The 139,812-nt window shown below is 50.7% G+C and overlaps 1 protein-coding gene and 1 long non-coding RNA gene across 11 annotated transcripts; one reads left to right on the forward strand and one right to left on the reverse strand.

Moving 5' to 3' along the window:
- Positions 1-3,083: 3,083 nt before the first annotated feature.
- EHMT1 (euchromatic histone lysine methyltransferase 1) lies at positions 3,084-120,540 on the forward strand. Of its 10 annotated transcripts, none has more exons than XM_039719996.1 (28): positions 3,084-3,128; positions 58,691-58,778; positions 69,065-69,612; positions 72,111-72,152; positions 78,836-79,013; positions 80,360-80,496; positions 81,267-81,455; positions 82,102-82,182; positions 84,204-84,324; positions 86,113-86,244; positions 88,702-88,847; positions 91,700-91,843; positions 93,549-93,775; positions 94,405-94,569; positions 95,626-95,708; positions 96,940-97,046; positions 98,895-99,017; positions 101,178-101,279; positions 101,916-102,020; positions 104,799-104,953; positions 105,670-105,837; positions 106,186-106,330; positions 107,206-107,283; positions 108,553-108,668; positions 110,850-110,936; positions 115,597-115,675; positions 117,788-117,963; positions 118,695-118,878. In XM_039719996.1, the coding sequence occupies exons 1-28, from the start codon at positions 3,108-3,110 to the stop codon at positions 118,876-118,878; spliced, it is 3,927 nt and encodes a 1,308-aa protein (XP_039575930.1). In that variant the 5' UTR covers positions 3,084-3,107. The 10 variants fall into 10 exon arrangements, with proteins under 10 accessions (XP_039575930.1, XP_039575926.1, XP_039575935.1 ...); XM_039719992.1 differs by lacking the exon at positions 3,084-3,128 and adding an exon at positions 22,959-22,978 and having other exon boundaries at positions 118,695-120,540; XM_039719998.1 differs by lacking the exon at positions 3,084-3,128 and adding an exon at positions 43,249-43,320.
- LOC120507405 lies at positions 51,794-52,766 on the reverse strand. Its single transcript, XR_005628743.1, has 3 exons — positions 52,568-52,766; positions 52,268-52,478; positions 51,794-52,184 (listed from the first exon to the last, which is right to left on the reverse strand). It is a non-coding gene; the product is annotated as an uncharacterized LOC120507405 (long non-coding RNA).
- Positions 120,541-139,812: the final 19,272 nt, after the last annotated feature.

The raw sequence follows: 139,812 nt of genomic DNA on the forward strand, positions 1-139,812 counted from the left end.
GATGGCTTTGAGGCGGACAAGAGCCGTGGCCGGTGGTGATGGGCTGCAAAAACTTTGTGTGTTCCTGGTTATCTCAGCTTCTTTTGGGAGCCTCTCCCCATCCTGATGGCTCGGGGAGGTTTGTCCCAGTGAGCGCTGCGTCCCTGTGTCCATCTGGGAAAGGCAGAGCTGCAGCGAACGCTGGAGAGGAGCCACCAGAGCCCGTCCCCACGCGCGGCTGGCCCAGCCACCGCCCCCATCCCTGTCCCGGCGCCACCCGGCGTGCCGGCTCTGGTTTGTGGGAGCAGGGATGAAGGCAGGGAATTCCCAACATCCCACGTGAGGCTGGATGGCGATGCTGGCATCCCCAGTGCGGGTGGGGTGATGCTGGCACCCCACTACAGGATGGGGTGATGCTGGCACCCCCAGTACAGGATGGAGTGATGCTGGCATCCCCAGTACAGGATGGAGTGCTGATGGCATCCCCAGTACAGGATGGGGCGATGCTGGCACCCCCAGTACAGGATGGAGTGATGCTTGCATCCCCAGTACAGGATGGGGTGCTGATGGCACCCTCCAGTACAGGATGGGGCGATGCTGGGCACCCCAGTACAGGATGGGGTGCTGGTGGCACCCCCAGTACAGGATGGGGCGATGTCCAGGCTGCCCCCGGCCCTTGCCGGAGCAGAGGGCTCCAGAGCTGGCTCTTTGTGCGGGGAGCAGTCCCCCCATCCCGGGGGGACGCCAGGGGAAGGACACCCGCCCCGCCACCCTCCTCCTCCTCCTCAGCCCATCCGCCGGCAGCGAGGGGACCCCCGGGGCCCCTCCGTGTCCCCACCGAGCGGGAGGGGCCGCGCCGGGGGCTCCGCGGGGACGCTGCCACGGCCGGGGGTTCTCTGGGGGGTTGGTTAATTAATTAATTAACGAGCTGCTGCTGCCAAACTGAGGGAGCGGCTGCTCTGAGGGCACGGAGCGGGCCCAGCCCCGGGGACTCTTATTTTGACCGCGGCGCTGCCGGGCCGCGCTCCGGGGCCGCCGCCTCCTTCTCCTGCCGGGCCGGCGGCGCCCGCGGCGGCCCCGCGGCTCCTCACGGTGCCCTGGGGGCTCGCCCGAGGCTCCGAGCGGCCTTGGGAGCCTCCCGGGGTCCCGCACACACCGCCGAGTGCCTCCGCTGCCCGGCCCCCGCGGGGTCTGCAGGGGCCGGCTGGGCCGGTGGGGACCGGCCCGGGGTGACCTGAGGGACACACAGCCCTGGGTGACAGGGAGGGACACACAGGGTGACCTGAGGGACACACAGGGTGACCTGAGGGACACACAGCTCTGGGTGACCTGAGGGACACACAGGGTGACCAGGAAGCACACACAGCTCTGGGTGACCTGAGGGACACACAGGGTGATCAGGAGGGACACACAGCCCTGGGTGACCGGAGGCACACACAGCCCGGGAGGGCCCCGCTGGGCCGCTCCGGTGGAGCTGCGGCGCTGTGCCGTCCCAGGCTGTCCCACAGCCCGGCTCGCCGCGGTGTGAGGGCAGCGCCATCCCCGGGGCAGTCAGTGCACCGGGACAGCGACAGCGACAGCCCCGGAGCTGGGGAGATACCAGGAGTGCCCGGGGGCTGCAGCTGTGGGACGGGAGCAGATAACCCCGGCTGTGCCCAGCGCCTGGCCCGGGCTCCCCACGGCCGCTGCCCCCGGCCGGAGCTCTGCAGGGCGAGAGATTCCCTGGAAAGCACAGTGGGAGCCCTCAGGGGGAAGGGACCCACCAGGATCACCCAGCCCAGCCCTGTCCCTGCCCAGACCCCCCAACAACCCCACCCTGGGCATCCCTGGCAGCGCTGGCCAAAGGCTCCTGGAGCTCTGGCAGCCTCGGGGCCGTGCCCATTCCCTGGGGAGCCTGGGCAGTGCCAGCACCCTCTGGGGGAAGAGCCTTGCCCTGAGCTCCAGCCTGAGCTGCCCTGGCCCAGCCCCAGCCGTGCCCTGGCTCCTGTCCCTGTCCCAGAGCAGGGATGGGAGCTGCCCCTCGGGAGGAGCTGCAGCAGGAGTGTCCATTTGCCCGCTCAGAGGAGCGAGGTGTCAGCTGGGGCTGCAGGAGCGCGGCCGAGGGCCGAGGGATGGGGTCTGTCCCTCCAGAGAGCGGATAAGGAATGTGTAAATTGTCTTCAGAGCACTCAAAGGCTCGTGTTTCTCTCCAAAAAAACACAGATTGCCCCGTCCAAGAGGCTGGTGCTGCAACACCTGCCCATCCCTGTGTCTCCCTGGGGCAGGTGTCACTTCCTCAGGGTAGCTTCTGATGCAGCTGTGGGGCCAAGGAACCCTTGCAGGTGTTTATCTCCCCACTTGTGCTATTTTCTGCTTTACTGGAGAGCTGTAAAAGGGATAATTGTTTTACAATCATGGGTTTAGGGCCTGGGCATTGGGAGGGGCCCTGTGGGGTTTGGGAGGGTTGAAGCTGTTGTGGATGCTTGAGGTTGGGAAGGGGAGTGAAGAGGCTGAAGGGACCCACCCCTCTGTGGGGCAGAGTCAGGGCAAGCTGCTCCCTCTGCCCCATCCCTGTCTTTAGGTGACACAGACACCAAAAACCTTGCACAAACTGGGCTGAAATGACCCAAAAGTGGGAGCAGCTAAAAAAGGAGGAGATTTCCAACCTTTTGGCAGAAAGACAGAGGGGCATTTTGATGCTTTCCGGGGTTTTTGTGGGGATTTTATTTTTATGTAGGTTTTTGGCAAGCTGTGCCGCTGAAAGTTTGGGAAGCTCATGATGCCTTCAGCTGGGAGCCGCGGCCGCTCTTCCCCCGCGCTCTGGGGGTGTGCGGGGGACTCGGGGGTCTTGGCAGGATCAGTGAGGGGCCGCGGTTTGCGGCAGCCGGTGCGGGGAGCGCGGGGTCGGTCCCCGGCCCCGCGCTGTCCCCGTGTCACCGCAGCGCCATCCCCGCCCGGCTGTACGGCACCGCCCGACGGGCGCCGCCATGACGCCGTACGGACAGCGGGGCCCCTGGGGGCCGCCATGCTGCCGCGCGCATGCGCCGTGCTCGGCCGAGAGTCTCCATTGAGAAGAATGAGGGGCAAGGGGCGGAGCCAAGGCGCGAGGAGCCGCCGGGGGGGCGGGGCTGCGCTCCGGGGCTCCGGCCATGGCCACAGTGGATGCCGAGGTGAGTGAGAGCGGCGGCGTCCATCTACCCGGGCGGGGGGAAGGAAGATGGGGGAGCGTCGAGTGGTATCGCCCAGGGCCAGGCGGGTTCTGTCGGAGGCCGGGAGGGGGGCCGTGCCCCCGCCGCCCCATGGTTCAGTCCAACTCCTCTGAGGGGAAGAATGTGGGAGCTGCTGCCATTGTGTGTAGGGGGGCCCGGGACTCTGTATAAGTTACACCCCTCCACGGCGAGTCAGTGGTATGTGCCATACAGATTCCGGGGCTCCCCCCAATGGGAGCGAGTGCGTGTGGCGGAGGCGGGCGGGGGGAGCGGCGGGGCCGCCATCCACGTTCCGGGGCCGCCCCATGCGGCGGGGCGGCGCTGGCGCGGCTCCATGCAGAGTCCGGGGCCCGGGCGGGCGCGGCGGCGGCGGGGCGGGGCCATGAGCCAGGCAGGGTGCGGGGCGGCGGCGGGCGGGAGCCATGCAGGGTGCGGGGCCCGCGGGCGGGAGGAGCCGGGGCCGCGCGTCCCGGGGGAGCCGGCTCGGCGCTCGGGCTGCCCGCTCCTCGGGGACACAGCAGCGCTTCCTGCCCGCCCCGGGCCGCGCCGGGCGTGTTCCGTCCGTGAGGGAACGGCTGGGGTCGGAGGGGACCTGGGGGTGCAGGGCCAGGCAGGGACACCGCCCGTCCAGCCTGACCCGGGACACTGCAGGGACCCCGGGGCAGCCACAGCAGCGCGGTGCCCGCCGGGCTCGGCACACCGGCCCCGCAGCCCCGGAGAGCGGGCACTGCCGTGGGGCCGCAGCCGGGGCTGTGGCCGTGCCCGGGGCTGCTGCAGCTCGGCCTCCTGCCCCGGCCCTGCAGAATGGAAACCTGTCCCGGTCTGTGCCCCCGGTGAGCGCTGGAGAGCAGCTGGGCCGGCTGTGCGCTGAGAGAGCCGCCAGGTGATGAGTGACACAGGTGTGCATCGCACACGGGCTGTGACACGGGTGTGCAGTGTACAGCAATACAGGTGTGCAGTGTACAGAGACTGTCATACAGGTGTGCATCGCACACGGGCTGTGACACGGGTGTGCAGTGTACAGCAGTACAGGTGTGCAGTGTACACAGGCTGTCATACAGGTGTGCATCGCACACGGGCTGTGACACGGGTGTGCAGTGTACAGCAATACAGGTGTGCAGTGTACAGAGACTGTGAAAAATAAGTTTTTTCTACACAGAGTGTCATACAGGTATACAGCTGTACAGAGACTGTCATACAGGTGTGCATCATACACAGACTAATGCAAATGTATACTCATGTATGCACTGTGATACAGGTGTACAGTTGTAGAGAGACTGTAATACAGGTATGCATTGTGCACAGGCTGTAATACAGGTGTACATTTGTACACAGACTATAATACAGGTGTGCACTGTACACAGACTGTGATCCAGGTGTGCATAATTCTCAGACTGTCATACAGGTAGGCACTGTACACAGACTGTCACACAGGTGTGCATTGTGCACAGGTTATAACACAGGTGTTCATTTGTACACAGACTATAGTACAGATGTGCACTGTACACAGTAATACAGGTGTACAGTGGTACATAGGCTATAATACAGGTGTGCACATACGTACAGACTGTCACACAGGTGTGCATCACTGTCGGACTGTCACACAGGTGTGCATCACTGTCAGACTGTCACACAGGTGTGCACAGCCTGTGATCCAGCTGTGCCTCACTCACAGAGTGACCCAGGTGCACACTCGTGTACAGACCCGCTGGAGCTCGTGCCCACAGCCAGGTGAGGTCACTGCTCTGGCTGCCCAGCTGTGCCAGGCTGGCTGCTGCCTTTCCCAGCTCCCTCCGCAGTGCCTCGTTGGCAGGGCTGTGCTTTGGCCTGGGCTGTCTGCCCCGTGTGGGGTGAGGTTTGTGGCACGGCCATGCAGGTGACACTGGCAGTGCTTTGGAAGTGCTGCAGACAGCTTGGATTTATTCCTCAGGCAGGATTCCCATCATTTTTGCTGGGAGATTGTCCAAGGTTTCCTTTATGTTTTCTGTTCCATCCCAGCTGGCCTGGTCCTGCTGCCTTTCCCTGGTGCTTTTGCAGAGCATGAGTGTTAATTTTTCCCTGTGACAGAGGAATCAGCCTCTGTGACTCCGTGGTCCTGTTTTGCTTCCAGGAGAGTGGCACGGCTGTAACTGGGGCAGGAGTTGGCTCATAGCTCATCAACTCCTCATGCACAGGTCCGTCCTAACCCTGCAGACACACAGGTTTTATTTTGGGAAGCATCTCCAGGGGCCCTGGCTGGGTCTGCCCTGTGACAGAGCTTTAAGAACTCTGCTCTCCGAGTCAGGCAGAGTATCCCCAGATGTTGCTGTGGATTATGGGGAGGGAACAGTGACTCATTTGGAGTTTAATTCCTCCCCTCCCCCATGAACTCAGCTCTGTCTGAGGCCAGATCTTGCTTATACCCCTCTGAGGCCACAGGGGACGAAGTTGGTGTAACTCAGGCTGGAATGTGGGGATGGAGGAGAAGCTCTTTGCTTCCCAGTGCTGGTGTGGGAGAGCAAGGAAAAACATCCCACGTCCACGGTGTTCTGCCAAGTGCAAGATGGAATTGTTTCACTGGTTAAGAGAGGTGCAGAGGTGTGTTTTTGGGAGGAGATCCTTACTCCCAGCAAAGAGCTGGGAGGGAGTGGGCAGGTTGGGAAGGTGATGTCTGTGTGTCTGCAGGGAGTGCCCCAACTCTGCTGGCAGCCACTGAACTCCAGACAAAAACTCCCACTCTAGAACAGCTTCTTGCCAGATCTGAGTGTTGATGGCTGAGGGAGGATCTCTTCAAACACCAAGTTCTTGCTAAATCCTGTGAACTTCAGTTGTTGTTCTCTTCTGTTACCTGCCCCAGGTGATCTCTGCGCTGGGGAGTGGCTGTGCTGCAGTCCTTAGGTGCAGTAACCACAAGGCTGCATAAAAATCTGATTTTGCTGTTGCATTTCTTTAGTAGATGTCTTATATGCAGTCCAGTTTGGGGTTGTTATGTGCTTCAGACCTCCTGCACTAAAGTTTAAACTTCAAGGAACTGAGATTTGAGGAACTGAGGCTCGCTCAGCCAGCATGTATGATGGTGCATGTTCATCAGATTTGATGCTGCCCCTCCAGTTTGCATCAGTTTGCTGGAGAGCTGCCCTTGTGTTTGTGTTCTTCCCAAAACACTTGTTTGGTGCAGTCTGAAGTTCAGGCCGTGATGTTTTTCCTGGGCTCGTGGTGACCTGGGGAGGCTGGTGCAGGAAGCGAGGTGCGTGTGTGGCTTTGAGCGAAGTGGTTCCCTTAGAAGTCACGCTGCATTTTTCATCATTTTTCTTCCCTTCTGTCTGTTCAGATCTGTAAAATCTCTCTTCTGGAGGTGCAGCTTTGATCTCTAAAGCGACGAGCTGGCAGAGCGGGCAGAATGCCTGGCTGGGGATCTGGGATGGGCTCAGCACCAGCAGCTCCCCAGGCTGGGTCTGGGATGGGCTCAGCCCCAGCAGCTCCCCGTGCTGGGGCTGGGATGGGCTCAGCCCCAGCAGCTCCCCGTGCTGGGGCTGGGATGGGCTCAGCAGCAGCAGCTCCCCGTGCTGGGTCTGGGTCTGGGATGGGCTCAGCACCAGCAGCTCCCTGTGCAGGGTCTGGGATGGGCTCAGCACCAGCAGCTCCCTGTGCAGGGTCTGGGTCTGGGATGGGCTCAGCCCCAGCAGCTCCCTGTGCAGGGTCTGGGATGGGCTCAGCAGCAGCAGCTCCCCAGGCTGGGTCTGGGATGGGCTCAGCACCAGCAGCTCCCCAGGCTGGGTCTGGGATGGGCTCAGCCCCAGCAGCTCCCCGTGCTGGGTCTGGGATGGGCTCAGCACCAGCAGCTCCCCAGGCTGGGTCTGGGATGGGCTCAGCCCCAGCAGCTCCCCGTGCTGGGGCTGAGCAGTTCTCAGCTCAGCTGTGATGCTGAGGCTTCTCTCTGGTTTTGGTCCTGCCTCTCATCCCCTCCAGCCGGCGCTGGGAGCTCCCTGAGCCCCCTGCCAGCTCAGTCACCTCCCCACGACACCAAGGGCCCGCATTTCCCTGGCTCTGCCTGGAGAGAGGCTCCTGCAGCAGGTGCTGAGTGCAGGAGGGATGCCAGGAGCAGCCAGGAGCTGGGAGCAGTGAGCAGGGAGGGAGGAGCTGCAGATTCCCACTCTGTGTCTGCCAGGTGTCGCACCACCCAGCTCTGCTTCCAGGCCTGCCCTCCCTCGTTCCCTCCTGCCAGTCAGGAGAGGCCTCTGTGGTTTTTAATTCACATCCCATTTCAGTCACTTATCTCAGGAAGAGCTGGTGGGTTTTAAACCCCAGCACCCCTCCTCGGGGCTGTCCTGCAGGGCAGCTGCTTCCCCAGGGATCCCTGAGGTGTGTTCACCCCACACTGAACACACACAACACCCCTGTGTTTCACTTGTGTTACATTTCTCCTGGGGCACTAGGTTAATGCATTTTAACTGTGTCTTTGGACAGAAAAATAAGTTGTTTTTTTTTTTGTGTTTCACTTGTGCACTAGTTTAATGCATTTTAACTGTGTCTTTGGACAGAAAAATAAGTTTTTTTTTTTTTTTTTTTTTTTTCCCTCTCTGATACCCATGAGGCAGTTTTAGAACTTTTCTGAAGAAGGGAGGTTACTTTGTTAACAAGATTATAATTGCACACATCCCTGGCCCTGGCAAAGTCTTATCCTGTGTCAAATAGGTGCTAACTTTTATTTTTTCCATGAATTCTCACATGTTGCGGGCTGGCAAAGGCCTGTGGGGAACTCATCCTTTTCTTCCATCTAGAGAAACTTTAAATAATAACATAATGAGCAAATGTGACTTGTGAAGCTTTAAGAAAGCCTTAGAAGTGCCCTTCAGCTGTGCTAAGCTGATGTGACTGAGCCAATGTGACTGAAGAGAGCATCTGAAGAACATTTTGTCAGTCAAGGCAGAATCAAAGGCCTGGGTTATACTTTAAATAAACTCTTCCAATATAATTATGCTGGCTGGAGAGAATGATTTTTCATTTCTTCTTGCTGAAATTGTAATAAAAGTCCTTGCTGTGGATGCAGCTTTATTAGTTTAGAGGTGATCCCAGACCAAGGTGGCTTATTTTTTGCTTTTCAAAGCAGAGCCTTGGTCTCAGTTTGAGGAGTTTTGCCCACTTAGTTCTCTGTCCACGAATACAAAGGAATTGTTCTCCCACTGCTGTGTCAGCAGAAGCCCTGGGAGAGATGCAATTACCAGCAAAAAGCCCAACAGCAACAAGCAGAAGCAGCAGCTCCTCCGTGGAGGGATGTGGAGCTGGATCCCTTCCCTGGGAGCAGCTGAGTGAGGAGGGCACAGCATCCCTGAGCTGGTCCTGGGTGTCCATTCCAGTGTGCAGAGGGCAGCTGTGCTGGAGCAGTCTGAGCCTTGCTCTTCAGCAGCTTCCCTGTGCTCTGTCCCTTCCCCTCTCCACCCCAGAAGTGCTCTTCCCTGTGGGAATGGATTTATAGCAATTCTCAGACCTGGCAGAGGGCTCACATAGTATGCATCTGTATGCAAACCTTAAGGTAAGAAATGAAATCTCCTATAAATCCATTTCCCACACTTCCCCTCTTGCTTTTCCCTGGCAAAGTGCTGGTTTGGGCCACTGCATCCCAGAGAAGGAGGAGGTGAGAGGGGATTGTGTTTGGTGAGAGGTTCAAGGAGTCTGTTTGGGTGCTCCAAGACACTTTTTGGAGAGTTCTCTCTTCCTGATTATTGTGGAAGCCACAGGTCACCACGGAGCTGAGCCAGCTGTGTGTGGATCACATGGAACAGGGAGCAGTCTGTGAGTCTGTGCTCCCTTGATGTGGGGCTGTGTGGGCAGGGACATCCCATTGCTGATGGCTGGAGTCTGGTTGAAGTGGTAAAGTGAATGCAGCAGGGAATGAAGAGCTTGGTGTGGCCCTCCTAGCTCTGGGAAGTTCATAAACCCAGAATAAACCATCTTTGGAAGAACACTCAGTGTGGTATTGCTGTGTCCAAAAGAGAAAAGCTTTTCGAAGCTTTCCTGCTTTTAAGTAAAACTTTGTAGCATAGCAAAGTATCCAGCACATCCTCTTTTCCAGTAGGAAATGTTGCTCCAAGAGGATTCCTGTTTCCTTAATGCCCAGTGCAATCCTCACCATTGTTTTGCCATTTGCTTCTGTCTCAGCCTGGGTTTCCATCTGGGATGGTTCAAAGCTGCTCCTGACTCATGGCACAGGCAAATCCTGAGCCAGGTGAGCCCACCTGAGCTGTCTGGGGCTGCCTTGGGGTGGGGATGGGCTATTCAATATTAATCCATCCTTTTCAGTGTCTCCTTCTGGCAGGAGAGCTCTCTGAGGCAGTGTCAGTTCAGGACAGGGAGATGCTGAGTGGCAGAGCAGAAAATTCAGGTCCACTTCTGTTTGCATAAGGCTGATCATCCTGCAGAGCCAGCACATGGACAGGGAGGAAATTTGCAGGTGGTGCAGCTGGGGAGGAAGTGAATATGGAGCAGGATAACCAGGCTGACATGGATAAACCCAAAATAAAGCCAGGTAAGTGACTGAGCGTTCCAGGGAAATGTGGAATTTTGCAAACAGGGATAAAAATAACAGCAGTGATTAAATATCCTTGGGTCAGCTGGGCCAGAACCTGCTGCAGAAGGTGCTGTGAGTTCAGTACAACATTTACAGCAGCAGCAGGACCAGGAGCTGAGCTGAGTGGGGATCAGAGGTGCCCAAAGATGGCCCAGGTCGTTGCCTGTGCTGTGGGCAGAGCCAGTCCAGGAGCCCTGGGAAGCTGCAGCAGCACTGCCTGCCCCTGCTGCCCTCGGTGGTGGGAAGAAGAGGAGTGAGGTGTTTATTGCTTCTGGGGACAGCCAGGAGGAGCCTGATGGGCTGAGCCATCCCTGGAGAAGGGAGCAGGGCACAGGACACCTCTGTGGAGAGGGGATGGCACCCCAGGTGTCTGAGCTGCAACAGGCTGTGCTGGGGCCTTGATTATGGTGAGAGTTGTTCAGAGTGCTGCTTCAGGCTTTTAATTAATTTGGAACTCAAGTGCAGATGTGGATTTGAGCATGTTGTCTTGCAAAAGGGAGCCCTGATCTCCCCAGGCTCTTGGCCATGACCTGCAGGTGCATTTGAGTACAGCCCTGAGAGCAATGAAATACATATTTCCCTCCTTCTTTTCATTTTTAAGCATCAGCTCCTGTTTTCTTGAGAATCTGAGCTACCTTCTTCCTCTCCAGTTGCACATTTCCAATCCTTGCAGTTTCAGAGGAAGTTTTAATAGGTAATTTCTCCCACAGGCTCAAAGCCAGAAGGCAAATTACCCCAATGCTTTATCCAGCTTCAGTGGGAATTGGGGATGTTTCATACTGCTGACCCAGAGCATTCAGAAGCTCTGCTTCTCTCAAAAATCATAATATTGTTTCAAGAAGTGGGAAATTAAACATGCACATGGTAGAAGACTTAGAAAGGATTAATGGGTTTCAAAATTACATGCTTCATCCAGCTGCTGATTTGGGAATTGAAAGTATGCTTGTTACAGAATTGGGAGGGAGGTACTGAAACATGGTGTTCCTCTGCATCCAGTGAATGCAAATATCCCAAATCTGTGATTCCAAAGCCTTGCCCAGTTGCCAGACTGACTCCAGGTCTGATGCTGGATTAGCTCAGCCCAGGTGGGAGCAGCTGGGTGGAAAAACCCTCTGTATATTTTATTTTGTCTTCCCTGTAGTTTAATTTCTCCTCTTGATTACCTCAGCTCCTGGGGTGTCACCCGAAGCGGGTTTTTTGGCTGCTTTGACTGAAGTTCATCCCCTGTGTGTGAGTTTTGCTTTAGGCACATGGAAGGTGCTGGAGACTCCTCTCGGCTCCTCCTGCCTTGTGAGGAGGATTTGGGATCTGATTTGGGGCAGCACCTCCAGCCTGGAGGTCACTGGGACCTGCACTTGCATTTTTGGGACCTGGGAAATTGTCTTCTTGTTTTGGTGCATTTCATATATCCACTGAGGTTGGCAGCAAATTTGCAGCCTGTCAAGTGTGGGTTTGGAGGTGTAAAGAGGATATTTGTATTTGGGAGGTGAAAGTATTGACAATGGACTGGGAGCTGGTTTGTGTGGTTCCATGTAGGTTCCTGCCAGTTTGCACATAAACCTCCAGATTATGAGAATCTAAAACATGAGTCTGAATATTTTATTAATTGAAGAGTATTATTAATATTTGATGGCTTAAATCAACACCCTGAGGGCTCTGCAAAAAGCACCATTGCTGAGCTGGTAACCAAGACATGAGGTGCTTTTAATTGCAAACTTCTTTGTAATGGCTTTTGTTCGCTTGCTCTGTGCTTTAAATGTTAAGGGTCTGTGAATCCCATACATTAGAAATCCTTTTGTTCTTTGGATTAGGAAGGGGGTTCTTTAGTTTTGCTGGGCTGGATTCAGATTGGTGCTTTAATGCCTTCTTAATATGCAAAGGTGATTGTTTGTAAGGTGTCCTGTCGGGCCTGGAGGTGAATCTGGAATGTTTAATCCTTTTTGCCACTCTGAGGACAAACAAGGACTGTTCCTTTAAAGATGGCCCTCGGATGAGCTGGAATATTTCCTCTTGCTGTAGTGCCAGCTCCGGGAGCATGTGTGGAGAGGTGAGGTGAAGGTCCTGCCTGTCCTTTACTCCACATCCCCCTGCAGCAGGGAGATGCCAGCAGCGAGCAGACAGACAAACTGCAGCTCTGTCTGCTTTGAATTTGGGAATTCACAGCGCCAGGAGCTGCCGGCGTGCAGCGTTGGGAAAGGCCAGAGAGGGGGGATCATATTCTGTCTTTTATTTCCACTCTGGTTTCTAGGAGCTGCGAGCTGTATTTCTCGTGGGCTTTTTTTCAAGATTTTTTAAAGATTTCTGCCACACACAGTGAACTCCATGCCTGTCTTGCACTTCTTCTGGGTTTTTATTGTGAGTTTTGTTGTTTCCTTCCCTGTAGAATGTGCCCTTTGTGCTGCTGATCTGGTTATGTTCTTGTGTTTCTAGGAGTTTGCCTTTGATAAGAGCACGTTGGTATTAATCATTTATGGCTTTTATTAAAACCTTATTGGTTTGATGTTTTCTCAGCCTTCCAGACTGCCCTCACAGAGGCTGCTTTATAGACATCATTTATCTCCTGCCCCTGGCTGACAGCAGCCCCAAATTTTCCCTCCTCCTGCAGATGCTGGTGCTTTGTGCAGGGAGGACGTGCACGTTGTGTGGCTGCTGCTGCTGGGATTGTGGCTCCTGTGTGGGCTGGAATTGGGCTTTGAGGCTGTGTCAGTGACATGGGACACACGGATTGTCCCCATCCCTGTCCCCATCCCCATCCCATCCCCATCCCCAGCCAGGGTCTGGCTCAGGTACCGACCCGGTGTGACCCCAGGGCTGTGCAGGAGGAGGAGAAGGGCAGGAGGTGATGAGGAATGGGGCTCTTCTGTCAGGTCTGGGCCCTGGCCAGTGCTGGCAAGTTTCAGCAGCCAACTTGCCTTTCTTCACCGGGCCTTTGTTCCCAGCCACGCTTCCCATGAAAGGCAGGAGCAGCGGCTGCTCCATTGGCTGCAGGAATCCTCCTCCCCACACAGCCCCGCAGGGGATGAGCCCCGGGGCTGCCTTGGGGCTGGGAGCCCCGGGCTGCCACTTGTGGGGTGCCCGAGCTGCCTCTGTGACAGGGAGGAGAACCAGCTGGGAGGGGGCATTTCCATTGTCTGCCTTGGGATGAGCCTCAGCACCCTGTGCCTCTTTAGGGTGGGCAAACCACAAGGAAGTGGCTCGGATATTCCCAGTGAGCTCCCGAGAACAGGGATGTTTGGGCTGGTCCTCCCCTCTCGTGACCCAGCAGCTCGAGGCCGGCGTGGGCAGAGCTGCAGAATTTGCAGACGTGGCCAAAGAGCTGCAGGAGGAGGAGGAGGAGGCCCCGTGTCTGTGTGTATTTATACTCTGCATGCCCAGGGATAGCCAAAACTCTTCTTTAAATGACCAAAACTCCACAAGTGGAAGTTGGCGTGGGGCTCTAAGAGTGACTCCTGATGCAACAGTGTCTGCTCCAAAGAGAGATGGGAATGTTTGCTGCTGTCCCGGTGACTCAGAGCCCTCCCTGCCCCATGGTGATGCTGATGCAGTTGCTGATCCCTGCCAAAGCAAGCAGTCCACACAAGGAGATTGGACAGCAGTCCCTGCCCCCCTGCTGGGTGCTCGTTAACATTTCCTTGCCGATGTATTATTAATTAAGCTAATTTTTATTGCCCTGTAAGTGTGGAGGGTGCTTTGGAAGCACAGAGTTTGTGTCCCAGAGTTCCTGCAGCATGGTCCCATGTGTGAATGAGGCTTGGACTGGTGGTTGAGTGCTGAGGAAAGGTAAATCTATGGGTTTGGCTTTCTTTTTCCTCTCTTAGCTGCTGCCTGGCTTCATGTCTGGGGCTGGTCAGTGTGGTGCTGTCTGAGCAGAGGGCTGAGGAAATGCTGTCTGTGCAGAATTAGTGCAGACAGACAATAGGACTTAAGTGCAAGCAGAATTTGCATCATTGACCCTCCATACTGCAAATTACCCAGACTGGAATATTATATTAAGAAGAATTTTGGGACCTGATCCAAACCTAGAGAAGTCAGGGAGGGATTTGCCTTCAGCTGCAGTGAGAGCAGCCTCCCTGCAGGGTACCCAGGCAATGGGGCAGGCAGCAGCTTAAACAAAAGAAGTTAAAAGAAGTGCCCAGGCAAGGCTGGTTGAGGTTTTGCTGCCTGTGGTGCTTTTCCCAGCTGTAAAACAGAGGTAATTTTTTCCCAAAGTTCAAAGGCCTGACTTGGTGTTGGAAGCCTTTAACTGGAATTGTTGAAGAACTGCTGAATATTAATTTTTGAATGTAGAGATTATCTTGATTAGGTAAGAGATGGCGAGTTGCATAAGGGTTACTATTTTATATGCTCTGGTTTTTGGCTTTATTCCTTGAGATCATGGCCGGGCCTGATGAAGGGAATAGAAGACTTCTGGAAGCACTTTGTAAAGTATGAACTATTTGTGATCAAAGCCAGTGGGACTCTGAAGGTCCAGCTTCTCATCTTTGGACTTGTGATAGCAGCCTTGGATTCACCTTGAAAATGGGACCTGTGATCTTTCATATGTTCTTATTTCGTTCTTAAATTAGGCTAATGCATCCTGTTCCAGCCAATGCAATTATTAACAAACCTGGGCAATTATGACATCTATTGTGCAGACATTCTGTGCTTCTTGCTAGGAAAAATACACTTTTAATAAACAAATCCACTTTGACAACCTGTCAAGGACTTTTCTAAAGTAAAATTGAAGAGTTACCTCAGTGACCTTTCTTTCCTGTTCTGTTGTGTTTTGGTTTTTTATGTGGTCTTGCAGGAGCACAGCAGCTGCAGCTGGGGCTCAGGCCTGGTTTCAGAGGGCAGGGGAGTGCAGGAAAGCAGGGAGGGGATCCCAAGGCTGGATCCCCCCCCAGCATCCCCAGCCCTGCTGTCTCACAGTGCAGGATCCTCCCAGCCACAGGCTGCATCACGCCGTGCAGAAACCCTGGGAAAGCTCTGCTCTCTTGGTTGGTTCAGGAGCTCTTTTTATTTTTTTTTAAATGAGAAAAAGCCCTGAATGTTTTGGCACAAATTCTCAATGCTTTCTTTTATTCCACGTGTGACAAACTGATGTGGTTGCTCAGCCTGGGTAGGATCCACTCCATCGTGGGCTGCCGCCAGGAGTTGAAGGCAGATCTTAAATCCTCCTTAAACCTCCCTCTCCAGCAGATCAGCTTTGTTTGGCTCTGGGCACAGGAGTGGGAAGGAGTGTGTTATATTCAGTACTAGAAGTTAAATTGTATGGAAGGAAAATCAGCCAGGGTTGTTTTCTCACTGCATTATCAGAACTGTGTGAAGGTTTGGCCAATGGAGGGTTGTGCTAACTGGAAATATCCCTGTGTGTCACATCACCCAGGGAGGACAGGAGGAGGAAAGAGAGGGTGTCCTGCCTCTGCCAGACATTCCCTGCTCCTGAGTGTCCCAACAGAGTGTTCTTCCCTTGCTGCCTGGGGACTGAGAGACACAGGCCACCTCTGCAAGGGAATTCCCAGGAAAATGGGCAACCACAGAATCACCAGATCAGTCAGGCTGGAAGGACCACAGTGGCTCATCAGGCCCATTTCTTTCTGTGGGAATTCTTGAATCAAAATGATTGTTAATCTCCATGTGAGTTGAGCAGTGAGTTTTGCCAAGCTGAGTTTCAGAGCTAATCCCCTGTACCCACTGCTGTTTTCTGGGTGCTGTGTCTCCTCCCCTGAGCTCCCCAGCTGTGCTGTGGCACTGGCACATCTGTCCCTCCCCACAGGAGGCTGTATCACCTCCCTGCCTGCTGGGCTGGGCAGCTTCTGGGAGGAGCAGTTAACATCTCTGTCTGTTCTAGTGCATCCTCTGAGGTGCTGATGTGACTGCAGCAGCTTCTCCAGGGATATGGTGCCCAAAATCTGATTAAAACCCCTTTCCTTGCCCTGACAGCCCCCAGGGGTGTGATGAGGGGTCTACCTGTGGCATGGGTTGTTTCTATGAGCACAATTCCATGGGGGAATAGCCCGTGGTCAGGGCAGACCCAAAGCAGGAGGAAGAGGAGCGGGGCAGTGCTGCTGAAGGCTCTGCTCTGGAGTTACCCAACGAGGCCAGACTGGTGGGTTTGGGACTTGCATACATTAATGCATCAGAGCAGTAATTACTAACCATGATGGTAGTGCAGTTCCAGAGCATTCAGCAGTGCAGGGAGAGCTGTTTGTGGTGGCACAGTGGCACTGGGAGCAGGCTGCAAGTCCAGCCCTGGCTGTGTTGGAGGTGAGAGCCATGCCTCCATCCAGGAATGCTGCCTCACAGCACTGTGTGGGTGTCTTGGATGGCTTGAACGTGGCTGCAGTTTTTGCTGGCTAAATTAGCCTTCCTGAGTGAAGTGAGCTGCTCCCATGGCAGAAAGATCATTTTGGATGGGCTCCTGGGCTCCTCCCAGCCCCTCTCAGCAGAGCAGGAAGAAGCAGATGTGACGTGTTTTCCCCTCAGTTACTGGTTTTATCCATTGGAATTAATTGACAGGATGATCATGGCAGCTCCTTTGCATGCTGAAAGCAATGATTATTAATGCAGATTGTGTTTGTATAATGATGATACCCAGGTTGAAGCTCTTTGTGGGAAGTTTTGGGGCACAGCCACATTGGTATCAGCACATTCAGGCAGGAGAGCATTTATCTTGGCCTAACTTTGACCTGTTTCAACAGAACTGTCATATATAGAGGTGCCTTTATCAGGGATGGCTGAAAATATGCCAAAATTGTGAATGGACCAGTCTTCAGGTCCTTGGATTAGTTTACTTCTTTTTTTTACATTACACAGTTCCAGCATTTGTCATTCTGTCTGTTTGAATTCTTGTATTTTTCTGTGGTTTTTGTTGTAACAGGTCAAACGGGGAAGAAGCTATTTTGGAATTGAGAGGCTGGGCTGGAGGTGCCAGTTGAGGTGGGGCTGGAGCCCATCCCAGTGCCCTGCTCTGTGTGCCATGGGCAAGGTGCATTGCTGAGCAGCTCCGAGGGGACAGGGATTCCCCAGAGCTGAGAGGAGGCACGAGGAGCCACCTGAAGCCTGGCACTGGGCTGGTTTGGAAGGTCACAGCCATGGGTAGCAGGGCTTGGGTCAGGCTGCAGCAAAGCCTTCAGTTTTCCTCAGGTGTGGAGTCTCCCTGAGCAACCTTGGTCCTGTGTTCCCAGGGCCAGACTGGTTCTGCTGCTGGGATCCTCACAGTTCATGTGATTTCTCCACCTCTGAATTTTAATCCAGAGGGGGGAATAAATACTGTTCATCCTCTTTGCTGCTTGTTCTGTAACCTGTGCAGGTGGTCACGAGGAGCTGAGGCCAGCTCTGAGCCAGGCTTTGAGCCTCACTTCCCTGGAGCTGGTCCTGTCTTTGCTCATTTTCATAATCCACCCTGAGCATTTTTGTGTCTTCATCAGCTTCACTGATGAAGGATTTGCTTGAGCTTTGAAAAAATTTTTTTTTGCTTTTTATACTTCAAGCCAGACACCTCCAGGACTTTTGCTGCTGTTGCTTAGTTTGTGTGAGTGGTTTGTACTCCCATGTAGCAAATATGACTCCTGCAAGGGGCTCCCTTTCCTCTCAGAGCCTTCTGGAAGCTGTTGGCAGAGCCAGGTGCAGGTGACAGGAAGACCAGGCACAGAGGGACAGTTTTTGTTACATAACAAATGCCTTTAAACTGTGTTTTTTTATCATGAGCTACACATCAGAGTTAGCCAGGTCCTTGTGACCAGTGTGGTGCAAAGGAATCCAAGTGTGTGTGGAGGATCTGCTGAGCTCTTGCAAAGTTCTCCAGGATTAGGATTGGGCTGCAGACAGGTTGATGCAGCAAATACAACCCTCCAGGGATGGATTTTGGCAGTGGGTGTTTGCTGTCTGTCCCTGCCCAGCTCCAGGGGTGACAGTTCCAGCCAGGACACCCTCCACACATCTTGGGTGCAGTGTCCCCGTGCTGAACATGCCAAAGGGACAAAGGCAATCCCTGAATCAGTCTGCTTTGAGGATTATTTCCTAAAGCATCCATGTTCCTTACAGCAAGGGCCCCTCTGCTGAGCCCTGCAAGGTGCAGTGGGATCCCATTGTCTCAGTGAACTCCTGGAATGTCACCTCACTTGGATTTGTCCAGTGAGAGCAATTCTGGCCACGTCTCCTGCTGCAAGGACAACCTGCTGGACATGCAAGCAGGGATTTACTCTGCCTTTACAGGAAAACATGTCCCTAATTCCTCCAAAGTCAGCTGGGAATGGCAGCCTCGTGCTGGGCATGAAAGGATGGATCACGGAGAGGAGCAGGGCTCTGGTCAGTCATGGGGCTCCTGATAAGAAGCAGACATGGGGCTGAGCTGCTGGAATTTCTTACTGGGATGATCTACTTGCTAAATTATCATTCTGCCCAGCAGAGGATGGGAGCTGGCGGTTCCCTGCTCTGAGGGAGGTCTCCTGGTCCCATTTTACATTGTTACTGTCTCCTTGATCACATCCTCGCTGGGGCTGTGGAGTCCTTTTGTTCTCTGCTCTACTTTCCAGCATTTTTGTTGCTCTAGCAACACTTCCAGCCCCAAAGCAGCGGGATCCTGGTGCTAACACAATGCTGCATTTGAAAGAAGGAAGCAGAGCACGACAGGTGATCTCCAGCTTTTGTATGGCATGGCCTGCCTTGAGATGGGAGCATGAATGGCAGGTTGTGATATCTTATTGTCTTGCAACTGGCATTGCTTTTGTCCTAAAAGGTGAGAAATAGTTTTGTGTTCCTGCCACAGCTGTGGTTTGTAAAGTTGCTGTGTTATTTTCCTTGTGTGGGGAAGGTCAGCACTGGTTTGAGTGGGGCTCTGGGAGCCAGGCCCATGGCAGGCAGCTCCTTTCTGGGCACATAAATAATGTTTTCCATGCCCAGCAGCTCCAGCAGCTTTGCAGGCTCCTCCCCAGAGCTGGGCTGCCACTGGCTGTCCTTACAGTGTGGATCCACTGACCTTCTGGCCATCTGCACTTCTGCAGGGGGAAGGAAAAGGGTCCATAGTTTATATGAGAAAACTGCAGGTATTGTGTGAAAATCTTTCCTGCAAAGCTCAGGAGCCACTGGTGCTCTGCAGTGCGGTTTGTGGGATCCTGTCAGCTGCTTTGGCGTTTTGTAGCTTCTCTATATATGGTGAGTGATACAGGAAGATGCATTTAACACCTTTTTTTTCCTCCTGGGTGCTCTGCCATGCTTTGTCACGGTGCTGCAGACAAGGCTGGCAGTGTAAAAGCCACCTGTAGGTGCTCTGTGGGTAAGAAGAGAAGAAATCTTTTTGAGATTTTGGGTACAGCTTCCCACAGCTTCCTGCTGGCCCAGCCTCTGCTGCAAGGACCTGAGTGCACCCTGTGTAGAAAGAAGTGAAAACCACAGTAGGCTCCTCAAGAAGTCTGTCCCAACTGGCAAGCACAGTTGAAATAATCCATTACCTGCTGCCTTTCACACAACCTTCCCTCCCAGACCACTGCAAAGTATTGAAGACTGTGGATTTTTAGAATGTATCCTTAGATACCTGAAATTGTGGCAAATGGAGTATGAAGAGTGAGTAGCAGCTATGGGATTGATCTTGTTTCCAGTGGGTCACCCCTTTTTATTTAGATATTAGGCTTAAAATCTTGTTTTTTCAAGCTGGTATGATTGCAGATACTCAGTCTGCAAGATTTGGTCATCATTCTACAAACACTTCCCTGCCTGAGACCAGTGGCAGGATATTCCCAAGTCATTCCTTTTCCTCTCTTGGGTACTTCGCACTTTTTGGGCACAAGCAGGATTATTGAAGTGTTGCTGTTCTTTGGGTACTTTTGGGCTGTTTCCATGACTTGTGCAAGAACCCATGGACAAACAGGGAAGTTTCTAGAGTCTCCAGAACTAGGTGGAAGGTTGTGTTTGCCCTTGCAGAGATAGATAGATAGATAGATAGATAGATAGATAGATAGATAGATAGATAGATATTGCCATTGCACTGGGCTGGCATTCCATCTGCATGCTCAGTTTTCTGCAAATTAAATGGGTAATTTTTATCTCTTTTCATATAAATGAGCCTGTAAAGGGAGTCTGCACAGAGAGCATGAAATGCCTCCCTGAGTTTTCAGCTGGTTTTCTTTGTTGCACTATTGGCACTGCTGGGTTTGAAGTGTCGCCTCTGGGTCACACTGAAATGCTCAAGGGGAGCCTTTGGCTCCTGTGCTTGTATCATGTTTAGGCCATGAAAAAGTGAGGAAGTGCATTTCCTGGGATGAAATGATTAATTGTACACCCAGAGTACAGAGGTCACAGCAGGGGGATAAGAGAGGTGCCATTAATTTGCTGTCTTGAGGGTGTTAAACAGATTTTTGTTGGCATTTGTGGCTCCTGGTGAGCAGCAAGGTGTGTCTCAGGGATTGGGGAGTGTTTTGGGAAGGCTGTTTTTCCCTATAAGTCATTGTTCAAAGGAGAAGGGTTTTGCTTCCTCCTCTCCCTCTCATCATCTTCATCCAGCTGCCACTCATGCTGCTCCTGAGAGGTGAGGAGTGTCAGGGGTGGATTTCAGCACATCACCTTCTATCTCCCGTGCTGTAAATTAGTGATAGCCACCACACTGTTCTGCAGGAATCCCCCTGACCTGGCTGCTCTTCCAGCCAGTTTGAAGGCTGGGTGGGTTTTTAAATGATGATATTTTAAAATTTGAGAACAGCTTTGATTTATTGACCTGCTGCCTCCACAAATCGAGCTGTCTGGGCTGGCATCTGCAGATAAGAGGCTGTCGAGTAATTGCTTATTATTGACTGATTGCCAGCTTGGGCTGTTTGCTTGCAGAAGAATCAATAGTAGTCAATCTTCAAAGTCTAAAGTCTCAGGGAGTATGACTGGTTTCCAAATTAGGAATGACAGGTCAGGATAACTCCATAGCTGCTATCCCACCTTCACGTGTGGGTGTAATCCTGCTGTGGAGGAGGAAGCGCGGGACATGATCTTCCTCCGTCGAGGCTTTTTCACGTCTGCCTTCTCCAAAGTCTGGGGTTTTCTTTGCAGGGGTTTTCAGGGTCAGATCCCACCTGGCTCCAGACCTTCCCTGGAGGAGCTGGGGCAGGCTCAGCAGCACCTGAGATCCGTGGGAGGCGAGGGGAGGATGAAGTGCAGCCATCAGTCATTAAGTCCCCGAAGGATGGAGCAGGGAGGGGTGGCTGAGCAGCCTGTGCTCTGACACATCCAAACCAACCAGTTTGGATGCTTTATAAATAAAACAAAGCCTCTATTTTAATGCATGGTAACAGAGATTCCCTTTCTGGGGGTGATTCTATTTAGGTGGCAACAGAGCAAAATATCCAGTGTCACCATAGGTTTTATCATTTCTTGCAGGGATGGTCGCTATGGTGAGCGAGCATTGTCAAACGCAGCCATAGCCCTTCTTTAACACTCTCCTGGCATCCTGCCTTTTTGTGGATTCACTTGTAGGGCTTAAAACATTAAAGGGGCTTCATGGCATCAAAGACACTCAAGACTTTTTTGAAAAATAAGTGCATGTTTAGGTGGTTGTAATGGCTGGGGTGAAGGCTGGTGCTGGATCTGGGAAGTGATCTCAGACCTTGGGCTGCAGCCCCCTCTGGGCTTTTTCTCCCTGGGCTCAGAGGTTGTGATTTTCCCTGGACTCAGGGGTTGCAGTCTGGTTTCTGCATGTCCTAGACTCAAGCTGGGTTTAAAACTTGAAATAAGAGCCTTTGGGGGGAGGGGGAGGCTTGGATCTCTTTCAGCTACAAAGAGCAATTAAGCAACAGGACATAAAATAGATAAATGGGAAGGGGAAGGGCAGAACCCTGGAATATGAGAAGATGAAAATGGAAGAAACTATTTCTGCAGTGTATTTGTCCTTAATGTTGGAGCTTTATTTTCACCAAGAAGGCTTTGAATTGAGGGTCATCCTTTGAGGTGAGGGAGAAATTTCTCAAATAGAGCAGTTTAATCTACAGTGGTCTAGGGGAGAATGGACAAGATTACTTGAACAGCCTTGTTTAGATACTGGATTTGTTGTCTACCAGCAAATCCTCATTTGCATGGGTCCTTAATCTGTGGAGTTAAATGTGTCTCAGGATCTGTTACCAACTGTGATGCAGAGTTGAGAACTAGATTTTTAAAGCTGTTCCTTTTTATTTGAATGTTTCCCCTCCCCCTCCCTGCACCCCAAATTATCTTCCTGATTTTTTCTGAAAAGCAAAGATGAGCCAACAAGTGATGCAAAAGGAAAAATGTGCCAGCGAGAAGAAGCTATTTTTGACTCCAGATTCAGTGGATGAACTGTCCACCAGGCTGTAGAGAAAAGCCAAGGTCAGACATTTCAAACGAGTGTCGCAGGGAAACCACCGCCCCCCTCCTTCCTGAAAGGGGCCATGGACGTGAAATCTTTCAACCTCCTTGGAGCTGGAGGCTTGGGCAGAGATCCTTTGTGGAGCCCTGGGAAGGGCTTTAGCCCTTGGTTTGGGGGCTGCTCGCTCTGCCTGGAGCCCTGAAATGGCATTTCCTCATGTGTGCAGCAGCCCTCACTCATGAAATGGATGCAAGTGCTGAAAAAGCTCCCGCGTGAGCATGCTCACTGGAAGATTAATCCTTTAGAGGGAGTTGGAGAGTTAAGCTACTGTAATTTCTCTGCAGTTGGCTGCAGTAAACAACTGCTCTAAAGACACGAGGAAAAAAATTGACGGAGGTATATGGCATTAATGTACATATCTTTTTGTGTTTCTCCTTTCAGGTTGAGGGTTTGAGCAAGGTTTTTTCTCTATGAGCCGGGGAAGAGGGAGCTGTGTAATGATTTTATGGGTGACCTTCATGTTGTGGTTTCTTTTTTTCCTCCAGGCCAAAGTAATCCTATTTCCGTGCAAGGCCATACTGAGGCTCGGGCTGGCTTTCTAGAGCTGGGGTAGAGCACCAGGGTGGCTTCGTGTTGAGTGAAATGATTAGAGGAGGTGAGGCCTTGCTGCTCGTTGAGCTGTGTTGGCAGAAGGAGCTGCAAACACCTCATCCTGTTTAGTTGTGAGCAGAACCCAGTGGGACTCGATCTATCATGCTTCTGTTGGGAAGAAAATGTGTGACAGGATTAGCTTTGCCTACAGAAGACTAGTCTTTTGCTTTTGATTATTACTATTATTTTGCTCCCCCTCCTCCCCATGCCTGAGGAGCTGCAATCCCGTGTCAGATGGGGGAAGGAAAACAATCCTTGAGCTGTTTTGGCTTTGCTTTGAAGGCTGATGACTCTCGGCGTGTTGAGGAGGGATGCCTTGGCAGCCAGGTAAGTGTTGCAGGCACAGGGATTGTGTCAAGGTGAAACTGAGCCCCTTCCTCCCCAATCCCTGCTTTGTGGGGGCATCCCAGAGGAAAGGAAACCTCGGCTGGTTCCTGATGAGCGAAGAGTGTTTTCTCTACTCGCCTCCAGGAGCGTGGGTGAAGGAGGATGTGATTTACCACCCCTGGAGCTTTTATCAGCTTCCTCTGAACACAGCACAAGCCATGGAGGGCCAACCTGGGGCTCCCAGGACGTCAAGCAGAAATGCCTGGGTGGCTTGATTTTTGTCAGGCTGCTGGAAATGCTCGAGTCAGTGCTCCCTGACCACGGCTCGTGCCTTTACCTCTCCAAACATTGCTGTAATCCTTGGGGATGGTGAGGAAATGGAGGTGATGTGTCAGCAAAACCTGCCTGGCGTGGGGGCGGGGGTGGGGCAGGGCATTGTTCTGTTCTGTACCTGACTGGGATGACTGGGAGCTGGAGGGGCTGGAGGTCACCCTGGGCATCCCCCAGGACTTGTGTGGCTGCAAGGAGGGCACGCCCTTCCTCCTTGAGGAGGGGATAATCAGGGGTGCCACTGCACACCCCGGGGCTGCCTGGCTCTGGGAGCTCTCCTGGTGTGAAATTTATGTCCAACGGCTTTTAATGGAAAATGGCTTCGTGTTTCCTTGGAGTGGTGTGAAGAAGGGAATAATAATTCAATAATTTAGCAAATGTCAGTGGCTCCCACTAGGTTCGTCCTGAGGTTGCTGTCAGCTTCCATGTGATACCCAGGTGGATTCTAACACTGCTGGATGAGTTCAGAAGGGCAATTCTATTACAGACTCAGCTGAGCTCGAGATGCAGCGGATTTGAAGAAAATTTTGCCACCCCAACACTGAGGTTTTTTTGCTTAGTCCCTCCTTTTCCCCTCCTTTCCAGAAGCTCTGGCTAGCACAGACTGTCTGTTCTGCGGATGGTTTTAGGGAACATTGGTGGCTGTGTGCGTAGGGGGAATAATTAGCTACCAAATGCAAATAGATTGTTTCTTGCTGTTTCAAAATCATTGTAATTTCTATTGATGATGGGTTAATTATAACTTCATTTTGATGGGCGTGAGGGAAATGATAGAGATATAGCAATATAAATCTATATAGGGAAGGATGTTGTCAGAATATTGTTTTGGAGATGATTGTGAGAACAAAGACTCGTGTCGTGGAGGACCATGGTTGTGTCAGGATTCAGTGGTGCTGCTTGTTTCTCAGTGGTGGATGAGGGTTTTCTCTTTCACATTTTTAACTGATGCCAGTGATGTATCTGTCACCATGACAAGGGGTTTTAGTTCAGAGAAAAATGATCAAATTCTATTTAAAAGCACGTTTGGTGGAAGAATGGGAATAGTTTTCTGGAGAAGCCAAGTTGAAAGCGAGAAAGTTAAAGGAAACTGTAAAAATCTGTGATCAGGATGTAACAAAATTGTATCTTCAGGCTGAGGTGTGTAGGTGGGGGCTGCTTTACCAGCTCAGGGCCCCAGGTCCTGTGACACCAGGACTGGTCCTTGGTCTGGAATGAGGTGCTGGGCCCTGGCTGTCCCCCATGCAGGTCATTGCTGTCCTTCCCTTTGCCAGAGGGTGACTTCAGGGAGCCTGGATCCATCACCTCGTTCTTTATTTCATCCTCACTGGGAAGAGTCATCAGGTTGATCCCTGAAATGGTTTAGACCAGCTTGAAATCTTTTCCTCATGTTTCCAGTCCCAGAATGGGGGAAAGGCTCAGCAAAGGGACAAAAGTCACACTTTCCTTATGCCATGGGTTTTGGCTCCAAGTCAGAGGATAAAGCCCTCCTCCTCTTTTTAGGGTAGAGTGGATGAAATGAGCTATTTTCAGTGGCTGAGGAGAGTCCCCAGCACTGTGCTTCAGCCTTACCAAGCCTTTGGTGGCCTGGGGGCTTGATGCCTCTGGATCAGAGCAGCTTTTGGGACACCCTCCCCAAGAGCTGTTTCCTCCTGGGCAGGGCTCCTCTCTTCCCAGGACACATTCAGCTCCTTTCCAGCAAGCCCTGGAACTGATCAGTCTGGAAGGAAAAAAGTAGCTACAACCAAATCTAATTTCAGTTTGTGGGTTTGTTCTTGGGGTCTGCCAGAGGGGTTCTGCAGGTCCCTGCTGGGGTTCCCATGGGTGGGCACCTCTCTCCCCTTGCCAACCCCCAGCACTCAGGTGTGGCTGAGCTGAGGGAGGTTCTTCACCCCATGGAGCTGTGTCCAGTGCCTGCTGCAGGGTGTGGGATTTGCAGGGCATGGAGGGCAGGGACTCCTGGATGCTTTAGTGGACTTTGCGGGAGGATTCATTGCTTGAATTTGCACATTTGTGTCTTTAGATTTGTGTGAAAAATTCTGTCTGTGTGGCCAGTTTTGCCTCTTTCTCCACCAGCAGAGCTTTGTGAAATGGAGGAACTGAAACCTGAACTTGGGGCTTACTCATCTTTTTGGTATCATATCAACCCAGGACTGTATTCAAACCAGAAAGAACAAGATGGAACTGAATCCTACAGGTGTATCTAAAAAACCCTCAGGCAACCTTGGCAGTCCCAGGGAGGAGAAGGTAACTGCTGGGTAGACACGGCACGCAGGTCCCAGTCTTTAATAACCAAATGGTGACCACTTCAAAGCCTGGTGGCTTTGCTTCTATCCCTTCTAACTGCTTCAGCCAACCTGGACTCAACTGGCAATGCCTTTAAGAGCAGATATTATGACAGGAGCCTTGTAATTATTTGCTGTGGTGAATCCTCTCTGTGGTGACGCTGTGTGGGAGGGTTTGCTGTCATGCACAGCATTTCTCCACCTTCAAAGAAGTTTTACCTCCTGCTCTCCTGCCTTCCTGGCCATTTTGAAATCCAATTTATGGCTGAATTTTGGCTTCCTTAACACCCTGGGCCCTGTCCTTGCTGCTGCATCCTTCTTTTGTGTCCTTTGGCAGTGCTGTCCCTGCCCAAAGGCTCCTGAGTGAAGCAGGGAAGGGTCTTGGGGCATCCTGTGCTCCTTGGAGCTGATGGAGCCCTGCATGGAGAGTGGACCTGAGGAAGCCTGAAAGCACCAGCTGGCAAAGGAGACTCCTTACCCTCCTTTTCCCTGAGGATTAGTGTGTGAAGTTACAGACACAGGGGAAGGAGCTGTGATTTTTAACCCAGATGTGGAATTACAGAAGAACTACATTCCCATAGTGGATGTGGTTTAATGCATTGACCAGCACAGAGGACATTTAGGGTTCTGAGGGTGAGAGAAGCAGTGTAAGGAGTACCTCATGCTGGGAAAAATATGGTTGTGAGAAGGGGAAGATGGAAGGAAAATCCTGCTTTAAGGACTTGCAGGGAAGAGGTGGATTTAAACAACTGGGAGAGAGCTGAAAGGCAGGAGACAGGGCTGTAGGGAAAGGTCTGGGATGGGTGGATGGATGGATGGATGGATGGATAGATGGATGGATGGATGGATGGGGTTTGAAGGTGGTGATGAAGTGATTTGGTGGCTCCTAAAAACCCAAGAAGGCAGAAAAAAGGAGAGGGAACCAACTGCAGGTGATTCTTCAGACGCTGTCTAGTCTGTGACCTACTTGCTGCCACAGTGCTCTGCAGCTGGAGGAGAAGCAGAGGAAATGGGAAATGGGAAATGGCTGTTCCCTGTGGGAAGCACAGGCTGCTGGGATGTGCAGGAGCTCTTCCTTCAGCTGCTGGGATGTGGCTGTGCCAGGGCACCAGGGTTTGTGACTGGTGGAAGGACAGGCAGAGTTTGAGCCATTCCTGCTGGAGGGAGACAGTGCTGGATCCCGGAACCAGGCTCAGATTTGTGAGCTGCCAGAAACACATGGGCTCCTGGATGCAGGAGATCCCTCCCTTAGGGATGTGGAGCACTGGAGAGCTGTCCTGTGTGGGGACATGGCTCACCCACACCCCTGGACTGTGGGGATTATTCATCCCCCACCTCCTCCTAATCCATTGCAAACTGGAAGTCTGCCTTCTCCTGCTTCTGCTCCTTCAGGAGCCCCCACTAACCTGATCATTCTTAATCTTGTGTTATTTTCCACATCATCAATTTGATTTCTCAGTACTTCTACAGTCCTTAGTGTTCCTGGGAATCTGTGCCTCCGTCTATTATCTCTGTTTCTTTTTGAGGCTGTAGCAACCTTGAACCACAGTTTCCATCCTATTTTTATAACTCCTTCTGCTTATTAGAGGAGTCCTGCAGAAATAACTCTACATTTCTTACCAAGATATCCCAAATTTTTCTCAGTAAATAATTTCATCTCTTGCTAATACGAACTTGAAGGCTCTCCTCTTCCATTTGTTCCCTTCTCCCTCTGGGGTTTGGGAGTGAAATACCTCGAACTTAATTCATATATGTATGTGTACATGTATGTCACAGGATATCAGATCCCCCTTTAACCATGTTGATTGTGATGCTGCCAAAGGTTGGTGTCCAATAGTGGCCGCTCCAGATTTACCTCTGGTCCAAATGAGATTGGGAAGTGGCCTGTGTATCTTTTTTGGGGGCCGGTTCTGATTTGCTATTTAAATACATATATAAAGTGGCTCTAAGAGTGAAATGGCAGCCTTCCTCCTGCTGAAGGCATGGAGGCAGTGATTTGTGAGTCAGCAGTCCAAGGTTAACTCCAAAACTTCTGCACTTGCCTTGCAACCTCCATCCCAGGAAATCATTTCTCTAGAAAGGAAAATGAAACAAACCTGCCCTCTGTTTTTCAGAAGTTGTGAATTGTGCTCTTTTTAAAGCTGATTATTTTATTTATTCCAATAATCCTCTCTTCCAGAATAAAGGAAAATTAATTGTCTTCCTATTTCCATAATGGTTTGCCCTTCAGACAGTTGCCAGGCAAAGTGCTTAAAACTGAAATGAAAAGATGGTGAATGCTTAAAATCATTGAGCTACTGTAGGAACATGTTTGTATTTAATAGGGTGGTATCACACAGTCCCAGAGTGTTATTTGCTCTGTAGGATTAGGAGGATTTTTTTTATTTTTTTGGTTCTGCATATGAAAATGGGGTCAAGGCTGCTGTGGTAGATAGTGCAAGTCTTAGGTAGGATTTTGCTGGAGAGATGGACTGCCTGTAGCTGAGACCCTAAAATTATCCAGCATTAATGGGGAGAGTTGTCATTGGGCTTGGTTGTGTTTGTCTGCAGGGACAGTGCCTGGAGTTGGGCAAGGACTTCCTTCCTTACAGGTGTGATGGGACAAGATTTTCCCTGCTGGAGCTTTTCACTGACACCTACCTGGATCTTGGTTATTTTTAATTCTGTCTGGCTAAAAAAGAAAGTTACCTGATTAATGTGGGAAAATGCTGGAATGTTTCCTTAAAAGGCTCCAAAGTGATGCAATATTCAGTGATGAATCTCAGAGCTAAATGAGTGCCTTGGTGGGTGCACTGGGTGGGGAAGGGAGTTCTGTGTTTTATCACCCAGCACATTTATTTTTCATGCCAGGGCTGCTCTGGGGAAGGTGGTGTGGGAGCACTGACAGAGCTCCAGCTCCAGGTCAGCATCAGGGCAGTGCTGGATCTCCTCTTTGCTCTCCTGTTTTATCCCAGCGAGCTTTGGGAAATAGGTAAAAGCTGGAGCTGGGGATGGCTGTGCTCCCAGTGGGGTTTACCCTGCGGGTGGGTGAGGAGAAGCCCCAGTGTGCTAACCCCAGAGCCTTGGCAGTGCCCAGGGGTTGTTGCCCAGTCACTCATGTCCCCACAGGCTCCCAGGGCCAGTGGAGGTGGAGCTCATCTCCTGTGGATCCGGGGGAAGCTGCTGGCACACCCACACCTGGATGTGGCCCTGGCTCATGTGGCACGATGCTCAGCACGGCTGAGGCACGAGGCACCACCTGGGAATAAACTCCTCCTGTCTCTCCTGTGCTTCCCTCTCCCCTCATGTGAGATTGCCCTGAAGGAGCAGAGTGTAATCCATCACAGAAGGGAGAAGGGCAGGAGTTAATTGGTTTTCATGATCTCTCTGTAGCACTTAGTGCAGCTAATAGTGAATTGTCGTGCCCTAATCTCGTAAGGCACCCACTGGGGGAGGCTGGGCAGGAAGGCCCCGTGGCCCCTGGGCACTGGCATGAGCTGAGGAGCACATGAGATCATCTGCTGCATTTCCAGCCAGTTTGGAGCTGCCATCCCAAGCAGGAGAACAGCAGGGACATCTCAACACTGCCCAGCACTGGGGCTCATCACCTGAGTGTCCCTGAGCACAGGGCAGGGAGCCTCTCCTGCCTAGGGGGAGCTTGGGGAATATAAAACCAGGTGTGTGAACAACTTCCCCAGGTCTCACCTGCTCTGCCCTGCATGCAGCAATCTTTTGTTTTCCTTTAAACATCATAAACCCGGCAGGGGAATTCATTAACACGAGTCCCCACAGACTTTGATTTTACCAAACATTGACTTCAAATCACTTTCCTTTCTCTTAATAGGTGAGGTCTCTCTCCTCTCCCTGTTCAGACATCTTGGGAAGGTGTAGGAGTGGGCTGCAGCAGAAACCTGCCCAGATTGGTTCATTCTGTAGCTGGTAGGGATTGCTTTTTCTTGCTGTTGGTGCCTTTGGCTCGTGCACGGCGTGGAAGACGCTGTCCCAGACAGAGAACACCCGTGTGGCCAGCTCCTGTCTGTCGAAAGCTGCTGTTGGTTTCAGTATTTTAGGCTCAGTCTCTTCAATCCCAGATGGAGCTGTATTTCCAGCTAGTACACACCCATACAGTTCATTGAGGGAGGTGAAAATGCTCCAGTTTACAGCAGTTAGGGCCCTGATCCGTGGGCAGTGCAGCTCCCTGTGCACGACGTGGGGAGGGGAGCCTGGATGGATCAGTCACGCACTCCTGTAAAATAGCTCCATGCTATTTTACTGCTGTGGCTGCCAGAAGGACTTTAGAAATGGCAAAGGTTGTGAAATCATGGCAGGAAACACCAGAGGCCAGAGCTGAGCCAGAGGAGGAGCTGCCCCTTCCTACGGCAGGGCCCGGACTGGAAAAGCGAGCGTTCATGACTTTGTTCTTGCAGGAGCCCTTCCTTGTGCTGCAGGCGTGCCATGTGCCAGGCAGTGGCCTGGAGGCTCTTTCCAGCGGCAGGAGTTTCACAGATTAGCCTTTGCTCCTGCTCTTGGATGGCTCTGTGCAGCAGGAGCTGTGCTTGGGACCTGGGGGCTGTTACTCCTCCCAGGAGACAAAACAGCTTTGAAAATTAATAACTTTTTTCTAGTCCCCACCACGGTACTGATAATCTTGTCCTTTTGTCTTCTGCTCCTCCCTGAGTGAGTTTTTGCTTTTTCTGGATCTCATCCTGATCCCTTCTTGCAAAAACTGGTGCTGAAGTGAGGGCTGATGTGCTGCACTGTCTGTGGCTGTGCAGGGCAGGGAGGCGCTGGTTAATGTTAAACATTTTGCTGTGGCCAAGGGCACCCAGGCTGCCTTTCTCTGTGCCCTGTCTAGCTGAAGGAAGAGAAGTTGGTCATGTTTGGGCATTGGAAGGGGCTGCCCAGGGCAGTGGTGGAGTCACCATCCCTGTAAGTGTTCAGAACCCATGTGGATGTGGCACTTGGGGACACGGATTAATGGTGAACATGGGGGTGGTTGGACCTGATGATCTTGGAGGTGTTTCCCAGCCTTAATGGTTCTGTGATTTTCTCTTGGTCCTGTGGTTAGGATTGATGATTGCACAGCATTTCCATCATGCTGTCCCCTCCCAGCACATCAGGGCAGTGTCACATCTGCACAGAGGTGGAGTGAAGGGACTGACAGATCCCCAGCGTTAACAGGAGCCTGTAAATGAATGTTCAGCACTGGCAGGATCACTGTGGTTCTGCTTTCCATCCTCTGCAGCTCATGGACAAGAAAATCACAGAATCCCTGAGAGGTTTGGGTTGGAAGGGACCTTAAAGCCCATCCACTGCCCCCCCTGCCATGGCAGGGACACCTCCCACTGTCCCAGGCTGCTCCAAACCCTGGCCTTGGGCACTGCCAGGGATCCAGGGGCAGCCACAGCTGCTCTGGGCACCCTGTGCCAGGGCCTGCCCACCCTCCCAGGGAACAATTCCCAATTCCCAATATCCCATCCATCCCTGCTCTTTTTGGTTTGAGGCAATTCCCCCTTGTCCTGTCACTGAATAATAAAAATGCTGAGGAGCAGGTGTTGGAGGGTGCTCCCTGCTCATGCAGCTCCCTCAGGAAACCCCTCCCAGTCCTGCCTTGGGGTGGGAGCAGCTTCTCCCCACTGTCCATGGAATGGCCAGCTCTGGCTGGGTTTTTTTTAGGTTTTTTTACCTTCTTTGCTCATATCCCAGGGTGGCAGCTCCATCCTGGTCCTGTGGGGAGCTTCAGGAGGAGAGGAATTCACAATGTAGGCTGCATCTGTATTAAAAAATACAGTTTTTTCTCCCAAGTTTTGCAAGATCATCACTGTTGTTTGCTCTGAATGCTGTATTGTGCCTCTTCATGGTTTCCCTTATCTCCTTGCACCTGTAATGTCACAGTGCTGAGCATGAGCTTTAAATATAAAATTTGAGCCATCTGGGAGGTCTGGGACTGGGGGTGGGGAGGAAGGGGAGGAGTTACTTCCAAAAATCTGGTTAAAAATCAAACTGCTGGATTTTGAGTGACACTTCAGTCATAGCTGCTTCTCTCTGTTTACTTTTCCTTGGGATTTGGAAACTCACACAGGGCCTGGATGCTGAGGTAGGAGATGGACACCTAAAATTGTGGTGTTTGCTATTGAGTCTTTACAGAGAGAACTGGGGTAATGTATATTTATATATACATTTCATATATATTTATATATACATTTGATACATCAAATTCACTGAACAAACTCCTCTTACCAAGTAAGTGCTGCATTTTGAAGCAGGTGGAAGAGTTTCCATGGCTGCAGTGATGGTTATTGGGCCTTTTTGAGGTTTCCAGGGCTCAAAAAGGAAAAAAAAAAAGAAAAAAAGGAAAAAAAAAAGAAAAAAAAAGAAAAAAAAAGAAGTAAAAGGTTTAGGGAAACACCATCAACAAAACCCCCCAAAACAAACAAATCTTTATCACATTTCCAATCTTCCATCTCCCCCCAGTTCCAAATGTGCTGTTTAAAGAGTTACAAATGCTTGTTGGCATAGAAACTGCAGGATGGAAGTGAAGCATGCAAATGTAAAAGGAGCCATTCTGCTGAGCAACATGGCCTGAGCCTCTGCAAAGCTGACTGAAATCTTTTACGAGGCAAAGAAAATTGTCCAGATGTTGCTTGAATTATAATGGCACTACATATTTCAGTTTTTCAATTTACATAAATCCAAAGAGGCTTGAAATGTAGGGAATGCAGCTCCGTTACCAGTGGGCTTTCTTTTCTTATGAAAGAATTTGTAGTCCAAAAATATTGCTAAAATGTGTTTGGCTCCGAGTAGTGCCAAATCCTCATTAAAACATGTGGATATTTCTGTGGTTTAATCTGTTAGAAATGCATTCAGGATCCAGTTATGTTAAATTAAGCAACAATATTGGCCTGGATGTTGTTTGAAAAATTAAATGTGGCAGTCGGAACACCAAGCAAAATGTTTGCACATTTTAATCGCTCCACGAACAATTTTTTTTTTAATATTTTATTCCAAGGAGTGATCAAGAATGCTTAAAAGCTGCCCCTGCTCTTGTCAAGCTGCTTCCCTGCCCCTGCCAGGTCTGTGAGCATCCTGGCTGCCCCATCCCACCCTGGCAGGGGATGGGTTTGTGTTGTGCCAGGGGGATGCTGCTCCCTTTGAGCATCCTCAGCCCCTTCCACACTGTGCAGCTTGTGGATACAGCCCTGTAGGTCTCCAAAATCCTTGTTGGGAATGTAAAAACCCAGCCTGGCCACAGGGTTTGTCACCCCACACTTGTCCTAAGAGGCTTTTTCCAACTATGCTTTGCTATGTTGGGGTTTCCTGAAGATTTCCTGGGACAAAACACCTCTGGAGTTGCCTGGCTCCTGGTTAGTTTGTCCCTGTGCTGGTGGCTCTGGCAGGATGGAGCCTCTGCCCTAAAAGTGCTGTGGCAGGAGGGAAGGCCATGGATTGCAAGGACACTTTGGCTTGCTGAGGATTTAATTCCTGTTTATTTTATTTATTATTTATGTTAGCATTTAATTACAATTTAATTAATTTTCTAATTTAAATTGTAAAATTTTAATTATTTTTATTTAATTATATATATATTTAAAATCTCCTATTTATTTTGCCCCCAGGTTGTTAATTGCCCCATGGTAAAGCAGGTCCTTCTTCCTGCTGTAATGCAGCCCTGCCAAGGAGGGAATTTGCAGTTGGGAATGTGGGAGTGGGTGGCACAGAGAGCCATGAAACTCTGCCTGTGCCCTGGGACACGTTCATAATACATGGGATCTAGAAAATATCCCTGTGGGAGGGTTTCTAATGGGGCAGGAGGAGCTGTTTGATTTGAAATCTGACACATTGCCAAAGCAATTCTACACTGGTGCTTTGTAACCCTCGTTTAAAGTGAAAAATGAGGGGAGTGGGGTGTATGGGCAGGTTTTCTAAAGTCTCTGGTTTTGGGGCTTTTTGAATTGCATGGCAGCTTGTGCTGCATCAAAACGAGCCCAGAGCAGGATGGTTCTCCTGTACCTGTGTGTGATTTGATAGCATTCACACCTCTTTGTTGTCAGACATCAAAAGGGTAGGAGGTTGGTAGGCTCCAAATTCAACCAGGTTTGACTTTCCCTTTTTAGTATAAAGTTCATACTTTTCTGTGGGATAGTTTTGCAGCTTTTTTTAAAAATTATTTTGAAAAAAACTCCAAACCCTGAAGTTAAATGGAATATTCTTTATTCTTTTAATTTCAAGCATATGCAAAGTTATATATGTATGTTGTATGTGTATATATATATAAAAGTCAAGCTATATATATATAAAAACTATCTGATGATAAATGGGGATGGTTAATGATTCATGATGGAAGAAAGCTAGAGAAGGTAGGAGGCACAGTGGAATGGGGTCATTGCTGAAAATGTCTTCTGCAAAAGCAAATGGGAGCACAGGGGAGGGCGGGCAGAGCTCCGGAGTGGGGAGGGAAGCAGCAGCAATCCCAGCTCTGGCTGGGTTTGTGGAGTGCACCACTGGAGGGTCCCACCAACACTGAGGGGCTGGAGCATGTCCGGGGAAGGGGCTGGAGCCCCAGGAGGGGCTGAGGGAGCTGGGAAGGGGCTCAGCCTGGAGAAAAGGAGGCTCAGGGGGGCCCTTGTGGCTCTGCACAGCTCCTGACAGGAGGGGACAGCCGGGGGGTCGGGCTGTGCTCCAGGGAACAGGGACAGGAGGAGAGGGAACGGCTCAGGCTGGGCCAGGGGAGGCTCAGGGTGGACACCAGCAGGAATTTCTGCATGGAAATGTTTCTTCAGGGCTGCCAAGCATCGGAACAGGCTGCCCTGGAAGTGTTTAAAAACTTGTGTCCCCAAAAGTTTGGGGATGTGGATTAGTGGTGCCCTTGACAGGGCTGGAGGAATGTTAGGACTTGATGGTCTTGGAGGGCTTTTCTGACCTTTGGGGGGTTTGATGAAGCAGTAAAGCCTGGGGTGTTAAAGGGGGGCAGCTGGGGCACTAACTGGGCTGTGGGGAGCAAGGAGACGTGTCAGGGCCACCCCCCGTTTTACCCACCAGCTTTATTTTTATTGTTTGCTGCAAAGGGAACTTTCTCTTCGTCTTTAAGTTGGTTCCTGGTTTTGCTGCACTAATACTTGCTTAACAGTTCATTCTCCATGTGGGATAGGGGCAACTGTTTCAAAACTGAATTTCCTGACAGGATGCAATATGTGCTTAATAGAGAAGCATCATTAGCTGGGCAGGACATGTTAGGCCAAGCTTGTAGAAAAATCTTAAGTCTGAAATTAAGGCATTTAAGCCCTGTTGATACATGTACCTTGAGGTAAGCAGCAGCAGGGTCCTCATTTTTAAACCTGCCCCAACAGGAGAGTATGAAAGAACTAGAGAGAAAGAAGTGGGATAGAGAGAATAAGTTAGAAACAGAAGTGCGAGAAAATACAGGAGTTAAAAATACGGGAAAAGATTTTTGAAACGCAAGAGGAAACTGAGACACTGGGCATCAGTGCAATAAACAACTGCAAACAGGAAAAACTTACCCAAAAATGTTCAAGGGAGGCACTTGGGGATGGAGGTGGGAAGGTGGGAAACAGGTGGGGATGGCAGAGGGCTGGGAGGCAAATGCTGCTGGTTGTGGCTGCAGTGGCTGCAGGGGATTTCCTTTAATTGTCCTCCAGGCCAAGGACTAAAAAGTGATGCAAGGGAGTTCCCTGAGCCCTGAATGTGGATGGGTGGGAAGCACTGACCCTTCCTTTCTCCATGGGGAGCTTCTCAGAGAGCTGGAGAGGACAGGGCTCTGCCAGGCTGAGAAGCCTGGGTTTGAAGGTGTCCCACAAACCCTGAATGGTTGAAGAGAGGAAGTGGAGCACAACTGCCTGAATGAAGAACCTGTGTGAGTTGGTGTCCCACACTTGTTTTATGGTTTTGTCACAGTCTTGCACTGTCCCCAATGCCAAAAGTGTTGTGTACAGGTGGCTATTCCAGCCCTGCAGCCCAGTGCAGACAAAACAAAGGCTACTTTGACCTTGAGAGCCAATTTAAGTTAATTTGCAATTTGATCATTCCTAGCAAATCAAAGTAATATCATTTCAACCTTCAAGTAACCTATCTTCAGGTAGCCCTTTCAGCACAGACGTGGCTTTTGCAGTGAAGACAGAGGCTCCATTTAATTATCAATTATTTGGCAAGAAAGAAATGAATTCTGCTTGGGTAGATTTTGTGTCATGGTAAATCTGGAAGGCCCGAGCTTGATGGAGTTTGGTTCTTCCCACAGAATTTGGCTTTCACCTCTAGAAAAACACATGACAAAATATTTGATGAATTTTTGAATGAGATACAGGCTGAGTTGACCTTAATTGTGGAAGGATCTTGTTGCAATGCAGCTGTGCAAATCAGCACAGCTGGATCCACGGGGAAGTAGCTCTTTAAAACAAAATGATGGCAACAACCTTCCTTCTTCCCAAGAAGACTGGCAGAAGGTGAAGTCAACTGCTGAGTGCAAGGCAGCATTGCTGGGATTGAAATGAGGTGTAAGAACTTGGGAAAAACAAATGGATAGGAATCCCTTGAATCACTGGAGTGGGTTCCTTCCCTCCCTGCAGAGTCAGTCCTGCTGTATAAACACCTGGCAGTTGTTTAGGCTGGTGTGTACAGATGATGCTGTTGCAGGAGGATTTGTGTGTACTTGTGGGTTTTTTGCTTGTGCATTGCAGTGGATGCAGCCTCCAAACTTTGATTTGTGATATCCATTCCTTCCCCTTGGGAATGGGGCATGTTTAGATTCATAGAGGGATATGCAGGGCTTTACAGGACCTTCTGCCATGCTTTTTTGTGTGTGGAGAGAAAGAGTGTTAGATGCAGTTTGAAATGACAGGCACTTTGGGCTGCTTTAGAGTTGATCCTTAAATCTGTTCCTTCTAAAAAGGACTTAGGAAAAAAAAATATTGGTGCTCCAGGCAGGTCACAGAATATTGACCTGTACATATCCAGCCTTGCAGGTTTTCCATATGTCAGGAAAGGGGAATATCAGAGATATTGCCACCACCATTGCACTATCTGATATTCCCTTTTTATCCACCTGGCTGATGTTGTTATCATGATGTGAGTGGGGCTTTCCCTCCTCCTTCCTTAAAGGAAAAATGGAAAAATGCCACGGAGCAATTCTGCTGCTGGGATGGGAATGTTGTGCTGGAGGCTTGGAAGCATTTGTGTTTATCCCAGGTGCCTGCTGACAGACCTGGCCCAGGAAGGAGGGGACAGGACAGCTGTCCCAGGGCTGGCTGGAGGGTCCCTCTCTGTCCCCTTGGGGCTGCCAGTGCCTTGTAGGTGGGAGAAAGGGGCAGGGTGCACGGAGGGAAAAGATCATGAAGGATTTGACTTCCTCAGGGGTTTTTGCTTTGTATCACTGAGTCTAAATGAGGGCAGTTCTGTCTGGGAGCTTTCCCATGGCTGGGATTGTTCTGGAGTGCCCTGAGCCAGCCCTGTCCATGCCTGTGGCTCTCCCAGTCCAGAGCACAGCTCCCATGGGATCTGTGCTGAGGGCTGAGCACAGCAGGGAGGCACTGAAAGCTGAGCTGTGTTCTCCAGGGGATGCAGCAGCTCTGGGCTCCACTCTCAGAGCCTGGAGAAGGATCACCCTGCAGGGAATGGGCTGTGCTGATCCCATGAAGATCCCCCCTCTGCTCCTGGGGCCTGGCTCTGTATCCCAGCTGCTCCTGGGCAATCCTGGAGATGTTCTTTGGAGAGCCATGTTCTGCCCCCTGGCTGGGTTTTCTTGGCTTTTACATGAAAAGCCTGCTGCAGCTCCATTGCCCAAGTGCAGCAGAGTCATCACTGAAGCTGCCTTGGTGCACTGCTCTGGGCCTGCCTCTGAGGTCGTGATCCAGCTGCTGAAAAGTTTCATGTGAAACTCCAGAGCTTTCAGCTACCAAGTTAATGTCTGACAAAACTGCTGGAGGAAGGGAAGCTGACTCCAGCAGTCCTTGAGTTTGTTTAACTGGAGCTCAGGAGTGATCAAAGCTGGCGTTTGGCTTCCTGTTGCAGAAGAGAAATTCTCAGGATTTATTTTTAATCCTTATTTTATTTTATTTTATTTTATTTTATTTTATTTTATTTTATTTTATTTTATTTTATTTTATTTTATTTATTATAACCAAACCAAAACCAATGACTTCTGCTTGTTTTTTCTCTGGAGTGAGGCTGTATGAGAGTGGAGGAGAAACTTCCATAATAATTTTGATGCACATTTGAATTCAGCAGATCAGCATTGGGAAGGAGAGTCTGGGTCCTGTACAGCCCTTTCCTGTTCCTTCTATAACAAAAATAGTGCAAATGGTCTTTTTCTCACTGTGCAGAACTTCTCTCTGGTGGAATTCTATCTTCCCTTGCTTTGCTTCCCAAACAGATTCTGGCTCCTGTGGCCAAGAGTGGGCAGAGGAGGAGAGGGGCTGCTGGGCAGACGTTCTGCAAAGTTCATCTTTCCCAATCTCTGGTTCACAGCTCTGGGGGCTGCTTGTTATTGCAGCATTTTGTGGTTGGTTTGGTTTTTTCCTTCCTAGTGTTTCACTGTATTTTGAGTCCTTTGGTTTAAAATGTTAACAAAATGAAGCTCTGTGCCTCCTTGTGAGGCAAATGAATGGGCTTTATAGAGGGGGGTGGGAAGGGGGGAGAATTGAAGGGGAGTTATTTTTGAAATAGTGGTTTAATTTTGTTGTGAAACCACTGCCTAATTCTAAAGTGTAGTGACCATTTGCCTCTTGCTGTAATGTCTGTACGTGGGGAGGAGATGTTCTTCTAGAAGAATGGTGTGGAGCTATGTCAGGAGTGGCTCAGGCTGGAGCTCAGGGCAAGGCTCTTCCCCCAGAGGGTGCTGGCACTGCCCAGGCTCCCCAGGGAATGGGCACGGCCCCGAGGCTGCCAGAGCTCCAGGAGCCTTTGGCCAGCGCTGCCAGGGATGCCCAGGGTGGGGTTGCTGGGGGGTATGGGCAGGGCCAGGGCTGGGCTGGGTGATCCTGGTGGGTCCCTCCCAGCTCAGGATATTCTGTAATTCTAAAAATAGATTTGAAAAACTTGACCTGAATTGGCCACCCAAAATAAGTGTGTGACACTTGATTTAAAATGTATTTTTTTATTCTACAGAGCTTTCCTATGGGGAAGCATCACAATGAGCTCGTTAGTCTTAGCCTGGAGCTCCACAGACTGTCCTGGTCTCTGTTCTCCAGAATACAGCAAGGCTGTAGTATTGTGGCTCTGGGAGCCGAAGCAAATAGGATGGTTTCATGCTTTGGATATTAAAATAAATCCCATTAATGTCACCCCGAATTCAAACCTGAGTTCTGAGGTCTCCAGACACACCTGGGGCTCTCAGCATCCATCAGCTCATTGTGCCTCCCACACCTGCAATAATTAAATTTGATAGGAAATGGTGTCATCTCCCTCTATTTCCACATTTCCTTTTGTTTGATCCCATCTTTTCACCCAAGCCTTTGCCAGGTGTTTTGTGCATCTGCATTAAAACTCCATAAGGGAGCTCATGCCCTTGCCCCAGGGGCTTTGACTTGCAGCCCAGTTATCTGACAAAACATTTCTAAGGAACTTCTCAGAATTTATTGCTCCTGTTGGTTGATTCCAATGTGTCTGACTCCTTTTATGAGTCTGGCCTGTGTCCTGGTGTCACAGATTCACCCACATGGCATCCACCCACTTTCAAACTTGGCAATGGGCATAAAGAGCTCCTTAGTGACTGCATGGTCACTGTTCTGCATAAATATTTCCCTGCCCTCCAAAAATATGTTGGTTAAGGGAATATCAGAGAGAGGGAGAAAATACTGATGTGTTTGTTACGTACATTATGTGGTTTGGGGTTTTCTGGGTGCTTTTAAATAATGGAGGCTTTTATTGAAGGGAGCTTGAGGTGCTCAGACTTCAGTGGAATTTAAATTTGACTCAGCTCTTACGGGATGTCCAAACACATTCCCTGCTGGCCCAGCTTGTTCAGTTGAGGTGACTCAGTAAAGCAGCAGCTGAGCATGACTTCACATCGAGTTCTCCTGTACCCTGTTCCTCTGCTCCACACATGTGTGAAGGGCTGCTCCAGAAATTTTTGGCAGTTAATTCTCCAGACCTTGATTTTCCCATCTGCAAAAGTGGATACATTTGCCTACTATTATAATTTGCTTTATAAAGTCCTAATTATTGTTACAGTATCTCTAAGCAAATCACTATGTATCTATCAGGTTCTTTTTTAGCTGGTGATGTTTAGATGTTTTTTCAGTATTTGCTCTGCTTTTGATCAGGAAGAACTAGATGGCTTTTCTTGGTCTTCCCCCAGAATTCATTCAGCAGTCTCCAAAACTTCAGACTGTGGCATTGGTTGGAATAAAATTTAGCAATTACAGTGCTTGGGAAAGTGTGCACATTGTTGGTAGTCTGGGGGATTTGTTTCCAGGATTCCTTGACAGCAGCAAGATTAGAACCTTGAGCTGGTGGTGCTGAGAGCTCTCCAAGTGAATGTACTGAAAAAAAATTTAATTATTCAAGCTTGAGGGTGAGACCCTGTGGGAGTTCTGCTGGACATTTGCAGGGTTTGGGGTTTTTTTGGGTGCTTTTGGTTTACAGATTGAAGTGATTGGTCCTACTGTGGGCACGTTGGAGAGGAGAGCAAGGCTGCTCTGTCAGGAACCCCTTTGGAATACCTGGAATGTTGGAGTCCAAGGCCTGAAGTGTGAACCATCCACAATTATATCAGATTTAGTGCTGGCCATTGGCTCCAGTAACAACTCTGGGACTCTCCAGGGACAGGGAATGGTGAAGCTTTGTCCCTTGTGTGGAGGAGGGAGGGTTTTCTTGCTCCTGTCACCTCCTGTTTGTGCAGCTCCCGTGGCTTTTTCTGTGCAGTGATCCTAACAGGAGCAGGAGAAGTTTGGATCTCTGTTCTCTTGGATGTGAAGGTGACCTTCTCAGATAGAGACTGTAACCCAGCCTCAGCCCAGGCGTGCTGGGAATGACCTCTGTGCTGAGCAGGCCTTGGGGAGGGCGTGTGTGAGGAGCCATAATGTTATTTGCTGTTCTCACGTGTCAGTTTTTTGCCATATCTGATGGATTTGTGAGAGGTGCTGAGCTCCTGACAGAGGCTCTGGAGGCTGGGGGCTCTGGCTCCCTTTGTAAATGAGCCTGTGGATAACCCAGCTCTGACACTTTTGCCCTCCCTCCTGTTTCATGCCCTCACAAAGAGATTGTGTGTCGTTGCTTTAGGATTTACTGCCTTCCCTGGGGGTGGGAGTGGGTCTGGGAGAAGAGTTATGGCTGCACAGAATGTCTGGCTTCCCACTTCCCTACTGTGTGTCTTGGGCTTAAAACTGCCAAAACACATCTACAAGATGTTATCACTTTTGTTTTTTGTGAAGCTTGTGTTGACTCTTCAGCCTGTGTTGGAGGCAGGTGTGTTTGGGCTGTGGTGGAGCAGGACAGGATTTCCCTCTTAGATTGCTCCTCCACTGGACCCACCATCCCTAGCCCAGGGTCAGGAAATCACTCTGGGTTTTGCTGGTTTTTTCTACCTGTCCCCAAGGAAACAATATAAATGCTATGCCTCGAGTGTGCATCCATTGAGGGAAAACAGGATTTTTAAATAGTAATGTACTCTGGTTTTCCCTTAGTGCAGCAAACCAATGGTTCATTAGTGAAATACATTAATAATTATCTTATGAACCCTTTGGTAGGTGAATCTGCTTTAATTCCTTTGTATCAGCAAGAGCTGCAGGTATGGATGTCTTCGTTACATAAAATAAAAAAAAGGGAAGAAAGCAATGCTTGCAAATTGGTCTTTGTTTCCAAGGAAACAAATTTGACATGCTTGAGCTGTGCGAGATGCAAACACCGCTCGATTCAGCAGACATGCCTCGGGATTTTATGGTCTGAATATTATTTTTAAACTACCTCCAATTTCCAGGCAAGGCAGAGGATGGGAATAGAATTTGTTGGCAGGGTTTATCAATCTGTGCTTAATGAAGGCACTGGGCAGTATCTGGGATTGCCCAGTGTGGCGTGGAGGGAATTGATCTGGGCCCGGATGGAGGTCCTGGGGAGGGACAGCCTGGGGCCAAATGGCCTTTGGTGACATCCTCCAGCCTGAGGAGAGGTCTGAGCAGAGCTCAGCACACTGAAGTAGTGTGGTTTATCCTGTGTCACTTTACCAAATGTTTTTGCTCTAAAAATATTTTAGCAAAAAGCAGCTCGCCAGCGCTTGGCGTGCCAGGCTGCCTGGCGCTCCCGAGGGCCCAAAGAATTTGCTGAAAAGCTGTGGCTTGGTGTTGAGGACTGGGCTGAATTTATCAGAGAAGGGATGAGGGAACAGCATCATGAGTTGTTTGTGTAGTGCATCTGGCACAGATGTGCTGGGGCCTGATGAAAATCTTGGCTTGAGCCTGGCTTGTGGCGTTGTACAGAACGGCTGTAGCGTTGTTGCGATTCCCTTGGAAGTTTTGTTCGGGAAAAAAGCTGGTTTGGTGTTCAGCTGCCACCCTGGTGTTTCCTGAAATGCTGTGTTGATAAAGTCACTTGTTTTATTTTTGAATTTTCCTCCAACTCCAGCTCTGGAGCAGATAGTGCTCGTGTTCCACGGGAAGCGAGCATCGCTCAGCAGAGCACACACAATTCACGGATTTCAACATCCAGAGTTGGTTTTGGCCTGGGCCCAACAAGAGGAACAGGATATATATGTTCCAACTTTGTTGGGGTTAAATAACCAATTTTTTCCCTGGCAAAGCTTTACTTTTACCAACTGTCTTTGCTTTCTGGAGTAGTTTAGTAAGCTGGGAGGGATCTGGGGATAGACAAAGAATATGTGGGGAAATACAAGTTTTTAAGGACTAGTCAAGCTCCATGTGCATATCATTCAGAGCATGCAGGGCTTTTTCCCCCAAGTGTGCTCCAACATTGTGTGTCCTCTATATTTTGTTGTTTGAAAACCTGGGAAGGATTAAAAAAAAAATCCTCTATTAGCTCTTCATTGAAACAATCCTACTGCATTGAGGGGATGAGGCAATGATGGAGGAATTTCAGGGCTGATAAGTGAAAAACAAACCTCTCTTAAAATTCAGGTCCTTAGGAGAACGTAGCATGAAGTGTGTTACACTGCAGTCTCTTTCCTTCTCTTTCATCCTGCTGTTTAACTTCCTTGCAAGTGGAGTTAAAATAACCTTCAAGGAGTTCAGGGTAGACTGGGGTAGGTTTAGCTTTAAGATGGCTGGGAAGCACTATTTGCATTGCCAGCTAAAAGCCTTGCTTGAAGCCTGTTGAGGGAAAAAATAATATTAATGGTATTTCACGAAAATATTGTAATTTGTGGAAGGCCCAGAGTGACAAATTGGCTGGTTTGAATGTCACTGGGAAATGCTCCTTTTGCACAAGGCTTGCCTGAGACAGGATTTTCCTTGCTTTTGTTCTAAAACGAGATGCTTGCTGCCTAAAAATGCCTGCGATCCCTGCAGCGAGAGCTTTGCCTCCTTGACAAGAGGATGGGAAGAGGAAGGTTGGCCGGATTGGGATGAATCCTGCACCTTTTTTTTTTTTTTCCCTTTTTTTTTTTTTTTTTTTTTGCTAATGACACTTCCTTATGCTTACATTTCATTAAAGCTCTGAAATGGCTGAAGATCAGCCTGTACTGAGCATGCTCCGGGGTGGAGGCTGCACCCATGGAGTGAGATGGATTTGTGGCTGGAGGAGGGATAGGCCTGGAGTCAGGACCTGGAGGGACCCGCAGCCAGGATGGAGGTAGGGCACATCCATCGGCTCCTTGCCGTGCTCCTGGGCTGGGGCAGCCAGGAGACCGGATGGAGTGCAAACTGTTGGAATTGATTCAAAAGCAGCGCAGTTAAACCACTGACACGAGATGGCTTCAAACGCTTCCTGCGGATCCGCGGGGAGGGGTTTGGAATCCTGACCTTTGCTGGCTGGCGTGGAGAAGGGACCTGTGCAATGTCAGGGTGGTGACACGAGGTGACAGCAGGCAGGGGCTGCAGCCAGGGCTGAGCCTTCATACTGGCAGCACGTGATCGCGTCTCATCGTGGGCTCGGGCGCTAATTGTAATTAATGGGGAGCCTGGCAGGGCTCAGACCTGCTCTGGGCCGTTCAAACCCAGATCCGTCTGGGATTGTGGGAGGGTGGAAGAATGTTTGAACTCAACCTCCCCTCTTTCAGACTTATTTTGCATTCTAGTGATGGCAAAGAAACCTTGCCACATCAGGTCCTCCAAAGTGGCATGGAGAGGAGGGAATATGTGCATTTATTCCTTCGGCTGAGAGGTTTTTCTGTGCTTCTTGCAGGGCTTTAATGTGTTGGTGAGTGGGTTTGGGGGAAGGCAGTGTGAGTTGTGCTCGCTTGGGCTCTTGGATTTCACCCGTAGTTGCCAGCTTTTTACAAGGAATGTGTAAGCACCAGCAGGTATGTGCTGCATGAGCCGATTGACTCCAGTTGTTGTACAAGCACGCTGCGTGGTGAGGTGCCAATAAAACATTTACATTGGCTCTGGATGTTTGTGCAAGTGAGGTGTAGGGGAGCTCTGGGTTGGTGTGGAGCAGGGGGACATCAGCTCTCTCTGACCTGTCCCCTCACACATGGGGGGAACCCACCCGTGCTCTGGCCTGGCTGTAGGTACAGGTAAGGCGAGGGGTTTGCTCTGTCAGCACTGGGAATCCTTGGGTGGTACAGAGTTATTGTGTTTGACTTTCTGAGCAGAAAGCTCTGTGATCACAGGCTCTGTGCTGTAAGGTAGACCAGCTCTTGCTTCAGGGCACCTCTGGCCACTTTTCACAGCATGGCTCAGGGGGTGACTGGTATAGATTTGATTTTATTGCTGTGTCCCAGGTGATGTGCATTCTGCATGATGAGTCACTTCATTACTTAAAGTAATTTGCCTGTTTATTGCCTGGTTCCATCTTTCTTGTGAACCCAACTCTTCCTCGGTGCTTTCTGGGCCTATTTTGCTACATCAGCCCAGTGCTGAGCTGGTGACCAGCTTGCTTACTGGGCTGGCTTTTATGTTCCCTGCATAAAATCCTGCTGGAGCCCAGCTTGCTGGCCAGGCAGAACTTCTCCTACTCTTTAATGGTCACTGGCTTGTTTATGGCTGGATGAATGCACAAAGAGAAGTGTTGCTGTAAAACAAACAGCGTTGTGATTGTACAGCAAGAGGGAAAAGGGGTTGATTTTCTTTGGCTCAGATGGGGGCTGCCTTTATGGCTTTGCAGAATTCACCCCCGTGGCTTTTCCTCCTTGTGTGACTCTGGCAGTGGAGGTGATCCCAGCCCCAAGTTTTCATGTAAGGCCTGGTTCCCTTGATGAGGAAATTTGACTTAATCAGTTTCAGCTGCTGGAAACCCACTGGTGTGCTCGTTCCTATTGTGCTGTGGGAAGGTGTAAGGTAGCCTTAAAGACCCACTGCCACCTTATGGCAGTTGCTGAGAAGCAGCGTCTGTGGAGCCAATTCGGTACGCACATCATGCTCGCTCTATTTCTCCGCTCCTCTTAACCAGGGATATTTGCATGGAGGCAGGAGCTTTGTTTTTACAGAGTTCATCTGCTCCTTCTGTTCCCTGCAGAAATTTGATAAAGTCAGCAGGATGGCTGGGAGAGCCGTCAACAGGCGCTGTTCCACAGGAGCTCATGATCAGGGGAGAGGCACAAAGGCTTCGTGGAGCACTGATTCTCCTCCACTGAAGAGCTTGCTTATTTTCATGTCAGTGCCTTAATCCTTAAAAAAAATAGGTGTGAGGTCAAAGAACAGGGCCATGCCGAACACGTGAACCTTGTTGGCAGGATCTCCAGCGCTTGCTGCAGCAGGAGGAGGATGGAATGTGCACAGCCATTTTCCCAGCCTGCTGCTGGCAGGGCACTGCAGGATGGCTTTGCACTGACAAATGGGGCCACTGTCCCCAAATAAACCAATAAAACATTGCTCTGTGGAGCAGTGAGTGTGCTGGAAGCCTCCTCACTGTGCTGGGGGTAGAGAATGCTGGATTTAGGACCCTTCTCCAGCAAGGCTGTGTTTGTACTGTAGGAGCTCTTGTTATGCCATAGCTGAATGAAGGGGAGAAATGGTGGATTTAGAGCTCCAAAATAGAAGGAGCTGTGGTTACTGTAAGTTAAAGCTGAAGGAATTTATAATTGGGAACTGTTAGGAATACAGTATGTTCTAAATTACAGCTGTCTGGCCAATATGCTGCTAAATAAAGTTCTAGGATTGCCCTGCAAATGAAATATTCAACGCATATTCTTATCAAAACATAAGCACCATCTCCCAGAGAGCTCACATCTCAATTGCTGTCCAAGAGGATCTTTTTTTTCTTTTCCTTTTTTTTTTTCCTTTTTAGCATGTATGATTTACTCAGTGCAGCATCTCGGGGAACATTTATTGTTTCCTATTAAGTAAAACCAGTTTTCAACTCTGCTGGGGAAAAGGGGGGAGGAAAGGAGATGGCTTGAAAGCTTTAGGGACATAAACCAGGTTTTAAAAGATGGGGAAAGCTCTGATTCCAAAAGATGCATTAATGACTGCCTGTTCTTTCAAAGCTGTTACCTGAGCCTGGAGGTGGACATTGGAGGGTGCTGGGGATGGATACCCAATGTATCCCGGGACATTCTGATTAAGAAATGTTGTATATAACAGTTGAAGAGCAGAAGGAATGTTTGAATAGCTTGTGCTGGAGCTGGAGAATGGTTTATAGCAGTGCAGAAGCAATCAGGATTCCAGCAGAAATGCTCATCTCATACCCAAAGTCCCTTCAGCTTTTGGGATTGCTTCCGAGGAGGCTGAAAGGGAGCATCAGATTTGATCAGCTGGAGGGTCTGCAAGAAGAGGAGCCTGATAAAAAAAAGGAAATAAGGAAAACCCTCTGTATTTTGCAGAGCTAAATATTGTTCTTCCTATAAAAAGAAAAACCTCCCTTTGCCTCCCACTTGGGCTCCCCCTGCAAGGGAGCTGTGAAAATGCTGGACTTAATGGTGTCATTAAGCAAGAGCCCTGAGGAACCTGGTGTCCTTTGTGAAGGGAGGTGTTTGTGCTGCTCCCTTCCTCCTCAAAATGTGGGATTTCTGAAAGGGGTGTTTGAGCCTTCAGTCAGAGAAGGGAGGCTGGAGAGCTGTGGAGTGAAAATACCCTGTAACCTGTGGGCCCTGGCAGGAATGTTTGGAAAGGGGGGTGTTGGTTGTGCTGGGAAGGCTGCTAGGGGGCACTTAGGCTAAAGAAAGGGCACAGCTTCTCAGGGCATGGGCCTCTTCTCATCCTCCACCATCAGCAAAACCTCTTCCACAGCCAGCCTGGAAAGAGGACTGTGACTGCTGGTGTGCAGCACCCCACCCTGCCAAGGTGGGACAGGGGGGTCCTGGGCAGGAGGCACCTCTCCCACTGCCAGTGGCTGTGCCCTGGAAGCTTCTTGCTCCTTTTGGATGACAGAGATGTAAGGTTTCACTGAGTGACAGCCAGGCATCCCCCGTGGCAGAGATGCTGCTACGATCGATCGATGCTTTACTCAAGTTGGTTGTTGAAGCATCTGCAGTGCCCTGATGAGCTCTGCTTTCTCCTTTTTGTTTCTAAACAGTGTTTAGTTCTTTCAAGGATGGCCATGAGATGTGAAAAGCGTCTCTGGTAGCATCTGCTCTCAGTGTATATTTAACCTCAGCAGTGAAAACATGTCTGGTGTGGAGATGCAGTGGGGAGGCTGCGGCTGTGCCGCCGTTCTCCAGCGTTATTTTATCTCAGAAAGGGAATGTTGACTGTGGTGGATCATTGACACTGCCTTTGTTAATATCTTTGTTTCTATTTCTGGGCTTTTAATGAAAGCTTGGTAATTTTGTGCTGCAAGGAAGGGCAGCACATCAACTGTTTTAAAGCCATCTTTGGTTTGATGTACAGTAATCTTTTGATGCAGTGGATAATGCAACTTCTGTCTGTATAGCTGGGGTTTGTTGCTTTTGTTTGGGGATTTTTGAATTTGTCTTTAAATGAGTTACCTCTACACCTCTCAGCGACTGAGAGAAAGGCCAGGAAAATCTCATTTTGTGTATATTAAAACTTAAGATTCACATCAAATGAAAACCCGGTGGGTGAAAGAGCGATCCTTTCTTTATACTGTCACCTCAAATACTCCTTGCCTATGAATTTCAATCATCTCGATTTAGCCTTGTGTGTTTTAACTGTTTAGTAGTGAAACTTCTCCAGAGTGTGGGGAGGAAACAACATCCTCACAGCTGAGGGAGATCCGTAGCAGCTCTTTGCTGCTTTAATTATTGCAGCTCTGCAAACGTGCCTGGCCACGGTGGTGAAAGAGCTGCTGGGACTGGAGGAAACGTGGCTTGTGGATGTTTCCAGCCTGGCAGAGCCGGCCATGTGCTGAGGCCTGGACTCACCTGGTGCTGGGGCAGGGCAAACATCATCCCCAGGCTCCTCCAAAGCTCCCTATGGATTTGGATGGCTTGTTCCTCCCTACAGTGCAGGCTGCTCCCTGCCTTCCCCAGCTCACTGTCACACATTTCACTCCACTCATCTTCGCTGTAGCTTCTACTCTTAAAGAGAACTCTCTCTTAAGGAGGACGCTCTCCGGCGCTCTCCTCTTCTGGAAAGCTGTTTTTCCTTTGGCCAGGAGCACGCGGGTGCTGCCACGGGGCCATGTCAGAGTTTCCTCTTCCTTCTGGCCTCTTCCCCGAGGTTGCCGGCCGCCCTCCCCCTGCTCGGGGGGAGGTTCTCCAGCCTGACACCCGGCTCCAGCAGCCTCCTGCTCCTGCCTCCGATAAATGCCAGTCTTCCTTGAATCCCTTCCAGCCGAGCTCTGCTTACAGATGTTCCTGCGAGCTGCTCTGGCAGTTTTACTGGGAGCCTGAGCAGATATGAAGGTTGCCAAGAGTTTATGCTTAATTGTGAAGTGGAACAGTGACAAACTACTTTTATTTTGAAACTAAAATTTCTTCTGTTATCTTGCTGGCTGGGGCCAGTAGTAGTGTAGGGTTTGACATGGGCTGAGCTTAGAGCTCCTGTGCCTCGTAGTGAACTATCCCTTCATTAGGGTGAGGATGAGGATGGATCCATGAGGATGTCCCTTCATTCCATTCCCCCCTGCTTTTCCATGACTGTGTTTGTGATATCCTTTCGAAGTCAGTTGTACCAGGTCAGGTTATTAATCCCCAAAGTGAAAATGATCTCCCCTTTCAGATCAGCAGTTCAGATCTCGAAGACACTGTCTTGGACACTGCTCACTGCATCAGTTTAACCCATGTGCCTTCATCCCAGCTCTCAGAGGTCGAGGACCTTGTTCAACACAACAAAATCAGCCCGGGGACATCCCCAAGCCACTCACATCCCTCCCTGTCCCTCCTGCCTCTCCTTTTCCCACGGGCAAGTGCTACTCTTGAAGGCCACGAGACAGCACTCTGGTTTAAAAAGCTTTCTCTTTTTTTCAGGCGAGTGATCAGTTTTGAGGCCTGGCGCCCTGTCAGAAAGTTGACAGATGATCTGCATTACCGGTGCGTCCCCGGGATGCCCGGGATAATCGCGCTCCAATGGACGCCCTGGAGCCGGCAGGTTCTCTGTGAAATGGCTGCAGTGGAGGGAGCAGTGAAATGGGCTCTTCTGGGCATGCTCACTCTGTAGAGGGAGCTTTATCACATGAGCAGAAACTGAATCACTGCTCATGAGGATCTGGAATATGCAACTCTTGGAGTCTTCACCAGAAGAAGACAGCAGCTGCCCGCAGGTACCGCAGGGTCCATCCGCCTCCTGTGCCCGGCGAGGCCCTGGCAGGGCAGGCTGGTCCTGCCGGGGAAGGAGAAGCCTGGAGAGGAGAGGAGAGGAGGAGCAGAGGCCGGGGAAGCATGGCCGGGGTTGTTTGTTCGTTTGTTCGGATATCCCCGCGCGTGGCTGCCCGTGCTGGCGGGCTGGGTGGCCCATCCTGCTGGGATGGCCCATCCTGCTGGCATGGCTGCTCCGTGGGCTCCGAGCGGCCTCGGTGCCCAGCAGCGCCGCCGGCAAACCTCGGGCTTTGTTTCCTCGTGCCTTTCCTTTGGCTCCTGGGGTGGGGAGGCTCGCTTGGGGTTGGTTTGGTTTTGGGTTTTCTTTGGTTTTTTTTTTTTGGTGTTTTTAGGATTTGTTTGTGCTTTTTAAGTGTGAAGTTTCTGGAAAATTCTCCAAGGAGCCCTCCCTGCTTGTAGCTCTTAGAAGAAAAAGGCACAAAGCCTGGGGTGCTCGAGCTGCTTGAAGACTGAACTAAAGGGGAGGAGAGGGCCTGTGGCCACATGGCACCTCCTCACTGGGTCTCTTTTGACAGCCTCTGCCTGTGGCTCGCTTGGGTGGAGGCCAGAGCTAACAGTATTTTACCAGGGAGAAGCAATCCTTTTTATTTTGGGGTGACTTCCTCCCCTCTCTCTTCTTTTTTTTCTTTTTCTTTTTTTTTTTTTTTCATAGTAGCAATCCAAGGAAACATCTGATTAAAAGGCAACATCCCTGGTTGATTTCATGGCAGGAGGTCCATGCCTGCAACATATTTTAAAACTCAGCCCCCTGGGTCTGCCCTTGGGATTTTTTTTTTTCCTCTGTGATTTGTGTTACATGCAAGAACTCTGTTGGCTGCCACAGACCTCAGTGAGATTTGGGATGGACACAGAAGGTCCCAAGGCCTTGAAAGGCACGGACACCCCTGCAGAACACTGGCCTGAGCTTGCTGTGCTCTGGGGAGACCCTCAAAGCTGCAACGCAGACACAATATTGAATTTTCAATCAAGGAGCAAGATGTGAAGATGGCATTTAAAAGATTAGAGAGCTTACACAGGACAATCTGTGATACCTAATCTAAATATCTGTTGTGTTTCCACTGGACTATAAATGTGCTTGTTGTTCATCATTCAGAAGAAAAGGAAAAGGCATGAGCAGTCACGAGGAGAGAGCTGAGATTTCTCTTTAACACTGAAGAGCTGAGGCCTTGACCTGCTGCCTGAGCAGCTCCACCCAGGGAGAAAATGGGCTCTGGGCTTGATGAAGGCTGAGGAGACAACCAAAAACCCACTGAGGTGTGGGAGCTGTGCTCCTGTGTGGTGGTGACACTGGTGTGGCACCAGCCAGAAGCGCCCAACGCTCTGTCCCTGCCGGCTGGGGCCCTTGGGAAGCGTCTGCAGAGACACAGAAAAGCCTGACCTACTTTGGAGGGAGGAGAGCTGCCGAGGTCTGGGTTTGGCACTGCTTCTCAGCAAGGGTTAAGAGCCCAAAGTGGGGCCTTTGGGTCTTGGTTTTGTTCTGTTCCATGTATTTAACTGACTGTGCGGTGCCAGCACGAGCTCTTGCCCTCATCCCCGAACATGTTTGGGTAGAACTAGGCTCTGTGGCACACATAGGGCATATTCTTGCAGCTCAGCCTCTGTGAGACCAGCCCTGGGCAGGAGGCAGCTCCATGACCTGTCTCCCAGGAGCTCTCTCCCATCTCCTAAGGATGCCATCTCCTAAGGAAAGAGTGTTGTGTGCACCTCATGCAATGGCAGTGAGTTGTTTTATTCAGGTAAACAAGGAGTTTTAAGGAGCTTCACTCTCCTGGCCAGCTGGTTTGGGGGAGGGCTGGCTTGGTTCCTGCTGCTCCTCTTTGTTTTCCTTTTGCTGCTTTTCCCTGAAGTTTTTCCTTCTTGCCTTCCCTCTCCTGGGGCTGAGAGTGGTTGAGGAATGGCCGTAGCGGGAGAGTGACCGTGAGTTGGGGTCAGCCCAAAGGCTCGGGGCACTGATGGCGTGTGCTCCCTGCTTGCAAGCCTTGGAGGACCATATGTTCCTGCAGTGACATGGAATGTCAGTGATTTGGAAACAAATCCCTGAGTTTATAACCCTCTACTCCCATTTTTAGCCAGTTATTTTTTCTGACTCCTCTGAATTCAGAGTTTTGACACCAACCCCTCTTTGCAGACCCTTATGGCCTCTCGTGTTTCCAGTGGGATTTGTCCGTCTTGTGCCTCTGTGAGCTCCTTGGTCTCTTGGGTGGAGGATGCGTGTCTGGCTTTGCTGTAGGGTGGTGTTAGTCCTGGAGGGGGGCAGAGGAGGAGGGCAGCCTGCCAGGATTTACAGTAGTCAGGAAAGCAGCAGGAGTGAAGCTCTCAAACTGTACAAGCTAATTGGAAAGCATCCATTAGAAAAAAGAAAAGGAAAATATAGAAAAGGAGAAAATGTTGAGCAAGCTTTTAAAAAATATTCTGGACTCCAACACAACAACTTGCATCCTCCAAACCGGGTCATTTATTTGTGTTTTTCCTTCAGTCCCCATCAGGAGGGGGAAGGACGTGGAGAAGGGTCGAGGCAGTGGGGGTTAAGAAGGTCTGACATGCAAGTGTCCTCCCTGCAACACTGCCATGCTGTGCCTGAGCAGCACAGTGGCTCTTGCAAAGGAAGCTTTTCACAACTTGTCCTTGTTCCAAGGATGAGGAAACCTCCAGCTCTTCTGGCATTTTCTCTCTGTCGTAAGTCAGAGCTGCTTTCACCTGTGAAGTATGATCAGCACAGACAGGGAGAAGGCTGGAACAGAGCGGGGCTCTGAGCAACCTTGCAAGGCTTTTCATGGAGTTCTTGGTGTTAAATGAAGAACATTTCCCCTCCTCCTCTCCTCGTTTTCCTGTGTGCCTGCAAAAATACTCTGGTTTGCATTTAAAGGAGAAAACTGTATGTGCTGGGACTAAGCCAACTTGTTTATTTAAGGGAAATACCATATTTCCAGCCCCTTCTCTCACAGAGGAAGGCTCGGCAGAGGATGGCAGACTGGGCTGGGGATTATATTTTTAGGTGTCATCGAAGCACAGTTGTGATTTGAAGAAGCTAAAAATCATGGCTGGCATTTTGCATCGAGCCCTGTGAGTTCCTCCTCCCCACAGCTCCCACAGGGGTTAACCTCTCCCTCCAAAGCACGTGGATTTTCACCTAAATCAAAGAGCAAAAAAGGAGAAAAAAGAAACAAAAACCATCAGAAAAAACAACAAACCCATCACCATCACCCCCCAGGCTTCTACTTTGCCATGCTTTCGCCGTTTGCCTGCCCCCAAGGGGGTGTTTGTGGCGGGGGCCGGGGCTCTGGGCAGGGACCCGGGCCCTGTGTCCCTGTCAAAAGATGGCAGGTCCGTGTGTCCGTAAACAATGCGGTTATGAAATGGCAGCGCGGCCGCGCTGAGCATGCTCGGGAGCTGCCTGTAGGGGGAGGCGAGCCAGAAAGATGATCTAATTCCGTGCAATTCTTGGGATTGAAGGAAAAGACCAGGCTCCACTCTTAATGACAGAGCAGAAAAACCAGGCCCCACGCCGGGGACGAAGCCCGTAGGCCATGGAGGAGAGGGTGTGAGGATCTCCCACCTCCAGGACTTCGGGTGCTGGGCAGCGCTGTGTCGCTTTCTCGCCCTCCAGCAGAGTAAGGCCTTGGTGAGGTTTTGCTGTAGTTATTAGAGGGACAGGCCCGAGGGTGCAAGTTTTATGATTATGATTATTTTCATTATTATTTTGTCTTTTTTTCCCCTTCCTTCTCCCCATTCGCTTTCCCGGCTCACAGGCACCGCTGTCTCGCTGCTTGGCCGCTCGATGGCCGGAGGTGACCCAGGTGGAGGTGGCGTGGGCAGCTCAGCCAGGCCCTCGTGGTCCCATGGGAACCCACGAGAGGCTTTCCCTCCTCTGCTGCCCCATGTGCCCTTTGGCTGGGCACCATGGGCATGGGCAGGGGGACAGGGACCTGCTCCGCTGGCTGCAGTGCCTTGGGGTGGGAGGAAGAGGAGCGTGGGGGCTGAAGAGGTACCTGAGCCCTGTTGATGGGGGTGAGCTGCCTCCCAGCTCCCCTGCCCTGGACTGCTGGAATCTGCTGGCTCCAGGCTCCTCTTGGTGCTCTGGTTTTGTCCTGGCTCAGCCAGTTCCTGGGGACTGGGTGTTTCTGAAATGGCTGGTTTGCTTTTGCTAGGGATAGTGATGAATCTTGGTCTCCATTTTAGGGTTTTCTTCCCCCCCTCCCCTCCTGGGGCCTAGGAGAGGGCAGGCAGCAGCTGGACTCCTTGCTACCCTCAGCCTGTGGAAGGAGGGGACGCCTTTGTCTGCTCTGGATTTACATTTGCCTGCACACACAAGTTGCACTGGCTTTAACTCTACTGGGATGCAGCTAGATGGGCCTGGAAGCAGTGAGGAACTGTAAATCGATCTCCCATTTCCAAGAGGGCACGGGCTCTGCAGACCCCCCTTGCCTGAAGCCTGCACGCCGTCGTGGAATGCCTTGTCTTGGGAGAAGTCACTTTAAGTCCTGTTGTGTTTCATGCACGTGTCTGTGTTCCCAGCTGTTGCATGCAGGGACTTGCACCTCTTTCTGTGCTTCCCCCCTTCTCAGGGAGTCGACGTGTGCGGCTGGAATAGGAGAGAGGACATGGGGGTTGAGGAGGAAATGTTTCTTTTCTATGGAGAATACACTGGATGAAAGGATTGCAGGAGACAAAAGAATTGCAAAGAATTTGATTTGGGAGGAAACTTCAGGCTGAGGGCAGTGCTTGTTGTGAGCTGCAGATAAAATTCCATGTTCACATGATTGCATGAGGCTTATAAGGAAGTGGCCTTAGCCTGAAAAAAGGAGCTTTGAGACTGGTGACTGCTTTGTAGGCCAGGTATTCTGGTGGTTGTGTTTCCTTCCTTCTCCAGATCAAATGCTTCTGTTGTTTCTAATGACAGGCCCGTGGTCAGTGTCCCCAGGAGCCTTGAGCCCAGGCCTTGCCCAAGCACAGTGCTGAGATCTGCAATGAGCAGCCTCTCCGTGCCTACAAAAGAAACACTCTTTCTACAAGCATTCTCTTAATCATTACTTCCTATATAATTAACTACAAAATGTTTGTCTTCTTTTCAACGCAAAGGTTATTATGAGCAGGCTGGTTTGGGTTGTGTTATTTCAATTTATATTTTTTTTTAGGAGAAGGAGGGAAAAAATGAGTGAATAAGAATCTGCTGCTGCTGGGGTTGCATCATTTGTTGAGAGATTTGCCTCTGCCTTGCTCCAGCGTTGCTGCAGCCCTCATTTTCCTGGCTGGTGGGAGCTTTCCCTGGGGCTGTGTCCTGAGTGGGGTCTGGTGTCACCTCGGAGGGGTTGGTGACCAGCTGGAGGCTGTGTCCAGGCAGGATCAGTGCTGTCCATCCCGCAGAGGTGTTGGTGCACGCGCTGCCCCGGATGGGAACAGGCATTTGAGGGGTCTCCTGCTCCCAGCCCTCTTCCAGATGGACCTGCTGTGTGCACAGCTCTGCTCACAGTAACGCTGCTGCGAGCCTCGGGTTCCCAGACCGTTGATTTTTAAGACATAAAAAAAAAAAAAAAAAAAAAAAAAAAGACCCTGGTGAAGGTAGACATCTTGGCACCTCAGCCTGCGCTCCTTCCCGGGCTGCCGGGAGAGCAGAGAGCTCGGGCTCATGATGTAACTCTGGTCCCTTGGGCTCGGTAAGCTGCAATATGTTGGAGTTTTGCTGTGCATGTGTTGTCTTTGCCTATAAAACCTGTTTGGACCTTTGCGAAGGGCACCCGGATGCCTGATGAAAATACCAAGGAGAGGAGGCTGCGAAAGCTCTTTCTGTGTTTCCCAGCTTTGTTCTTTTTCTCTTCTTTTCCCTTTTTCTTTTCTTTATTTTTTATGGGCTTTGTTTTTTTTCTTTTTGGTTTTTTTTTGTTGTTGTTTGTTTTAAAGGCACCACTGTAGTTTGTAGTCATCATCTGTTTGGAAATGCTGCAGAGCCTTTCCTTGGCCGGTCTGACCTGTCTTCCATCCCCTCCAAAGACCTCATGGAGGAGAGGAAGCTTGTTTTCTTGTAAACAGAGGCAGAGAGGAAAAAACTGAACCAGCAGTAGCTCCTCTGCTTGGCTCCTCATGGCTCTTAAAGCTCTTTCAAAGACCCAATCAGTCTTTCTTCAGATGCACTAATTTTTTCTACCCTTTGAAACCTAAAAATTAAGGGTTGGGCGGGGGGTGGGGGGGCAAGAATGCTTCGTGGCTGGTTGTGCGTGCTCTTTATGGAGGTTCTCCAGCCACGGATGGTTAATAATCACTCTGGGGTGGGCGAGGGAATGGAGGCAGACGGCTGCGGGAAAGGGGGAAAGGAGGAAAAAAAAAAAATAAATGGAGCGAGTGAGACTTTTATTGTGAAGCAGCGTGTGCTTGGCAGTTGGCTTTGTTGGGACTGCTGCAAGAGCAGACATTGCTCGGCGGGGAGGGTGGGTATAGGATTTCCCTGCCAATCGGGAGCGGACGGATGGGGCATGGGGAGGGTGAGCAGAAAGGGAAGTTTGCTCTGGATTTAAGGGAGGGGAGGGCAAGGAAACCCAACACACGCTCACACACACACACGCGCACACACACAAAAGCTGGAGGTATTGACACTTGCGGTGGAGTTGGTGCTAAGTTGGCTGGGTGGAGCTGGGACGGAATGAATGGTGCTGGGTGCCCCATGGGTGCCCCATGGGTGCCCCTGGGAATGAATGGTGCTGGGTGCCCCGTGGGTGCCCCATGGGTGCCCCATGGGTGCCCCTCGGGGCTGGGCGCCGGTGGAGCAAGGACGGGAGAGCGCTGGCCTGGGGGGACGAGGCTTCGACGGCTCTGCAGGGGTTTCCTGTAGCTTCCTTCTGATCAAAATGCTTCAAAATTCACAGTTGGCTTTTAATCTAATTTTTATTTTCAATTATTCTTTTGTTTTCTACCTTGATGCTGAGTTTTTGTTGGGAAGTTGTAACGTTGTTGCCTCTGCTAGTGAGGGGTTTGTCTCTGAGGTAGGAAGCAGGAGAGCCTGGGAGATGCCACCTCAGCCAGCCTTGCCTTGGCACCCAGTTTTTGTACAAAAGTGATGGTTTCTCTCTTGGAGTTGGGGATTCTGCTTTGAGAGCTGGGCAGGCAGCTCTGAGCTGCTGGTGACTCTGTGAGCAGGGAGGGTGGTCAAGGTCTCATGGACTCCAGGGTTCCTGCAGTGGCTTTTGCTCATGGGCGAGCAGCAGCAACGCCTCTGAGGAAGGGAGAGCGTGGGCCATGTGTGGAGTGAGGGCATTGCTCAGAAAACACAGGAAAACTCACGCTCAGATGACGAAGAATGGCCCCTGGAAATCCTGGGGCTTCTTGTATGAGTCAGTGGAGGAGCAGGAATAGCAAGACCTCTCCTTATTGCAACAAAGGTTGGGAAAACAAACTGGTCCCTGTTAAGACTGACTGAGGCTCTTTATTTGCTGCTGGTGCCTGTGCCCAGGGCCTGGGAGCCCCTGGCTGTGGTGGGAGCCAGGGGTGCCCTCGAGCACTCTGAGCTCTCTTTGCTCAGGTCTTGCAGGAGGATAATCCATGAGAAAAACTGAGGTTATTCCCAGTTTACAAGAGGTCTGACTAGAGGAGAGGTAGGGTTTACAAGCTCATGTTTGCAGCAAGGATATGAATTACTGGCTCAGAATAAATAAAACAGCTGCTCTATGTTCAGAGTTTGGGCTGTGTTTTATGGTCATTTCTCAATGGAAGCTGTTGGCCAGTGTCTGTAGGTTCTGTGTCAGGCTGGGCTGGGCTGAGCTGAGCTTTCTAGTGCTCACAACAGCTTTTTGGTCTGTGACTGGTGATCTGAAGGTGCTGTGCTTGGAGCACAAGTTGCTGAGAGCACTGCGATGTGGCTGGGTTTGTGTCTGACTGTGCTCGGGGCAGGTTGGGGACAGGCAGGGACAGGCAGCCACCCACAGCCTCTGTCCTGTGCAGCAGGAGCCATCCTTGAGGTGCCCTTAGTTCTGGGCCTGGCAGTGGTGGAGGCATTCCCAGGAATCTGTCTCCCTCCTTCCCTTGGTGTGTGTCTCTGCCATGGTGGATTTGGGTGCAGGACAGGGTGATCCTGCAGGGATTTGGGGCTGGATGAGTCCTGCATGGGGCTGGGGGCTCAGCACAGGGCATTGCACTGAGTTCACCAGCCTGGCAGGGTGGCTGGTGACAGCAGCAGCAGCAAAGCCCATCTCCCCTGCCAGCTCTGGACAATCCCACACAGGCATGGGCGAGCTGCTGGGAAGGGCTGGGAGCTGCCACACCGGGCTCCATGCATGCCTCATCCCCCTCACTTGCTCTGAGGGAGGTGGGCAGGTTGTTTTTCTTTCTTTATCACCCAGTGAGCTTTAAACCCTGTGATTTGCATGGCTGCAGGCACCATCTGCTCCCTGTGCTGGCCTACAGCAGTTGGCTTGACCTGGGCTTATTCTGTGCCGTGGCAGTGCTGAACCCCAGCTCTGCAGGGCACTCCCCATCCCTGCCTCCACTCCTCTCCTTAAACACAGCTGTGCCAAAGACCCCTTCTAGTTCAGTTTTTTAAAATACCATTTTCCTTCTGGTTTATTTTGGTAGTAGGTTTTTGTTTTTGTTTTTTTGGTTCAGTCTTGCTTCTTCAAAATAGAGAACGAGAAGGTATTGAGGCTGCAAACCTGAGCTAACAATGTGGTGCCAAGCGTGTGAAAGGCAGAGGAGATGAGCAGGTGTTCCATTTTTATGTAATTTTGAAATTTTTTTTAAAGAGAGGGGAAAAAAGAAAAATTGCTTTCTATAGAATTAAAAATAGAGCTCATTAACTTTAATAAACATGGATGTTATGAATGAGGAGGTAGCTGTAGCTGACTGATGGTTTGCAATTTTGGATGTTCATTTGAATGAGCTGCAAAAAAACTCAACCAAGCCACCAAAAGCACATGGGCTGGAAATGTTGATAAATGAGGTCGTAGTGAAAAGCCTGATAGATCTGCCTCCCCCACCCAAAGGCTAAAAAGTTTTGGGGGAGTCAGAGTCACCTCCTCGAGATGTCTTTCACGCAGATGGATTCAGCTGGATTCCCAGGCACGTTGCACTGGGAAAATCTGTCTGGCTGCATCCAACCCTGAGCTGGGAGGTGCCAGCCCTGGGCACAGCCTGGAGCCCCTGTGCTCCTCGGGCTGTCAGCCTGGGCCAGCCTTGCCGTGTTTTATCTGTGACCTGTGCCTTGGTGGCAGCTTCCTGGCAGCCTTTATTTTGCAGAGGGAGGTTTGGCTGTGCTGTAAACAGGATGTGTCCATGATTGTCTCTTCTTTTGAATGCACCGTGTGTCTGAGCACTGAGCTCAACCCTGATATTTCTGTTTTTTCTTCTCCCCCACCATAGCGAGCAGTGCTGAGTAAGGGAGAGCCAAGGAAAGACGGCTGCATGAAGACTGAGCTGCTGAAAGACATCACCAACAACAAAGAGGAAGGTGAGCACCTGCCCTGGCTGAGGGTCAGAGCTGGCTCATGAGGTGGGCACATGATAGGGACAAAACTGGGGGCTTGGACATGTGCCCCCAGCAGCACAGGGGTGCTCCCACAAACACAGGCTCCCTTCTCCTGCGTTCGTTCTCAGCAGGGCTCTTCCACTGGAGATGCAGATCTGCTTTTCTGTCCATCCCTCACTGCTCCCCTGAAGAAGGAGATCTAATTTTCACTTCTGCGTTGGTGTGAAGTGCACAGGAGTTACTTTGAACTTCCTGTGTGTGGCTGGTTTGAGCTGAACTTTGGTCCCTCCCCACAATGACCTTTTCCTCCCTCTAGGAATGTTGACTTTCTGTTCTGCTGTGGGTTTCTCTGCTGCTGCAGAGAAGCTCCAATGGCTGCAGGGTGGCTGGAGGGGTCAGACACCCCACACCTCGTGGCTCCTGTGGGGGTTCTGCAGCTTTTAGTGTGCAGGATGCAGCACAGTTTCAATTGACAAAGTCTTTTCCTGCAGGGTTGTCTTTGAGTTACATGCACACAAATCTAAGGGCTTAATAAATGTGTCAGTGGGATTAGGGAAAAACCCACCACTCTTTATCTTTCCCCCAACTCCCTCCTTTCTTTCCATTTTTTATTATTCCTAGACTAGTTACTTCTCATAGCTCTTCAGGGATTTGGTGTATTTTTGTTCTCCTTTCCATAATAGAGCATTATGAAAGCACTGAACTGGCCCCATCGAAATCCCTACTCTTATCTAGAAGCAAAATTTTGGACTTAATTCAGTTGTGTGTGAATACAGCATTGCTTTTTCTTTCTTTTCTGTCCAGCATAATGTTTTGTCAAGTTGCTCTAGTTAGAAAGTAAAGCTCAGAACAGGCAGAAATACTGAATTCTGTGTCAGGTGCTTGGATATTAACTGGGAGCACAGGAATCCTGCTGCCTGCAGTGGTGGCACAGGGACCTCTGGTCTGGGCAGAGCAGAGACAAAGTCTGAGGTGTCAGGAGGTGCTGATGGGAGGTTGTGTTGCTCTGGGGGACCTCACTTTGATCCCTTGCCTTTCTTAGCTCAGGATTATAAAGCTTGTTTGTGTAGCTCAAGATTGATGTTGAGGTGTCAAGAATCTGTGGAGGTAAAAAATCCAAATGGAGGGTGGGAAGAGACATTTCTGTGCCTCTTGACTGACTTTGACTTGGAGCAAATGCTGTGTCAGAAGGAAGCTGAGAGCCCTCCCTGTGCAGGGACAGGCTCGAGGCTTCACAAGGTGCTGAAATTCCAACCACTCCAGTCTATTGTCCAGCTCTATTCCCAGGGAAAGGAGGCTCCTAAATGTGAGTCTCTGTTCTTCTGGAATGTTCCGAAGGTGTCCTTGCCTCCCCAGGCACACCACGAGTGTCATAGACCATGGTGTGTATGCTGCTGTGCTGGGACATTGTCCCTGCTGCCCCTGAGTCCCCAGCTGGCATCCTGGGAGGATCATCACCACCAGAGCTTTGGTTCACAGCCCAAAAGCCTGTTAATAACAGTGTTTAGTGCTGGCACAGAATTCATATTTTTGCCTGTTGCATGAACGTGAAGTCATTCCAGCAGGCTTGCAGGATGGCATGGAATAGTTCCTTTGAGCCCAGTTTCCTGCCTCGGGGATGGAGCTGGGATGTGGGGACTGGAAAAGCTCCCTGAAGTCTCAGCTTCCTCTCTTCAAGTTCTCTTGAACAGTCATTTCCCTTTAGTGAGGAGGATGGTGCTGCTGAATATCTGTCAGTGGCACAGAGTGGCTTGGTTTGGGCTGCTGAGGCTGTGCTTGGTGGGAGCTGTGGCTGCAGTGTGTGACTGAACCTTTCCCTTTGGGAAAACCCCCTGGCAGGTAACCTGACAATATTAAACCTGGCATCTAAACTTCCAGGGGCTTGAAGCTGCAGATCCAAAGGCTGACTAAAGGTGCTGTTTGGGCTAAAAGCTGACTGGGAATTACTCTGTTTTCCCCTCTTTTCACTCCCTCCTGCCTCAGAAAGCTGCTGATGCTGAGGGCAGGTCAGGTCCCCATTGGAATTGTGTTAGCACATCCCATAGCTCCACTGCTGCCTCTGAATGGCCTTGCACCAGTTCCCCCTCTGTGCAAACTTGAGCTTTGCCTGAGTCCAGGACAAGACAGGAAATTCAGGTAGCTTGAAGCCTTGGCTGACATTTAGGGGTCTTACCCCAAGCCAGGCCTGTCAGCTGCAGTGCTGCCTGTGAGCACTGCCTGCCCCAGCACTGATGAACACCATCCTGCTGGAGATCTGCAGGAACATCTCTTGCAGGGAGAGCTCCTGCTCTGGTAGCTGAGCTGCCCCAGTTCATAATCACAGAATCACAGACTGGTCTGGGCTGGACGAGACCTCAAAGCTCATCTCATTCCACCCCCTGCCCTGGACCAGGGTGCTCCAAGCCCCATCCAGCCTGGCCCTCACTGATGTGCTGCTTTGAGCAGTGGACCCTTCCTGGTGGTCCTCAGCCTTCATTTGGGACATCTCAGCAGCTGGTTGTTGGTGTTTGGGATGGGGTGGGTGCTCTCAGGGAACATCCTGAGGGTGGGAGGCCCTTGGGTGGGCGGTTGTGGTGTTCTGTTCTCTGTTCCTCAACGGGAAGGTGTTGCAGAAATGCCCTGTGGTTCCCACCTGGGCTGTCCTCTTCTGCCTTCATCCCGATAAAGAGAAATAATTGAACTCTAAATGTAAAGTATTTGTAGGAACAAGCTCTTTGCATGTTCCAGCACTTTCATTTCCAGTTCTTGGGATGAGTCCCAGCCTTTGGAAGTTGTTCACTAGGCTTGGTGTCCCTATCTGTGTAAAATTGCTCAACGCAGATAGAAAAAAGCTGTGGATGAGGCTGTTTTGTGGTCCATGGGAAATGCTCCAGTTCAGTTTCACATGTGGGTGTGAGCTCAGGTCCATACTTCCTTTGACAGGGTGGGAAAGGGGCAGGGAGATGGGAGATGAGTGGAAAAAAGCTTTTATTAGGCCATATTGTCTTTAGTCTGACTCAGAGAGAAACTATTAAAAAGTGGTTTCTTTGCAAGGATTGCAAGTGAATTCAGCTCTCCTCGTGTGCTTCACTCCCAACTCTGCGTCTCTCTTGACCTTTCAAGGCAAGCCACTCCTTTTCTGATTCCCCAAGCCCAGGGGTGGAAAGTTCCAGTAAAGCAGCAGCACAAAGGAGCAGGGATGGGTGTTGGGAACTAAATTCTCCATTTGCTGCTGTGTTTCTGAGCCTTCACCCAAGGCAGATGTCTTACAAGAGCCACAGTGCTGGAGCCTGGTTCTGGGAGAGACCTGCACACTGTCTGCTCTCAGATAAACTTCAGTCTGCTTTGAGAGACTGTCAGGGGTTTAAATTCCTGGAGGGGTCTTTTTTTTTTCGACTGGATGATCTTCAGAGATCCCTTCCAACCCCTGTGACTGAGTCCCCAGCAGCATCCCCAGCCCAAGTGCTGAATCCCAGTGACCCAACCTGTGTAACCTCAATGTTCAGCACTCACAGCAGAAGTTGATTCCTCCTGTTTTCTAGTTTACTTTTCCTGCTTTTGCATGTTGGTGTGCAGGGTCACAGTGCTCCAGGGAGGAGTGACATCTGAGTCTGGAAATACCTGGACACCAATCCATCTTCACAAGGGCTTGGGGGGGAAGAAGAGACCATCAATAACACCCTAGAGAGGAACTTCTACCTGAAAATACATCAATCTGCATTTCCTGGCTTCAAAATGCTCTGCTTTTTGGCTTCAGTCTCAGAATCCCAGACTGGTTTGGGTTGGAAGGGCCCTTAAAGATGATCCAGTTCCAACCCAGTGCCATGGGAGAGATGCCATCACTGGGTCAGGCTGCTCAGGTTGCTTCCAGCCTTATTGATGGAGGGGGTGCTTTCCTTCCCAATGGATTCAGGGTCTCCAGCTCCCACCTCTCCCTCATCTCTGTGGTTTCAGCCCAACATCTTCATTCTTGGGCTCTTCTCTGCCTGGCAGTTTTCCTTTGTTGGAGTTAGAGGAGGAAGAGGGGAGGGAACTGCTGTAACACAAAGATTAAAAGCAGGTGCTTTTCTCACTTTTATCCAGCAGGACAGTTGGGTATTGAATCAAAGGCTGTGGGATCTGTGGTGTTTCAAGGATGGTTAAGGTAGAACATCTGTGAGATGTGTGTGTGTATAAATACAGCTGTATGCTCTTCTTGGTCGGCACTTCCAAATCCTGAGCTTTTCATTTAAGCTCTGTCTTTGCTTAGTTCATTTAAGCTAAGTTCATTTAAGCCCTGTCTTTGATTAAACATTTCTCTTGCAGCAGCTGAAGCCTCTTGGCTATGCTTGGGCTCTGGAAATACATGAAAAATCCCACAGGCAGAGAGTGTCTTGCCTCCACCTTTCTCAGCACCGAGATGCTCAGAAAAAAGTGTAAAAGTTCCAGATAAGATAGTGGTGCATTTGTTGCAGAATATATTTTTATTTCTATTTATTTTCTTTTTCACACTTTTCCCTCAGGCCTGGTGGCTGCACTTTGGCCTGGAGTACAAGGGCTCATTTACATATTTTTCTTATTTTGTTTCACTGAGCAGTGAACTCTAAGCTTTAAAAACACATTTATGCCTTTATTTTTTTCAGAGCATTGTCCAAGTAACACTGAGTTTTGAGTTGATAGCTGATAACTTCAGATGGGAAGTTTCTGTGGGTCCCCACAGAGGTGACTGTGTCCCCTCAGGCCATAGCCTTTATTTTTTTCAGAGCATTGTCCCAGTAACACTGAGTTTTGAGTTGATAGCTGGCCTCCCTCAGATGGGAAGTTTCTGTGGGTCCCCACAGAGGTGACTGTGTCCCCTCAGGCCATGCCCAGGATGGCTGGTGGGGTCACTAACACATCTGTTGGACAGCCTCTGCCCACAGATAAGTTTTGGCAGGCTGGACCCAGCTCTGGCAAGCTCCAGGGCAGGACTGGAGCCAGGTCTGGCTCTGCTGAAAGGGCTGGAAACCCCAGCAGGCAAAGACAGCAAAGAGGAACCGATGTCTGGCTGGGAGAGCAGAGGTGGCTTTAATTTTCCCTAATTTAGGGTTTTTTTTTTTGAGATTATCATTCTAATTCTGAATTAATCCAGCTCCTTTCTGCTTAGATGTAGTAGCTGGCAGGTCAGACATGGTCCAGGCTGGGATGGGTTTGTCCAAAGATCACTTTTTTAAAGTCAGCCTGTGCTGCTTTTGAGCTGTGGGTTCTCTCTGTTGGTTGCAGCAGTGGCTTAGGGACCCCCAGAGTCTGAGATGCCTTTTAGACACCTAAAATCAGATGAGGTGGTCTCACCCTGTCTTAGCTTCTCTCCTGCTTCCATCAGAGTCTGTTTTTCTCAGGGGGATTTTAATTCCATTTTGAATGTGATGTTCTGAGATGAAAACTTGAGCCTGACCCTTCTGCCTGAGCCTGGGGAGGGCTGGGAGCTCTGCAGTGCTCTCAGGGAGCTGTTAATTCATAGCAGGGATTTAAATTTGTTATTGGGTGTTCTTTGCCACGTGGAGTCACAGGGATAGTGGAATAGCCCAACTTCCCGAGCCTTAAATTCCTTGTGTTACTAAAATGTGCCCAGCCCCTAAATAATATATATTTACTGAAGTTTGTGCCAACTTGGTGTCAACTTCAAATACACCAGTAAATCTGTTGGGTTTTAAATTACCTGGGTTTTAAATGAATCCAAGCTTGGATGGGCATTCAGGCAGTGTTGGGGTCCATGGGAGAAGCTTTTCCTGCTGCATCTGGCATGGGGGATGCCTAAAGGAGCTTTGAAAAGACTGGGATGCTTCTAATTAATGAGGTTACACTTCATGGATGCAGGCTAGACGTCCTACCTTTTATTTCTTTTTAATTAAAGAAAGGATGGTTGTAGATTAAAGAGCACTGAGCAAGTTGGAGAGAAAGCTGAATGTGGAGAAAACCTTGTTTTGGCCTACTTAGAAGGGATGAATGCTGTAAAGTCACAAAGTTTTAGAGAAATAAAAACTTTGCGTTTATAATTCCCTTGCACTTAGCACAGGAGCAGAAAAGCTGCTGAACAGCATTTTCAAGGGGAGAACTCACTGCCACGAGGTGTATTTGAAATGAGGATTTTAGCAGGTTTTCAGTGAAGCTTTTTTTGGGGAATGAAAAAGGGGGGATGAAAAGGTCACGTCAGGAAGAAGTGTTCCCTTAGGTGTCTGGAGCTGTGGAAGAGCTTCTGTGGGCTGTTTGATTCAGTATTGTCACTGGGAGGCTCCTGCTGGCTCTGGTTTGTGTTCCCACCCGTCTGTGGGCCAGAGTTCAGCCAGGCTGTGAAATGTGTCGAGTTGTGCCTGTTCAGCAGTGCTGTGCAGGTGCCCTTGCTGAACCTGGGGTGGCAATTCCTGTTTGCCTGTCACCAGATCAGGTGTCTTGGTTGGGAAAACCCGACCAGCTCCCTTGAGTTGCCATACTGATTGTGAGGCAGCTCTTGACATGAACTGATTCTCCACGAGCAGCTTTTCAGTTTGGGTTTGAAGTGGGGATGATGCTGTGCAGGAGCTCAGTGTGTAGGGGACAATGCCATTCCAAACTGCTCATGAGTTTGTTTTAGTGCTGCCACAAGAGGGAATGGGAGAATGGAGGGGTTGTACCCCAAAGAAAGGGAGGATCCTGCTTGCAGTGTCTCAGGCTTGTTGGAGGCTGGAGGGAAACGTGGTTTCTCTTGGTCTCTGCTGTGAAGTTTCATATCTCTTTTTGATCAAACCTCTGCTCACACAGGTTTGGAAGGCTGCTGCCACTTCCAGAGTCAATCAGATTGCATTTCACAATAAGGGAAATAAGTGTGTGTGTGTGTGTGTGATTTTAATTTCAGCTTCATGGATTTTTCATAAAGCCCGTGATGCTTTCTGGAGTAATGCAGTTCCTTCTTCCCTAGGGCAGTGCTCTAATTCACATTGTTTTGGTTGCTTTCATGGCAGGTAGAGCAATTCCTGCCCTCTGCCTATTCAGTTTATCTCATAGTCAGCCACTGAAGTTATTTGACTGCTCTGGTTGGAGAACACAGTGTTTAAAGCAACAAATCTTGAAGGCTTCATTCAGCCAGGTGCCTAAAGCTGGGCTCTAGAAACCTCCGGCTGTGGTTAGAGAGCTTATTTTTTGTTGTTTTGCTTTTTTTTTTCCCTGGCACTGAGTTTGCTGCAATAATTGCTTAAATGGCCTTTTAAAGACCCTGAATGCAGAAAGAGAAACAAGAATTGAAAGAATAAAGGCATAGTTGTGGCTCCCTCTGCCCACAGCTTTTCAAATAGTTAAATAAAACAGTGAAAAAAGGAGCACTTTATCTTCTCCCAGAGTTTTTGCTATCTAAAACAAACCCTTGGGCCTCTTTCTGTACTCAGGGAGCTCTGGGTAGTGTGAGAGGGAGCAGGTGGAGGTGATAACTTTGAATCCTGCTTGGGGAACCCTCAGTCACTGCTCCTGCAGGTGAGGTTTGTGTCTGTGTGCTCCAGAGAACACTGGGGAGCAGTTTTTGGATGCTCTGGAGCTCTCTCTGGGGGCTGTGAGCCAGCAGAGCCCACGTGGGAGGCAGTCCCAGGCTGGGTTGCCTGGAATGAGGGGGAATGGATCTCTCAGTGCAGTGTCTCACCAGGAAAAATGGCCAGAGCTCATCCCCAGGGCACAGTGACCACTCGGGGTTTGGAGAGACTTTCCAGAGACATCTGCAAAGATGCTTTGTGCCCACATCTGTGGCTTTCAGCTGGAAATCAAGTGCATCAGAGGGGCTGTCCCCCTCTTAATTGATGGGCAGTCTGAGGCTGGAGGGGCCAGATGCTCCAGGAGGCCTTTGAGACATCCCTGGGCAGAGCCTGGTGTGAGTTCAGCACTGACCAGGTGTCCAGCCAGGGGCTGGATTGGATGCTTCAGGTGTACTGACCAGGCCTAAGAAGGCTTTCAGTTTGCTGGAAATGTCTTTAAATCTCAGATGGGCACCAAAACCCAGAAAGTTTAGGGAATAATAAGGTTGTTTGAGATACTGGAATGCATCACTTTTAGAATCTAGAGCTGCCAGTGCTGTTTGGGCAGGAGTTGTACCCAAATCTTTCAGGTCAATGCATTGGGAAGGAGATATTAAATATCAGGGCAAGGCTCTTCCCCCAGAGGGTGCTGGCACTGCCCAGGCTCCCCAGGGAATGGGCACGGCCCCGAGGCTGCCAGAGCTCCAGGAGCCTTTGGCCAGCACTGCCAGGGATGCCCAGGGTGGGGTTGGTGGGGGGTCTGGGCAGGGACATGGGTTGGACTGATGATCCTGGTATGTCCCTCCCAGCCCAGGATATTCTGTGATTCCATGATTAATACGGACTAAACAAACGCATTAAAAAAGGGTAGAAAAAGTGAAATATTTTTTTCCCCCAATGAAAATGGAAAGAGAATTTGGGTGGGTTTTGGGCAGAGCTGTTCTGTGAGCTGGGTGGTGCTGGGTCTCGTCCCTGCTGGCCTTTGCAGGGAGCTTGGAGCTGCTCCAGGCTCACTGGGCTTGTCATCCCAGGTCCTGGTGGTCCTTCGTGCGTTAGCCTGGCACCAGGTTCTTGCCAGGTCACAAGAGATATTTGTGAGGCAGCAGAGGGAGCTGGGAAGGGGCTCAGCCTGGAGCAAAGGAGGCTCAGGGGGGACCCTGTGGCTCTGCACAACCCCTGACAGGAGGGGACAGCCGGGGGGTCGGGCTGTGCTCCAGGGAACAGGGACAGGAGGAGAGGGAACGGCTCAGGGGCAGGCTCAGGGTGCCAGAGGAGGCTCAGGTTGGACAGCAGCAGGAATTTCTTCATTGGAAGAGGCTGCTCAGGGAGGTTTGGAGTCCCCATCCCTGGAGGTGTCCAAGGAACCCCTGGAGGTGCCACTGAGTGCTCTGGGCTGGGTGACAACGTGGGGACCAGGCACAGGTTGGACTCAATGGTCTTGGGGGTTTTTTCAGCCTTGGTTCTGGGATTCAGAATGTTGTTCAGAATGTTGTTCAGAATGTTGTTCTCCTTGCCTGTTTGTGCTCTGAGGGCAGTGTGAAATGAGCTGCTGGTACCCAGTGGTCTGGCTGTTCCTCCAGTGACTCCAGGCTCTTTGGGTCCTGTAGGTGAAAATTGCTTTGATGGGAGCTGGTTTGACTCAATCCCCCCTGCTCTGACACAGCTCTCCCTGTACTTCTCGTGTTGCTTTTCATAACTGTCTGCTCTCTGGAAGGAAAACAAGCCAAGGAATCCCTAACAGCAGGTTGATGTAATCATTGCTCTGAGCGTGCCAGTGAATTGTTATCACTCCTGGTTGCCTGGGGAGCTGCTGGGTTGTCATGTCAGAAACTTTTTCTGCAAGTACGTGACGTTCATAGTTGGATTTTTCAGCTTGGATTTGGAATCTTTGGTGGGACAAAGTCACTGGTGGAGGAGCAGGGAAATGTTTGAAATGTTTGTTTATATGGGCATTGTTGTGGGTGAGCTTTGTCAGGCTGCAAAAACCTTGCTGCATTTGAATCATAGAATTATTTTAGTCTAAAAATGCATTTACTACTCTTCACTCCTGTGTTTACTCCTGCTGTTACCTTTGAAATGACACCATGAATCCTGGTCCTGTTGTGCTTTGTCATGCTGAAAGAGCCAATTCCACTGAAGAACATTCCCAGGAGAGCTGGGATAGCCAGGGGGTTATTCCTTGTGATGTCCCCTGTAGCTGCAGACCCTGATGTGGACATTTGGCTGCTGGGCTGTGTGTGGGCCATAAAAGCTCCCTGGGACAGCCCTTCCAGCAAAGCTTTTCTGTGTCACACTGGCTTTGGGCAGGGCTTTGCCAGAGATCCAGATGCAAGATGGGGCAGAGTTTTATTTGCCAGGTGAGGTGTTGACATATGGTGCAATAAATGCAGTTATTGGAAAAGCCAGAGATAATATTTACCTTGAAAAATCCATTGTTGGGAATAAATGGCCACATCTGCAGCTGAGGCAAGTGGGAGTAAGTGCACTGCTGTCACCTGGGTCACCCACCCCAAATGTCACCACATCAGGATCCAGGAGGGCTGGGCAGGTGGGTGAGGGAACAGCCTGACACTCAGTGCTGTCCTTTAGTTGATGTGGTGGTGGTTGATCCATGGTTGGATGATCTTGGAGGTCTTTCCCAACCCTAAATATTCTGGGATTCTGTGATTTACATCAGGCAGGGTGCTGGAGGAGAGGGTTGTTCTTACAACATGAGTAGCTGTACTTGGAGTGCAGCTTGGGAGTTTCAACACCACTTGTGACCCTTTTCTCCTCTCTTCCTCCCTCTCCCTGCAGGGTTTAATGCCATGGCTGCAGATGAAAGCGCTACAGAAAAGCAAGTGGGGGAACCAAAAATGGCAGTAGACGGTGAAACCAACGGCTCCTGTGAGCACAGCGAGGGTGGGGGCCACCCAAACCCACCCAAAAACACTCAGGACAACACGAAAGTGAGCCAGCAGGACTCTTCTACTAAATTAAATAGGATAGCAGAAAATGGCATTTCGGACAGCGAGCCTGGGAAGCAAAACCATCTGAAAGCAAATGACTTCACACAGACTTCTGTCACAGGGAGCAATGGATATATCCTAACCAAGCAGATGGCACAGGAGCAGCCTCTAAGGACTACCAGCTTTGCTTCTCTCACTGGCCATGCTGCAAAGACCCTGCCTGGAGGAGCAGGCAAAGGCAGGACTGTGGGGTCCTTTGCCCAGCTCCAAGCCACGATGCCAAGCAAGCTCGGGGAGGGCAGTAAGGACATGGATGCTAAGAAAGGCCCTGCTGCTAATGCTGAAGTCAAGGTGCACCGAGCACGGAAGACAATGCCTAAACCCACCCCCAGCCTGGTAATGTACCTGCCCAGCACAGAGCTGCTGCTGGGCTTGCTCTTGGCTTTCTCTGGGGGTCTGAGGGATACCTGGCTGCATGGCAACACGTGGTGTTCAGAGCTTGTCTGCTGAGTGGATTGGTTTTTAAATTATTTTTAAATTTTTTAATATATATAATATTTTATTTTATTTTTTCTCTTCCTCCAGACAGAAACGTTAAAATAGTTGGTCACATGGCTACCACCAGCTCCCATCCCCAGTGTGTTTCTAAATATATAATTGATCAATTGCCTCCTCCAACAGATCTATGTGAGACACTAAATGGCCTTTCTCTCATGGCTCTATTGCTCATCAGCCTCTGCTGACATCCAGAGCTGCTTGTGAAATAAATTAGATTTTTTCTGAGGTCAACCCAAAGGAAATTAAGCATAGCATGTAAACTTGAGGCTCCTCCTAAGCTCAGAAGCTGTCAAGGAGCTGATCTGTGAGGCAGTTTGATTGTGTTGCTGTAGGAATCATTACAGGGCTAAAACAGATGATGTTTTCTCTCCATGTCATTGGGAAATGTTCTCTCCAGAATCCTTAGGGGTGGATTTGCCATCACTTAATAAAGCAGAGCCCTGCTTTTTATTTGGAGGCATAAGGAGATGTCGTTTGGTGCATTCATGTCATAGTGGGGAAGACAGAAATTCTTTGTCATGGGACAAGTTTGATTATTTTTCTGGTTCTTTGCCAGAGGTAGGGAATAGATCCTGCAACAGGCAGATCTCCACTAAAAGCAGTTGGTTTTCATCCCTGTGATGCTGTATATGGCTACAGTGAGCTGGATCCTGTCATTGTGCTGTGTCTGAGGGTGGAGGGAGGCTGCCTTTGGGGCAAGGGAAGGGTCAGCCATGGGAGTCATTCCCAGAAATGCATGGAAGCTGCTGCAGCCTCCTCAGGGTGAGTGCAATGCATTGGTGCTGTGATCCTGCAGATCCACAGGGACCCTCAGCTGTCCCCCTCATCTCAGCACAGCAGTGGTGAGGTGTGAAGGGCTCAAAGCTGGGAGTCCCTGTGGTCTGGAGGAGGGAAAGAGAGAAAAAAGGGAAAAGAGAGGGTGGCAGCTCGCCAGCCCCAGATGGGGAAGGTCCCGTGGCTGCGGCACCACCTGTGCCTCCAGAGGCAGCTGGGAGTCCAAAGGGCACAGCAGGATCACAAACCTGTGGGCACCAGGCTTGGGAGAGGGGCAGAAGCCACAGCTGCCTGCCAGGATTTCCAGCCAGCCCCCTGAGCACTCATTTCCTCTGTGCCTTGCCCTGGCTGTGTTTGAATTCTGCTCTCACCCCACCTGTGTTTCCTGGCTTGCACAGGGAAGTCCAGCTGCCATCCATCTCCCAGCAGGGTGTCTCTTACCCAAGGAGGGCTTTGCAGCCCAAACTGCCTCCAGCCCCCAGCTGTGCACTGGAATTAGGCCAGGCAAACCCCCACACCCTGGTGGGATTGAGCAGAGAGAGATCCCATGGGGCTGAGCAATTGAAAGAGGCAATTCCCTCCTAAAAGGTGACTGCTAGGTTAGGAGGGAGTGTTTCCCTCATTCATAGTTTATGCTACATCAGAAGACTATTTGTATTCAGCCCCTTGGGATTCAAGGTTTGTCTCTGGGAAGTGGCGTGGGGTGTTGGGGAGCTCTGGGAGTGCTGGGACACAGCTCACTGGGACAGGGCTGCTGATCCTTCTTTGCTCACATGACAAAAGCAGCTTCAAAAAACCAAAGCCTGCACTTGTTGGGCTGCTCTAGAAAGTACATAGCCTGTCCTCAGCTCCTCTGGGCATTTGCCTTGGGCTTAAAATAGGGAGAGAAGCAACATTCCCAGGAAGGGTGGTGAGAAGAGGCTGTTCCCATGTTCTCTGCTCAAGCCTCTGCAGCTGAATGGGAACCCAAGATCTGATCTCAGTTCTGCAAGACAATAAAACATCTGTGTGTTCAGCCTTCCTGATAATTACTACCTCATTTTTCCCCATTGTCTCTGGAATTTACATGCTATTTTCTTTGGAGCAGCAGAGTCCTTGCTAGCTGTCATTTTTCTGTCCCAATTATTTCTTTGTTGAGCTGCTTAGAGGAGGCTCCTCAGCTCAGGAGCTTTTGCTGTACCAACCTTCACACCTTCTCCCCTTCAAAACCTCTGTGAAATCAGGTGCTGTATCCTGGGAAATAAATGATGGAAATCACCCAGGAACTGATATTACAGAACACAGTAGTTTGCTTGGCTAATATTTTTTAGGGCATTTTTGTTTTCTTCATGAAACTGTTCTTGCAGAAGTGTTCTGCCCAGGAGGAGGAGGGGAGGAAGGTATTTTGCTGCCTGCAAAGTGTGAACATTTGTTCCCCCTGGCTCCTGCAGAAACCCACTGGGGCCAAGAAATTGTTTTCTGTAATCCAATAGGTGTCAGGGGACCTTGGTAACACGTGAATTGGTCTCTGAAAGGGAGAAGAGAATTTTCTCACCAATTTAACCAGCTTTTTCTCTGTTTAGGAGTTGCTTCCTGAATTGGGATCGAAGCTGAATCTGAAACAGGTGACAATTTTAATTGATGTTGTCGCATGTAAAGGTGGTTTTTGAGCAGAGAACATAATTTCTGCTCCCCTCCTGAACAGAGCAGTAAACAAGCACTGCCCTTTTGGAAGAATCTTTCTGTCACTGCTAATCCATTTTACAGCTCTGTTAAGATCCCAAACGTTTCCAGGGCCAGGCAGCAGACTGAAAGGCAAATGTGTGCCTGCATGTGTGTGCTGTGCTTGGAGAAGGCCCCTCCTGCTTGGGAACCAGCTGCTGAGCTCAACTTCAGCAAAACATAAGGGATAGATGATGGTAAAGGTAGTGAGAGCATCCCAGAGTTTCCTTGGAGACAGGAGGAGCAGATGGATGAATTGGGAATCCCAAGTTGTGTTTCCTTTCCTTGGTGACCACAAGGCTGGAGTTTGGGGTGTGTGTCTCTGGTGGTATTTTTTTATGCTGTGCATATTTCCTGGGTCAGGAAATAGTGCAAAAATCCTTTAAATGAGTGTTTTGGCCTGACTAACAATGTGTCCCCAAAATGCCAGGTGCCAGTTTAACTGGGGGAGACAATGTGGGCAGGGAGAAAGAACTTGGAGCAGGACATGCTTTGCTTATTTAAGTCTTTCTACCAATATTCATCAAACTATTCCCTTAAGTAGCATTGCCATTAAATACCTGATCCCAGAGCTTTTAAACTGCCTCCTTTGTGGTGCTGCTGTGCTGGCCTGGGCTGAGGCTGCTCTGCAGGAGCCTCTGGCCTGGAGAACACCCTGTGGCATCTCTTGGGGCAGGCAGGTGGCAGCCAGGAGATTGCAAGGGTCTGGGATTGCTCAGCGAGCTCTGACCCTCTCATGTAGGAGGAAACAAAGCAAAAGGGCAGAGTCTAATGGGTGTGATGATAATGGGGATATTGTGTCCTTGGGGAGCACTTAGAAGGTCCCTCCAGGACCCTCTCCAGGGAGATATCCAGGTGTGCTCTATTGGAAAGAGTGAATTCTGTGTGTGTGAGCTTGGGCAGAATTAAATATAATGGAAACAGAATATCCTGAGCTGGAGGGACTCACCAGGATCACCCAGCCCAGCCCTGTCCCTGCCCAGACCCCCAGCAACCCCACCCTGGGCATCCCTGGCAGCGCTGGCCAAAGGCTCCTGGAGCTCTGGCAGCCTCGGGGCCGTGCCCATTCCCTGGGGAGCCTGGGCAGTGCCAGCACCCTCTGGGGGAAGAGCCTTGCCCTGAGCTCCAGCCTGAGCTGCCCTGGCCCAGCCCCAGCCGTGCCCTGGCTCCTGTCCCTGTCCCAGAGCAGAGATGGGAGCTGCCCCTCGGGAGGAGCTGCAGCCCCGGGGAGCTCTGCCCTCACTCTGCTCAGCTGAACAATCCCAGAGCCCTCAGCTGCTCCTCACGGCCCCTCCAGACCCTTCCCCATCTTCCCTGATGGGAAATCTCCTTCCGGAGTGACAGTGCTGCCATTGGGCTCCTTAAGCAGAGGGGTTGCTGCAGAGGGAAGTGAGAGTGAAGGCTTTGTGCAGAACATGAACTGCTGGTGCTGGCTGGAGCTGCTGCCCCAGTTCTGACCACAGCCCACAGAAATAACGGCCCTGGCCCCTGCAGAGAGGTTGGTTGATGTAAGGGGCCCTGGTGGCACTTCTGCCCTGGGCTCCCCTCTTTCGTTTTGACTGATGTGTGACACTCCCTTGCCTTGGGGCACTTTGGTGCAGGAGGGGACAGGGATGAGATCCACACCCCTGAGTGCTCTGCTTTAGAAACACATGGAGTGCAGGTTTGGGGCACATCTTCAGCTCAGTCTACCTGGCTGCCAAAATCATGTAGATGTGTGACTGCACTCAGATCAGTGCAACTGTAATCAAGTCACCATGGAATCCCCCCTCTAATGGGCACATATTAATCAGCAGATGAAAGGTGGCTCAGCCTTGCAGCTGCTCTGATCTAGACTAAGACCAAAGCCTTGCAGGTTTGTTACTCCAAGGTGAGGCTTGATCAGGCTGCTGAAATTCAGCAGTGAAAAACACAATCCTGCAGCAGCAGAGAAAAGGCAGGGCAGCACCACTACAGCTCCTACAGGCACTATCATCTGCTTGTGATCAATTTTTTATAGCAGATTGATATTTCTTGCTTAACCACCACTCACCAGTTGTTAGAGGCAGATCCCCCTGGGAGCTGCTGCTTTGTGCTCTTCAAAGGCAGTGCCTTGGTACAAATCTCCTGACCCTGTTCCTGATGGAGGGAGAGGCAGGGCTGCTCCCTGGCAGCTGCCCTGTTCCCTGTGCCAGTGCTGCTCAGCTCACTCCTCCTGCCCTGCTGGCTCTGCTTTGCAGCTCGTTGAGTGCTGGAGATGAGTCCCACAGATCAGAGAACTAAGGGAGCCCATAATCTAAGCCTGAGGTGATTGCAGGCATCACCAGCCCTTCTGCAGAGCTCTTGGAGCTGCCCTGCTCCCAGGCAGGACCTGTGCCTGTGTCCTTCCACCAGCACTCTGGTTTCTCTCCCAGCTTGCTGGTTTTAGTGATGGAAAGACCCTTTAAATGCTGGGCAGTGGGAAAAATGTCATGTGGAGTTTATAGAGCCTACACAAGGGTCCATTACTGAGGTTGGGTTGTTCTGTAGTTTTGCTTTCAGGGAAGAAAAACAAAACAACTGAGGATATTCTGTCTTCTGCCATTTTAATAACTTCCCCCTGATGCTGTTGGGCACTTCTGTGCCAATAATAGAAATGTGGTTGATCCCTTTAAAATGTAGACAACACTTGCGTTTAATTTTTGTAAACACATCAAATATTGTGTTCTTGCCCCAGTCTAGCCAATTGTCTTGGCTGTATTTCTCACAGTGGAGTTGCACATAGTGGTGGTCCCATTTTTGCTGTTTCCAGGCACAACCATTGCTAGAAATGTTGGAATATCTGTTCACCTTCTTCACTATCCCTACACAAAGTTGTGACTTCGCAGCCCTTTGCATAGGATGAGCTGATACCGCATGAGAAGCTGCAAGAATGAAGATGTTGGTGTTGCAGTTTCTTTTTCTCTCTCATTTACAGTCCTTTCTTGGCCTCCAGTAGCCCACAGCATGTGACCAGAGGGAGCTCAAGCTGCATCCTGGAGTTTCCTTTGCAGGCCATTCTGCTCTCAGTGCTTCTCTCAAACTGTGGTTGAAACCTGTTTAATAAGAATAGCAAAGATGTGATTGTTTAATGTAGCTGAGAGCCAGGAAAGGTGGTGAGAAAACTGACTTAAAAATTTGTGCTGATCTGTTTTATTACAATCCTTAGATGTAATATTTTTATACACACGAGAGATCTTTTCACCCCTTTCTGGGAATTTTTGTTTTTTACCATTGCTGCACATGCCTCCAAGTAAATCTTTATTGCATGAGACTTAATTTGATTTAAAAAAACTTTTAGCAGAATTGCCATGAAAAAGTCACATTCGGCAGTTGTTAGGCAGCCAGTTAAAGATTTTAAATTCATTTCTGTGTTGTAATTATAGAGGCAGAGAAAAACCCTAAGCTAATAACATATTACTTTTAAATTTAAAAATTGGATTGTATTCTTCCAAGCAGCCTGGCATGGGCTGAGTATGAATTCCTGGTGTTTGGGAGTAACAGCACCTTTTATCAGAGAGTAGCTGCAAAACCTGCACTTAAAGGACACAAAATGCAGCCCTTGTTTACACTTGTGCCAGGTCTTCCTGTCCAAAACTCATTTTTCTAATTTTAAGTTAGAAATGGAAAGCATTGGATAGATCAGGGGACTTGGGAATTCTCAGAATAATTGTGTAGCCAAGAGTTACTGTTAACCTTTAGATCCATAAACTCAGGACTTTTAAGAGGTATAAATAGTATTGTTGAGACTATTCTTGGCATACTGTGCCCTGCACTCCTGACGTGCATTTTTTAAGGGGTAGAACAACTGAGAACGGACTCAGGAGTCATCCAGAAAATGATCCTCTGGCCTCTTAATTTGCTCATTCTATTAAAATTATTGAAGAGGAAGTTTAAAAAAGAAAAAAAAAGAAGTTGGTCATACTCCATAAGTATCTCCTGGGAGCGAGAGGTTCTGATGAGACAGGGCTTTTTAATTTAGTTGCAAAAACATAATGCATTTAATGTGCATGTTTTTAAGGGGGAGAACAACTGGGAACAGACTCAGGAGTCATCCAGAAAATGATCCTCTGGCCTCTTAATTTGCTCATTCTATTAAAATTATTGAAGAGGAAGTTTAAAAAAGAAAAAAAAAGAAGTTGGTCATACTCCATAAGTATCTCCTGGGAGCGAGAGGTTCTGATGAGACAGGGCTTCTTAATTTAGTTGCAAAAACATAATGCATTTAATTATTTGACAGTGAGAGCAATTAAGCATTGGAACAACATATCAAAGGCTGTGGTGGATTTGTCGTCTTTGAAATCGTTAATCCAAGACTTGCTGCCCTTTTAGAAAAGCTGTGGCAATTGAGCCATAAGTTATGGGCTTGGTGCAGGAATCATTGGCACTTTGATGGCCTTTTGCTGTGGGTCATTTCTGATTATCATTAGAGCTTTGCTGGGCCTGCCTCTGCCAGCACCACACACGTGGCACAGCCTAATTAGGGGAGTCAGCCTCTTCCCTGTGTGTTCCCAAGGTCACATTGCTGGAGAGCAGTGGCTGGGGCTGCCTGTCTGAACCTGAGTGCTTTTATTGCTTCCTGCTCTTTATTGCAGCCTTGCTTCTGCCTGCATGCCTCTTTCTGTTTGGGTTTTTCAGCTGTTGCTTCACAAGTCCTGTAAAGAAGAGTTCTCCTGCAAGTGGGGCAGCACTTAAACCTTAGAGTCATGGAATGCTTTGGGCTGGAAGGGACCTTAAATCCCATCCAGTGCCACCCCTGCCATGGCAGGGACACCTCCCACTGCCCCAGGCTGCTCCCAGCCCTGTCCAGCCTGGCCTTGGGCACTGCCAGGGATCCAGGGGCAGCCACAGCTGCTCTGGGCACCCTGTGCCAGGGTCACCCACTCTCATAGGGCAGAATTCCTTCTTAATATTTAGTCTTCCTAATATCTAACCTAATTGAGATCTCCAACACTGCCTTGGTCCAGTGCCATCACTCAGGATCCCCATCCTGAGGGGACACAGAGGTGGGGGCACAGCTGTGCCAGGGCCTGCCCACCCTCACAGGGAACAGTTCCTCCCCAGTATCCCATATAACCCCACTCTTTTTCAATGAAGCCATTCCCTTGTCCTGGCACTCTGTGTCCTTGTGAAGAGTCTCTCTCTTTCTTGCAGCTCCTTCAGGTACTGGAAGGCCACAGTGGGGTCTCCTCAGAGCCTTCTCTGTTCCAGGCTGAGCAATCCCAATTCTCCCAGTCTTCCCTTGTGTTCTGCTGCTTGTTCTCGTGTTTTGCTGGAGCAGCAGTGCCAGACCTGCCTGCTGTACAGCTGGATGCAGTGGGATAAATCAGAGGGCAAATCCAGTGTCGAATGGCACAGCAGAGGCAGCTTTCACCCCAGTGTCTGCTGACTCTGTGGCAGGGAAGGACAAGCAGGGACTTTGTTTTGTGTTCCTCCATGTGTTTCCTTGTCTCACCAGGTACCTCCTTGCTGGGCTGGGACAGGAAAATGTTTCAGTGAACTGGACTAAGGGGCCTTGCCCTGACCTTGGCTTCCCTTTGCCACACTGGACACAAAAGGCACAGGAATAAAAGCACCATCAAACCAAGCCATTACTGTTTAAAAGAATAAACACAGATGGAAAAAGGAAACACAAACATAGTCTGGACCTCTGTGTCTGAGGCTTTTAGGGTACATAAAATGGACTTAGACACACAGGAAGGGGATTGTTTCCTAAATTAGAGGAGGAAAGCATTGAAGTAACATCAAAAGCTGAGAAATGGCACTGAGGGACATGGCTGAGTGGTGGACTTGGCACTGCTGGGTTAATGGTTGGACTTGGTGACCCTAAAGGTCTTGTCCAACCTAAATGATTCTCTGTGGAGCTGTAGGAACCCTTCTTCCATAACCAGAGGTGCAGGATTTGACTTTGTCTTGGGTACAGGCTCAAATCAGAGCAGGTGTGGGTGGCTGTGGTGCCTGGGAGGGGCTGCAGGAGCAACAAAATCCCCTCGGTTTGTTGTAGGAGCCTGGACCTGCCTGGGGCCTGGAATAGCAGCAGCTGGAGTGGGAACAGGGGGTTAAGGGAAGCCTGGCCAGCCCTCTGTGGATGCACCTCAGTGTCACAAACACTGCTTTGGCTGTGGTTGTTTGTGCTGGGCTAGAGGGGGAGCCTTTGCTGAGGCTCAGTGGTGCCAAGTGCTGTCCAAAAGGAAAATCCCTTTCCTTTGCTGCCTGCTCCTCTAGAACAGCTCTGCAGGAGTGTTGCTGAGTGTGCTCGGTGTGACAGGCAATAAGGGCTGTGCTTGAGTTGGTTCCTGTTCTCCAGAGGCACGCAGAGCTGTGCAAACAGGGTCTGCTCCTTGTCATTACCTCTGCCAGGTCACCTGTCAGCCTTCAGCCCGGGGGGAGTCACTCAGCCAGGCTGGCAGTGTTTGGGCAAAGCCCCCTTTTGTGCTGGAGGAGGGGCTGTGTGCTCCTGCTGGGAATGTGCTCCTGCCTTCAGATGAAAGGGATTTTGGTCGAGAGAAAGGACTTAAATTAATTTCCTAATTTTTTAAAATTACTTCTTCAATGCAAAAACTCAATTTAACTGCCTTTTGTTGTCCAGCATGCAAGTAAAGACCCCAAAGATGGGAGAGACAGCAGAGATCAGAAGGAATCCAAGGAGAAGGAGTTTGAGAACATGCTGGACTTTGTGAAGCCGTTGTCGTTGCCCTCTCTCCCGGGCCTTCACCAGTCACTACCTCAGAACCAGAGCTATGTGGCCACCACCAAGTCGCAGACAGGTAAAAAGGGAAGGGCTGGAATGTTGGAGTCCTGAGCAGCTCCCACCTCCCAAACCTGTGTGTGGGGCTGAGAGGGAGATGAGGAGGTTAACGAGGATTAAAAGTCTGGTAGTACCTTTTTGCCACTCAGCCTCCTCCAGGGTTCCCTTCCCTTTTTTCTGCTAAAAGCTTTTCTTAGAGGAGACACTCTGATCCCTTTTTCCTCTGGGATGTTCTGAAGAGGTTTCTATCAGTTCTGTAGGGCTTTGAATATCTCCACAGCTGCTTACCAAGAATTACAACCTTCTAAATAAAATTAATTGGGTTCACAGAATTTTTTAGCAGTCTCTTCATAAATTCTGGTAAAATTTCATTACCATGGAAGATGAAGAAATGCTTCCAAGGAACAGGCTGTGCAAGAGCAAACAATAACAGTGGTGCTGAAGCTGGCTGTTCCTAAAAAAGCCTGTCCCAAGCATCCTTCTGCTGTGCAGTCACCTAAGTCAGCAGCAGGCAGGGAGCTGTGATGTCTGGTTTGATTAGAAGGCCAAGAGGGAGACTTAGCAAATTAAGACCCAATCAAAGGAGTGAGAGGCATCAAACAGACTTCCATAGTAGGTGTGAAATGAGGTTAAATGGCAAACAGCTCTTTATGTAAGGTGCCTTTTCCCTGTGTGTTCTTCAGTTACTGTCAGATTGCTTCCATTGTCAGTTGATATTGTTGGCCTTGCAGTCTCATTTAGAGCAATTGGATTCCATTCAGCTTCCTACAACACCAGCAGCACTGCCAAATGCAGGATAATTTAAGGATTTGATGCCGTGTGAGCTGATGGAGGGGCCAGAAGGAGTGTGCAGAGGGCACTCAGAGCTTGGGCAGCCCTGGCAGGAAGCTGTCTGTGTGTCTGCACATCCATGTGTGCCATCTTCTGCTTGACTCGTAAATAAATCTGTTGGAGTGGGAAGTTTTCCCAGGTCGTGACCTCTGGTGTGATTTCGCAGAATCACAGAAGGTTTGGGTTGGAAGGGACCTCAAAGCTCATCCAGTGCCACCCCTGCCATGGCAGGGACACCTCCCACTGTCCCAGGTGCTCCCAGCCCTGTCCAGCCTGGCCTTGGGCACTGCCAGGGATCCAGGGGCAGCTACAGCTGCTCTGGGCACCCTGTGCCAGGGCCTGCCCACCCTGCCAGGGAACAATTCCTAATTCCCAATATCCCATCCATCCCTGCCCTCTGGCAGTGGGAGCCATTCCCTGTGTCCTGTCCCTCCATCCCTTTGTCCAAAGTCCCTCTCCAGTGCAGCCCCTACTCCCTATGCCTTCTTTTCATTCCTGAGCAAACTTTGGGTTCCTTCTGCTTCTCTTTTGCAGCTGCTGCAGTATCTCGGAAGAAAAAACGGAGAATGGGAACCTATAGCCTGGTTCCCAAGAAAAAGACCAAAGTGTTAAAACAGAGAACAATGATAGAGATGTTCAAGAGCATAACTCATTCCTCTGTGGGTGCCAAGGTAAGGGCAGCACTGAGCTCACTGCACGTGTTTGTTGTCACTTGCCTGTCCCTTTTTTTGGACACCAAACCCATGTGGAGGTGCAGGGATGTGCTGGCTTGTTGGGATCAACATCTTCCCTTCTGAGTCTCCTCTTCCCTCTGGCAGCAGCTTCCTGCCCAGAGCAGCCTTGCTGCTTTGGGAATGAGTGTTCCAGAGGGGCTGTTCAGGTACCAGCTGCTAAACAAACCTTTTCCAGTTAATGTTCCCCTTCTGTTCTGTGAATCCTGGGAAACTGGAGAGATTTCAAGCATGCCCCTTTTTGTTTTGGTACTCAAGGTCTCATGTTGCTGCCTGAGGCTGTACAAAAAACCACTTGGTTGCTTATAAAAGTTTAGACACGGACTCACTCGTGATGAAATTCTGCTTTTGCTGTGACCTGTGCCCTGAAGTTTTGGTCTTGGAATTCAAGAACAGTGCTAGGATTTCAAGGAGTGGTGTGAAAATCTCAGTGTGATGTAACTTCCCTTTAAATTCCCTAGAAACCTTCCTGCCTCCTTGGTGGAGCTGCCCCTCCATGCTGGGATTGGGTTCTCCCCTAACCATGGTGCAACCACGTCAGTCTGGAATGACTCCTCGTGGTCCCCAGGTCCACGAGGGTGAGGTGACACATGGCAGGAGCTCTGGAGGGACACAGAGCCAGCTTTAGAGGAGAATCTGGGATGGATCCAGCTGCTCTGTCCCAGGAATTGATGTTGTCTTTGTGTCCCATGTGCTTGGGTGACTTCCAGAGTGACAAGGAGCTGGGGGATGGCAGCCCCCACGTGAACGGGGAAAGCATAGATGTGGACTCTGAGGAGGAGGACTCAGATGAGTTGGAAGAGGAGGATGATCATGGAGCAGATCAGGCAGCCATGTTCCCTGTGGATGACAACAGGACCTCCAAGGACAGCGCGTCCGACGCAGACAACGCCAGGAAGGTGATTCCTGTGCCCTGAGCAGGGCCTGAGGAGCAGGATGGGGTAGCAGGGATAGGAGGGGCATGGATTGAAGCAATTTCTAAGGATTTTTCACCTACAAGATGACAGAAAGATCAGCAATGGTAGAGAGGTCCTTTGTGACCATTTTCTGCTTCCCATTGCATCTGTGAGGGTTTCCTCACCTCCCCCCCAGTTCCAGCCCTACACAGTTCTGGGATCCACTCTGCAGAATCCTCACCATGTGTAGTTCTGGAATTCCCTGAACCAACAGGAGACATCTTCTCAATCTTGCTTGGGAAAGCACTAAAATAATCTAATTGCTTTTTTCCCCCAAAATTTTGATACACAGTACAGGCATGAGGCTGGTTTGGGATTATCAAAGAAGTTGAAATTTAGTTGGAAAACTTCATTCTGGAGTGGAATTTTTTTTCTCCCTTTGTCATCCCCATGGATGTTCCATGATGTGATTGGAATTCATTGAGCTCAGTGCATGTGCAGGTTGGGGCTGGGGGTGCTCTGATGTGTGTGGGGCACAGCAGGATCTGGGGGATGCTCTGCTGGGATCACCAGGGCGGAGGGGGAGGCTCTGTTTTGGGAGACCCACCCTGACTGACCCATTCTGTTCTTGGGCAAATGGTGGCTGCAGATGGATGATGGCGAGTCTGAGGAAGAGCAAGAGTCTGTAGAATCAGGGGAGGAGGAGGAGGATGGAGACGAGTCTGACTTGGTAAGCTGGGCTGCTAAATGTGTTTTTCAGCCCGTGGCCTGTTGATAATAATTTTTCCCCTTTGCACTGCTGCCAGAAAGAGAGAGAGAGAGCAAAGCCAAAGCGGTGCAGTTTCAAGTCTCCTTGACAGAACTCATTCTCTGAAACCACCCACACACAGAGTATTGTTTTCCACAAGGTGCTTAACCCTGATCCGTGGCACAATTAATTACATTCTGATGCTAACTAATGGGTTTTTGTTGTTTTCAACAAGGTGTTGACTGCTTTTAATCATTTGAATGTTAGCAGAGGTGTTTAAGGGTGCCTGAGTTCCTCAGATGCACAGTTGGCACCTGTAGGTAGGAGCCAGCAAAGCTTTCTCACCAACCTGAAGTTCTGCCGGGGTGGGCTTGTTCCCAGATCCAGGGCCCAGCCCACAGCCTAAATTCACTGTTCCTGGTGAGCAGCTCTTCCCAGGGAGACAAACAGCACTCAGACAGACAGACAGACACTCTCCCTGGGACCTTGGTCATACAGCACCAGGTCAGGACTTTAAGCAGCTGCTGGGGATTTCTACTTTTTATTTTTAGATAGTTGGTGAAGAGAACCTGGTGATTTTTTAAATTTAGATTGTTTGTTGAATGTCTCTGTCTGCCTCCTTCCCCTTTTCTTGAAAACTGTCCTTTCACAGCCTCTCAAGCTGAGGAGCCAGCATTTCAGGCACCCAACTCTTCAGTCACCTTGAGAAAATTCTTGATGTGTTGAGCTGAACGTGGAATCATGCTCGTCAAACACATCAAGTAACTCCCTGAAGCTCTTCAGGGTCTTGTTCCCCATGTTCTGACACTCCAGCAGCTCAGGAGGAGCAGGGGCTGTGCAGCCTGGCTCTGTTTTGGGTGGCTCAGGCCAGTCTGTTGTGTTAGCCCACACCAAGGCTTGGGCTGGGACTCACATCCAAGCTGCCAGGTGGGATCTCCACATCCTGGGCAGAGGTTTGAGCTCTGCTGAGTCACTCAGCTCCCAGACAGGACTGGCTCACACACAAACCTCTCTCCCACGAGCAGAGCGATGCAGCTGGGGTGAAGCCACGTGCTGAGCCCACACTCAGGGATTTTGGGGCAGCTCGGCCACCCTGGAGAGCCAGGGCTCAGCTCCACGTGTTCCCTCACTGGGACAGCAGGGCCTGGCACAGCTGCCTGTGAAGGCAGAGCCTGATCCAGCTGCTGGTAGTGGTACCAGGAGGAAAACCTCCAAGGTTTTCCTGGCAGCTGGATAAGCATCAGGAGCTGACAGTTTCAGTCTGAACATGAATTTTATGATTGATGCATTAAACCCTGGCAGGGCTGGGGTGCCTGATTCCTGTTCTGATGTTGACTTTGGAACCCCACCCCAGCAAACTGAATTATTTTAAACCAAAACCCAGAGTCTGTTGAGGTTGATACGTGTGGCTGAGTATTTGCTGCATGACTGGTCTGTGCTGCCCTGTGCCTGGCTCAGCTGCTCTGCTGCTGTGGAGTTCAGTTCCCCTGGGTCCACTCCAGCCCTGCCAGGTGGCCCTTCAAGTGCAAAGTGGGTTTTTTTGTGGAGAAACATGAATATTTTAGTTTGAAAACCCAACTGCCAGAGCTCAAGAAGTGTTGGGACAACCTCCTGAGGCACAGGGTGGGGTGTTTGTGCAGGACCAGGAGCTGGACTTGGTGCTCTTTGTGGCTCCCTTACAGCTCAGGATATTCTGTGATTCTACAATTATTTTTTGGGAGAAATTGGAAGTGTGCTCGTGCCTGCCCACTTGCAGTGCTGCTCATGAGTGTGATGTGAGGGCCTCCATGGAAGAGAAAGTGCAGCCTGCCCTGCTGAACTGACAGGAAATCCACCCACACGTGTGCCTGGGTTTCCTTTTCAGTGCTATAAAGGCATCTTAGCACCCCTTGGTTTCAGAGCCCTGGTCCTTCTCACACAGCTCGAGCTGGGTGAGGGCTGTTCCACAAAGGGACCCTGGTGCCACCATGCCTGATGTGCACGTGGCCTCTCTGCTTCTCCAGAGCTCAGAGTCCAGTGTCAAGAAGAAGCTGCTGAAGAGGAAAGGGAAGACAGACAGTCCATGGCTGAAACCCACCCGCAAGAGGAGGCGGAGGAATAAAAAGAAACAAGGAGGAGTGCTAGGTAATTAATGGGCTTTTGTTCCTAAATTCCACCCCAGGGAACCTTCCAGGTGCAGGGGGAAGGACCTGAGGCCTGTAAGTCTGCAGGGCTCACCCTTCCTTCCCGAGGTTGGGCTGTGTGATGAGCCAGGCTGTGAACTTGCCCCTCACTGGCAGGAGCTGCTGGTGTCACTGTCCCAGCAGAACTCGTGGTTTTGTCCTTGGAATGCTGGAGGAATTTTATTTTGTTCACCAATCCCTTTATTTTAAAGTATCAAAAAGAAGGCCTCATGGGGCTTACAAAAAGGAGGAAGAGGAATTTTATATGGGGAGATAGTGACAGGACAAGGGGGAATGGCTTCAGACTGAAAGACAGGAAATTGATTTCATCTCTACAGGAGAAATTGTTCCCTGTGAGGTGGGCAGACCCTGGCACAGGGTGCCCAGAGCAGCTGTGGCTGCCCCTGGATCCCTGGCAGTGTCCAAGGCCAGGCTGGACAGGGCTTGGAGCAGCCTGGGACAGTGGGAGGTGTCCCTGCCATGGCAGGGGTGGAATGGGATGGGCTTTGAGGTCCCTTCCCGCCCAAAGCAGCCTGGGATTGTGTGACATGTGTCCACGTGGACTTCTGTCCCATGAGCTCAAGGGAGCCTGTTGAGATGCAGAAGGAAAAGGAAGAACCACCCTGGAGTGGTGCTCCATTGCCTTTGGGTGGGTGTGTGCAGCTGAGTGGAATGTGCAGCTTGGCTTTGCTCCTTGAGGACGAACCACAACATTTGGAAGGAGCTGCCTAGGGCCCATCCCAAGTGTGGGTGTTGTTCAGGGGGTCCCTTTTGTTTGTCGTGAGTCACTGAGCACCAGAAAAGGTTTCAGTGAGCCCTGGTGAGAGGTGAGGAGAAGCAGGGTGTGATGCTTCTTTGGGAAAGGTATCAACATGGGAGAGAAGAAGTGGGTAGTGCAGCTGTGCCTTCAGCCTCATTGCTGAGGTATCATACATCCACTGTCACCAAAGGGTTTATTTTTATTCTTCTGGGTTTGCTAATTCAGTGCAAAAAGGTCATTTTTGTATCTGCAGCTTTTTGGTACTTCTGAGTGAATTGACCATTTTTCAGCCCCTGCTTGTGCCTGGGCTCTGTCACTCACCTGGCTTGCTCCTCTTCCTCCCAGGATGCCATAGAGGCCCTTGATCCCTGTCACAGCAAATACCTAATTCTGCATTTCAGATTCAGGCTGATTTTCTGCCCATTCAGTCAAGGTGGGAGCTGGTCTGGAAGGGTAAAATAACTCTCTTGGCCAAGCTGGACTGGCAGATGCAAAGCAGGAAAGGAAGTGAAGCCAAGGGAGTGCAGGGACACTGGCAGTTCCCTCTCCCACAATCTCTCCCACAGTAGCTCTGCTCACTTGGAGGCACAACTTGACTTTTTTGTGTTTCCCCTCCCACTCAGCTGGATGTCACCTGTCTCATCTTCCTCCTGAGGTGCAGCTGGCTCTGCCTGGCCAGCGTGTACCTGAGCCCTGTGCAGCAGGCTGGGGCAGGAGGGTGCTCAGGACCTGGGTCACCCTTCCTTGTGCCCTTGCAGAAGCTGAACTCTCTAATTTATTCCCTTTTCTTGTTCCCTGCCTGGGTGGAGGTGGCAGCTCAGTGGGAGCAGAGCAGTGCCCAGCCATGCCCAGAGGTGGTGGTGGCACAGTCCGTGGCTCTGCCCTCATGGCTCCCACAGGGAGCTGCAGAGCCCGGGCTCGGGGCACGGCCTCACAGCTGTGGGGTGGCTCTTCCTGTGGGGTCTGTGTGAATCCCTTGTTCCCATCCAGGTGCTGAAGCCTATAAAGCCTCGCTGGGCAGCAGGGAGGGCCCCAGCCAGGAGAACAGCATGGAGTACATGGAGGTGTCCCTGGACTCCCTGGACCTCCGGGTGAAGGGCATCCTCTCCTCACCGGCCGGAGGTGAGTGCTGGGGCTGCCCTTGGTTGGGTTTGGGCTTGGAGCTGAGGCTGGGGATGAGTTGGAGGTGGGGATGGGGTTGGGGTCGAGGTTGGATTTGGGGTTGGGATTGGGTTTGGGGTCAGGGCTGGGTCAAGGCTAGGTTTGGAGTCTGGTTTGAATTTGAATGTGGGGCCAGGTTTGGGGTTGGGACTGGGTTTGGAGGTCAGGTTTGGGGTCGGGTTTGGGGTCAGGGTTGTGTTTGGGGTCGGGTTTGAGGTCAGGGTTGTATTTGGGGTCGGCTTTGGGGTCGGCTTTGGGGTCCCTTTGTTCCGCGGGTGGCGCCGTGCGGGGCCCCGGCTGCCCCCTGGCGGCCACGGAGAGCGCGGAGCAACGGGAACGGGGGGATCGGGATTAGGGGTGGGATGGGGGCTGGGGATCGGGATTAGGGGTGGGATGGGGCCTAGGGATCGGGATTAGGGGTGGGATGGGGCCTAGGGATCGGGATTAGGGATGGGGGCTAGGGATGGGATGGAGTTAGGGATTGGGATTAGGGATGGGAGTTAGTGATCGGGATTGGGGATTGGGATGGGATCAAGGCTAGGGATTGGGATGGGGGTTAGGGATCAGGATGAGGGGGAGGATAGGGCTGGAGTGGGGATGAGTGTTAGGATAGGGATGGGGATAGGGATGAGGATAGATATGGGGGTGGGTTGGGGTCGAGGATGAGTGTAGGGATGGGGCTGGCATAGAAATGGGGATGGCTTTGGAATGGGGCTGAGGCTGGGGATGTGGGTGAGGATGTTGGGATGGAATGAGGCTGTAGATGGGATCCCAGTTCCAGTGAGGCACTTTTGCTCAGGAATACTCTCACCAAGGGTCCAAGGTACTGCCCCATCCCTCCTGTCTCACTCAGCAGATCCCCTCCATTCCCTGAAATATGCTGATTCAGCATCCCCCCAGAGCTGCTGCCCCTGGATTCCCTCAGGAATGGCTCGTTCGGCCTGGGAAGGGGAGGGGCTGGTGCTGGGCCTGGGTGCTGAGCCCCAGCTGCTGCTCCCAGTGCTGAGCTCTCCTCAGATCCAGCATCCCCTGGCTGGATCCACCCCTCTGCCCCCACTGCTCCCTCAAAGCTTGTCTGGCTCCTTTGATAGAGGCACATCAAAGAGAGGGTGGGAGCCTTCCCCACCAAGGGAGGGTCAGGAGGGATGAGGGATGCTTTCACCAGAGCCTCTGGATGTCAAACAGATTAGGGAAGTGACAGCTCGGAAGGCGAGGAATGAGCTTTGTCATTTGTGCTCCCAGAGAAAACTCTTAAACCTTTAAGATCTTGACAGGATTTTACATGAAAACAGCAAGGACTTTCCCTGGCCTTGTATGTCTTGAAATATCCCTTTGCTAGGCTTGGGCTTGCAACTTGTTGGCTGAAGGAATTCCTGATGGGATGAAAGGGGCTTGTGCTTGGCTGGCAGGGTCAGAGCCATGCTCTGGGGGAAGGCTGCCACTGCCAGGGCAGCTGAGGAGGAATCTCCCCCAGGGATGAAGTTAAATCTGCAAAACCTCACTGCAAGATAGCTCTCCATTCCATCCAAAAGCTTGGAAAAAACCAGCAAGCTTCCTTCTCAGTGTGAGTCAATCCCATAGCAGTGGCAGGGAAAGCTTGGGATGAAAGCTTCAGGGTGAACCAGCCCAAAGGATTCTGTGCTGCAAACATTGCAGAGATGGTTTGGTGCAGAACTGGAAGAGGAGGGTAGGACTGGAATCAAGCCCTTGTCACTAGGCCAGTGTTTGGCAATCTTGGGTAACCCAGTGATTGATTTCAATCCAGAAATTCCCACAGTAACCCCCCTCAAAAGCCCTCATCCACCTTTCCACAGGTCTGTAAATGTTCAATATCTGAGAGGAGATGAGGAAAAGGCAAGAACATTGGAGCATCTTGCTGCTTTCTTTTCCCTGGTTTGTTCTCTTTCCAAAATAAATAATTTGTGGTTGGCTGACACCAAAGAGTCCCAGGAATTTTGTTTTCCCATCTGTGTAATAAGCCTTTGCAAATAGGAGTTTGTGCTTTCCTGATCATCTCCATTTATCACTCCACTGCCTATTCAAATTTCCAGCTCTGGGTGGTTTCTTGCAAATTTCCTGGTGCCAGAGCCCAGTGTTGTGGGGAGGGGAGAGAAGCTGATAAAAACCTGCACCTCATTGCTTGGCCTTTTTGAGGTTTTCTCAGAATAAACTGATCTTAACTTATCACTCTTGGTTTCAGCACAGTTGGCTGAGTGTGACTGGACTTGGAAAAGTGCAGGAGGCTTTTGCAAACTCCAGCTGGTGTAAAAGGGTCTCTTTTACAGGGTGCTGCTAAAGCCTGGAGAGCATTTCAGGACATGGATTGGGAAGATGTCACAGGGCATGGCTGGTGTTGATGGACTGAGTCCTTTCTCCTGGCAGAGAACTGGAGTTAATGCACTGGTTTTCTGTGCCCAGGTCTCTCCAATGGCCCTGAAGCCATGGAAGTGGATGGTCTGCAGGAAGTGCCCCTGTGTAGCTGTCGAATGGAAACCCCCAAAAGCAGAGAGATCACCACGTTAGCCAACAACCAGTGCATGGCCACGGAGAGCGTGGATAACGAGGTAGGAGCCTGTCCTTTAGCTCCCCACAGCCTTTCCTGCTCAGGACAAGGCCAGAAAGAGTGACAAGCTGTGCCAGGAGCACGTGTGGGGTCACACAGGGGCTCTGGGACCCACTGGTGTGAGGAATGGCAGGGCCCATGTCCCCCTCACTCAGCTGAGGGCTCCAGCACCCTGTGCCTGTCCCAGCACTGGGGTGAGGCCACTGGGAAGGGAGCAGCTCTGTGCCTGTGCTGGGAGAGGCTCTGGGTGGCTCTCTCAGGCTTTTCCTGGCCTGTGTGGCTGGATCTGGTTGTTGTAACATTCACACTCCAGGCCAAATGGGCTCAGGTACAGGAACCTGCAGCAGAGGGAGAAAATCCACTCAGGGATTGGAGCTGCTTTCCCTTGACTGCGAAGGAACTGCTGCAAACCTTTCTGTGGCCAGGTGTTGAGTTCAGGAGCTTGGCATGGCCTCTGCTGCCCCAGCCTTTCTCTCTCCTCCTCTCTTTCTGTCCTAAAGCTTCCATGTCCTGGCAGCTGTGCAGCCCCAGGTCTGACAGGGGTTGCACTCAATGCCTTTGGGTCACAGCTAGGCTGCTTGGGCTCTGCTGGTTCCAGAAGTGTGGAAGGAAGTGGCAGAAGTGACTCCATTCAAAAATCTGGAAAGTGAGAACTGCAGGACAGGAATGCTCTTGATGGATTCTCCTTTTACTGGATTTCTTTTCAGCTTCAGCCTCACTGCAGCACTCTCACACTCACCAGTGGTAGCACAAGGAGTGAGAATATCCCTAGTTCTCCTCTAGGATCCCAGGAGAAGGCTGGATGGAGGGACAAAGGGATAATCAGGATTATAGACCAGCTCTGCTTCTGTTAGTATGTGCTGGTACCTGCAGAGAGAGGAATTTCCAAAGAATGGCAAAATTGATTCATTAAAGAGAGGATGTCCTGGGAGACTCATCAGAGAGAGGTGGGCCCCCAGGGTTTCTAAACAAACACAAGGTGTGTGAAAGAATTCCTGCTCCTGGCTATGGTGAGTTGACAGTTCTGTCCCTGGATAAATCACAGGGAGGAATAGCAAAGGCCATGCTTTATGTTAGATTCTTTTTGATAATGGGATACGTGACTCAGAGATGTTAGAGGATTATTATATGTGTGAATAGTGGCTTCTCCAGACTGTCATGTCCTTGGAGAGTGTTATAAATAGTTATGAGCACCCTGCTGCACTCTCTAATGGTTGGAAAATAGCAATTAATCATGTTGAACTTGCTTTAGAGTTTCTAACAAATAATAAAGTGTGGCATAACAGCTCAGGGTCTTCCTCACATGGGTAATGCAGCTTTCCACATGTCAATGGAATTTCCTCAGCTCAGTAAAATTCCTCCTCAGGAAAAGATCCATGGTCCCCTTGTGCCACCCCTGCAGCCCCTGGGCTCGGTGTGGTGACAGGGATCAGTCTGGCCAAGGTGTCCCAACCACAGAAGTCTTTGCAGCTGGAATTTGGGAAAGCTGAACTGGAGATGCCAGGGTGAATGATGAGCCTAGGTTAAAATCCATTCTCTTTCCCCACAGGGTGTTGCGTCTGCAGGAGTGGAATTTAAAAAAAATCAGAAAGAAAGTTTAGTTTTGTTGAGAAAAAACAGCAAATCCTTGACTGGAGCAGAGGGACAGTCTGTGGCCCTGAGTCCCTGACTGACTCTGTCATGAGCACAATAAATTCTCCACCTTCCCTCCAAGGGACCCTTCCTTGGAGCAGCCCTTCACCTTGATGTTCCTAGTTTATAAATCTCCTTCGCCAGGTATTTGGGGACAGCAAGATTATTGTCAAGGGAAGCTTGAAAGAGACACAATGACTGTCATGTCATGCTGACAGGTGACAGCTGGGCTGGGACAGTGGTGGCTGTAGGAGGTGCTGCTCCCTCTTGGTGCAGCAGAGCAAGGAACGCTGGCTGGGGACAGGGAACCCCAGTTCTGGAACCTTCTGCCAGTAACAGGACAAGGTGGGGCACGAGAAGGCATGGAGTGATAGGAAAAGGGGGATGGCTTCAAGGTGAAGGAGGACAGCTGAAGACTGGGAAGAAATTGTTCCCTGTGAGGGTGGGCAGACTCTGGCACAGCTGTGGCTGCCCCTGGATTCCTGGAAGTGTCCAAGGCCAGGTTGGACACTGGGGCTTGGAGCACCTGGAAGGTGTCCCTGCCCATGGCAGGGGTGGAAGTGGATGAGCTTTAAGGTCCCTTCCCACCCAAACCGTTCCATGATTCTGCGATCCTCTGATTTTTAAGCCCAGATCTGTAGATTGGTGAAATCCTTTGGAAAACCTGCTCCAAACATGACCTTAGCTGAGCTCTCATGAAAGCCTGGCTCTTCATCCCTGTGGTCTGGGCAGGGGCCAGTGCTGGAACCAGTACAGACGATAACTTCACTGGCAATGAGGAGCAATTATTTTCCCCTCTATCTTCCTGTGACTGGGAGTTTTGAGCAGTAACAAGATTTAGTGCGTATGGTCTCCTTCTCGTGGTCACTGACACCCGCTCTTCCTGGCAAGAGGAGAGTGTGTGTTGTGTGAGTCAGGCCCCTGGGACTGCCCCTTCTGCTGCTTGGCTGTTGCCTATTTCCAGTTATGATTCTGTTGTTGTTGTTGCAAGGAACAAATGACTCGGGGTGCACATGCATGTTAGTTAGTAAATGATGCATTCCTTCCTGAGAGCAGCTTTCACAGCTTCCTGCTGCACTGCTAATGCTCTCTGGCACACAGCTGAATTCCTGTGAAAAAGCCAGGGCTTCTCGAGGCAGTGTGCAAAATCTTCCTCTGCACAAGCACAGGGAGTGTTGTGGTCTGCAGTAATTTCATTTCCTTTAATTTCTCCTGTTCCAGCTGGGCCGATGCACAAACAGTGTGGTTAAGTATGAACTGATGCGCCCGTCTAACAAAGTCCAGCTTTTGGTGCTGTGTGAGGACCATAGAGGGAGGATGGTGAAACACCAGTGTTGCCCTGGCTGTGGATACTTTTGCACTGCAGTAAGTTCGTGCTCTCAATCTAGGGAAGGGGGTACCTGTTGCAACAGCTGGAAGCTGAAGGTGGAAATGGTCCCTAAAGGGGTGTCCTGACTTCCTGGCATCAGCCCCGCCTCGTTCCACAGCACGTCAGGAGGTGTTTTCAATAGGAATGTGTGTGAGGGCAGCTGAAATCATCACCTTGATCTTCCTGGATACCCCCAAGAAGTGTTACCAAAGGGATTTCACATGCTGGAAGTCTTGCCTTTGGAATTTCTTTGGAATAAGGGTTTTTTGGTTTTGTGTACAGATCAATCACATCCAAAAAATGTCTTAGCTTGATTTGTAAATGAAGCTGTGCCCCCACCTCTGTGTCCCCTCAGGATGGGGATCCTGAGTGATGGCACTGGACCAAGGCAGTGTTGGAGATCTCAATTAGGTTAGATATTAGGAAGACTAAATATTAAGAAGGAATTCTGCCCTATGAGAGTGGGTGACCCTGGCACAGGGTGCCCAGAGCAGCTGTGGCTGCCCCTGGATCTCTGGCAGTGTCCAAGGCCAGGTTGGACAGGGCTTGGAGCAGCCTGGGAAGATGTCCCTGCCGATGGCAGGGCAATGGAACCAGATGAGCTTTAAGGTTCCTTCCAACTCAAACCACTCTGTGATCTCCTGCTGCTTCTTCCACCTGTGCCACCAAGGCTTTTAAGGGACTTGGTGCAGTCCTTTAGTGGCCAGTGTCCTGCGTTCCCTGTGGATAAAGCTGAAAGGCACCAACTGAGGCCTCATGGAGTGATGATGAGGCTTAATTGTGTGATGCTGGGATTCTTCAAGTTGAGTCAAGGAAAGATGCTGCAGTCATTATTGTAGTAAGTGGAGCCATCCTGGGTTTTCTTGCTGAATCAAAGATCATTTAGAAGATAAAATCCTCAAAACCCTTCAAGGCATTTGCAAAGCTGAAATAAAGTTAATTAGATTGCTTGGGAGGACTGGATTGAGGAGAAGAGGGGGTTTGGCTGGCCTTTCCTTGCACTCTCTTCCATCTCTCAGTGCTGTGTGCTGGTGCACAGAGGTGAACCTGGAGTGTTTGTCTGTGCCACCATCACCAACCCAGAGCACAGCAGGGCTTCAGGCAGCACTGACACCACAGGCAGGGAGTCCTGGACTCCTGCACAGCAGTTGCAGAGACTTTGCTAGAAAGGGAAAATAATTTGAAGAGGAATTGCCCAGTTTGTTGCATGAGCAGTGAGCTTGTTTGGGTTAATTAGGCTGGTCCAGGCAGAAGAGTCACATAATTTGGGTTACAGTGGGGTCAGTGACAGATTCATGCAGGTTCTTGAGTGGTTTGTGTAAGCTGTGTTTCAGGTAGTTTTAAAGCTGGCTCAGCACAGGTCTGAAGGTTTCTTTTCCAGTTTTGGGGGCGTCCTTACAGTGCACTGGCACTTCTAGAGACACAAGCGAGAACTTCAAGCGTTAGAGGGAAGAGCTGGAAATCGGGACTTCTTTGTTCTGTTTCCCAAACACAATTCAAAATCTTGCTTTGCAGTCATTAACCAAGTGAGTTTTTCCCCCTTTACCTTGGTTTTGTTCTCTTCTAAAGAAGTGGCAGTGCTTGCTTTACTGTACTGGACGCAGCAGGGCCGAGAGAGGTGGTGAGAGGAGTGGCATGGAGCGTGTGAGGGGCGAGGCAGGGCCGAGCAGGGGCTGAATTCCTTCTCTGTGGTTTTTTAAGGGCACTTTCATGGAGTGTCAGCCCGAGAGCAGCATCTCCCACCGCTTCCACAAGAGCTGTGCCTCGCAGGTGAACGACACCAGCTACTGCCCTCACTGCGGGGAGGAGGCCTCCAAGGCCAAGGAGGTGACAATAGCCAAGGCTGACACCACCTCCACGGTGTCCCTGAGCTACGAGCAGCAGAAACCCGCCGCTGTGGAGGGCAGGGCCGACACCACCACGGGGAGGTGAGCATGGGGGCATGGGGGATCTCAAACCTCCTGCCAGGCCAGGCTGTGGTTTGAGTGGTTGGGCTCCTCCTGATGAGCTGAGTGCTGTCCCAGCTGCAGGAATCTGCAGGGGTGTTTTGGGTCACTTGCTGCCCCAGAGCTGAGACAGAGGCTTTGGAGGTCAGGGGGGTTCAGGAGTTAAACCATTCCTTCCTCTTATTGTTAGGAATGGAATAATAATGGAATAATAATGGAATTAGTTGATATTGTCAGGTTTGCTAAGTGACAGCCATTCCCATCTGCAGCTCCTGACTCGCACCCATGAGAGGAGGAAAACACAAATCAAACCAGCCCTGTGTTGTACTCTGCTCTGACTTCCCACCCCACCTGGCCTTGTTTTGGTGGCTTTAAGACTTGCCCATGTGCCTGGGTCTCCTGTAGCACAGTACATCAAGATGTAGTCAGAGGGCAGTGTAATTCCTTTCTGGGGCAAGTTCTTACTGAAAAAGCTGTAAAATTGATTGGTTTGGGTTTCAGTTACACTTATCTGTGTTTAAAATGCATTTGCTTTTCTTTTTTGGCATGAGAAGGATTGTTGTGTATTTTTAATGATTGTGCTTTGGCTGTCTCTCATTTTTCCTCTTCAGTGGCACTGGGACGAGGTTGTCAGAGGAAGACAAGCCAGAAAGTTCGGCTGCTGAAGGGTTTGACATCCCTGGGTCTTCAGTTTTTCCAAAGCCTACTACTAGCTTGACCCAGGGACCAGTGAAAGAAACTCTGGAAAGTGCCCTGATTGCCCTGGACTCTGAAAAGTAAGAAAAAGATCATTGGGTCACTCCAGTTTCCAGCAAAGTTGCTTAGCCTAGACAAAAGGAGATTTAGCTTTTCTGGATTTTGGTCCAGCTCACAGCTTTTTTTCTTCACTTCACTCATTAGTCATCCCCAACAGATTTGGGAGAGCTGTTACAGCTCTAAATGTCTTACTGATTTCTCTGGAGGATTTAGTTCTTCACTGGCTCTTCAGCTGCAGCTGTAACTTCTGGGAGCTCCTGTTCACAGCAGTGAGACCCAGAATCTGTTGCTGAGCAGCACTGAACACATCCAGCCCTCACTGGAACAGGACTGCCTGGGGTGGAGCTGGAAGTTTTAAAACCTCCTTCTGGAGACTTGTTTTTCTGTATCAGAGAATCACAGAAGGTTTGGGTTGGAAGGGACCTTAAAGCTCATCCAGTGCCACCCCTGCCATGGCAGGGACACCTCCCACTGTCCCAGGCTGCTCCCAGCCCTGTCCAGCCTGGCCTTGGGCACTGCCAGGGATCCAGGGGCAGCCACAGCTGCTCTGGGCACCCTGTGCCAGGGCCTGCCCACCCTCCCAGGGTAGGATTTATTTAATATATTTAATCCTAAATTTCCTGTCTTTCAGTTTGAAGCCATTCCCTGTGTCCTGTCCCTCCATCCTTGTCCCCAGCCCCTCTCCAGCTCTCCTGGAGCCCCTTCAGGCCCTGCAAGAGGCTCTGAGCTCTCCCTGGAGCCTTCTTTCCTCTGGGTGAACACTCCCAGCTTTCCCAGCCTGGCTCCAGAGCAGAGGGGCTCCAGCTCTTGGAGCATCTCAGGGACCTCCTCTGGATTCACTCCAGAGCTCCAGGTCCTCCTCGTGTTGGGGATCCCAGATTTGGAGTCAGCTCTGCAGGTGGGGTCTCACCTGAGCACAGGGGCAGAGGGGCAGAGCTCCCCCAGCCCTGCTGCCCACGCTGGGGGATGAGCCCAGAACTTTGTCAGGCCCAGGGGTGGCAGTGAGGGGTGGCAGTGAGGGGTGACATTCCAGTTCTTCCCTGGGCACTAATTCCTCCTCTCTCCCTCTCCTGCAGGCCCAAGAAGCTGCGGTTCCACCCGAAGCAGCTGTACTTCTCTGCCAGGCAAGGGGAGCTGCAGAAGGTGCTGCTGATGTTGGGTAGGTGCCTCCTGCCCAGGCCAGGGCCTGTCTGGCAGCACTCCCAGCTCCTGCCAGGCAGTGCCAGCGGCCACTTCCCAGCAGGGCACCACGTCATCTCCCCAGGGCCCCGGGAGCACAGAGATGCTGTGGGTGGTGCGTCACTGGGAAGGCTTCATCTCTCTGGGAAATGTGCACTGATCCCCACTTGTGTCTGCTTTTGAGTGTGGGTTATCCAGACCAGCTGCTTGTGTCCCCACAATGACCTCTGTGTGGTTTTTCCCATCCCCTCTCCACGCCTGGGGTACATATTTGCATCCAGTAGAGAGGAAATAGATGGAGTCAGTTTAAACCAAGACCCAGCAGCAAGAAAGCAAAAAGAAGAGCCTTCAGTCTGTGGGGTTTGTTTTGGGGTACAGAGGTGCCTATCACCAGATGCCTTTGAGCTGCCGAGCTTGTTTTTAGCATCCAACATTCCCCAGGAATTTCCCCCTCTGAAGGACACAATGTTTCCTCAGGATGCTTCCTTTCCACTCCAGTACTTTGCTGTACATTTTTGGATGCTTTCTGTTCTTGCCCTTTATCAGTTCCTTCTTTTTTTTGTCTAGCAAGTGTTTGCTCCATTGTTCCTGTTTTCAATAGCACAGAAATGTTATTCATTGATATTTAACTACAGCCTCATCATACACAACATGTTATCATGCCCAGACATCTTTGTCTGGCTGTCAGCATCATCTGTCAGTCTCTGCACAGCTGTGAGAATCTCTGGCCAGATCCTGAGCCTGTGTGGACTAATTCCATCCATGTTGCAGCTCTGTATTTGCAGGGGTGCAAAAAGGATCACTAATATTAATTTCAGTTAATAGTGGTGAGACAGAGCCCAGGTGGTACCAACTCTTTGTTGTTCCAAATTTCTGGGGTGCTTTAAACTAAGCAGGGTTTTTTCTTTTTTTATCCTTGTGTGGTGTTTGTTGTTTTTGAGATGAGATGTGAGGCCTTTGGAGAGATAGTAATGCCTTAAAAAGGTATTGAATTCCATGGTGTTTCTGAGCTCTGGGTTTGAGGGCTGTTGCATATTGAATGTGCAGGGGACTGCCCTGTGAGCTTGCTGCTGAAATGTGCAGTGAGATGTGAGCAGGGCTGAGGATGGGCTGGGAATCCATCCTTTAAAAGCCTTCAGCTGAGACATGGTTCTCCTGTTACACTTCAGTCTCTGAACTGTGCTTGAAAGTGTCTCTGTTCTGTTTTGCAGTGGATGGAATTGACCCTAATTTTAAAATGGAGCATCAGAGTAAGAGAACCCCTCTCCATGCTGCTGCCGAGTCTGGCCACGTGGACATCTGCCACATGCTCATTCAGGTCTGTCTGCACTTCCAGCCTCTGTACAAACCATTTTCTGTGGGCTTTGGTCTGCCCCACATGGAAATCAGCAGGGGAAAATCCCTCCTGTCAAAAACCTCCTCAATCCCAGGGTTTGCTGAGGGAGGAGTGGGGCAGAGTAACAGGAGGGCTTGGAGGACACAGCTGGGATTGTCCTGCTGGAATTGTCCTGTTCTCCAGGCAAGGAGCAGGGGAGGATTTGGTGCAGGGCACTGTGGGGCAGGGGGGGATCTGTGCCTAAGCACAGCCAGAGCTGGGCACTGCCAGAAGTGCCAGCACAGCCTGATGCACTGCCAGATGTGCTGCCAGGCTGCAGGAGATCTCCAAGCTCTTGGTTTTGATCTCCAAGCCAGGTTGCTCTTGGTGATGAGGGCAGTGAGGCTCTGGAGCCTGGAAGCTGCCAGGCCCTGCCTTCCCTTCTGTCAGAACCTGAGGAGCTCCAGCAGGGTTTTCCTCTGCAGTATAAATGTCTCACATGTGGAAAGGAGTGGAGGGAAGGTGCAGGTTTGGTTTGTTGGCTGAGATTTGGATTCTAACTGAGGGAAGATATTTGAGAGGATGTTGAGTCGGCTGCAAAACAATGTGAAGAAGAAAAAGAAGGATTAAAAATTTATAGTTTTTCTTTTTTGTACTGGTGTACCTGGTCTGGAGTGACTGGAAAGGTGTTTGTTTATTCTGTGGGATTGGGAAACCTTAAAGGGCTCTTGAGAAGTCAACAGTGACTGGCCCTTGGAAATGATCCTGCTGGGCTGGTGCATTTCAGCACCTGGAATTGGGGGCTTTCAGGTACTGTTTGAAGGCAGCAATGGACCTTCCTGGCTGCTCTCACTGAAATCACTGTGTGTGAAGACAGTGGGATGAGGAAAAGGAGCAAAACTTGTGAGATATCACAAACAATTTAATTATCAGTAGGGTTGGTTTGTTTCCAGAGTGCTTCATCTTGTCTCTCCCTGAGGTCTGGTTTCTGCAGCAGCCCAGTGTTTGGCTGGGAATGGCCCCAGCTTGTTCCACTTGAAATGCCTCCTCTGCTCTGGTTTAAATAGCTCTGACTGGGAAAAAGAGTCAAACAAAGGAATTCAGGGGGAGGCACCTGAAAACAGCTCCTTGTGCCAGGTGAACCTGAGTCAGCTGCTCTGAACAGGTCTGAGCCTCACACACACCCCTGCCAGGAGCTGTGTGTCTGAGACCTTCTGGGTTGAAGTTTTGGGTGGTTCCTGAGCTCAGCCCAAGGGCTAAAGCAGGCAGGGTAACCTGACAGAGCCATGGTTTGGAAAGGAGTGAGCTGTTGGTTGGAGGCACTCTGGGCTGAGCTGAACAGATGCTCAGAGACCTCTGTGGAAGTGCCATTGACTTCCACAGGAATATTTAGCCAATCCCCAGGATATTTTTTACAGCTCCTGCCATCAGCAGGTTGTTCCTACTGCTTGTGACATTGAGAAGAGCTGCTTGTTGCAGGCTAAACGATAGACCAGGGAAAACAAAGCTGCTGGAAAAAGGAGGAGGCTGACTTTTCCAAATTGTTACACAAACAGTGTCTAGAAAGTAGGAGTGCAAAATCTGGTAATAACAGGAGTTATTTAATACCAGCTGTTGGCTTCCTTGCAGTTCCTTCCTGGCTGGGGAAGGCAGGAGAGGGGGCAGGCAGTGTGTGCTGTTTCCAGAGCAGGTGGACTTACACTGCCTTCTTTCCTCATTCTATTTCTTCTTTTTTATTCTTTTTTTTTCCCCCTGCTTCATATGGTTAAATTTCAGGAGAAAATTTTGTTATTAAATCTCTACTCCCACATCCTTCCTCTGCTAATTGTCCTTGTCCTGGCCTCCCAACAGGCTGGTGCTAACATTGACACCTGCTCTGAGGACCAGAGGACCCCGCTGATGGAAGCAGCAGAAAACAACCACCTGGAAACTGTGAAATACCTGATCAAGGCTGGAGCACTAGTAGATCCCAAGGTAGCAGTTTATTCCTTCCCTTTTTCTCCTGAGGAAGCCTCTGTCCAACATTTCTTCCTTGAAGTTTTGGGAGGAAGTGCCCAGGCTGCAGAGAAATGGACTGGTTTGTCTTGGAGTGGAGGCTGGAGGTGTCATAATCTCATTTTTCTGCTGGCCATGAGCTGTTTGGGGCAAGTGTTGCCACTTGTCCCTTTAGTTTGTGGCACCAAATGTCAAGGGGATTTGATTTCATAGGTTTTAGTGTCACAAATCCATTGCAGTGGAGCTGGATTTCAGAGTTCCCTTCTCTGTAGGCTCTACTAATGAGAGTTTTGGGGTGATGTTTTAAAATAGGCTGGTAATTAGGTGCTTGCCAAGCCAGGAAAAATGACAGAGGAAGCTTTCCTTTCTAAAGGACTGATGTGTGGATTCTTGCAGTCATGCTGCAGTGGCAAAATTGAACCCCATCTTTAAACTCTACCCCTTAATTTAAACCAAAACAATAAGATGCAGCTGTCTCTTTGCCTTTAGCATGCTGTGGTTGCTTTGCAGTCTTGGAAAATACACAGACCATTTATTAGTCCCATAAATCAGATGCTGTTTGGAGCACAGGAACCCTCCCCATGCAAACTTATTGTCACAACCTGCTGCTCTTGGTTGGCTTTGGGAAGGAACTGGCAGCACTGCACAAGGTATCAGGTGCTGCCCAATCCAGGCCCTAAATGGATCCTTGGGAGGCTGGCTCTGAGCTGGGAAGGGGGAAGAGAGGACAGGCACGTGTGGGTTCGTGCTGGCCACTGTCCCAAGTGTCTTGGAGCAGCCCAGACATCTCTCACTTGATTTGTTCCTGTGGAAGAGAAAAGAGGGGAGTTTGTGTTTCTGAAGGTCAAGGGAAGGAGATAAATTCTGGGCTTGCAAAAGCAAATTAGAAGCCTCAGATCACATCTGAGGTCTAGGCTAGTTGATGATGTTAATTAGTTTCTAGCAGCAGCTCAGGTCTGTGTTTGAAAGCACAGCTTTGGTTTGGAAGCAGCTGCAGCCCCTACCTGGGCCAGGTGTGTGCAGAGCCCTGGGGCTGCAGGGCAGGGAGCTGGGTGGGGGCTCCCCACCCCCCAGTGAAGCTCTTGGTCCTGTTACCAGCATGGAGGAGCCCCACTCAAAACCTGAAGAAACTCTACAAAAAAATAAAACCTGCCTGCTCTCCCAGGGCTGGAGAGCTGCACTTGGTTCTTGCCCATCCAAGGGGAAAGCTATGGAATTATTCAGCTGGAGCAGACACATATGGGGGTGTAGAAACTCTTTCTGTGTCCCAAGGAGCCCTCATGGTGCAATCCCTGACCTGAGATGTCCCCTCCTTCTCCCTCAGCCTGCATCACACCAGCTCCATCCCAAAGCTCTCACCTCCAGCATTGCTCCCAGGGATTTAGCTGGAAGGAGGCATTTGGTTTTTTCAGTCTCTCATTTCCTCCTCCTGATTTCCTGCTCTCTGGGCCTTGCTCTGTGCTAAGCTCTTGGGATATCAATGCCTGATAAAAGTCAGGCTGCTGCCAGAGATCTTTGGTGGGAGGGTGGGAGCATCTCCATCATGACTCACAGCCTGTCCATCTCCTCCAGGCCCTGCATTCCCAGCTCCCAGAGGCATTTTTCCTTTCAACCTTGGGGGTTGTTTTTTATCTCCTGTCTGTGCAGATGGCTGTGGGCAGGCTGGGGACCTGGTCTCTCTGGAGAGAGACACCACAGCCCTGGACCTGCTGCCAGGTGGTGGGATAAGGCATTGGGCTAACAAAACCCAGCAAAGAAATGGAGAAATGGAGCATTTCAACTTGAGACAAAGTGCTTTTTCTGATGTAAAGTGCAAACTTTGCCTGTGTAAGGGGTTTTAGCTTCCCTTTGGCTCTCCAGCAAATGGAGAGGAGTGGGAAAGGGATTTTTGGAGAAGGGTGGGCATCACTGCCAAGGTTTGGGGCTGGTGCCTCCCCCAGGCTTTGCAAGGCCCTTTCCTTCTCTGCAGGGTGGCTCCTCTTTGGTGTAAAGCTCCCAAGCTCTGCTCAGTGCTGGCCCTGGCCCCTGCTCTCTGCCCTCCTGGCAGTGGGGTGGAGACTTTTGGAGTTCTCTGCTCCATCTGGGAGCTCCTCTGCTGTTCTGAGCCTGGCTGAGGGTCTGTTCTGTGGTTGTGTGCAGGATGCTGAGGGCTCCACGTGTCTGCACTTGGCAGCCAAGAAGGGGCACTATGACGTGGTGCAGTACCTGCTTTCCAACGGGAAGATGGATGTCAACTGCCAGGTGAGGCCTGCCCCGGGCCAGGAGCTGCTTGCCCAGGTCAGGGACCCCCTCAGCACTCACTCAAGTACAGATCTGCTGCTGGGGGACACCTCCAGGTCACCACAGGGTGACAATTCTGTGCCCCTCCCATCTGCCAGGGAGGGTGATCCCTCACTGACCTCAGGGAAGCTCCCCTTGATTTGCAGTTTGTCCTGTGCTTTGAATCTTTTGTGGATCCTGTGCTCTCTGAGCTTTTCCTAGTGGGGGGATCACGGACAGTGGTGTGGGATGGGCTGAGCCTGGCACTGTCACTGTGGGATTTTCCATTGCCCTGGGGGTTTATCCATTGCTGTGGGGTAATCAGGGACAGTGGTAATTAACCTGTGACAAGGGCAGGTCCCCCAGGCTTCTCAGGGAATTTCTGTAAGATCTCTTACACACCCTGGCTGTTGTTGTGCCTTTTGGACAGCCAGTGTTCCTGAACAAGCTGGAGGTGCAGTGCCAGCTGCTGAGCTGGAATAAGCTGCAGCAGGCTCAGGTGTGCTGGGCTCTGCAGGACCTGAGGGACCTGCAGCAGTGCAGGCAGGCAGGGGGAGGGCAGGGTGTGGGGCCAGCAGAGGCTGTGTGTGCCGTGTGTCACCTGCTGTCCCTGCCCAGGATGACGGTGGCTGGACGCCGATGATCTGGGCCACGGAGTACAAGCACATCGAGCTGGTGAAGCTGCTGCTGGCCAAGGGCTCGGACATCAACATCCGTGACAACGTAAGGCTCCCCTGGAACCTCCTGCAGAAATTGCAGTCTCTGTTCAAACCCCACACATGCCCCAGGTGACAGGTTTTGGGCTCAGTCCCTTGCCGCGGTGTGAGTGAGAAGTGTCTGGTGAGAGTTTTCCTGTTCTGGGCAGAAGTTGGGCAGCTTGTGGGATGTGCTGTCCCTCCAGCTGCTCTGTAAGGATGCTGTGTGGAGTCCTCAGCTCTGAGCCTTGCTGGCTCCCATCCCACTGTGCTGCCACTGGAAACTGCACCAGGCAGATCCCCTTTAGTCCAGACTCACCAGCTCCAAGTTTGTCCCAGGCCAGTGACTCTGGGTGTGGGCTGGGGGCACCCTGTGTGCCTTCTGAGGGGAATGAGCTTGTGTTTGTGTTTCTGGATGGGCTGGGCAGCAGCCAGCAGCTGTCAAAGCCTGCCTCTTCCTGGGCATCAGTGGCACAAAGCTCGGATGTGTCCAGAGCTGGAGCTCACCTCCCTAAATCCTGCTCCATGGGATGCACTCAGTGCTTGAGTCCCTGGGAGCTCCGTGGGACCCCCAGCTCTGCCTGTGTGGCTGTGCCAGCTGCTTTCCCAGGGATTTACAAGGAAATAAAGAAGATACAAAGAGATACTGTCTGCCTTTTCCCAGCCCTCTTCAGGGGAGTCATTGTATCAGCACTGCTCCTCTGTTTTTCCTATACTATGTTTCTCATTCTTTTCTTGGAGTCTCTAAGGATGTTGAAGTGTGATGTCTCACCCCATTCCTGGAAGTGTCCAGTGCCAGGCTGGACAGGTTTTGGAGCCACCTGGGAATAGTGGAAGGTGTCCCTGTCCATGGCAGGGGGTGGCACTGGATGAGCTTTGAGGTCTCTTCCAAACCAAACCCCTCTGTGTTTCTGTGATTGTGTGGTAATCCCAGCCAGTCACCAAACCTCTCACAGCCCCTTGCTCACTCCCCCACCAGTGGGGAGAGACTCAGAAGGTAAAAGGTAGGAAAAGACTCGTGGGTTGAGATACAGTTTAATGGAAAAGCCAAAGGCACACACACAAGCAGAACAAAACAGGGAATTCTTTCCCTGCTTCCCATGGTTGGGCGGGTGTTCAGCACCTGCAGAAGAGCCCCACCCATGGAACAGTGACCTGGGAAGACAAAAACCATCACTCCAAACATCCCCCTTCCTCCTTTCCCCAGTTTATATCCTGAGCTGATGTCAGGTGGTCTGGAATATCCCTTTGGTCAGGGTTACCTGTCCTGCTGTGTCCTCCCAGCTTTCCTTGTCCCCCAGTCTCCTCCCCAGTGAGGCAGCACGAGGACAGAACAGGCTCTCACCTGCTCAGCAGGTGACATCTCTGTGTCCCCACCCCTGTGTTCAGCACAGCCACACACCAGCCACTGGGAGAAGCATTAACTCTGTCCCAGCCAAACACAGCACACTTGGATAATTCCCAGTTCCCAGGCAGGTCTGGATCCAGTCCTGTTCCTAAAAACAAAAGTCAAGGTGAGAGGGGGCTTTTTGGGCAGTTACATCTGCTTGCTGACTCTGAACAAAACAGCCTCTTTGATCTGTCACAGCTTCAAGATCACACATTAATGATGAACACCAAATCAACTCAGTCAACAATTTACTTGAAAGAAAACCCTGCTCTTAACAGCTGTGTGTGTGACACATCTCTCCTGGACCTGCAGCTGGGGTGTCCTGCTGGGTGTGGTTAAGGACAAATGTCACTCCTGCTGGGAAACATCCTGCCTGGGGAGAAATGCTTTGATTGTGATGGTGCTGCTTTTTAGGCAGCAGCAATGCAAGGCAGAGCACCAGTCCAGGTGTCTGTGACCTGTCTGAGCTGCAGCATGTGGGTGCAACCCACAGGATGGATGTTTTCTGTAGATTGTGTGGGGTTTTTCTAGATGATAAGGTAAAGGGAAGCAGGAGCTGGGTAGGAAAGTGTCTCCCTCTTTCTGACGTGTGGCAATAGCTCCCTATTTAAGGCAGGACCTTAAGTTACATGGTAACAGCTCAAACACTCCAGCAGCAGCTTTGTTTTTGCTTTAAAAAGAAGAAAAAAGGGGAATAGCTGGGTGATCATTACTATCATTTCACTGTTGTCATCGATGTCTTTAGAGCCTGTCATGGGGAAGGGATCGACGTGTGCTGCAAATTGCAGTGTAACAGAAAACAGGATCATCCCTTAAAATATCTCCATCAGAAAGATGAGTGTTCAGCTATTTCCAGTGCTGCTAGTGAGAGATGAGTACATACAGTATTTAAGAGATGCCTGGAGTCAGATTGATTGCTTACCCCATGGCTCCTGGTTCTCTTTTTGGCACCTTCACGTACCCTATGTGCTCTTTTTCTCCTTAATTTCGTGCTGTGCTCTTTTTCTCCCTAATTTTGCAGCCCTGGGAGGCACAGTAGCTTTCCTGGCTGTTGGGGCTGGGGAAACTCAGCATTCAGCCTTCTCCAGCATGTTTGTTCATGTCTGTCACCTCTTTCCTGGATTGATCTAGATTGGTTTGTGGCTCGGAGACTGACGAGCTGTCTCTGTGTGTGTGGAGAAGGTGATGGATTGCCTTGTGTGCAGCCTCCCCATCCTTGGTGTGCAGAGGTGGATGGAGTGAGAGCTCCCTGTTTGGCTGCTCTGAGGTTTCCCTGTCCACCCTGGCATTCCCAGCCAGCCAGAGCAGGGTGGGGATGGCAGCCACACGCTGAAGTCTGCGGGTGCAGAGCTGAGGAAGGAACCCCCAAAGCCACGGGGTTTTAAACAACCTCCTCTCTGTTCTCTTTCCCTGCAGGAGGAAAACATTTGTTTGCACTGGGCTGCTTTTTCTGGCTGTGTTGACATAGCTGAGATCCTGCTGGCAGCCAAGTGTGACCTGCACGCCGTGAACATCCACGGGGACTCGCCCCTGCACATCGCGGCGCGAGAGAACCGCTACGAGTGTGTGGTGTAAGTGCACTGCTCACCCCTCCCTGCCCCCCTGGCTGCTGCCTGGCAGGCTCAGGAGAGCCTCTGAAGTGCCTTTGGTCTTTACACACAGCCCACGATTAGGATGGAGGCTTTGTTTTTCTCCTGGGGTGGGGGGTGTGAGTACCACTGCTGCCAGAGCTGCTCAGAAAATGCGGCGTGTTTTGGAGTCTGAGGGGCTGTGCTCAGCCTGGGCTTCCCAGCAGGAAGGTGTCAGGCTTCCTTGATTAAAGCTTTTTTTTCCCCACCACTAGCACGGTAAAAAGGTGCCCTGTTACCTTTGTTCCTTTGCTTCATCCCTGCTCTGAATAAAGCCATCATGTTCTCACCAAAGGCTGGTGAGTATAAACAAGGGCCAAGTCCAGCACCAGTTTCCTGTGGGGCTCTTCCATTTCCAGCCTGCACTTCCCACCCCATATCTTTCCCTGCCAGAGAGAGTTTCAAGCCTGTCTGAAGTTAGGCTGGTACCAGCAAGGTACCTGAAGCAAGGCAATGTTTGCCCAGAGCTCTCATGGGTGCCCAGAGCTTCTGTCAGAAGGATTCACTGAACCATGCTTAATAAAGAAAACTCAGGTGATTATTCACTACTACAGATTCTTCCTCGTCCCTTAAGGGCTGGCTGGAGGATGTGATTCAGCTTGTTTTCTCCTTGCCTGGTTTCTCCTGGGGAATCCTTACCCTTCCTTGCTGTTTTGCAGTCTCTTTCTTTCCCGTGGCTCGGATGTCACTTTAAAGAACAAGGAGGGTGAGACCCCACTCCAGTGCTCCAGCCTTAACTCTCAGGTCTGGGTGGCCCTACAGATGAACAAGACTCTCAAAGAATCATCTTCTGAGAAGCCTGCCCAGATAGAGAAAGTGGTGAGCAGGTGAGAATAGGGCTGGCTTTGCTTGTGGGTCATGAAATTGAGCCCTTGCACAGGGAAGGCCGGGGGCCTGGTTTAAGAAAGAATTGTGTACCTTAAACTGGTGTGAAGGTCAGTGTGAGCTTAGCAAGAACTAAGTCCATGCTGATTCAGTCCATGGTTTGCAAATTCATCCTCCACATGGAAATACTCACAAGCACAAAGAGCCATCTGTAAGGCAGGGTGGGAAAACGTGAGCTCTGTTCTAGTCTGAATGGCTTTGAGTGCTCAGTGATTCTGGCCCAGGATGGCATTTGAATGGCCCCTTGTCTGGGGGGCTTTCCTTCTGTGACAATTCTTTCTCCATGACAGGGACATTGCCCGGGGCTACGAGCGCATCCCCATTCCCTGTGTCAATTCCGTGGACAGTGAGCCCTGTCCCAGCAATTACAAATACGTGTCACAGAACTGTGTCACCTCCCCGATGGACATTGACAGGAATATCACTCATTTACAGGTGAGGGATCCTGCTTGGTTCCTGTTCTGGGCTCTGCAGTGCTCCTCAGAACAGATTTGGCATTCCAGATGGGAATGTTGAGTCCTGATATTGCCATCAAATCCCAGCTAAGGCTGAGTGCCTCACCTGCAGCTCTTGTTGTAGGAGATGGGATTTTCATCCTTCAGTTTTGAGGCTTAATCTGAGCTCTGTGTTCAGCTGTAGCATTGGCCATCTGGTGCTGGCTGATGTGGCTCCCATTTATCCTTGTCCTCTCTTCTGAGGCTGCAGAGTCAGGGATTTGTTGGGAGACCTTCCCCATGCTGCCTTCCCATGGACTGCAGCAGCCAGGCCGAGGTCTTGGCTGTGACACTGCAGTCCTGGAAGGGCTGGGTGGGAAAGCAGGGATGGGGAGGCTCAGGGTGAGGGTGAGGCCTCACTGGGCACAGCTCTGAGGTGCTGAAGTGACCAGTCCTGTTGTGCAGCAGCCTGGTGGCAGGGCTGTGCTGGCTTGGGGAAGCAGGCAGCTGGAGTGGGAAGCAGCAGAGGGACTGAGGCAGCACAGCTGCATCACCTCCCAGCTCTGGTCTCTCCTTGGAGCTCTCAGGTGTGGAGAACAGCTCACAGGGGATGGGAGAGGGTTCAACAGGGGAACATCCTCTCCTGAGCAGTGAGGCTGGCTCAGAGTGAGATCCTTCCTTGCAAGGCAGAGTCCTTTGGTGCTCAGTGCACACAGAAATAAACAGTGGAGTAGAACTGCCACTGAATGGTGAAACTGGTGATCCCTCTGCTGAGCAGCTGCAGCAAGAGGAGGACATTTGATTTCCTGACCCAGCCACCAGCTGCAGTCTCAGTTGTGTGAGTGGTGTGGAATTAACCCTTTGCTTCTCTTGCAGTATTGTGTCTGTATAGATGACTGCTCCTCCAGTAACTGCATGTGTGGCCAGCTCAGCATGCGCTGCTGGTACGACAAGGTGAGGACACACAGCCCCCTCCTGGCTCACACCAGGGCCTGGGAGCTGGATTGTGCCTAATTCAGTTCCTTGCACAACTCAAAGCCAGGCTGGACAGGGCTTGGAGCAGCCCTGGTCCAGCAGGAGATGTCCATGCCCACAGAAGGGGTTGGGATGAGCTGATCTTTAAGGTCCCTTCTACCCCAAACCATTCCCTGCTTCTGTAATTCCAGCTCCTTTCTTCTTGACTTAAAATGCCTGAGGTTATAGTCTGAGCTCTGAGACACGTGATAATCCAAACTGCCTGCTCAGGGCAGCTTTTCTTGTGTTATTTATTTGTGTTCCTCTCGTGCCAACTGAGCCATTAATTATACCCATGTGATAGGGAGCATTTAATAACCCAAGCATGAAATCAGCTTCCATTTCAGAGCAATGTGGAAAGTGCCATAAGATGTAAATAAAGGGAGGAGAGTAGAAAGAGAATTTATTAAATCTGCTTTTATTTATTGTGATTCTTCTGGATGAAGGCAGAATAAAGATGTTTTCACTGCCACATTGCCAGAAGTCAGGTTTGTTTTGGGTAAATGCTTCGACCCTCCAGGGAGGTTTTGAGATTCATCTTTGGGCAGGTGCTACAAAGATCAGAAGTTTTGTGAATCTCTGCAGGTTTCTCCCAGGGGGAGTGTTGGCATCTTTCTTGGCTTTGTAGCCATTTTATTTACACATTAATAGGTGATTACACCTCTCAAGCCTTAAAAGCCATATTTGTTAAATATGATAAATTACATTCATCACTTCCTTAATCCTGTATGTTGGTAAATAATTTAATTGTAGGTTTTTTTGAGAGTGTTATTTGGGAATGTAGTGTGATTCACAGAACCTGGGTGTACTGGCTTTGGACTGTGCAAGTTCAGGCTTTATTCCAGAGGCACACTGAGCATCCACTCTCCCCTCCAGCACAGCAAATGGCAATAATGATGATGATGCACACAGTCTTCTGCACAGCACTGGGAGTTTTTTTTTTTAAATACTGTGTAGGGTGGTGGCAAGCAGCAAAAATCTAAATTCTCTGTCTGTTTGTCAGCTGTGGGTGACAGTGGTGACTGTGCTGCTGTCAGGATAGAGCAAAACCACTGCAGAACCTGACCTCTGACACTGGGCTTGGGGCGGCTGGGGCACGACTTCACCATGGGGTTCTCTGGCCTGTTTTTGCCCTGGTGGGAATTTCTGTGGTTTGAGGGGTCCCAGGAGCAGACAAATAACGCAGTCTTGGGTGGTTCTCTCCTCCAGGATGGCCGACTCCTGCCTGAGTTCAACATGGCTGAGCCCCCTTTGATCTTCGAGTGCAACCACGCGTGCTCGTGCTGGAGAACCTGCAGGAACCGCGTGGTGCAGAACGGCCTCAGGTGAGCAGCAGGGGCCACACAGCTGCTCTGGGCAGGGCCAGCCCCAAACCCACCAGCCTTGTGGCTCTCAGCTCACCCATAATCCCACAAAACCCAGCACGGAAGCTGGGGCTGGTGGGATGGAAGTGGGATCCTGCATGCTGCCAGTGGGAATGGAGCAGCAGTGGGTTGATGAGCTCAATTAATAACTCAGTTAATGTTTGCACCCTGCTCTTGGCAGCATCAGGTGGGAACTGTGGTGTTCTTTCATCAGCTGACCATAAAACATACAAATGGCTTGTGGGTTTGCATGCACAGCCCAAGTGTGGTGTCTCAGGGGGAGAGCTGAGAAGGATGTGACAGCAAGTGAGCTGCAGAGTCTGAATTCAGATCCTGTAAGCCAGCAGTCTAGATTAGAAATACAGGCCAGCATGCCCAGACTTGGCTGCTTAAAATTTACAAGTTCTTGGCATGATTCCTCCTGAATTGGATACCTGAATGCCTGTTGGCCTTGCTGCTCCAGGTTACACTGCTGGAATTTTGGTGCCTGGCTAAAAATGTCAGTGTTTTGGTTTGGACCTCTGCTATGGAGGAGTTTGCCACTGCACTAAGTTCAAAGGGATCCTACTGGAAAAAAAAAAAGACTTTTTAGAATTTCTTTGTAGTGCTGACAACACTCTTTTTGCAAGCTTTGTAGTTTCAATGACATTTTGCACTGTTAAAAATAAGCAAGGAAGGAACTCGCTGTGTTTCCTCAGAACTTTACCTCTCTCTGGTTTTCCCTGCCAAGCTCCGGTACCTCCGTGGGTGTTTCTTCAGGAGCTGTACAGCTAGAGCTGTTGCTTTTACATTTTTTGCCTTGCTGAAGTGTTTTTTCTGAAAAATGGGAAGGGTTGGGAACCCAACAAGCCAGGGAGAGCAGCTCTGCTGGGAAGGAGGGTCAGGTGCTGGGCAGAGCTCACAGTCCCTGGGGAAGCAGTGGGGAAAGCTCCTGCCTTGGGGCTGCAGCTGACCCAGGGGTGCTGCTGCTCTGTTTTCAGTGCTTCCTTTATCAGATTGGCTCCAGATTAGCTCTGCCTGGCAGAGCACACGTATCCAGCTGGCAGCCTGGCCCAGCTCAGCTGGCAGGCTCAGCTCGCAGCCACGGCCCCGCTGCCGCCAGTGCCGGCTCCAGAGCAGAGCCCAGGTCTGAGCTGATGGGCCAGCCAAAAGCTGGGGGAGCTTCCCCAAACCCAAAGGCAGTGTTAGACCCTGCTTCTCTGAGAGCAGTCACTCCCCTGAGGTCATGGTTTGTCCTGGTGAAGCTGTGGGCAAACAGGATGGAGTTCACATCCTTGGTTTGAGCTGACAGTGCAGGAGGGAGTGGGTGGGGGAAGAGAAGTACTGGGAAAAGCAACAGGGTGAAGTTAAGGTGAGCATCAGATTTCACTTAATTCCGATAACAGTGTTGCTGAGAGTGGGTTTTGGTTCCCTCAGGGATAGAGCAAGCTTTTCCTAGCCCTGGAGACTGTTCATCCTGCACTTAACTCAGGTTCTGGCTGAGCAGGAGGCAGAATGACTTACAGAATTGTTTCTCTGCCTATAAACCCCATCAGTAAAATTCCACAGAGTAGCTATTACACCAAGAAGTCTCAAGTTGCAGCTTTTCTTTCTTGTCTTTCATCCAGGCAGCTGGATATGATGGAATTGCTGAATGCCCTGGCTTTGGCAGAGGGCAGAGGGGTCAGAGCACTTAGCTCAAGGTGTTCTTTAGTCCCTGGGAGATCCCTGCCTTCCCCCTCAGCACCACTCCACTGCTGTAAATCCCCTTCCACCTTCCCTGCCTCCCCCAGGGCTGTGTGGAGGGGAAGGAAGTGCTGCTGGTGGGATCCTGATGTCCTCTGTAAATCATCATCACACAGAGCATCCAGCCCTGTCCCCTCTTCCCCATCCCCTTGGTGTGCACCTGGGCAGGCAGAAGGGGCTGACTGACACTTGTCTCTTGTCCCTGGGCTGTTTCCATGCCAGCATCTGCCCACAGCTGGGAGCTGTGGGAGTGGAGCATCCCTGCAGGGTGAGAACGGGAGGGTGAATATTAAAATCCTCCGGGAGTGTGTGCTGAGGGAAGGTGCTGGCTTTTTGCTCATCTCTCCATGAAAATTTATCCTTTCCATGGAGTGCTGCCATCAGTGTGGCTTCATTTCCTCCCTTCCTCTTTTCCAGGACTCGGTTGCAGCTTTACAGGACACAAAAGATGGGCTGGGGAGTGCGGACGATGCAGGACATTCCTCTGGGAACCTTCGTGTGCGAGTAAGTTGTGCAGCTTTCACCAGCCAGCAACCAACACTGCCCAAATCCAGCACTGAGCTGTGCAGCTTTCACCAGCCCCAGAAATCCAGCACTGCCCAAATCCAGCACTGAGTTGTGCAGCCCAGCAAATCCCATCCAGTCCAAATCCAGGAGTAAGGTGTTCAGCTTTCATCAGCCCAGCAACCCCAGCACTTCCCAAATCCAGGTGTAAGTTGTGCAGCTTCCATCATCTCAGCAATCCAGCACTGAGTGAGTTGTGCAGCTTTCACCATCCCAAAAACCCCAGCACTTCCCAAATCCAGGAGTAAGTTGTTGAGCTTCCATGAGCCCAGCAAGCCCAGCACTTCCCCAGGGCACACATGGTTTGCTCCCCTTCAAGGAGAAGTTTTCATGCAGATCAAGCTGGCGTTGAGCCCAGCTGCCTGCCCTCAGCCAGAGGTTTCCTGACTCCAATTCCTGCTCTATCTGTCCTCCTTCTCATAGTGTGGAGCTTTCTCTACTTCCCTCTGTCTTGCTGGGATTTGTGCTCAGCTCTTCCCCCTTTGAAACAAAAATTACAGGGGAAAAAGACATTTGGGTTGTGCTGCAAGATGTGCTCAACTCCCGTGTTTGCCACAGATATGGGCACTGCAGGCCAGGGCAGTGGGGAACAACTTTCTCTGCTTCAATCCTCGCTTCTCCAGAGGTTTTCCAGTGTCACAGCTCTGGCTTCAGTCTGATTCAGCAAAACAAGGAAGCACTTGGGGTTAAGCACATGTTTTGGCCCTGACTCAATAAAGTACTTAGGCACAGAAATGTTCAGATTTATGTCAAGTGGAAAACCCGTCATCAGACCCCACAGCTTGAGGCTTTAAAGTGGTATATGTACTTTATTAAACAGTTTGGAAAGTGTTTCCTTCACTGCAATACTACAGTGACTGAGGATCTTCTAAACAAAGCTGGACTCATGTCCATCGTGGAAATAGGTGCTGGTGGTTTTTAGAGCTAGTTATTGATGTGTTATGGAATTGGGTGGGTGGTTGAGGAAGATTATTGCAGTATTTAAAAGAGAAAATAAAGGAAAAGATAATTCTGCAGTGAGTTGGCCAAGTATTTCTTCTGTGTCAGGAGCTGCCAGCTGCTAAAATACTTTTTTAGAGATAAAGCCAAAAGCTGCTGTTTGTGGGGAGTGTGTCAGGCCTGTCCTTGTGCAGGGCTGTCCATAAGTACCAAAGTCCCAGGGTTGTGGTGCAGTGCCCAGGAACAGCCCAGGCCAGAGTGAACTGCTCCCGAGGGAAAAGGCAGAGACTTCACCCAGCCCTGCTGGAATGGCAGCACACGGGAGGAGCAGGCAGTGAGGGGACAGCCAGGGCAGGTGTGATGAACACAGACATTGCAGAGCATGTGGGGCTGCTGGGGTGCAGATCCCACAGCCTGACTGCCCCCACCCATGCCAGGAGCTGCTGGCACTGTTCCACTGCTGGGTACTATCTTCATTAGCTAAATGAGCTGCTTACTAATCAGCTGAGCTAATTAGTGTCATGGCCATACACACTCCTCCTCTGTCACACACTCATTTCCTCACTCACCTCAGCTCCGTGAGTCCTTCCTGTGATTCTCTGTGAGCATCCCACAGACCTGCTTCCTGCTTTTTCCCCTCTCTGGAGAGCAGCTCCAGTGCTGGCAGTGCTCAGGGCTGCCAGGACACAGCAGATCCCAGGATCAGCTCCTCTGGAAGAGCATTTTGTGTTAAACATCTGGATTAGAGCCCTGGGAGGGCAGTTGCTCTGTCCAGTGGTTATTGCTCTGCTTTGCAAGGATGATTGTATGGGTGTGACCTTTATCCTGGAACTCTTCACAGGCACCAGGAGAGGCTGAGGGAGCTGGGAAGGGGCTCAGCCTGGAGAAAAGGAAGCTCAGGGGGGTCCTTGTGGCTCTGCACAGCTCCTGACAGGAGGGGACAGCTGGGGGGTCAGGTTCTGCTCCCAGGGAATCTGTGAAAGGACAAAGAAAAATGGCCTCAAGTTGCACCAGGGGAGCTTCTGATCAGAGCTATGAAAATGGCTTTTTGCTGAAGGAGTGGTCAGGCCTTGGAATGAGTCACCCAGGGAGGTGTTGGAGTCAGCAGCTCTGGAAGTGTTGATCTGGCAGCTGGGGAAGTGGTTTGGGGTGATGGTGATTGCGCTGGGTTCATGACTAGACTCAATGGTCCTGAAGGTCTCTCCCAACCTTGGGGATTCTGTGACTCTGTAACTGCCTCCTGTCCCTTCTGCACAGCCCTGGAAGCAGCAGCTTGGCAAGGGTGATGCCTCAAGGTTTAGCTTTTCTATTTTTCACAGGGGAGCTGTGGCAGTGTCACCCCCCTGTCCCACAGGGCTCTCCTGGAGCCTTCAGGCTCTGCAGCCCCTCAGGCTGTGCTCATGGGCAGGTTTCTCCCTGGGACTCTGGTGCTGTTCAGAAGCTGCTGTTGCTCAGCCTGTGCTGCTGCTGCTGCTGTGGGTTGGGTTGAATCTGTTCTGTTCATGCTTGGTTGGTAGGTGGTGGAGCTGCTCCTTCTGGAACCAGCACAGCTGCTGCTGACTTTTGTTGGAGAGGCTGGGAGTTAGTGGGATGCAGAAACCAGAGGATTTGGTCTGTTCCTTTTGCATCCATTTATGGGTTTTGAATATTTGCTTTCTGTTCCAGTAGTGCTTTAGGGAGGTACCAGCTGCATCAAGCCAGGTGTTTCAGCAGAGAAGCCCCAGGCCTCCTGTCTCCCACATCCTGTGGGAAACACTGGAGCCTGTGCTAGGGACTGCTCATGGCTCTTGGTTTTTGTATTGAGTCCCCTGTGATCACAGAATGATTAAGGTTGGAAAAGACCTCCAAGATCAGCTGTTCCAAGCTCACTCCAGTCCAGGCTGTTTGAGCAGTGATGAGTGGCCCTGAGAAGCTCTGGGATGGAGTTATTTGCCATCAGTGTCTGAACATCCTGCTGGGGAGAAAGGCACTGCCTTGACCACAGGAGTTCTTAAATGAAGGGGCTCCTGCTGGTTTTTGGGAGGAACATGCACCCCTTGCACATCCTTCCCTAACTTTGGGCCTGGAAAATCAGGGACCTGTTAATATCTTTGAACAGCCTTGGAAAGGAAATGAGTTACAGGAATAGGCTTTAAAGAAGCATTAAACCAACAATTTTTAATTTGGTTGTGGTATTTCATTTCATGGAATTATAAACCTGCAGTGGCTGTCCCTGGGCACGGGGCCTCTCTGAGCAGAATTGTTCAGCTGTTCTCAGCTGCTGCTGCCTGCTGGGCCTTTCCACAGCGATTTCTCTCCCTCTCTGGCCACCTTTCTATGCTTCAGGCCTCCAAGGAGTGGCTGATCTCCAGCAGTGGAGCAGTGAGGGCAAACAGGAGGCTCCCAGTTGGGAACTACAGCCAGAAATCCCTGCTCACAGAGTGCAGGGATCCTCTCCAGGTTCATGTTTCCTGGCTCTCCTCCTCCCCAGCCTGGGAGTTAAATGCTGCCTTGAGCCCTGGGGGATTGGAGGCAGTTGTTTAACACTTGGAATATGCCTGAGGGCTGCAGGAATGCTGTGAGAGCAACTGCTGGCTGTGGAAGCTGCAAAAAATATTTATTCATATGGTGAATCCTTTCCTTGAAATAATCACTGTTTCATTGCAGGCTGGGAACACTTACATACCAAAATCACAGAAACACAGACTGGGGTGGGCTGGGAGGGACCTTAAATCCCATCACTGCCATGGGCAGGGACACCTGCCACTATCCCAGATTGCTCCCAACCCTGGCCTTGGACCAGGAAAGCTGCTGTGCTGCTGCTTCTTCCTCACATCCTCCCTCAGTCCCTCCACTCTGTGTCTCCTACTTTGACTGAAGCAGCTCAGGGCAGGAAGTGTTGAACCTTGACAGTCCAGAACTGTTCAAAATGGAGAGGTGGGAGCACCAGTGCTGTGGGGACTCCTGCAACAAGAGGGTTTGCACCAAACTCTGGCTGTGTGGTCCTCAGCAAGCCCAGGCCAAGCAGCACCTGCCTCATGCTCCTTGGAGAACCTGCCTGTCACCTGGCTGTCACCTGGTTTTACAACAGGGTGGCTGCATCTAGGACCACAGCTCACATTTATCCTGGTTCAGGAGGGATTTAGAAGGAATCCAGAGATCCTGCCAGGTTAGGTTAGACCTAAGACTTTTAAACCAAAACTTCTGAAGTTTTGTAGCCTGTAATTGCTCAAAATATCCTGGGAAATACACAAGGGGCAGACAGAAATGTTTTTTTTTGTGGTGTGAGCAGCATGAGCACTGCAGTGTTTGTGGGACAGCCTGAGTCTGACCAGGAACTTCAGGAGGCTTGGATTCATGTGTTGATCTTGGCCAACAGAGAGATTTGCAAAAGGAAACTTAGTCCTCAGGAAAAAATAAATTGATTTTTAATATTAAAGTGGTTTTAATATCATTAATGTACTTTTTAATATTATTTAAGTGTTGCTTTGAAGAGGTGGAGTTTGGAGCCAGATTTTCCCTGCTGGAATTTAACAGAGCTCAGTTTGGTGCCTTGGAGCTGGCCAGCACTGTGGCTGTGGTTGCCCATCTGTGCTGGGCTGCTGTTTGGGGTGTTTCTGTCTCCCCAAAAAGAGGTGTTTGAGCCTGTGATCTCTCATTCCTGCTGTCCCTGTGCCCACAGGTACGTTGGGGAGCTGATCTCCGACTCCGAGGCCGATGTCCGTGAGGAGGACTCCTACCTCTTCGACCTGGACAACAAGGTACTGTGTCTACAGGGTCCAGCCACAAAACCCCAGGTCCTGACTCCTCAAAAGAGCCCAGAGAATGATGGTCTCCATCTTGATGTGCAGTGAAATCCTGCAGAGAGCACAGTTGCTGTGCTTTAGTGGAAATCTGGTTGAGGTGAGAGTTTGGGCTGGTTAAAAGGGCAGCAGAAGCAACATGTGCTGCCCACACCACTTTAGAGCAAGATGCTGTTCTGTCAATCCCCTTGGAGCATCCTGAGGTCAGTTGTCCAGGTTTTGGTACTCCCAGCCTGGCACCTGTCTGATTGGCAGCTCTGTCAGTTCTTCATGAAGTGATGATGAGGTGAAAGATTAAAAAACCCCACAAACCCTGTTCACTCAGAAAGGATCCATCAGGCACCCTGGCAGGGGCTTGTTCTGCTGTTTGTTCCTCTGCACTGCTCTGTGAGGGCTCTCAGGGCAGAAATTTTCATTTGCAAAGTACAATCTTAAAGTTTTAAGCAAGGGCATGACTTCAGATTCCCCCTGGGAAAGGAGAAGTGAGAAAAGGTGAGCTGGGGACTCACAGGAGTGGGGAGGCTTCCAAGGAAGGCTGTAAAACACTCTGTGCCTTGTTTCTGTCATCAGCTTGTGACAAAGAAGCTTTGCTTTATTTTTTATCCTCTTATTTTTTTAAAGCAACACACATTTCAAGAGCTGAGAAAAGATAAATAACGAGTCTGGTGTGCAAACAGGGGGTCAGACTGTAATTAAGAAGTTGAAAAGGACTTCAGCCTGGTTTATCAGCACGAGCCTAGCTGGGCCCTGCCCTGCCTCTTGCTGAGCCCTGACTGGCAGCCCTGAGGGAGAACCTCTGTGCTGGCTCCTGGGAATCCTCCAGGGAAGCAGGAAGGGAGACCAAGGTGGAACATCTGGAGAAAAGCAGGCACCAAATCACGGGGGAATGGTTAAAGCTGCCCATGAGGCTGGGCAGAGAAGGGCAGGGCAGAGCCAGCATGTTTTGTGTCCTCCAGAGTGATGGGGCACTGCAAGGGTGTGAATCCCAACCCTGGGGAGCCTCGAGGTCCTGGTGTGTCTCAGAGGAATGACTGGAATGGACTTGTGCTGTGGTGGGAGTGGTTGGGCTGTCCTCTCTGTTACCTGGGCTGTCATCTCTGTTACCTGGGCTGTCATCTCTGTTGTCTCTGTTTTGGTTTCTGTTGTCCCTGTCCCTTGAGCTGTTGCTCACAGCCCCCTGTGAGGTGATCCTGGAGTGTCCCAGCTCCTGCTGTGGATGTGGGGGCTGTCACACTGCCCACCATGGCATTTCTGTGGATGAAATTGAGGGAGTGAAGTCACTGATTTAGGAAACCAGAGCTGGTGACACCGTGTGTGCTCCAGGCCTGTTGGGGTGATGCCTCCCCCAGTTCTGGGGATGTTTTCCTGGGCTCCTGCACCCTGAGTGTGATGTGGCACAGCTCATCCATTAACGATCCGAGGTGCTTGTCCAAAAGGGACTTGGAGCACCACTAATGGATCCTTTTGCTTTTGGCCTCTTTGCAACTGAAATTAGCTTCTGTAATTAAAGCCTCTGCTTTGCACAGTCATTCTCTGCTGGAATAAAAAAGCCCTGAGGGGGGTTCTTTTATTTTCAAGGAAAACAAAGTATTACTGCTCTCTGGGCTCTCTGGAAAGGGAATTTTTCTGTTCTCACTTTCACTCTTATCTGCAAAACCCTGTGTTTTCTCAAGGCTCTGGCTTTGTGTTTCCAAGCTGTCATGTTCAATTAGAGGACAGAACAGACGCCTGTTCCCCTATCCAGGGGCTGGTACCCGTAAGGTGTCTGCACTGAACATCAATTGAAACTGGTGCTTGGACTGGGAGACTGGCGTTAAAACCAGGGTGTCAAAAACCAGCTTTTGGGGTGTGTGGGGTCAGAGTGCTGTGCAGTAAACTCTGGTTTCAGGGTACTGTTGCATATAGAAGTCTGTGTGTGTGTGTTTTCAGTCCTTTCAAACCCACATGAGAGCCCTGCCCTGCTGCTCCTGGAGCTGTGTGCAGTATTAATGCACAGACCAGCAGCCTGCTGGTTTGTTTAAGCCAATAACCCCCAGGCCAGTGTGCCCTAAGGAGCCTGTTTCTCCCCAGGATGGAGAGGTGTACTGCATCGACGCCCGTTTCTACGGCAACATCAGCCGCTTCATCAACCACCTGTGCGAGCCCAACCTCATCCCGGTGCGGGTGTTCATGTCCCACCAGGACCTGCGCTTCCCCCGCATCGCCTTCTTCAGCACCAGGCACATAGAGGCTGGAGAGGAGATCGGGTACGTGCCAGCCCTGCCGCCGCTGGGGACGCGAGAGCTCGCTGCCCCCCGGCTGCCTCGCTGCCCCCCCTTGCTCCAGGGTTTGTCCCCAGGGTCCCTCGGGGTCCCCCTGAAGTTTGCAAAGCTCCAGGATCAACGTGGCTCTGTCCACTCGTAGCCCTGACTGCCCTGAGCTGAGCCCAGCGTGGGCAGCAGGGCAGGGGGGATTGAGACCCCACCTGCAGAGCTGGCCCAGCCCTGGCCCAGCACAGGGAGGAGCTGGAGCTGCTGCAGAGATCCAGAGGAGGCCACAAAGCTGCTCCCAGGGCTAGGGCCCTGCTGGGAGTGCTCACCTGGAGAGGAGAAGCTCCAGGGAGAGCTCAGAGCTGCTTCCAGGGCCTGAAGGGGCTCCAGGAGAGCTGGAGAGGGACTGGGGACAAGGGATGGAGGGACAGGACACAGGGAATGGCTCCCACTGCCAGAGGGCAGGGCTGGATGGGATATTGGGAATTAGGAATTGTTCCCTGGGAGGGTGGGCAGGCCCTGGCACAGGGTGCCCAGAGCAGCTGTGGCTGCCCCTGGATCCCTGGCAGTCCCCAAGGCCAGGCAGGATGGAGCTATGATGCAAGGTGTCCCTGCCCATGGAATAGGACAATCTTTGAGGCTGCTCCAACCCAAACCATCCCGGGGTTCTCTTTAGCTGTGGCACCCCAATGTCCCGCTCACCGACCCCTCCCGTCTCTCTCTTGCAGCTTCGACTACGGGGACAGGTTCTGGGACATCAAAGGCAAATTCTTCAGCTGTCAGTGCGGTTCACCCAAGTGCAAACACTCGAGCTCGGCGCTGGCCCAGCGGCAGGCGAGCACCTCGGCCCAGGACACGCAGGAGAACGGGCTCCCCGACACCAGCTCCACCTCGGCCGCCGGCCCCTTCTGAGACCGGCTCCTCCCATCCCCGGACACTCACATGCTGTCGCAATTTCCATTGAAAGAAAAAGAAGAGAGAAAAAAAAATGACACAAAACCACATGGAAAATGAAAAAAAAAAAAAAGGAAAAAAAAAAGAAACCCGAAAAAACCCCGCTCAAGGATTTGTGACACTGAGGGCTGTGCCACCGACTGTTACTTGAGGAAGGAGTGAAAGCAAATCCCACCTCCGTGATGTTGTTCTCCCCTCCCTGCTCCTGGAAAGCTGCTGGGTTTCACAGCTGTGTGTGCAGGGGTGGCTGTTGCATTTTTTTTGCCACCCGAGCTGTCCTGGCCTCCCCCTGAGCGTGCTGAGTGTTGTCAGAGGCAGGGAGAGCCGCTGTCCTGGGAATGTCGCTGTGTCCTGGACCCCTCCCGCCCACCCGCCTCCAGTTCAGCCACAAGAAACTCTGGATACTTGATGGGACTTGTTTCTGGGAGGGAGCTGGCTCTGGGTTTGCTTGGCACAGCCCCGGGGCAGGTTGTGCTGGTTGGTTTTTTGTTGGTTTGGTTGGTTTTTTGGTTGGTTGGTTGGTTTTTTGTTTGTTTTTTTTTTTAAATATATGAATGAATAATTCCTCCCCCATCTCGCAGGACATTGTGGTGGGGCCCTACAAATATCCTCAATTCTCTCCAAACTCCCATGGCTTTTTTCTCATCTGATGAGAAGAATCCCAGAATCTCTGCAGCCCCTGTGCTCCCTGGCTCTCTCCCTGCTGGATTTTCTCCGTTCAGACCAGCTCTGCTCCACGTCCTGCTCCTGTCTCAGTGTTGGGTTCCTCCGTGAAGGAATTCCCCTCACCCCATCCAACCAGTGGTTTTAGAGAGAGAAGGCTGAAGAGGATTTTACAAGACACTAATTCCTAAAGAAAACCAGTTTCCCCTTCCCTTTTTTTAAAGATAAAGTGAATGATATATATATTATAGAGGACCTGGACTGGCTGGGGTGGACAGACGTGTCACGGTGAGGAGATCCCAGATGCCACCAGCTCGTCTGTTCCCATCCCTTTGCTCCACGCTGGGCACCTTGGATTGATTTTTAAGCCACACGCTATGAGGTTTCAATAAACTGATTTATTTTTTACCATTATTGAAACATCGGGGACAAGCATTAAAAACATGAGGAAAAAAAAAGCTTAAAAAAAAACCCACAAAAAACAACAAAACCCACAAAAAAACCAAAAAAACCAAAACGACAACAAAAAGAAACCACAAAACAAAACGGTGCTGATTCTGGTGTGATTTTTGCTCACCACGTGAATATAAACTTATCAATTGTATAAAAAGAACAAAGTGATTTTAGTATAAAAATGCAGGAAAAAACAAAACTTTTTTTAAATTGTTAGTATTGTAGTGTGAATAAATTTGCCATCACCTTTTGTGTGGTGGCTGGGCAGGTCATTATCTTAATTTTTTTTTTTTTGCATATATCTTTAAATACTGTAATTAGTGCAGTAACAAGTTTTTTTTTTTTTTTGTTCATCTCTTCTAGAACATTCATAATGCCATCATGTTTATTATTATTATTTTTTTTCTGTTAATGTTTTTGACAGTTTTAAAGGGGCAGCCTTTTGGCTCTGATCATTTTCTTGTTCTGTTTTCAATGAAATCAATAAAAAAAAAGAAAAAAAAAGTGCTTTAAAAGGAGTTTGGCATTTTTTTGGCTGCTTTGGGGGAGGGATGGCTCAGGGTGGGCCTGAACTGCTTAAAAATGAAGAAAGCAACAAAAAAAAACCATTCCTGCAAAGAAAAGTAGCCTGAGCAACTGTTTGCTGTTTATTCTGGGGGTTGGGGTTTGTTTTTTTTTTTTTTTAATTTTGTCATTAAAAGTTTGGGAGTCTGAATCCCAGTCCTAGATGGGCAGCACTGAAGTTTGGGGATCCTGGGATGTCTCCCCACCCCCTGCCGGGGGGGAAATAAAATAAAATTAAATCAAAAATAGCAAGGAAGGAGGTGAGGGGAGAATCTGCCTGGAGCAATCCCTGGGGATGTTCCCAGCATGGAGCTTGGGGGTGCCAGGGCTGGGTTTGGGGGGGCTGTGACTGAGCAGAGCCCTCCCTGGCACCAGGGAGAGAACAGCTCTGAGGCCATGCCAACCAAAATCCCATGGAAATATAGCTAAACGTTCCCAGCATGGAGCTTGGGGGGGTTGGGGGTGCCAGGGCTGGGTTTGGGGGGGCTGTGACTGAGCAGAGCCCTCCCTGGCACCAGGGAGAGAACAGCTCTGAGGCCATGCCAACCAAAATCCCATGGAAATATAGCTAAAGGGTTAAAATATTCCTAAGGGGTTAAAATATTCCTAGAGGGTTAAGATATTCCTAAAGGGTTTTGAATATTTCTTAAGGGTTAAGATATTCCTAAAGGGTTTTGAATATTCCTAAAGGGTTAAGATATTCCTAAAGGATTAAAATATTCCTAAAGGGTTTTGAATATTCCTAAAGGGTTAAGATATTCCTAAAGGCCCTGCCTGGTGCCAGTCAGGATGGGGGGACATGGAGGGACCTCGTCCCCCTCCCAAACTGGGCAGGAGCTGAATAAATTGTGGTGTCTGTGGGTTGGGTTGGGTTGGTTGGGTGAGAAATGATGGATTTTGCTGCTGGAATTGTGAAAGATTCCCCCCCAGAGCTGTGGGGACATGAGGGCCCCCAAAGGCACCCGAGGGCCCTCAGGGACACCCCTGTCCCCTCACAGCTCCAGCCCGTTTAACCATGGGTTAGTTACAATAATACAGCTCAATGCTGCATAATTAAACATTGTCATTAAAAGAATGTGCTTTAATTGAAGGGGAGAAGTGGAAAACCCCCAGAGAAATCTGATTTCTGGGCCTGATTTCCCCAAAGTCAGCATTTCCCCGAGGTGGGGGTGGGAAGGTTTTGGGGTCACACAAGGGGGGTCCTGGTAGGAGTCACACACAGCCTCAGTGACCCCCAGCACTTTTGGGGGATTCCTTTGCTTTTCTGTGCAAATAATCACAAATTAAATAAACACAGTTTGTATCCCAGCACTTTTCCAGCATTAAGGACGAGCTGGCAAGGGGTTGTTTATTTTAACAGGCATTTTTGCAATGCCAGCAGGCCCCAGCTCAGGGACAAGGGAGGCCAAAAATCCTGCCCCAGAAAAAAACTGCTGTGGATTTGAGGGTGCAGGAGCCAGGAAATGTGGGCAACGCCACCTCAGCCACTCTGCTGACCCCACTCACTGGTGGCAGTGGCTTGTTGGGACACCTCATTTAAAGGATGCCCCAATTTTAATGTGAATCTTTTACCCTGAAACAAAATTAATTTAACGGGAATATTTTGCCCTGACTGCTCCGTGCTCAGCCTGGCTGCAGCCCCAGTTTTGCTTGAAGGAGATTTTTTCCCTTTTAACACATTGGCAGCACCTGCTGCAGGCTCTGGGGCCCAGGACTCCCTTTGCTCGTGGCTCCAGACTCTGCTTTTCCTTTGGAGCTGCCTTCCCTCGGCTCTGCTGAAGATGCAAAGATCCTTCCATCACTCCTTGGCTTTTTCCCGGGGATTTTGGCATCTTTGGGGTGTCCCCATGCAGCTGTCCCAGGGAGTGGCACCATGGTTGGATGCTGGATCTGGGTGGGGTGTGGGGAAATCCCACAGCATCCCCCACTCATCCCTGTGGCTGCAGGGAGGGTTCCAGGGCAAACCCCTCATTCCAGAGGGCTGGAGGAGAAGCCATTCTTTTCTTCTCTGTGGGACATCCCTGCTCCTCTCCTTCCCCGTGGGACATCCCTGCTCCATTCCTTCTCCATGGGACATCCCTGCTCCTTTCCTTCTCTGTGGGACATCCCTGCTCCTCTCCTTCCCCGTGGGACATCCCTGCTCCTTTCCTTCTCTGTGGGACATCCCTGCTCCTCTCCTTAGGGGTTAAAATATTCCTAGAGGGTTAAGATATTCCTAAAGGGTTTTGAATATTCCTAAAGGGTTAAGATATTCCTAAAGGATTAAAATATTCCTAAAGGGCTTTGAATATTCCTAAAGGGTTAAGATATTCCTAAGGGGTTAAGATATTCCTAAAGGGTTTTGAATATTCCTAAAGGGTTTTGAATATTCCTAAAGGCCCTGCCTGGTGCCAGTCAGGATGGGGGGACATGGAGGGACCTCGTCCCCCTCCCAAACTGGGCAGGAGCTGAATAAATTGTGGTGTCTGTGGGTTGGGTTGGGTTGGTTGGGTGAGAAATGATGGATTTTGCTGCTGGAATTGTGAAAGATTCCCCCCCAGAGCTGTGGGGACATGAGGGCCCCCAAAGGCACCCGAGGGCCCTCAGGGACACCCCTGTCCCCTCACAGCTCCAGCCCGTTTAACCATGGGTTAGTTACAATAATACAGCTCAATGCTGCATAATTAAACATTGTCATTAAAAGAATGTGCTTTAATTGAAGGGGAGAAGTGGAAAAACCCCAGAGAAATCTGATTTCTGGGCCTGATTTCCCCAAAGTCAGCATTTCCCCGAGGTGGGGGTGGGAAGGTTTTGGGGTCACACAAGGGGGTCCTGGTAGGAGTCACACACAGCCTCAGTGACCCCCAGCACTTTTGGGGGATTCCTTTGCTTTTCTGTGCAAATAATCACAAATTAAATAAACACAGTTTGTATCCCAGCACTTTTCCAGCATTAAGGACGAGCTGGCAAGGGGTTGTTTATTTTAACAGGCATTTTTGCAATGCCAGCAGGCCCCAGCTCAGGGACAAGGGAGGCCAAAAATCCTGCCCCAGAAAAAAACTGCTGTGGATTTGAGGGGTCAGGAGCCAGGAAATGTGGGCAAAGCCACCTCAGCCACTCTGCTGACCCCACTCACTGGTGGCAGTGGCTTGTTGGGACACCTCATTTAAAGGATGCCCCAATTTTAATGTGAATCTTTTACCCTGAAACAAAATTAATTTAACGGGAATATTTTGCCCTGACTGCTCCGTGCTCAGCCTGGCTGCAGCCCCAGTTTTGCTTGAAGGAGATTTTTTCCCTTTTAACACATTGGCAGCACCTGCTGCAGGCTCTGGGGCCCAGGACTCCCTTTGCTCGTGGCTCCAGACTCTGCTTTTCCTTTGGAGCTGCCTTCCCTCGGCTCTGCTGAAGATGCAAAGATCCTTCCATCACTCCTTGGCTTTTTCCCGGGGATTTTGGCATCTTTGGGGTGTCCCCATGCAGCTGTCCCAGGGAGTGGCACCATGGTTGGATGCTGGATCTGGGTGGGGTGTGGGGAAATCCCACAGCATCCCCCACTCATCCCTGTGGCTGCAGGGAGGGTTCCAGGGCAAACCCCTCATTCCAGAGGGCTGGAGGAGAAGCCATTCTTTTCTTCTCTGTGGGACATCCCTGCTCCTCTCCTTCCCCGTGGGACATCCCTGCTCCATTCCTTCTCCATGGGACATCCCTTCTCCATTCCTTCTCCATGGGACATCCCTGCTCCTTTCCTTCTCTGTGGGACATCCCTGCTCCTCTCCTTCCCCGTGGGACATCCCTGCTCCATTCCTTCTCCATGGGACATCCCTTCTCCATTCCTTCTCCATGGGACATCCCTGCTCCTTTCCTTCTCTGTGGGACATCCCTGCTCCTCTCCTTCCCCGTGGGACATCCCTGCTCCTTTCCTTCTCCCACCAAACCCCCCCAGTGAAGGTCAGGGACCCCCAGGCCAAGGTGGGGCCCATGGGTCTGCACTGATCTGCAGGCTGGGCTGTGAGGGCCCTTTTTGGGGTTCTGTCCCCCGTCACAGCCTGGGGGGCTCTGAGGGCTGGGGTCACTCCCTGCAGGAGTGGCAGCTGATGGTTTGGGGGGCCTTGCTGGGGCCAGGCTCCCCCTGCACCCCACCAGAGCTGCAGGGGGCTGTCCCCTGCTCCCCGAGGGTCTCCTGCTCCAGGGCTCCCAGGGGTGGGACATGGAGGGGTCTCAGGGCACTGCAAACCCTCTGCACACCGAGCTCAGGAGTTGTCCTGGCTCGTGCTGGACAGGGGGGGTTAGAAAAGCACCCAAAGGCCTGGGCTGACCTGGGTGAGCAAAGCCATAAAATTATCCCAGATACTGGAGCTAATCTGGTTTCTCTTTATAGACTCCTTCCCTCTCTTTGTGCTGCTGTGACCTCCTCTGACGAGGAAATATGAGCGAGGCTGATGGTTATCCTGCAGTCCAGGTAAGAGTTATAAAATCCCTATAAATGTGGAATTTCACCCCACGTCTCATTTCTGAGCCTTTGCCAGAGCTGGAAGAAATATTACTTTATCTCCCTGCTAGCACAGAATATTCCCTTGTCTGCTGGAGGAGCTCCCTTATCACCCTTTTAATTTCCTTTCTGCTGCTCCAAGCAGGATGAAAAGCCTCTGCTGCTGTCACTGGAGGAAGGGCAAGGCCTCGATGTCCTGGCTGTGAGAGAGAGAAGCAGCCTGAGGTTCAGGTTTGAGGCTGCAGGAGGGATGGCAGTGGTGAGGGGACAGGAGCTGGTCAGTGTCCCTGTCCCTTCCTCAGGGTCAGAAATGGCCTGAATGCCCAGAAAAAGCAAATATTGCTGCATGCTGCCTGTGGGGAAAAGCGTGCTTCACCTGGGAAGGGGGGGTTGCACAAGCTCAGCCCCACACCTGTGGTTTTGCTCCTCTCTGCCTTTTAATCTCTGTTTAACCACTGTGAGAGTCATTAAAGAGGGCTCGGCCCCTCAGGACTGGGTTGAGAATCTGCTGGGGCTCCCTCTCTGCTGGTGGCACTGGGGACACACTCAGGGTCCTGCTGGAGGTCCCTGTGTGCCACAGGAGGGGACAGCTCCCAGCCAGGGAGTGGCACTGGGTCCCCTCTCAGCATCAGAGGGACCCAGCAGCCTCCACAGCACGGAAATGCCCCCATGCCAGGAAGTTTTTAATCCATAAATGCTCTCCAGCCCTCTGGGCTGCGTGGGGGAGTGCAAGGAAGGAAGTTCAGGCACGAGGGGTGACCCTGAGCAGCAGCAGCAAGGTGGGGTTTGTGAAGCAGCTCCTCTCCCTCCTTGCTCCTGGAGGGATCAAGGTCCTGGCTCTGCCCCAGGGCTGCCAGTGAAGCCACCAGAGCCTGGTGTGAGCTGGGATTAAATTCCCCATGGCACAGTGTCCCAGCTGCCCTGCTGGGAGCCGGGCCTTGGCAAAGCCTGGCTTTGTTTAAACACTGGGAGCTCTGCACTCCACCAAGGATGACAGAGCTCACATTAGAGGGTGGTGTTTAACAGGAGCCATGTGCCAGCTTTGCTGCTGCAGGGTCTGTAACCCTGCAGGAGCAGACAGAGCTGCACTCTGCATCCTCCCTGCCCCTCCCAGGGGGGTTTGCAAAAGCCACAAAATTCCTCAGCAGAGCCTTTGGGATGAGTTGAGGTCCAGGAGGTGGCAGGGAGCTGTGGGCACGGCAAATGTTGCATTCTGCATTTGGGATGCTTTTCCCTTCCCCAAGGAAAGGGGGCACAGGGGAAGTGCCAGCCCCTGATCCTCTTTTCAGGCCAATTTATCCCATTTCCAGGCCAATTTATCCCATTTCCAGGCCATAAACTCCCAGTGCTGGGGGCTGGGCCTGACCTGGGCTCTGCTGTGTGAACAAAGGCTTGGGGAGATGCTCTGTAACCAAATAAGCTGGAGCAGAGGTAAAATGAGGATTTGTGGTGATGATCAGATAGAAAACAAAACAATTTTGGGGCTGGAATTTTTCCCTTCTGAGGCTTTGCTTTTTGCTCTGTGCTCATCCCTTGGGAGCCTGGGAACGTGGAGCCCACTGTGAGGAGGATGGAAAGCACCTGGATGTGGAGAGCTTCCCCTCTGGAGGAGCCTCCATCTGTGTGCTCAGAATGAGGCTGATTTAAATGGTGATTTATTTGTCTGCAACATGCAATGAGCTCGGAAAAAACCCTCAGCAATCCTGGTCTGAAAAGCAAGAAATCACTGAGGTTTTTCTCCCTCCTTTCAGAAGATACAGAGGCAATGAAACAGCAGTGATGGGTGAATAATAAAACCCCTCTGTGGAGCTCACTGGTGCTAGATAAAGTATAAAGCCCCACTGAATCAGGGCTCAGGGTGAGCAGAAAATATTCTACCTGAGCAACAGCAATTAGTGCACTTGGCTTTGCCTTTGTTGTGCTCTGTAAATACAATTCTGAGCAGCAAATAAGCAGATAAGCTTTACCCAGACATAATAAGACAAATATCTTTTTCTCCTGCCTCTGCTGGGAAGAGAATTTCTCTCTGGTTGTGCAGCTGTTGGGGGAAAATAGCTGGAATAAATTGCTTGGGAGTTTGTGAGCAGCAAACACGGCCTGCACCATTAGCAAAGTGAAGGGATCAAGGTCCTGGCTCTGCCCCAGGGCTGCCAGTGAAGCCACCAGAGCCTGGTGTGAGCTGGGATTAAATTCCCCATGGCACAGTGTCCCAGCTGCCCTGCTGGGAGCAGGGCCTTGGCAAAGCCTGGCTTTGTTTAAACACTGGGAGCTCTGCACTCCACCAAGGATGACAGAGCTCACATTAGAGGGTGGTGTTTAACAGGAGCCATGTGCCAGCTTTGCTGCTGCAGGGTCTGTAACCCTGCAGGAGCAGACAGAGCTGCACTCTGCATCCTCCCTGCCCCTCCCAGGGGGGTTTGCAAAAGCCACAAAATTCCTCAGCAGAGCCTTTGGGATGAGTTGAGGTCCAGGAGGTGGCAGGGAGCTGTGGGCACGGCAAATGTTGCATTCTGCATTTGGGATGCTTTTCCCTTCCCCAAGGATCAGGGGAAGTGCCAGCCCCTAATCCTCTTTTCAGGCCAATTTATCCCATTTCCAGGCCAATTTATCCCATTTCCAGGCCATAAACTCCCAGTGCTGGGGGCTGGGCCTGACCTGGGCTCTGCTGTGTGAACAAAGGCTTGGGGAGATGCTCTGTAACCAAATAAGCTGGAGCAGAGGTAAAATGAGGATTTGTGGTGATGATCAGATAGAAAACAAAACAATTTTGGGGCTGGAATTTTTCCCTTCTGAGGCTTTGCTTTTTGCTCTGTGCTCATCCCTTGGGAGCCTGGGAACGTGGAGCCCACTGTGAGGAGGATGGAAAGCACCTGGATGTGGAGAGCTTCCCCTCTGGAGGAGCCTCCATCTGTGTGCTCAGAATGAGGCTGATTTAAATGGTGATTTATTTGTCTGCAACATGCAATGAGCTCGGAAAAAACCCTCAGCAATCCTGGTCTGAAAAGCAAGAAATCACTGAGGTTTTTCTCCCTCCTTTCAGAAGATACAGAGGCAATGAAACAGCAGTGATGGGTGAATAATAAAACCCCTCTGTGGAGCTCACTGGTGCTAGATAAAGTATAAAGCCCCACTGAATCAGGGCTCAGGGTGAGCAGAAAATATTCTACCTGAGCAACAGCAATTAGTGCACTTGGCTTTGCCTTTGTTGTGCTCTGTAAATACAATTCTGAGCAGCAAATAAGCAGATAAGCTTTACCCAGACATAATAAGACAAATATCTTTTTCTCCTGCCTCTGCTGGGAAGAGAATTTCTCTCTGGTTGTGCAGCTGTTGGGGGAAAATAGCTGGAATAAATTGCTTGGGAGTTTGTGAGCAGCAAACACGGCCTGCACCATTAGCAAAGTGACTTTATAAATGAATAAAAGGGGAATGGGGAGAATATTCTTATTTAGATTGTGAAAATCCCTTCAACACAGGCTTGAGCTGGAAGAAGTTGAGGAACACTTGTGGCATTTTGTTCTCCTCATGCCTGAGCTTCCCTCCTGCTGCAGGGAGCTGCTTTTCTGCCCTGGTATTGAGAGGAATGAGGGATTTGTCTTTACAAATCCGCTGTGGGTCTGCTGGTACATAAACAGCACTGAGAGATGAAAGAAACAATGGGAAGGGTTCCACTGATTGATGAATGGAAAAAGATATTTGCTTTTACAAATGAACTTTAGGTTTGCTGATAAATTAAATTTGTCATTGAAAGATGGAAGAAACAATGGGGAAAACCCCTAAATTCCATAAGAATTAAAAATGAAAAGGGAGGGATGTACATTAGAGGGAAATCTTTGGTATCAGATGTATTGGAAATCTGAACCTCTCAATACCTCAGCCAATGGGGAAAGAGAGAAGGGAAATGTGGCAGGGAAATTGGGATAAAAGGGAGGCTGTGTCCTCCAAAAATTGGAGACACCCCAGGGGAATGCTCCATGGCCTCTCCCTGTATTGGAATAAAGTCAAAGGAATCCTCTGTCCCCTTTTCGGACATGAACCTCTGATGTTTGGGGATTAATTTTCCTAACAGTGCAAACCCCCGGAGCTCTGTGGGGAGCAGGATGGGTCAGGAATTCAGGAATTCGCGGGATGCTGGAGCCGCCCGGGCTGGGGAAGGAGAGGGATTGGGGATTTGGTGCTCAGCACCAGAGCCCGGAGTGTGTGCAGGGACCGGGGGAAAACCACCAGAATTATGGATTTTAGTGGGAGCCAAAACCGAATTCAGGCAGCTTGGTGCTGATGCAGGCTGTGCTCGAGCTCTCCCCACCCTTCATCTGGGTGTAAATTTGAGCTTGGACTCAAATGGTGTTAAATTGCTCACTGTGAGACAGGGATGTGCCCTGCCCTGCCCTGCCCTGCCCTGCCCCGGGCTGGCCGGGGTCGGTGGTGGATCAGCAATTCCCCCCCTGGCCCCTCGCTCACCCCCGGGAAGGTTTGGGATGTTTTAAGTGCTCTTGGAGAGCTCTAATTAGTGCCGTGTATCTTCCTAGCCACCCTCTACACGGCGTGTCTCAGTGGCTGGGAGATCTCTCTGCCTCAGTTTCACTAGAGAAAAAATATAAATATAAATATAAATATAAACATAAAAATCTACAATATAAATATATATAAATACCTAATGCTAAATCTAAATCTAAATATAGATATTCAATCTAAATCTAAGTTCCCCACAGGTTGTGTGGTGCTTTGGGCTTCTGGCTTTGAAACTCTCACCAAATCATTATTAACGAGGTGCTGGGTTCTGGACACCCTTGGGAGAGGAGAACTTCCCTACCACACGTGGAGACAGTAGAAAATCAGGGATTTGGGAGGCACACTTGGAAAGATACGGGGAGAGATAAAGAGCAAGCCTGGTTTAATATCAGTTTGTGAGAAGACCAAGCTGTAAAACTACCTTGGAAAACATCCTCGATTGTTTCAACAGATACTTCTTTTCAGTTGATATTTTTATGGAAGTTGTACTGAGGGAAAAAACCACCAGATTAGCTGGGAGCTTCCCATCCTTGTGTCTCTGTGCAGTGAATCTGCTGCTGAAGGGGCTCTGGAACACAGGGGCTGGCTGGGCTTCAGGGTTCTGGATGGAGCTGGGATGGAGCTGGATGGAGCTGGATGGATCTGGATGGACCTGGGATGGACCTGGGATGGACCTGGATGGATCTCTGATGGACCTGGGATGGACCTGGGATAGAGCTGGATGGATCTGGATGGACCTGGCTATACCTGGGATGGATCTGGGTGTACCTGGATGGATGTGGGATGGACCTGGGATGGATCTGGGTGCACTTGGATGGATCTGGGTGTACCGGGGATGCTCAGTGCCCTCCCAGCTGCTGTGCTGAGCCCTCCTGCACCACAGACCCCCAGTTCAGCTCCCCTGGGGCAGGACCTCCAGAAGTGCTGTCAGAGGTGAGCCACCTCCTCACACAGCATCCTCTGCCTCGGGACCTGATGTTTGCAGGGTTTCTCTGTGCAAAGCTTTCCCTTTGAGCACCTGGAACACCTCACAATGAGTGTTGTGTCCACACCCCTGGGAGGTGACAGCCCCTGTGGCTGGCATTGCCCCTCAGCTCTTTGCCAACACTGTGCTGTTGCAGGAAGGGGCTGTTTGCTGCCTCTGTGTTTGCCCTTTGAGTGGAAACATTCCCTGAGGGAAAAAATCTGCCATGGTCTGGGTGGTGTCTGGAGCTCAGGGTCTACTGGCCTGAGCAAATTCAGCTTTTCCCAGTTATTGGCAAGGCTTCTATAATTCTTCACAAATTGTGTGCACAGAAAAAGCCACACAAGGGGTGTGTGGGTTGGTTAAGCTTTGGGGGGCTCAGGCTGGAGCTCAGGGCAAGGCTCTTCCCCCAGAGGGTGCTGGCACTGCCCAGGCTCCCCAGGGAATGGGCACGGCCCCGAGGCTGCCAGAGCTCCAGGAGCCTTTGGCCAGCGCTGCCAGGGATGCCCAGGGTGGGGTTGGTGGGGGGTCTGGGCAGGGACAGGGCTGGGATTGATGATCCTGATGGATTCCTTCCAGCCCAGGGTGTTCTGTGGTTCTGGCAGCTCAGATTTTCCTGGATGTGCAGTGGGAAGGGAGGTGCAGCTGCCCAGGGAGCTCCTGGTGCTGATCCTCCCCCGGCTGAGCTCCCTGGGTGATCCCAGCTCACCTCAGAGCCCTGCACTGAGGGAAACTCCCCCTGCCATGCCTGGCTCCTGCTGGTGCTGGGCAGAGCATGGGGACACAAAAGGGGTCCCTGGGAGCCCCCTGCCACACCCCAACTGGAACATTTCTCTGGACCAACAGTTTTGCTGCATATTGGATTCTGTTAAAGGAATTCAATTTAGAGAACACCACGCCAGGCAGAGGAGGAGGGCAAAGCATTATGGCTAAATAATTCCAATTAACCATTCCAGACCTTTCTGGCTAATTCAGTTGGAGTAAGTGTTGCCTGGTGTAGGGATCTGCAGGGCTGAGATCCTCCCACAGCTCCAGGGAATGTCTGGGATGCTGAGGGCTCGACTGGACCTGAGGAGAGCCTGGTTTGATGTGATTGAGCTTTACTTCTTGAAACAGAACAGAGAAGGAAGAATCTGGACTGTGAAGCAGAGCTCGGGTGCCTCTCCTGCAGCCACTTCCCTTGGCACATAAAATGATTTCCAGGCTAATTCCTAAATCAGTGTAAACATCAAAGCAGTGCCTGGAACAGGGCAAATGATCCAGCTCAGCTCTGCTGTGGAAAAACAGCCCAGATCCCAAAGTGAAGCTTTACCAGAAGGCTGGAGATCAGCCCTGTGCTTTAAAGCCAGACATTTGTGCTAGAGAAACTTAATTTCACTCTTCAGGTTATTGATTATTCTTCTTTGACTTTCTAAGTAGTTGCCCCTGGTATTGAGACCAACAAGTGCCAGGCTCCTTGCTTTCTCCAGCTGCATTTCAGGGCAATGCCCAGATTTGGATGACAGGAATATTCACTCATCACTGAGTGCTAAAAATTCCTGAGATTTCAGCTCAAAATCAAAGGAAGCTCAAGCACTTGGAGATTTGGGAAGTGCTTTGCAGCTCTGAGCAGCCTGTCTGGGTTTCACCCTCCCCAATCTCTGCCAGAATCACAGAATGCCCTGAGCTGGAAGGGACCCACAAGGAGCATCAAAGTCCAGCTCCTGGCCCTGCCCAGAGCAGCCCCACAAATCCATCCATGTTCCTGCAGGGAACATCTTCCCTGAGCTTCTAAACATTCTCATACCTTCAGTCCCCCCCTGTGACATCCCAAAAAGTGACAATAAAGATTCAAAAACTGTTGTGGGTTTGTTTTTTTAACTGTCCCCCAAGTGTTTTAATAGCTCCCCATGCCTCTTGTCTGAAAACACCTTCCCTCTTGTTTTCCTTCCTGGTTGAAAATCTTAATTTTGATTATGAATCCTTTGGGTCACAGCCCCCATATCTGTGTAAGTTCATGAGGTTTATGGTCACTAATTCAAAAACCTCTGAGGGTAAAATCCCAAATCTTTTGGTGCCTTTGGTTTTTCAGCATCATGGAAAACACTAGTTTTCTGCTTGATTTATCATCTTCTCCTCTTTTCCATTTTTCTGTGTTTTCCTTCTCTAATTGGATATTCCTCTCTCCCCTCTCCCTTCTGAGGCTTCTCCCCTCTCTGGGTCTGTGGGGAGAAACACAAAAATCTTGGATTTTCTCTGAGCAGCAAAGGCAGCTCCCACCCAGGGTGACCCAGCCCGGAGCAGCTCAGGCTCTGCTGGGGCTCAGGGCTTAAAACCAAATTGTTGCTGCTGTTTAACAGCAAAAAAAAAGATCAGCAAGTGCCATTAGCTTGGGGGTTTTGCTGTTCTGAGAGCTCCAGCTCCCCACACATCGGGGAATCCAGAACCTGAGTTTCTTTAAGGGTTCTGCAGAGGCTTTTTTTCCTCCTTCTCTTTGCACAGTAGCTGAGCTCTTGATGTTGGTTCATGAATCTTCGCTCTGCTGGAGAGATGCAGGTCTGGAAGCTGTCAAGGAGCCTCTTTTATGAGCACTTGAAAGCAAAAAAATATAAAGAAATGGGTGCTTGAAGAGTAGATGGGACTAATGAAGCTTTTTTATCTTGGCAATTTGTGTCTACACAGAGTGGGGGCAAGGGGAATCCTACAGAGTGTTGCAAACCCATGTAGGGCACGGCAGTTAATAGGATGAAAATGAAATCAATATCCAGGGCTTAATTAAGAAGCTGTTTTTATTCACAGCCCAGGAAAAAGCCCCCCCACCCCAGATCAGAGGTGCCAAACACTGGATTGCAGCCTCGCATGGGCTGTGTCCTGCAGGTCCCTGAGAGCCCAAGGGCCTTGGCAAAGGTTATTTTTGGCTGCTCCTTCAGGAAACAACAAGGGGAGAAGACAACAAGGGAAGAAATGAGGATGCAGCCCAATGGTTCTCCAGCTATGGCTTCAAACTGAAAGACAGTAAATTCAGCTGGATATGAGAAAAAAAAACCTTTTCTGGGAGGGTGGGCAGGCCCTGGCACAGGGTGCCCAGAGCAGCTGTGGCTGCCCCTGGATCCCTGGCAGTGCCCAGGGCCAGGCTGGACAGGGCTGGGAGCAGCCTGGGACAGTGGGAGGTGTCCGTGCCATGGCAGGGGAATTTTAAGGATGAAATTTAAGGATGAAATTTAAGGATGAATTTTAAGGTCCCTTCCATCCCAAAGCACTCTTTGGTTCTATGATCCCATGATATTTCGGGGTCCCAAACCCCAATCACTTCCTGAGCAGGGACTTGTGGAGCCAAGGTGGGATGAGAGGGAACAACACGTGGGAAGGACTGAGCTCTTTTGCTTTCATGCCACTTGCAGGGCCAGCCTGATGTGTTTATTTCTCAGTGAAGTGAGAAATGCAGCTGTTCCCAAGAACTAATCCTTTCATAAACTTCTGAAATAGGAACAGTACAGACCCACTAAAGAGGAATATTCTAAACAGTGACTGGGCTGCTCAGATATTGGCTGTTACTGAATGTCTCAGGACTAGAGCAAGCAACCAATTTCTGATTACAATACTGATGTGTTGTTGTTGTTATTGCTGTTCTGGTTACGAATAAAATGAACAAGGCACTTGGAAATGCTCAGAACTGGAGGGATGAGGACACAGGCAGTGTGAGCATGGGCTGGACCTGCTGTTTGCAGGGGAAGCTGCTGGAGCTGGCAGTAAATGGAAGAGCAGAACTGTTCACAAATATCTTGCAGGGCTGTCCCCCATCCCAGCATGGGGGTGACACCTCAGTGTGGGTAAATTGGTCACGTTCCTCTCAGATTTCCTCTTCCCAGGCAGGGTAAATCAGTCTTGGGGATGTTTGCTGGTTTATATGGGATTGGTTTCACTGGTGACTGCCCCAGTTTGTGCCCTCTGCTGCTGCTGGGATTTAATTCACTCTGCACCAGCTCCCCCTGCTTTTGGGAGCCACCTTTCCTGCCAGGTGAGCTGCTCCCTGGACAGCAGAATCAGCCTGTGTGGCTCTGGCTGCCTGTTCCATGCTGTGTTCCCTTTTCCTGCCCTGCTTGTGCCATGTCCAGTGGGGCTCATCTGGGCTGTGTCCCCCCAAATCCTGCCTGAGGGGCTCTTTGGGAGCAGGGGGTGATCCTGGCAGCTTGGGGAGCACAAGGATGGTCCATTCCCCTTTGCCCCTCTCAGCTCAGCCCCCAAACCAAGGGAACTTGTCAGGGGTGTTCTGAGGACACTGCCACGACCTTGCTGCCCGTGCAGGAGGTGCCACCAGCTTTGCTCAGCTCCCCAAGTCTGCTCCAGCAGGGGCTCCCGTGGCTCTGAACTCTGTCCTTGTTACTCTAAACTGCAAAGAACTCACTCTGCTCCCACCAAACCCTTCTGGTGATCGACTGACCCCTTCTCCTGGTGGTTTTGGCCTTCATTCCTCACTGGACAAATGACCCACGGGCTGGTGGCAGTGCTGGGAGCTGAGCTGACCACTCAGCTCCCTGGCACCAATTCCCATTTCCATTTCATCCCTCTCATTCTCCCATTCCAGGAGAGGATGTCAAGTGCATTCTGAAATCCCCGTTCCCTGGCAGGGAAGCTGTCCCTCCCCTGAAGAACTGGGAGCTGTAATCACTGTGTTTAACTGGCAGAGATGCCAGTGCTGCAGATCCTGGCTGTACATCTGGATTTCTCCAAGGAACAGCAAACACCATCACTCGAGAGGAGGGAGAGGCAAAAATCCAACCTGGGGAGAGGAGCAGCCCCAGCTGCATCCAAATCTCCCTGAAGGAATATTTGATCTGAGGATCACAGAGATCTTCAGAAAACATCAGACACTGGGCATGAAAGGCAGAGTGAAAGTGCCCGTGCTGGATGGGCTCCTGCCCAGCCACCCTCCCCAGCTGGGCCAGCAGCACCAGCTCTCCCTGGAATTTCCAGGTTTCTCCCTCCAGGAAAAGTCCAAGTCCAGCAGATTGAGATGGGGAAACTGCCAAGGAGAGAGGCAGAGGCTGTGGGTGTAGCATTCACATTCTCTGAACAGAGAGACATAATTCTCTCTCCCAAGTTTTTTCCAAGAGAAGCACAGAGAAAAAACAATTTTTATCTCTGCTTGCTACTCCTAGTGTTTTATACATATAAAATGTGTTAAAAAAATTGTTTACCTAAAAAAATTCAGTCACTAAATTCTAGTAGAAATTATTTGTTAATTACCCTATCAAGTCCAAACTGTGTAAACTGTCAGTCTACAGTCACAAGTTTTTCAGTTAGTACTAAATATGATATGATATAATAAATATAATATATACAATAAATACAATATAACAAATATAATATAATATAATATAATATAATATAATATAATATAATATAATATAATATAATATAATATAATATAATATAATATAATATATCTCTTTAATATAGCTATAATGTAATATAGTATAGTTTTAATAAAACAAGTGTTCAACATTCTAAATCAATAGAATCAGATGGCAATAATTTCCCAGACATTGGAGTTGCCTTGTTTTTCGATATCTGGGGTTTGGAATTTTTTTAAATTCAGACCATAACGGAGTTTTTTGTTATTTTAAGACCATGGAGAATTTCTGTGATTGCAGAAAACCAAGTGATGGCACAGGAGAAATAATCTAATGGAAGTTGCTTTGTAATAGAAATAATAAAGCAAGCATGGGCTTGAATTGAACCTTTAAAAATGCATGTGACCTCCCTTTGGAATCCCACAGGTTTTCTGAATTACATTCATTTTTGTCTTGCAAAACCTGCAGTCAGATGTAAAAAGCCTTGGAGCTCCAGGGCTTGGGTGCCTCTTGCTGAGGAGTTTGTGGGAATCCCACAGGGCTGCAAACACTTCCTAGAGCTTTTCCTCGATTTGTAAGGATGGAAATGCTTTAGGGCCATTGACAGAGTGTTTGTGTTCCAGAAGCTGGCAGTGGGTTTAGTGCTTGTGAAAAGCTGCCAGATCCCTTCAAGGCCTCTCTCTGACCACTGGGCTCCCCTTGCTGCCAAAGCTGAGACAAGAAAATGGCCCTCCTGATCCTAAATCTGCTTTCTTTCACTTAGTTTATTCTTTTTAACCCCTCTTCTTGCCAGTTCTTGTGCTGTGAAATTGTCAGCTGTGGTTTCTTTCTCTATTTTCCCATTTTCTGGCATTGCTGGGCCTCTCCTGCAGCACTCCCTGCAAAAAGCTTGCTGCATTTGGGCAGTTTTCCCCTCCTTTTGGGGCCAGCCTGTGCAGTTGAGGCACGGGCAGCTGTGCCCAGCGAGGTTGGAAACATCAACTCTTCAGCCATCTGAAGAAATGAATGTTTGGTGGTGGCGTGTGCTCTGTTTGCTGATTAAAATGATTTTCTCAGCAATAGAAGCTCTCCGTGTCTCCTCTGATGTGAGGAGGAATAATTAAGTCCTCTCAGTAATGCAGATAAATAATGCCTTTGGAGAGTCCTGAGTGCATCACAAATCAGCAGCTGTGCTCCTGAGGTGCCACCTCCTCCTCGTGTCCTGCTGCTGGCTGGTGGCAGCAGGCTCTGCTCACCTGCTGGCCCCTAATGCCACCTGTGATGGCCCTGCCTGAAGGCTCTGGGGGTGCCCCGGTGTCCCCAGGGCCTGCTTGGCACCCAGCAGGGTTTTGTGGAAGCTGCTCATGGGGATTTGGGGCTGTCCCTTCTCCAAACAGCCCTGCCATGGGGGGTGCTGCCAGCCCTCCATCAGCTCTGAGGGGAAACCTGGTCTGGTCTGGCAGAATCCAGGCTATGAACACAAAAATACACATTTACATATATATATATCTATATAATTAGTATTATATATTAATACATGTAATATTATATATTTTATATATGCGTATGTGTAAATAGCAACATTTCAGGTTTTTTTCTTTAGTTTTGTTGTTGTTTGAACTTTGGAAGCCCAGACTGAGCATGTATTGGGTATTAGGGAAGAGATAAGTGCCTAACAAAGAGATTATCTGGGGAAAACTGAGGGAAATATGGAGACAGGTGCAACTTTACCACCCAGCAGGGCATGTCTGTGCATTCTGAACTGTTCTTATAGTGCTTATTTACTGAATCTTAATTTCTTTGCTCTCTGCTCGAGGTTGTTCTCAGGTGTTGGGGGTCAGAGGAGGAGATGAACGGGTGCCTCTGTTTCAGAGCATCAGGAGCTCCTGGCAGGGTGCACCGTGGGGGAAGGGAGGTGCCTCATCCCTGACTGTCCCTGATTCTCCTGGCGTGGAGAAGGCTTGGGGGCTCCAGGCGTGAACAGAGGTGGGGGTTTAGAGGTGGAGGAAAAATTTCTGCTGGAAACTCAGTGTGCAGATTTGGGTGGGGGTGTTCAGATGTCCCCCCTGCCCAGCTGCTGCCTGAATTTAGGGTCCTCTCAAGACCTGAAGGCAGGAAGTCTCCACCAGAAGTTTTCCTCCGGGGGAGGAGCTCAGGGTGGGCAGTGGGTGCCCTGCTCCTGCTCCTGCCTCTCCGGGGACCGGGGGAATGGGTGGAAATGGAGCAAATCCCTCTCTGAACACCCGGAGGAGCCGCGAGTGGCCGTGCCCAGGGTGGCAGAGCTGGCAGCTCCTCCCTGCAGCGCCGCTCCCGGGGCTGTGCCCGGCTCCCGATGGAGCCAGAGCCGTGCTGGAACAGGGATGCCCCCGGGACGCCGAGGAGCCGCTGTCCCCCGGCTGGGGGACACCTCGGCGGGCGATTTCCCTTGCAAATAATCGGGCGTTCGAAGCCTAAGACAGAAAGCCCCCTCGCTGACGAGGTGAGCGCGGGCAGAGCCGCAGGGGACAGTCGGGGTGGCACCGAGGGAAGCCACCCCCGGCCGTGGCTGCGGGAGGGTGGCACCCCCAGCCCCTGCCCCGCGTGGGGTGAGCGGAGTTTCAGTTCTGCCCGTGCCGGAGCAGAGGGCGCTGGAGCCCCAGAAAACTCCCGAGGATGCGGCTCCAGAGCGGCTCCGGAGCCAGCGGGTCCCGGCGCTCCCGGGATGCTGCGGGGAGCAGGCGCTCCTTGAGCCGGGACAGGGATGGGCAGTGCCCCCCTCGCCAGGGCTGGCGCCCAGGGCGGTCCCTGTCCCAGGGGTGCCCGTCTGGGCGTGCTGGGGCCGGGCAGGGGCCAGGCGGAGGTGGGGATGATGATTTTCCTCCGAGGTGTTTTCCTGTCCGCTGCCAGCAGCTCCGCGCAGTGCCAGGAGCCCGGAGCCTCGCTGGGGTTCTGTCCCTCGGCCACCAGCTCAGGGCAGAGTGGGCTACTGGCCCTCCACCGGACCTCTTGGGCTCCCAGAATCTTTTCCTTGGCATCCTGAAAGGGAAAAGCGCCTTAAAGTGCGGGTGATCACCTGCTTATGTAATTGGGATGGACACTAATTAGCACCCTCTTAGCCCCTTCCTGCTGGCTCTCTAACTCGTGTAAAATCATCACATTGTTTATTTACCACTTTAATGCGGTGATCTTGGCCCATTGACAGTTTTCTCCCCTGTTCGCCACCTTGGGAGCTGATGTTCGGGCTTACACGCGTCTGTGTTTGGCTGGGCTCTGCTTCCCCCCGGTACCTTGGTAAGACGGTAGGAAATGGTCTCAAGTTGCTCCAGGGGAAGTTTACGTTGGATATGAGGGAAAATTGCTTCTCTCGAAAGATGTCAAGGACTGGAATAGGCTGCCCAGGGAGGTGGTGAAGGCACCATCCCTGGAGGAATTAAAAGTCCTGTGGATGTGGCACTTGGGGACATGGTGGCCTTGGCAGTGCTGGGTGGACTTGGCGACTTTAGAGGCATTTTCCAACCTAAAAATCCCGTGGTTCTATTCCCTGAGGGGCTCTGACTCCTTCACACGCTCCGGTTGGCAGCCAGTGGCTGCTGCTGCGCCTCGGGCTGCGGCTGGCGCTGGTTCCGTGGCACTGCCAGGGACGGGACTCCTCAGGTGTCCCCGGGGCTGCAGCTGGGACCCAGCCTGGGAGGCTGCGGGCAGGGGCAAGAGCAGCCCCCGAGCTCGGCCAGGCTGGGGCAGGTCCCTCGTCCCCCGGGGCTGTCCCCTGTCCCCGCCCGGGTGTGGCATGGCTCCGGGGCAGCGGGCTCAGCGCACCCTGAGGGGTTTTACTGCCTCGTAATCCCCATCTTCTGCCATCAGCGAGAGGGAGCAGCTCCCCTTCCCCCTTTCCTTCCCGTCTGTGCAGTGGGGATCAGTTTAAGGGATTAACTCCTCCTATTCCTCAGCCTCTCCTCCCGGTGCCGTGCGAGCCA

Source organism: Passer montanus, unplaced genomic scaffold (assembly GCF_014805655.1).
Source record: "Passer montanus isolate IOZ18808 unplaced genomic scaffold, ASM1480565v1 scaffold43, whole genome shotgun sequence".
Lineage (NCBI taxonomy): Eukaryota > Metazoa > Chordata > Aves > Passeriformes > Passeridae > Passer > Passer montanus.

Excerpts from the sequence above, each read along its gene's own strand:
- EHMT1 (XM_039719993.1), top strand. The coding sequence starts at position 49,231 with ATGAGGATCTGGAATATGCAACTCTTGGAGTCTTCACCAGAAGAAGAC. Across the intron at positions 81,456-82,101 it reads ACGCAGACAACGCCAGGAAG|ATGGATGATGGCGAGTCTGA; the intron begins GTGATTCCTGTG and ends TGGTGGCTGCAG. Across the intron at positions 99,018-101,177 it reads GAGCACTAGTAGATCCCAAG|GATGCTGAGGGCTCCACGTG; the intron begins GTAGCAGTTTAT and ends GGTTGTGTGCAG.